Source organism: Nesoenas mayeri, assembly GCF_963082525.1.
Source record: "Nesoenas mayeri genome assembly, chromosome: 1".
NCBI classification, from domain to species: Eukaryota; Metazoa; Chordata; class Aves; order Columbiformes; family Columbidae; genus Nesoenas; species Nesoenas mayeri.
Window position 1 is genome coordinate 209,225,959 of NC_137541.1, and position 144,179 is coordinate 209,370,137.

Below are 144,179 nucleotides of genomic sequence, written 5' to 3' on the forward strand. Positions count from 1 at the left end.
AGCTTATATTTCACGTTTCACGAGCATATTTAAGTGTACAGAAAATGCAAGCCGTTTCCCATCCAAAAATCCCAGCAATCTGGGGTGCTTGTATCAGGCATCACCAAAAGCAGCAAAAGAAGAGTTCATGGGGTACTTCGTTTTGGACACCGTTCAGATATATCTAGTGATATAACCAAGTCAGTAAATGTGATGCAGAATAGGGGATGAGTGGAGGGAGAGGATAGTACAGCGAGGGAGCAGGGTAATGAAACAAAGGCTGTCATGGAATATGTAGAATAATTCATCCCAGTTCACACGATGGTAATTATGGAGCATTTCTTTAAACATCCGTCGCTCAAATGAAATGTTTCAACTCCACCTGGTGAAAGTTGTTAACATAAAAATGCGGACAGGGTTCTCTGTAACTGGTCTTCAAACTGATACCACTTTGCATCGGTGTCAGAACGAGCGAATTCCTAACCTGTGAATCATTAACGTGCCCCATGGAACAGCTTTGCACGATACCTGTGTATTAATCATGATCCTCTGCTCTCCATTAGGTCTTTATAAATCCCCAGCGGGTCACCAGCCTCCCTGAAATCGCTCAGGGTTTTGGGAAGATCTCCCAAGTGTGGGTCACCAGGACGTGGTTTTCCCCGCGAATGCTCCAAGTGCCTCAAACCCAGGGGAGTTTTTGGGTGAGACTCTTGCTCTCGTACGGTGTAAATGGATATGGCTGGATACGGCACCGCTGGCCGTTCTCCCCTGCGCTCAGCTCCATCGCACACACCGCATCGGGCGAGCTGATCCGCGCGGAGATCACGCAGCGCTTCAATAGAATCAGCCCCTGCCTTTGGGCAGTGGAAAGGTAGAAAAAGCTTTTTTAGCCTTTGCGTTTCACTGGCAGAAAAACAAAGCTGTTGGGAAAAAGAAAAAAACAACAAACCACGCCATTCCTAACAAATGACATGCGTGTTCTTTAAGGGGTTATTCCCCTCTTGTATGTATTCAGAAAGATGATAAACAACATATGGCTTAAGTGTGCTCTCCCCATCTTGAAAAGAGGTGTCGTGCCTCCCTCCCAGAGGCGAGCGGGTTGTAATTACGGCTCCGAAGTGACGCAAGATCCCCGAGCGAGCGGCGTTATATAAAGATTGTTGTTGTTTGACATAGAGCAGAGCATCCAGCCAGCGCGGAGCTGTTATTGCACCAGCCACGGCACAAACCACGTCAGGAGGGACTGTCCCTGCCCACGGAGGTTGGACAGGCAGGGAAATCGAGGCAGAGATGATTGAATGTGCCCAAGCAGGTTTGGGGCAGAGCTGCTGTATAGAGCCAGGTCTTGGAAATCCATCCCCACGTTGTATTTTCCTAATTAGTGGGTGGCCTGAGAGTGTCTTGAGCTGGGAGGACTCGGCTTTTCTGGCTGCCCTGCCCAGGTTTTTGCTTTTAAAAATGCAGCAGAAGGAGGGTGAGAGCGTAATCCTGCTCGCAGGGAAGTTTTAGTGCTGCCTGAACCGGGGAGAGGATCAGACTTTTAAATGTACGTTGTTTCTAGATCTGGAAGGTGATAGTTAATCTCAGCCAGGGTATAAAACGCTGTAATACGAAACCCGGCTCATCTGTGTGAGACTCCAGTGGCAGTCAAATCCCCTTTCAGTGGGCACAGCTCCATTATTTAAAAATCAATAATAAAATATGAAGCTTTTATCGATTCCCCTCTCTTTTTTTAAATCCAGGAGGTTTTTTGCTGTCTTTTGACGTTTGGCTGTTTCTTGCCCAACCTCTTTGTTTTCTTTCCTATGGCATTTCCATCTCCCACACAAGCCCCCCAGCGCAGCGGGGTGACCCCCAGCCTCTCCTTTCTGGGGTGAGAAGAAGCTTTTCCCATCCAGAGAGGGGAAGGGTCCTGGGGAGATTAAACCTTAGAGGAGTTTGGGCAGGGGAGGTGCGACTTTTGGATGGAGATGCCGTGCTGCGCTATGGATAAAGTTACTCTATGGGCAGCGTATGAGTGCGGGGGGTGGACGGGAATGAGAAGCAGCCCCTCCCGGCTGGGAGGGAGCCCTCGAGGGGGCCGGGCAGCCCCTGTTCCCCGCGGGGTTTGTGTCTTTAACGCGGCGGGAGGCGTGGTGAGCCGGGGAAGGAGCCGGTTTCCTGCTTCCCCGCTCGCAGCTCGGCGGTGGCGGCGGCGGGGGGAGGCGCTCGTCGCTCCCCCCTCCATCCATCTATCCATCTATACATCCACCCACCCACCCACCCACTCATCCATCCCTTCATCCACCCGCCCACCGCCCTCCATGGGCCGGCGCTGCCGGCGCTGAGCGCCCGGGGAGGCAGCGCCCGGTTGCGGCCGCGATGAGCGGCGGGGAGGTGGTGTGTTCGGGCTGGCTCCGAAAGTCACCGCCGGAGAAGAAGTTACGGAGATACGTAAGTCTCACGCTACCCCTGTCTATCTCATCGCTACCCCTATCTCATCGCTACCCCGGCTCCGGGAAGGGATTCCTCCCCGTTCTAATCTCCCTTCCACCCCCGGCAGCCGCCGCCCGCCCCGCTGCACCTGCCGCAGGGCGGGGGTGCCCCTTGCCCGGGCTGGGAGGGTTGGTGGTGGTTGATCGTAGCTCCTGCTGCTCCGTGAATTTGGGTGGGAGCATCTCGGAGCCCCCCCGGCTCGTCCCATGCTTGGCAGCGAGGTGCTGGGCACGGTCGGAGCGGTGCCCTCCTCTCCTCCCCGGGTTTGGGGCAGTTTTGCTGCGCCCCGCGGTGACCGGGACCTGCGACTGTCACACCCCCTCCTTTGAAGCGGTGCGTTTTAGGGGAGGTTGGCAATACCTTTGTCCCAAAGACTAAAGGTAATACATCTCGGGTCTCCCTCCCCCCCCCTAACATCCCCATAACGGTCGCTTTCCCCCTCCCCACGCACGGTTCCTATTAATCATTGAGCGTTCCAAGCCTTTGAAGATATCACCGGTAGCGCTTCGATAGCCTTTCGTGTCGCGGGCGGCTGACATCAAACACTTCAAAGAAGTTGTAAAAAGAGGGTCTGAGTTCCAGCCCCATCGCGTTCCCCGCTCGCCGAAAGAAATAACTGTTCTCTGCGCCCTCCGCCCCAGCGTCTTGCCCGGCGTTAGAGCTCAGAGACGCAGCCACGTCGAGCTGCCGTCCTATGACTCGGCACTTCACTCCCCGGGGTCCCACTCCCTGGCTCCGGTGACCAACCTCTGCCAGGTTTCGGTTGGCGGGGACGCAGCCTCTGGGAGGGAGCTGGACGCTCTCCCTTGCTGGGGGGAACACCAGCCGTATCGTCATTTGGTCTTGTGGCTTTTGCCCGCGTGGATTTTGGGCACGGCGTGCGGAACAAGTGCAGCTGGTGTCTCCCCAGCGCCTGTTATCGATTGATGGCAGCGTGAGAGGGAGGTGGGTGTCTGTAGTCCTGTGTCACAGGCTAGGGCAGGGCTGGAGGAGTATCTGATGTGTGATCCAGAGTTTTTAGTCTGATCTGAAGTGAGTGCAGCCCCATAGGCTGCATCTCCTTGCGTTAGGCTGCGTGTCTGGTTGCTCTCGGCAATCCTTGTGTGCTTGATCCCATTCTGCGGGATGTAGCTGTGAGGGAATATGGTTCTTCCCCCTCTCTGTTGCCCAAAATGTACTGAGGCAAAGGTAAAACAGGGTGTTTACATGGGAAATATCAAACCTCCAATGTATGGAGCTTTGTGGGAGATGGGCAGAACGACTTTGTGCACGCTGAACTGTGGAGGATGCTTTTAGCTTAATGGAGCAAAGCACCTTCCTCCCGCAGAAATCAACTAATTGCTGATCCTGAGTCACCGGTGGCCTTAACTCATCAAACATCATTAGCTCCCTGGCATCTGCCCCGTGAAAGGGCGCTCACATCGCCTTCTGAATATCCAACTTGTGCTCTGACATTCCAGCGAGAGCCGAATAAGATCTGCCAAGCGCTCTATATGAGGGCGCGACACACCAGCGGTCGCACCGATTTCCGACGTGCATGAGAGCGCTTTTCATCCAGACGCATCCCAAAGCGCTTCACAAGCCACCGATGTCCTCAAAAAACATCCCCGTCCCCCCAGGAGGAAGCGCGGCCGTGCCGATGTCCCCGGCCGTCCCACGCGGGCTCAGCGGGGCAGGAAGCGCTGCCAGGCAGATGTCACTCGAGGGGATCACCTTGTCGGAGCCGACCCGGCGCTGTGGTCAGTGGGACTTCCCTTCCAGGCACGGGCGGCTGTGCCGGCTTCCTGCATCGGGGGCTGGATTTGAAAGCGTTGGGTTTAATTTGGGCCAAGTCTCACTCGGCAGTGCACCATCCCCTTACTTTTTAACGCATTATTATTAATATCGTAATATTTATATTACGCGCATTCAGGGTGTTGGTCACTTTCTCTTTGGTGGTGGCTCAGAGCAGCTCAATGTGGTAGAGCCCGAGGCTGATGGCTTTGCTCCCCCAAAACCTGCCTTCATCTACAACAAACCCACATGGTTGATCTTTGATTTTTGTGCAGAAAGAGCGAGTTTTCAGCCACCGCGGTGCTACACCGGCCTTTGTACGGACTCAAAGGCAAGGCACTGAATCGCTGGCTTTGCCACCTTCCTTGTGCCTTCGGTTTATGTTCTGCTCTGAGACCTCAAAGGAGAAATCTCAGGCTGCAGGATGCTGCTAATCGGGTTTGAAGTTCCTGCTCTGGCTGTATTGACACAGGGTAGATGATAGATTTATTTTTTTTCTTTGACAAATGCATTTCAAATGTACGTGTCTGCACATGGGTGTGTTGCTGACTCTGGCCTTGAAGTGCTGTGCTTTTATAAGCCTAGCTTTGTTTTGGTTTTACTTTTCAAGGAGATCCTTGGCAAGAGGGGAAGGTGCTAAATTTTCTTTGTAACTTCCATCCAGAGTGGTTGGGGAGGGGGACTTTTGTCCACACCTGATCCACACGACATTAATCTACATTTACCGCACTACCTGCTTGGTTTGACCTCAGAGGGTTGCATTTAGGTGAGATTGTTGGATATTTTATGTCGGGCCTCTCTGTACAATGCTCTGGGAAATACCAACATCCAGAGTTTCTCGTGTTGGGTGGCGTTCATCTGATCAAACGATGACTGCTGCAAAGGTGAGATGGATTTTACCTCATTTCTGCCTTATAACTGGGGACAGGGGCTCATGTAGACTCTGGGCAGTTTGGCCATGATCATGGACAAGCCCTTTAGGTGCTGCTATAGTATTGAAAATAAAAGATAACCAAACAACTGAATTTCAAAAGTAATGGTGATACCAAAATACCACCTTCCACCTCCATTCTACTTGGGGTGCCAAGATCTATCAGCTGCTTGATTCAAAAGGATGCTTCTTATAACCACCCTCTTCATATTATAGAATCATAGATTCACAGAATAGTTTGGGTTGGAAAGGACCTTCAAAGCTCATCCAGTGCCACCCCTGCCATGAGCAGGGACATCATCACCAGCTCAGGTTGCTCAGAGCCCCGTCCAACCTGGCCTGGGATGTCTCCAGGGATGGGGCATCCACCACCTCTCTGGCCAACCTGGGACAGGCTCTCACCACCCTCAGTGTAAAAAATTTCTTCCTTATATCTAGTCTGAATCTCCCCTCTTTTAGTTTAAAACCATTTCCCCTTGTCCTATCGCAACAGGCCCTGCTCAAAAGTCTGTCCCCACCTTCTCCCCTTCTGCCTTTCATGCATGGAAGGATCTCCTTGAACACAACCACAAAGCACAGAGCTGCCCTTCAATTCTCCTCATGGCTCCTCCTTTAAACACCCATGCAAAAATATAATAATAATGAAACAAAACAAAACAACACAACACAGTCCCTAAACAAAACCCTTGGCTGTAGCTGTGTGACCGATGAGCCGAGACCAGCGCGTGTTGTGCCGGTCTGTTCTGACTCACTGTCTGCTGGTGCTCCCTCGCTGGACGTGCCTGTCTGTTGTCTCCCGAGTTAGACGTGGCTTTAGAGCGGTGGTTTGTGTCTCTCCGCTGCCCGGCACGATGAGGTTCACGGGGTGAGGGGGGTGCTCTCTGGCTGAACAGCAACGTAAAAAATAACGGCTGGCGTTTTAGAGGAGCTGTTAGCTGCCTCTCATTAAATCAGTGCGCTTTGCCTCATTTATGTACCGTGAAGTCAGAGCGTTTTCTGTCTGGCTGAGACGTGTGTCTACAATTCTGACTAAAACAAAAGTCTTGCACTAGTTTTATGATCTGTTAGTGCTTCCCTCCCCACACTGGTTTAACTAGGGGGAAGGTTTGGCTTTGTGCATCAGAGGTCATTTTTATATCAAGCAGAAACAGTTTAATCGAGGTCATGAGAAGACCTTACTTCTCTCCTGTGGGGTGGACAGAAGAGGTTAAGGGGGACATAACAGGCTGATTTATGGATTGCAGCCTTATTCCCAGGGGTTACTCCCTGATGAAGGACTTAGAATCATCGAATCATAGAACAGTTTGGGTTGAAGGGACCTTCCAAGCTCATCCAGTGCCACCCCTGACATGAGCAGGGACGTCTTCACCAGATCAGGTTGCTCAGACTGCTTCTGGCCCCCAAAGTAGATCCTTCATATCCCATTTGAGGATGCATAGTGAGGATGTCCTCCTGAAATGAGGACATAAAGATGTGGACTGAATAGCACCACTGGAGCAGAGAAGTCTTTGGCTGCTCAGGTGGTGGAGGTATCCGGAGGAGTTTGGCATGATGATAATTGGGATGAAATTTTAGAGCAGGGGGAGAAGAAAGGAAATCCCTTCAACTCTGCATCAAAATACAAAAACAAATGGTATTAAGCAAAGTGGGTTTTTCGGTTTGTTTGTTTTCTCTTTTCTCCAAGGAGTTTTAATGGGTAGGTGTCATGATCAGCTGTGCCATGCCTGATTCAGGATGCTCCCTTCTACCGAATACAGTAAACAGTTGCAGAAACTCAGGAGAAAAGCACCAAAAGATGGGCAGAAATGTAGAAAAGACTGAAGGAAATGAGGTTGTTTAGTCCAGGGATGAGAGGACCGAGAGGAGAAATAACAGTGCTCAAGCATGTCAAATCTAGCTGTGATGGGGAATCATCGAGTCATAGAACAGTTTGGGTTGGAAGGGACCTCCAAAGGTCACCCAGTGCCACCCCTGCCATGAGCAGGGACATCTTCACCAGCTCAGGTTGCTCAGAGCCCCGTCCAGCCTGGAGAGGGAGTGAACTGTTCTCCTTGGCCTGTGGTGGGAAGCCAAGTAGTGCTGAGCTCAAACTGTGGCAAAGGAAACAAGAGTTAGGGAAAATGTTCCTCAGCTCTGATTGCCAGGGGAGCGGAGCAGTGGAACAGATGGTTTGGGATGGGCTCGGAGTCTCCATCGGTGGAAGTTTCGATGGGCAGGTTGGCCAGAGAGCAAAGTGCTTCAGGAGAGCTGATCCTGTTTTGAAGCAGTGGAATAAATTTGACAAATTCTCCAAAATTCCCTTCCAGTGCTGGTTTAGGTGAACTTATGGATTTTGAGCGTCAGGGAAAGAGAGCAAAGAAGCTTTTGGGCACAAATCATGTCACCTGGACCTGCTCGTGGCACTCTGGAAAGTCTTTTTAGCCAGTACAGACAAGTTTTGACAGTTTTGACAGCACTAAACTCTTTGGCTTTGCATCTTACTCCAGCTGTCAAGCTGCACCCTGCTCCTCCCATGTCATCTCCAGGCTTGATTCGAAAGAGACCATCAGATGTTTTAGCTGTTGTCATCTGCCCCATGATTCAGAGGAGGGACCAACACTTGCTCCACCAGAGAAGGTTTTGCATTTTGCGTGCAAGGGCAGCGCCCGCCAGCGCTCCCCAGCACCACCTCTCTTGTGCAACACCGCACAAAGGTCACGCTCCATAACTTGTTTCTCTGCTGCATCATTGCTGATGAGTCAAAACAGACAACCTCTTCCCCGCAACCTTCTCTAAGGCTCGTTTTGTTTGGGTGTGGGAGTGGGTTCCTTTGCCCACTGTAATATTTTCCGGGTGTAATCAGACAGTGGTGTGTTGCCATCTTGATTGTCTCGATCTAATAACTTGCAGCTACGTGAAGGGTGGTTATAGAAATGGTGGAGTCAAACTCTTCCCAGCTGTGGCAGGTGACAAAAGAAGAGGCAACACCACAACCCAGCTTTGCAGATTCAGGTTGTGTGTTGGGAAAACCTCTTCACTGGGAAGATCGTGGTGTAGAGAAGCAGGTTCCTGCAGAGGCTGCAGGGTCCATCTTCACAGAATCCCAGAATGTCAGGGATTGGAAGGGACCTGGAAAGCTCATCCAGTGCAATCCCCCCATAGAGCAGGAACACCCAGATGAGGTTACACAGGAAGGTGTCCAGGCGGGTTGGAATGTCTGCAGAGAAGGAGACTCCACAATCCCCCTGGGCAGCCTGGGCCAGGCTCTGCCACCCTCACTGAGAAGAAGTTTCTTTTCATATTTAAATGGAATCTCCAGTGTTCCAGTTTGTACCCATTACCCCTTGTCCTACCATTGGTTGTCACCGAGAAGAGCCTGGCTCCATCCTCCTGACACTCACCCTTTATATATTTATAAACATTAATGAGGTCACCCCTCAGTTTCCTCTTCTCCAAGCTCCAGAGCCCCAGCTCCCTCAGCCTTTCCTCACACGGGAGATGCTCCACTCCCTTCAGCATCTTTGTTGCCCTGCGCTGGACTCTCTGCAGCAGTTCCCTGTCCTTCTGGAACTGAGGGGCCACAACTGGACACAATATTCCAGGTGTGGTCTCCCCAGGGCAGAGCAGAGGGGCAGGAGAACCTCTCTGACCTACTGACCACCCCCTTCTAATCTACCCCAGGTACCATTGGCCTTCCTGGCCACAACGGCCCAGTGCTGGCTCATGCTCTTCCTGCTGTCCCCGGGACCCCCAGGTCCCTTTCCCCTACACTGCTCTCTAATAGGTCATTCCCCAACTTTGGAGGTGTTGAAGACTTGTCCAGGAGAAATCCCATCTAACCTGCTTTAGTCCCACCTCAAATGCGAGGCTGGACTAGAGACCTCCCAAGGTGCCTCCAACCCAGCATTTCTGGTACCTCTGCACAATGTGGAGCCACCAAACTAGCAAGCAAAGTAGCTGCTTTAGCGCAGCTCCCTGGGCGGGTGGATGGTCCTTGTTTGGTTTTCTACCAACACGAGCAACCTGAGGGAAGTGCTGTGCTGGGGCAGCTCTTCAGCTGCTGCAATTCAGGCTGGTTTGGTCAGGGTTAACCCAAACATCTTCTCGAGGCATTGCATTGGCCAAGGTGGACGTGCCCATAGAGGCTGGGAGTCCACATGTTGTGTGGGGAGCAACACCGGTGGATTTTCCTGGTGCTTTGGCTTTGCTAAGGCAGCTTGAGCGAATCTTCAGCTGTCTGTCATGACTTCAGAGCTGGCCCATGGCCCTGGCGAAGTCCCTGGTGGATGTAAAAGATTGATGGTGGCAAAGCACAGGTTGAACTTAAGAAAGACAAACAATACTTGAGGAAAGCGTAAGAGGAAGCCGACTTCATTTCTCTTTAGAAAACAGCAGAAGTGATACTGAAACCCTTCTTTTTTTTCTTTTTTTCCTATTTTTTTCTTCTAGCGATTGTCAAATGCGAGGGATGATGTAACAGTGTTTACCAGACTGAAGCACATAATTTATAGTAGTGACTCAAAGGCAGTGCAAGTATTATTTATTTGGATTACACTAATATCTGAGGCAACTGGGCTCAATGCACTGGGTGTTTCGTGAGACCTTATCTGCCCTGAGGGATCTGGCAAGATGGGGAAACTGAGGCACGGAGCAAGTCGGTGGTATGGCTTCACTTGTGTTGAGTGTCATTCCCACAGCTGGGAACTTAGTTTGGCTTTATCTCCTTTACCTGAGCCAGAGGTTTCCGAGCTGCTCACAGGCTGATGGTTTAATGTTTGATGCTATGGAAAGGGCTTGCAGCTGGGCTGCAGAAGTACATAGTGCTTACAGCAGGAATTTAGACGGCAAGGGTGCCAAGGTCATCTGGGGGCTCTCTGAGATGAATACATCCAAAAAACTTGGAAATTACTGCTTTTAGTATAAACTTCCCTTTCTTCCAGTAGTCCATGCAAGTCTTTGGAGTCTCACTTGCCTATCGTAATGCTTAGGTGGGTCTTACACTTTGTCATCACTATTAAGTGCTGTATTTATTTTATTGTGGGAGGTGGGAAAAATGAGAAGGAGGGCATTTGACTTCACGGTGAGTGGAGAGCAGCAATAGAGCTGACAGGTTTTTGAACTGCTGTCATTCCGCACTGCCTCTCCGTCACTTCTCAGCCATTCTCCATGGGATAGTCCCAACCTGACAAGGATTTGGGTTAAAAAAACCCCACTAAGTTCAGAATCAACAGTATGCAAATGCTTATTATCCCCCACTGTCCTTTGGCTGGGTGATTTTATGACGTTTTAATTGCGGCACACCTAGGCATATTGTTTGGCCAAGAGGTGTCGTGTAAATACAGGTTGCTGTGATTTCCTCACCCACGGCTGCGAGCGGGACACCTGGCCCTGTCACCACGGCTGGTGAGAGCCTGGCCCATGCCACCATCTGGAACACCTGGCTCTGGAGAGGCCCCCAAAACTGCCGAGCATCCCCAAAGTCTCCTGGAGCATCCTGGAGCTCTGCTATGGGCACCCAGAGTCGTGCTCATGTGGGTGAATCCAGGAGCAGACCTACCCTCCAAAGTTCCATTTGTTGTCCCCCCCAGTCTAGCAATGGTTCCTGTAATTCCGCTTTAAATAGTGGAAATAGCTTGAGAAAGCAAAACCCCTACTCTTGTTTGCACATCAGATCATCTCTGTGCCTGTTCTCTGGTCCTTCCCAGCACACACTCGAAAGGAACCGGGCGAGTAAAAGCTGAGTTGGGGTTTTATTTGCCTTTTCCAGTCTCTCATCCTAGCTCAGAAGTCATTGTTGTTAGAAATTACTAGTTTACACGCTTGCACACCACGATGTAAATACCCCATCATGGCTGGATGCTTTTAGGCAAAAGCTTTTGGAGTTGCTGGTGCAAAGCGATCCAGGTCTCTCTCTCTCACAGAGGGACATGTGGGTTTGCTGCTTCTTCTTCAGCTTTTTCAGCCTAAATCTGGAGAAACTGGATCAGCACCTAAACACTCTGGTGCCAAGTGAAACCAGTTTAGTGGTTATCACGGGTTAAACCAGCAGCAAATTGGCAGCGAACACAAGAGGCTGTAAAGATGCAGTCAGTGCAGAGCATCCCTTTTCTTTCTCATTCACCATTAGCAGCAGAAAAAGCGAATATTCAGCATTGCAGAGAACAGACCTGAGGCTTCAAGAAGCCATCCAGAACATGTACGTGCCTCCAAGCCAACACGTTCACACCTCAGATATGCCTGCAAGGACCTGGTTTTAAAATGTACAAAGGATTCCTCAAGGTCAGCACACAAACCCGTGCAGTGCAATTGTTCCTATGTCATCCATCATATCTAAACACACAGCAACTTAAATATGTGTGGTGTTCGTATTAATAATAATAATAATAATAATAATAATAATAATAATAATAATAATAATAAATAAATAGATAAATAAAAATCAGCCTCGGTCCAAATAAAGCTCATAGTCATCTTCATCCTGCAATCTGTGCCTTTAAAGGACGGGAGGAAAATATGAGTGCTGGAAGCATATGTTTCTTGCTGTGTGAGATAGCCAATGGTGCCTGTTGTTCCAATGAATCTGGAATAATTTGATGCCAGCAACCTAGGGGGGGATTTTGTCTCTCGATTTATCTTTTCATATTCAATTCTGGTTTTTTTCTGAGCTCTTGCGCAGTTTTCCTGGAGAAGGTCACGATCTGGGAAGCCTTGCATCAGGCTGGTTGTCTGCATTACACTAATGCCTAGAAATGAACTTCTCTGTCCAAAATGTGAATATTCTCACCCCAAAATGATGCCTGCTCAGGATGGGAGGTTCACTTTTTGGGCCAGAAATTGGTCATTTTTATTTATAGTTGAAATCTGGCTTGGAGGTAGGATCGGTTGAGGACAGCTCTTAGACATTTCTGTATTAAGTGTTCAGATTGCTTCGTCCTTTCCATTGCTTGGAAAGCTTTTCCATCTCTGCTTGCTCTGGGCTCTTCTTCATATGGCCTCTGAATTTTTCAATCCTGTATGTTCAGTTTCTCTTTTTCCTATAATCTATTGGCAGAAGTGCCTTGTGTTCATTTGTTGTATTATTTCTTTTGCTCCCCAATGCCTTTTGGACACGTCCGAAGTATTTCCATCATGTCTCCTGGATCTAAGATGCTATCCTAATAGCATCTCAGTACTTATGATGCATCTTATTCCATTTAAACCTGGTATTTTCCAAAGGCGTTTGCTTTGGAAGGCATTTAGACATCTCTTTGGTGGAGTTCCAGCTCCTGCATCCATATGGTAAAATGGAAATAACATTTTGAGTCAAAGATTTGTGGTCTTTTGAATTTTGTAGGCTTTTGGTGATTAAGTTTTGCTGATGATTGCAGCTGCAGCCTCGCCCATTCAGGTTCCCCACTGACCTAATGAACATCCCTGTGGACTTCTGTGTGACTGCCAAAGGATGAAAGTTGGCTTGCTAAACAAACTCCTTGGCCACTTAATGCAATACCCGAATGGGGACTACATCTCATTTCCAGAACTGATTACTAAACCTTCCTTTCCTTCCTTTTTTCTGGTGATGCTGAAGTGTCTTTGAAATTTTCAGCTTCAGAGAGCTGTGTCATGAGTACTTTGTAGGTCTGGCACTGCTGTTGAACTGGTTGATATTTGTGTTTGTCTGCATTTCTTTATCTCATAGTAATCATAGAATCATGGAATCATAAAGTAGTTTGGGTTGGAGGGGACCTTCAAAGCTCATCCAGTGCCACCCCTACCATGAGCAGGGACAGCTTCACCAGCTCAGGTTGTTCAGAGCCCCGTCCAGCCTGGCCTGGGATGTCTGCAGAGATGGGGCAATGTCAGTAACCATGTTAAATGGGGGTTACCAGTCATTGCTACCACTCTGTTCTGCAGATCTTCATCCACATACTTAAGCATCTTTTGGTGTTTTTTTGTTGTTTATTTGTAGGGGGACATGTGGTATTTGACAAGCTCTTGGCTTGAAACAGTGCCCCATGGAAAAGGGGGGATGTGAGGGGTGACAGGGAGTGTGTTGGGTCCTCCTGGGTGCGCTAAGGGGAAGGAGATGCTGAGAAATGATTCAACCTCATCCCTGGGGGAACCTACACACTGGAGATGGAGGTTTCAACCTAGCCCTGTCCGAATGGATCCCGCTCTGAGCGTTCTGTGCGTGTGGAGTGAGGCAGGACGGGGAGCAGCGAGGTTTCCTGCTGGCGATCAGGACTTTATCCTGCAGCAATGCGTGTGTGGGTGGACCTCTGACACCAGAGTCTTTAGAGAAGGGTGACAAGAGTGATGAGGAGCCTGGGAAAGCTTTACGTGACAGGCCTCCAAAACAGCGAGGGACGGCCACCTTCCAAAGCAAGTGAATGAGAAAGTGCTCTGATAAAAGCCCCCAGGGCTGCTGTCCATGCAAAGGGGCCCCAGCATTTTAGCTTGGCTTGTGGGACCTCTTCTGGGAGCACCCCAAGGTCCTTCTCCCAGGAGGTGACCCAAAGGGTTTGGCAAATCACCAAAGAAAGGGATGTCCCACCCCAAAACCTAAATCCATTCATGGAGAGGTGGGATTTGCACTCAGGAGAGGTGATAAGATGTTTCTGATCCCTCCACGTCAAACCTAGAAGGGGAGCCAATCACAGATGTTCATGCTTGCAAGATCTTTTTGTCTCCCTCAGCAAATTCTGCCTCCGCTATAGATGTGTGATGGGAGAGAAACATACCTCCTCCTACCAACTCTGAATTTGCACTTTTTAAAGGAGTCGAGATGAGTAATGCAAATATTCACAGTGGTAGAAGTTGATACCATGAAGAAAACATGGGAAATTAAAAAAAAAAATCAATGTTTTGAGGTTGAAACCACTCAACCAGTTGAGGACACGTCTTTCCTAGTGATGGAGCTCCCTCCACATGCTTTTTCAGAGAGATCCCACCTGCAATGGGGTGTGCTTTGGTCTGAGACTAGCTAGACCCAGCACCATACCCATGGTGTTGCTCCCAGAGCCACCTTTTGAGCTTTGGCCTTGCATTCCCTTCAAAGTCAATCCGAGGGAGGACCTGAGAGGATCAAGCTGTTGTCTCAAACACTTGCAAAACACGTTGGCTGAGGCTTCGACTGGGAATCAATCAATACACACTTTTTAGCATCAAATCAGTACAGCCAGCTGGCGTGTAGACAGGCTGATGTATCATGTGCTGTCACAGGGAGGTGTACTGGGGAGCGAGGCTTTAAGACGGAGCTATGTGTAGAGAAGAAGTTTATCTAGTGGGGTTTTTTCATACAGAAGGTGCTTCACGTGCAGCAGAAGGCAGAGTGTCTTGCAAGTTGGTGTCGTGGACGGTGCTTCACAAAATACTCTGTGTTCAATGGTGTGTGTTAGATGTTCGAAGTGGAGCTAAAAATTAGTATTTGTTTGAGGCAGATAGAAACTGGATCTCATAGAATCATAGAATAGTTTGGGTTGAAGGGACCATCAAAGCTCATCCAGTCCAATGAGCAGGTTGCTCAGAGCCCCATCCAGCCTGGCCTGGGATGTCTCCAGGGATGGTTCATCCACCACTGCTCTGGACAACCTGGGACAGGCTCTCACCACCCCCAGGGGCAAAAATTTCTTCTTAATATCTAGTCTGAATCTCCCTCCTTTAGTTTAAAACCATCAAATCTTGTTCTATCACAACAGGCCCTGCTCAAAAGTCTGTCCCAAACTTTCTTATCAGCCTGTTTTAAGTACAGAAAGGCCACACTAAGGTCTCCCTGAAGCTTCTCTTCTCCAGCTGAACACCCCAGCTCTCTCAGCCTGTCCTCCCAGCAGAGCTGTTCCAGCCTCGCATCATTCCTGTGGCTCCTCTGGCCCCTCTCCAGCAGGTCCATGTGTGTCCTGTGCTGAGGACCCAGAGCTGGACCAGCACTGCAGGGGGGTCTCACCAGAGCGGAGCAGGGGGCAGAATCCCCTCCCTGCACCTGCTGCTCACAGTCCTTTTAATGCAGCTCAAGATACGATTTGCCTTCTGGGCCGCATTGGTCTGAGCTGGAACTGAAAAACGGACTTAAAGTAAATTGTCCTGTGCTGCATATAGGATGTTTATGGGGCTTTTTGTACGAGTTTTTAGTTAACTAGGGTGTTTGATGAAAATATGCTGTTGGTGATGTGTCTCTGTCCATCCTGTTTCTTGGACGAGTCTGCCGTGACCCACTCAGTGCTGTTAAATGTTGTCATTAAGGCTGGGTGGGGTGAAGCACAAACCTGCCTCTCTGATGTGCTCATAATTTCAGATAGGATCGAGTTGTTGAGTACCACTTGGGGATGAGAAGTTTCAGGATTTGCATTTGTAATTAAGAAGAAAAGCTTTTTAAAGACTATTCTTTGCATTTCTTTGTACCTGAAGCCTCCCACTAACCAACCATAGCTCCGTTTGTGGAGGAAGGTGAGAAGCCAGAACAACGTGTTTGGGGTTTACACGCTCCCCTCTGCTGCGTGCGTTACTGCTGAACCAGCTGTGACTTAGGCAAGGTTTAACCTTTTTTTAGTGTGGAAGGGCCTAGCCAAAACCGAGGATTTTTTCCTTCAAAGCATGGGAAAGTTTTGATTAATTAGATACTTAAAAAAAATAAAATCAGTTTGCTAGAAAACCAGACACCAAGACATGATCAGAAACGCAGCTGCAGTGCTTCCCAAGTTGTATCTCAGATATCCATTCCTAGTCTGTGTATATTTTGTATTCCTCAGTATTACAATATCTGCTTTTCACATTTTCACCGAATCACAGAATTCCCACCTTTATCCTTTTGTACCTAAAGCCCAGTGGTGTGGGCTGGGCTTGGGTTCTTTTTCTTTCTCCCAAGCTTTGGTCCTTGCGCTTTCAACTCTCTCATGAATATTGATCCACCTACCCTGAATATTGCAGGGTCTTGGCACCATAGCACAGAGGTGGGTTGCAAACACAAATGGTTTTAGCCTTGCACATCCCAACAGAGAAGAGAGTTGGTGCAAGGGGTTGGACACCCCATGGGTTTCCAAAGAAAAATCACCTTTTTGCTGCCAGGTTGCGTGCCAGGGTCTTTGCTGTCGCTGCTTTATAAGTAGGAAATTAAAGTGTGTGTGGATTAAGTGAATCTTCTGAAATCTGCAGCAAGTCCATAGAGTCATAGAACAGTTTGGGTTGGGAGGGATCTCCCAGGCTCATCCAGTGCCACCCCTGCCATGAGCAGGGACATCTTCACCAGCTCAGGTTGCTCAGAGCCCCGTCCAGCCTGGCCTGGGATGTCTCCAGGGATGATTCATCCACCACCTCTCTGGCCAGCCTGGGACAGGCTCTCACCACCCTCAGTGTAAAAAAATTCCATCACAGAGCTGGGAACTGGACACCAACACCCTTCAGTCCCACCTTCACCTCACGCATTTCTGAGCGGCATCCTGATGCGCTTTGTCCCTACCGTCTCGTGTTGAGAAAGCCCACGTTTCCTAAGCCTAGTTCACCTTATGTGTGCCTTGAAGTCCATTGGATGAGGTTAGGGGTTAATTCAGCCTGTTTAAAAACTCAGTTTGGCTGCCAGACGGGAAAATCTGATGAGCGGAAAGTGGATCAGATGTGGGAAAGGAGGAGGAAAAGGCGAGTGGTCGTTGCTGACGCTCAGTTCGTTGTGGGCTTGGCAGTGGGTTTTGGCCACTTTGGGCGTAAACACGTGGCAGTGCACATGTGTGTGCTGGTAGGTGGACTCGGTTGGGTAACAAGAGCAAATCTTGCTCTGCTTTTGAGAGGCCAAGTCTAAAACATGGTCTAAGAAACATGTGTATAATTTTGTACAGTGAGACAGTAATTTACTTTGCTGTTTTGCCCATCAGTGCAACAGCTAGAGACTGTTAAGATAATTTAGTGGTGGTTTGTGGTTATAAATACATTTCCATTGTGACTAAGGATTCTAATAGATATTAAATTCAGCCAAGGGGGTTTTAGTATTTTATTATTTTTTTATTGCGCACTCCCCAGTGTTTCTGTTTTGACTTATTAATCTTAAGGAATAAGACGAGGGATGGCTGTTAAATGTTTTTTTTTTAATGTATAAAATAGGAGTTGTAAAAGAAAAACAAACAAAAAGAAACACAAAACCAAACATACACTGGATGATGTAATTAATTTAGTGTAATCCCGTTGTTCAACAGTGGGGCTCTGGGGTGTCCTGCTCTTGGCTGGTGATACTACAGGTATGTTGGGTGTTGTGTAAAGCTATTGTAGTGCAATTCTTTGTCATAGCCATGTTTTCCGCTCGGAATATTTTGGGCAAAAGGGAAAATAGTCTTCTCTATCCATCTTGGCCTCATGCAAGATAAGTTGCGCAAAATTAAGAACTGACTTTTGAAATTTAAACACGACTGTATCCAAATGTCAAGGTGCCCACATAGCAGATCAGGACCTCAAAAACCCCCAGGACTTCAGCCATGGGTTTCCAGCCATGTCCTGCATCCATTTGAAGATCTTCCTTCCACGGCTGAGAAGCAGGCGGTGTGAGAAGCGATGTGATCTGCTGTGGGAATGCCTCGTCTCTTCTACTCTGATGTCTTAATCTGAGTAATAACAACAAGAAGTTTGAAGGCTTAGCGTGGAATTGGATAGCTCTCCAAAAATAGGCCCTCCCTGGAGATATCTCCTGCTTCCTGCTGGGCTGGAAAAGCTGCGCTGACAGCCTTCGCACTTGGATATTTAGGCATCTCCTGGAACCTAGAGCATGAAGGAATGCAAAATAATAGAGGAAATCAGTCGAACTTATTAAATTTCAGAAGAGCATTTGGACTGAGCTTCAGAAAGTGTTCCCCGCCCCCCAGCTCCTCCTGTGTAGAAAGGCACCTGAGCCAAACCCCAGTGTTTACAAATATTTTTGAGATTTTGCAGGTCTTGGAGCTCAAAAGATGTTGAGATCTTCCAGACTAGACCCTCTTTCTCTAAATAATGTCTTGGCTGTAGTGACTCTATGTCCCTAGAAAGTGTGGACCCCAAACAGGGCTCCTTGCACCCAGAGCTGGGTTGGCTCCAGCTCTGTCTTCATGTGCTCAGAAGTGGGGGAAGGCGTTGCATTAAATAAATAAATAAATAAATAAAGCAACAAACTTCTGTTATTTTGTCATGTTGGAATGTCTCTGTCAGTCTCAAGGAATAGCTGATACCATCTGGTGTATCTTAGGAGTTTGTCATCGGGAGCTTTATCTTCACTCGCCCTTGGGCTGAGCCTGAAGGCGACAAGCTCTGGGGTTTCCTCTCCCAAGCTCTTCACAGGCTGCGTGTTTTGCTTCCCTCATCTTTCCATTTTATTTTAGTCTTCCTCTCTCCTTTTCATCTAATTCCTAACATTTAGGGGGGTGTCAGCACGAACTCACTTTTCCCAGTGTGTGGCTTGTATTTTGCTCGCTGAGGACCTGGCTTTATGGCACTGAGTTGAGCCACCTCTGCAAGTTATGAGGAAGAAATTTTTGACACTCAGAGTGGTGAGAGCTTGTCCCAGGTTGCCCAGAGATGTGGTGGATGAACCATCCCTGGAGACATCCCAGGCCAGGCTGGATGGGGCTCTGAGCAAGATGAAGATGTCCCTGCTCATGGCAGGGGTGGCACTGGATGAGCTTTGAAGGTCCCTTCAACCCAAACTATCCTGTCATTCTGTGAAGTCCATCTTAAGATGAGTAGGAATGAGGACAGATAGACTGACATGACCATCCCCGTGCTTCAGAGCATCCCAGAAACCCACCCTGGAGCTCCACCTCGACACACAGCCATGCATGAGGAGCAAACCCCCATTCCAAGCACAATTCCACAAAAACAAGGCCAAGACACAAAAACCCTGATATTATTAACCTGAGTCGACACGTGGCTGGCCTGGGCTTGGGAAGTTTGAAAAATCTACATCTCCAAAGCAGTTGGATTAGAGATTTTAGTATGAAACACTTCCCTTCATCCTCTGGCTTTAAGGTTTCCACAGGGATTACTGGGCTGATGCAGGCAGCTGGTATTCCACCCCACTGTCTCCCCAAACACCAGCACCAGCTCGAAAACCCGTGTTGGGAACAGCAGTTCAGAAACTCAGTCTCAACCTTTCCCGGTTTGTTTTTCCCATCTGTTTTTAACAGCGTGTTCTTGCCACTTGGACCTTTCTAGGCTCGATCTTGTGATCCCTGATGTAGTATGACATTTCCAGTTTATTAGGAATGCTTTTGTTTATTTGCTGGGTGGGGTTTTTTTTCTTTCTTTTCCTTTTTTTCCCCTTTTCCCTACGTTGTGTGGAGGCTTTCTGCCTCGGCTGACAATACAAACGTCCTCTCTGTGCCGGGAGGTGCCACCCACACCCGTGGTCTCTGAAATCAGGACAGTTATCTCAGCGGTTGCAAGTCCTTTGAGTGGTTTGGGAGCTCTTATTAAACAAAAAATGAAGCTGTTTATTTTTTTTATGGCTTTTTCTATCATTTTGCACTTGTTTCTAGAGAGCTGAAGCAAGCGAGTTTTTAAAAACCTGTTGTCTTCATTTTTTGACTCGCTTGAGGAAAACCAGCAAGAAGGGACTCAGGGCTTGAGTTTGCTGGTGGCATTTTCCATTTACCCAGCCGGTCTCTACTTTTCTTAGCAGATTGTGTGCATTGTCTGTTGCACACAAGTGGGAGTTTGCTTCTAAACCAAAGGTGGCTGGACCAGCCTTCACGTTGCTCCATCTTTCCATTTCGTGTAGAAATCACTGCGCTTCTCTCCAGCGGTGGATAAATATCGTCAATAGATGAGTATCAGTGACAGAGCAACACTTGGGATTGTGGTAGTAGTGTGCTGCTCTCCGTAACCTACATGTCTTTCTCTAAAAAATCCCTTGTTCTCATTGAAATAAATGAAGTGATACCTTTCAGAGACCTGGATTCACTTCCTGACTGACACAAATCCCACTGTAAGACTTCAAAGATGCTTATTTGCCTTTTTAAAGTGCTTTCAGCTGTACCGTGCCAGCCCATGGTGGTGTGAGAAACTGCAATCGGAGTCCACAGTGCTGATGTTTCCTAGGGGTTTGCATCAAAAAAGCATTTTTTAAATGGGTGGGAGACTCCTGGGAAGATCTGGCTGCAGGAGGATGGGGCTCATGATGGTGTGGGCTCCCATGCACCTTGCTGGGTCCACCAGAAGGAACAGGAGCTTCAAGTCATCTTTCTGGCCCATGGGTGAGGAAGAAATGGGGGACAGATTGAGCATCTCCGTCAGGCTTGCATTCATTAAACTGAACCAAATCTCAGTTACGTTCTAAGCCAGGAGGGTAAATCTAACAAGGCCCACGTGGCTGCAACAAGCCAGGAGCAGAGATTAAGCTGATTTGTTTTGGGTTGGCCAAGCTTGCACTTCAGTAAAGCTTCAGGACCAAATCTTTGGTTGCCGTGATCTGTGAAGGATCCTTTGATCAAGTGAGGGTGCTGCTGAACCCCTTTTCTGCACCTGTGATCCTGTACAAACACAACCTACAATCACGGTCAGTTGGCCAGTGTGTGGGAAATCTTGGTTCTTTGCCTTCAGGAGCAGAATTTGGGTCTGTAACCATAAGGGTTTGCAAACAGAAATCATTCCATAGTCAAAACTACCCCCAAAAAGCTCTGAAAGTCCCAGAGAGCTCAGAACCGCTGTGTCTGCGTTTTGATTCTTTAAGCGTTGGCCTTCCCAGGAAAGCAGAGATCCCTCCGGAGACCTCGCGGCTCTGATTGCTTCCAGCCAAGCAGCAGGGGCACATTTCTGTCCGGTGAATCTGGTTTCTGCATCAGCTTTCCCAGAAACCAGCCTTCACCTCGCTCCGTCTTTCCATTTTGAGCAGAAATCGCTGCGCTTGCCTCCAGCGCTGGAGGGATATCATCAACAGATGAGTTTCGATGGCAGAGTTATACTTGCTCTAAGGCAAAATGAGCTTTTTAATATCCTCCCCCAAATGAACTGGAGTCCGTGCCCACTCCCAGGGGTTGCCTGGGACGTGATTTGGGCAGCATCTGCCCAAGGATGCTCCCAAAGACCTTTCCTCCTCCCGTGCAGGTTAAGATTTGCTGGTACCCAGCAACACCAAGGTGAATCTCATCTTCCTGTTGCATTAATTAGTCTGGTTTAATGGTGTATGCTATAGAAATAAAAAAAGCCAGCTATAAAAAGGACTGATTGCAAATGCAGATGCTTTGGAGTGGGGTCAGGAGGACAAGCAGTCGGTCCTTAGCTGTGCCGCTCCGTCTGGATTCATGACCAAAGGATACAGAGGATGAAACACCAGGCCATGCCAGACCGCGTGGATGGATTCATCCGACTTGTTGCGATACGCTGAATTAACCTTTATGGGGTTATTTTTAACACTGGGGAAGGCCTTGTCTGCTGGAAATAAAAGTGATCGATATGCACTCGGGGTCCCTGTCTGGCGTGAAATGGCTCCGTGATGGATTTGCATCACAGAGCCCTTGATCGTCACCATCCAGGGAGGCTCAGGGGGGAATGAGGATGGGGCAGAATTTCCCTCTGGAGGCTTTTGCCCCGGGGATGCTGGGGCTTCATGCCCACTCCAGTTTGGCCTTCATCCTGCAGCAGCATATTAAAAATAATAGGGTTTTCTCATCCTCGTGGCTGTTTTATGAGCCAGCCTCTAACAGTGTCCCTGCTTCCCCAGGGGAAGCGGCTGCTAATTTATTTTGTTCACTTGTTAGACTTGCCGTCCTCCTTGCCAGAGGATTTCTGAACAAGGTTTTCAATATTCATAGACTTAACTATGTCATGAAAAAGGGGCCATTAGTTCCTCCAGTTTGATCTCAGATCATTAACTCCGCACTACTGTTTTCCTTTGCCGTCTTTTATTCTCCCTGTCCTTTCTAAGTGCTGTTTGTTTTCTTTATCACTCTGTGTATCCTTTCAGCAATAGCGCCAGCATATTTATTAGTATTAATTGGCATATGTGCAACAAATGTCACGTAAGGATCACAGAAGCCTTTGCCCTGGAGAAATCAGTGTATTTATCCCACATGGGGAATCAGAGGCACCAAAGAAACCAGATGGGCATCAGCTGCAGGCATGCCCTGATGAAGCCGGCCGTGATTTCTTCCTAAAAGGCAGTTTGGACCTGGCAATCGTTGGCACACGCTTGCTTTGAGCTAATTCAGCTGTACCCTGGAAACCGGGTCTTTATTCCAGCAATGTTCCCAGCTTTCATGCCACCTTCAATCCTGCAACATGTGTCGCTCCCGCCCCATCATGCCACCCAAAACCTCCCAGTCCATAGTGGGCTGGAGCGGTGCTGAGGCAAAAAAAAGGGGGAAAAATAATAATAATAATAGGAGAGACCTGTTCTGGAGATGATAATGATAATAATTTTCTCGAGGTGTCATTTCAGAGCTACATATTAAGGTCTAAAAGCAAAGCAGGCAGAAGGACCGAAGCTGAGGCTTTGTGCTGAATTGGAAAGTAAAAGTAAAGCCAAGAGGGCAAAAAGGAAGACTGAAGTCCTTTTTTAAATTATTATTATATTTTTACCCCACTGTGCTGCCTCTCAGTCTCGAAGGGGGACAATAGGCACTTGTTCCCAGTAACCATCGCCCAGCCCGTGCTGTGGACGGGGCTGGGAAGGGGCTCCCAGGGCTGGGAAGGGGCTCCTGGGGCTGAGAAGGGGCTCCCAGGGCCGGGCTCAGCTCGCCCGCGTCCCGCTGCGCCCTGGGAGTTTATTTTTCCAGCTCTCCTACTCAGAAACACTTGGCTAAAGGAAAAATTGTGGAGGAGGTTTAGCTCAAGTGAGCACAAAAACATGTGTCCTGGTAGTATATTGCTTGCCGAGTGGTGGGGTTTTTGTTGGTTTTTTTTTTTTTTCCTTTCTTTTTGTTTCTTTCGTCTTTTTTTAAGAGTATCTGAGAACTTGGGAATCATGTGAGGAGGGTGGGGGTGATGCTTTTCAGATGGGCACAGGGCTGTGTAAATACAAGGAAGGGAAATCTTTTCTGACTGATGCAAGTTCTCCCAGCCTGTTTTTTCTCCTCTTCAAACTGCTTCTTTGGTGAACAAGTATGAGAATGGCAGAGCCGAAGCCTTTTTAAAAGCCTTAACTAAACACCCTACCTTAAGCTACCTTTGTCCCTAGGGTGATAACCCCTCCTCTTCCCATGAACCCCAGAATCCCAGAACCCCCAAAGGTTGGACTTGATGATTTCTGAGGTCTTTTCCAACCCAGTCGATTCTGTGATTCACACATCCCTACACAAGGAAAGGGGCTGCAGTGTCACACCAAGTCCCCTTTCCTTGCCCCACAACCCAGTCACCATGGGAAAATAGGGGAAAAGAAAGACGCAAGAAAAGTCATGTTGGAGACTTCAAAACTGGGGAACAAAGAGCTGTTCCCTTCCCTCTATCCCCAGTTTCCTCTACACAATCTCCTCTCTCCTGCCCTCTGCAAGTTAAAACGTTGCTTGATCCAGAGACAAGATGCTGAGCAAACAAATTGCAGGTCAAAGTCTCCCACTCCTTCCCCCCGGCCACGTTCCCATCCGCACATTTTTGTGCGCCATCCCCGCTGCCTTTTCCCATGCCCTTTTCGGGGGAGCAGGGCTGGTACACTGGCTGTCAGCCCCGCAGATGTGAGCTGAGCTGCTTTTTTGGCAGGCAAAGAAGGGGGTTGTTTGGGGAACAGCTCGAAAATCTGGGCAGATGGTTTCTACCCTGTGCCGTGAGCTGGGCTCGGCAGAGTTGTTCTTGAAGGGAGAACGATGGCGCGGCGCCGTTTGAATGGTTGCAGGTGCTGATGTTCAAATCAAATCCGTGCTAAACCCTTTCTTGGGTTTGTGCGGTGGCAAGGGAGTGAGAAATATATCCCCTCTAACCCTGTGGGGATGTGAGCGAGGAGCGATGCACGTGGATTTGTCTGCCCTGGGGTGGTGCATCCCAAAGGGGAGCGGTGAAGCTGGTCTGGTAGCAAGGTGGGGGCTGTAAAAATATGTTAGATGGAAACCTTCAGCGTGTTGAGACAGCTGTGTTAGGAAAAGAAGGAAAAACAAGATTTTAGCAATTTTTGAGAGGGAAACAGAATATCATGAGTGTGTCTGGCATGGAGCAGTGGGTTACCAAGGTGATTACCTTCTGGCTTTATCCTTTTCCCTGTGACACTGGGACTATTTACTGATCAAACCACCTTGTGAAGTTAAATTCACACCACACAAGGAGGCTGGTGAGCTCCAGCTGATGTCTCCAGCCGGTGTGATGGGCCTGAGTGAAGTGAGCCTGAGGGTATCGCTCTGGAAGGTGGAGAGGTAGCGATGCAGAACCACTGCTGCATCTGCTAGTCCTTGACATCTGTGCTGCCTTGGTCAACAAATAAAATTCATGACCCAGATAAAGGCAGAGATGAAGGTTTGCAAAGTAGCTTATTCCACTGAGTTTCAAGCACCTGCCGTAGCCAGCTGAGTTCTCCTTGGGCTCTTTCTCTAGACAGTTATTTTGTTTTCTGGCCTGGAGCTGATAGAAGGACACTAAATGAGGATTTAATAGTGAACTGACTCATCTTGATTTGATCATGCTACAGGCATGCAAGTCAAATCACGGTCTAGGAGGCTGTGTGTGTGAGACTGTGGTGATGCCCACTCATGGATGAGGAGAGCTGTGGTCTTTACATTCACGAGCCATTCCCAGGATGCGACATCCCATAAGCTGTTTTCTAACTGCTCCAGTTGGTTATCCTGGGGACTTCGCAGTTTCTTTTATGCCTGCTGTGGGATTGACCTGAGGTCATTGGGTTACCCTGGGGTAAAAGATGATGATCCCATGTGAATCCATGGGAGGTGCTGGAGCGAGTTGAGAGAAGGGAATGGAGCTGGGGAAGGGGCTGGAGCACAAGTGTGATGGGAGCGGCTGAGGGACCTGGGGGGTTCAGCTGGAGAAGAGGAGCTGAGGGGAGACCTTCTGATCTCTGAACTGCCTGAAAGGAGCTTGGAGTATGGAGGGTGTTGGTCTCTTCTCCCAGTTGGCAAGCGATAGGACGAGAGAAAATGGCTTCAAGTTGTACCAGGGGAGGTTTAGATTGGATATTGGGAACAATTTCTTCCTAGAAAGGGTTGTTGGGCATTGGAACAGGCTGCCCAAGGTAGTGGAGGAGTCACCATCCCTGGAGGGGTTGAACAGACAAGGAGATGAGGTTCTCAGGGACATAGTTTAGTGCCAGTGTTGGGTTATCATAGAAGCACAGAATGTCCTGAGTCGGAAGGGACCCACAAGGATCATCGAGTCCAACTCCTGTCCCTGCACAGGACAACCCCACAGTTCACACCGTGTGTCTGAGGATGTTGTCCAGTCTCTTCTTGAACACTGTCAGGCTTGGGGCTGTGACACCACCCTGGGGAGCCTGTTCAGTGTCCAGCACCCTCTGGGGGAAGAACCTTTTCCTCATGTCCAACCTGAACCTCCCCTGGCACATCTTCCTGCCATTCCCTCGGGTTCTGTCACTGGTCACTAAAGAGAAGAGTTCGGTGCCTGTCCCTCCCACTTCCCTTGTGAGGAAGGTTTGGACTTGATCTCTGAGGTCTTTTCTAACCCAGTCAATTCTGTGATTCTGTGAAGCTGTAACCACAATGATTTATCCCCTCCAGATGACAGAGCTCTGCACTAGTCTGCTGGGCTCAGAGATACACAGGCAAGGGTGCCAAGTCTTTTGAAAACTAATTATTTGTTTTTATAGTGTCATTTTCTTTTTGTTTTCATCCTCTCCCCCACTTTTGAAGTGGCTGATAAGTACCATCTCTGAAGGTGCTTCTCAGAAAGCATCGTTAGTTGTCTAACATGGTCCTTGATTTGTTTCTTTTTTGTTTGCTTTTTTAATATTTTTGGAGAAACCATCATCTACTAGAGTACAAAATTGATCTGGGGTAAAAGGGACCAACTTGGACATTTGCATGAAGATCTAGAAGGACAAGACCCAGTCTAATCTCAGTGGCTGCAAGATGTCCTCTTGGAGTATGATGGTTTAGACTGACTTTTCAAAAGGATGTCTGAAGATGGGTGGGAAATCCAGCAGAAGATGGGCATCCCACTCTCCTACACTTATCTAGAAAATCATGTAGGAACAACAGTTTATCTCTGGCAGCTCCCTGCTGATGAGATCCTCATCAGCTGCTCATCCCTCATCTCCTGCCCTGTGCCTTCAGAGACTGCACATCCCGGAGAAATGCTGGGTAAAATGGGTGATTTCCACTCTTAAGAAGCCTAGAAGCTGGACTTATTTTACATCAAGTGCTAATGGTGTAAAATCTTGAATAGAGAGGTCAATGTGAGCTGCTAGACTATCTCAGCAGAGAAGGAGAAAGGGACTTTCACTTCTCGTATCGCTACCTTGCCACTTCCGAAGTCTTCCCGCATGGCTCAGTCAAACCAGTCCTTTCCCCCAGAGCACACACAGTGGAAATCTGACGATTCGGCTTCTTCCTGCAGCTTTTGTTGCTTCATCGGGTCCGAAGTGTTGACTCATCAGTCTTTCTTCACGTGATTCCCTCAAAATAGCTCTCCTCGGGCAGACGGCGTGAGGACTGGGCAGTCTCGTTGGCACAACTTCTCTCTGAGAAGCTGCCGTAGCAGCTGGTCCCTCTGAGGTGATTCTGGTCTCCAAAGGGTTTTTAGCTTTTCCTAAAAGCATGTAAAGATGTTTTTTTCAGCCATGTTCTTACCTGAAGGAGGAGAAGTCTTGAGAGTGACTTGAAGATACGGCTGGCGCAGTTGTGTACTGTGTGTCATCTGTGTCTCTAAAATGGTTTGAAATCCTGGATGAAAGGTCACTCATCTTGAAACATCCTTCCTTCCTCCCGTTGGACACAGTGCCCACAGAAACCCTGACACTGTACGTAAGCTTATAGAATCACAGAACCATAGAATCATAGAGTAGTTTCAGTTGGAAGGGACCTTCAGAGGTCCTCTTGCACCACCTCTTGTGATGTTATCAAAACCCTTATAATTTAGACTTCTCTTGCCTTTTAGGTTTCCTTTTCTGGAACAAACCCAAGGGTTTCCTGCAAAAGCCCAGGGCGGTTGTCTAGAGCAGCAACTTCTGCTGATCCTGTTCTTTGGGATGACCCCCACCCATTGCTCATGGCTTTCCCAGAGCTCTGGCCCCTCTCTGAACATTTCCACGCCGCCCTGGGTGCCAGCGAGCATCACTGTCTAAGAATGAGAAGTAATTTAGTTCCTAAGCAACCTCTCTCCTGGCCTCTTGCTAAAGAGTGACTTAGCATTTTCCAAAGGAAAGAAAAAAAAAAAGAGGCTGTGGATATCAGTGTGTCAAGGAAGGTTCTTCTAATGTGCTTAACCCTCCGGATGCCGATTTAACGAGCTTCCACTGAGCACCGGCCAGCTGGGCCACTGCCAAGGGGGTCGGGGTGCTGCAGGAAGCCAAATTCAGCCCATCTGGGAGGAGTTCAAGTAATGATTAAAATCTGTAGCTGCTAGGAGTGTTTCTAGGATCATGAGGACCGGCTTTTTCCTTATTTCTTCTCATTGTTTTCATCTTCTTCCTGACCTTAAGACATTTTGCTGGCTGTTGTCGTTTTATTTCATCTTCTCTCCCACCCTTTCAAAAACCCCTTGAAGTCAACAAATGTCATTTTATAGGGTGTTTCTGCTGTGGTGACTATCGGTTTTATTTCAAATCCATCAGTGCCTAGCCTGAAAAATGAATTAGCAGGTCACATCCATGTCCTAACCATCTCTGTCTATCTGAGATATATTCCTGCCACCTTCATTAGAGCTGTACCTCAGTAAATCAAGATCTTTACCGTCTTTATCTTTTTCTCATCCCTGTAAGGAAAAGCTTCAGGTGAATTATGATTTTTCCCAGGTTACTATTATAGAGCCAAAGCATCGGACTGAATTTGTACCTTCAGGGTACCCAGCTCTCACATGGGACTTCACAGAATCATAAAATAGTTTGGGTTGGAAAGGACCTTCCAAGCTCATCCAGTGCCACCCCTGCCATGAGCAGGGACATCTTCACCAGCTCAGGTTGCTCAGAGCCCCGTCCAGCCTGGCCTGGGATGTCTCCAGGGATGGTTCATCCACCACCTCTCTGGCCAACCTGGGCCAGGGTCTCACCACCCTCAGGGGCAAAAATTTCTTCCTCATGTCTGACCTGAGACTTGCTGACCTGCTGGTTTCAGTTGGTTTCTTCTCCATCAAGGGTCTCAACTCCTCCATTGAGCTGGGAGGTTGGAGGGTGTTGTGTTTTGAGACACGACTGTAAAGGACAAGCAGCTTGACGGGAAGATGTACTAAGTGAGATGGAGGAGATAATCTGCTACTCCAGGGCCAGTGTGGCTAGAAGGGACCTCTGGCAATCACCTAGTTCACCTTTCCTAGAGCAAGGTCACCAAGTGCAGATTGCTTAGGATTTTGAGTATCTCCATAGGTGAAGACTCCACAACTTCTCTGGACAGCCTGTGCCAGTGTTTGACAATCTTCACAGTTTGAAAAACAAAAACAAACAAACAAACAAAAAACCTTCCAATTTTTAAATTGAATTTCCTGTATTTTTAGTTTGTGCTCATTGCCCTTGCCCTGTCATTGGGCACCACTGAGGAAAGTTTGACTCAGACGGGATTAATTTCCCCCCATCAGGTATTTATACACATTGATGAGATCCCCCCTGAGCTTTCTTTTCTCCAGGCAGAACAGTCCCAGCTCTCTCATCCTCTTTCATACGTCAGATGCTCCAGTTCCTTCATCACCTTCATGGCCCTTTGCTGTCCTTTCTCCAGTATATCCGTGTCTCTCTCATACTGGGGAAGACAGGCTGGACCCAGCACCTGCAGTGTCCCACCAGGGCTGAGCAGAGGAGCAGATCCTCTCCCTTGACCTCCTGGCAACACTCAGCCTAACACAGCCCAGGAGGACATGTTGGTGACCCATGGTCAACTTGTTCTCCACCATGATCCTTCCAGCCTGGTGAATAAACCTGTTTTCCAGCCAGTCAAGCCCAGTGAGACCCACCTCACTGTCCAGTTATCCAGGCCATACTTCACCAATTTGTCCATGAGGATCTTATGGGAGATACTTTGAAAAAAATAATTTCTGAAGTCCTTATAAGAAGCACCCACTGCTCTCATCAAGCCAATCGTCTCCCTGTAGAAGGCCATCAGGTTGGTCAAGGGGTCTTACTACAAAGGCCAGCAGGGTCAGAGGGGATTGCAGAAGGTTGAGGTGACATAGTGCAACAGATATTTCAGTTTTGTCAGAGTATTTCAGCCATGATATTCATGCTCTAGTAACATCCAGCAGTGGGGCAGGTGTCCCTGGGCAGGCACAGGGTTTCTTTGTGGATGTCAGCAACACACGGGGGTTTATTATTAAGGATTTGCCCCTATGCTTGGCCTTATGATGGATGTGATGAGGCCAGCATGTATGTCCTGGTCCATTCACATCCCCATCTGTGCCGGGAAAACAGGTCTTCTCTCTCCATGCTGCTGTACACAAAGCCCCATCTCTCCTCTGTCATCCATGCAATACAACACACAACTCAGTTGATATGCAGCCAGGAGCAATTTATCTTATTTTTCTTTATTTTTTCCCTCTCCTTGAACCGCTTTCACAGCACTAAGAGAAACAGAAATAAGAGCGACAGCTCAGGACGCTCATGAAGCTGATGGCCAGGAGGGGCTTTGCCCAAGGAGCAGTTCTGCCGAGTAAAATTACGCTTTCTAACCCAGCTGATTGAAGCCCAAGCAGGCACAAGCGTGTCCTTGCATTAAGCAAGAGCCTCGCCAGCTCTCGAGGGTCAGGTTGAAGTCAGGAAGAGCTGATGGCAGATTTGGGAGTAGGACCCAAGCATGACCTACTGGTTCCTGATGACCCCCACTGCTGCAGCAAGTTGTCTATATATATTAGGAAAGAAATACTATTAATTTTTATTCCCCTTTATTAAAAAAAAGGAACAGCCTGGCAGAGAGCACGCAAGGAATGGGCAGACACACTGCCTCGTTTGTTGGAACGTCCGACAGATTAAATTAAGGTTTTTTAAAAAAAAAAAAAAATTTAGAAAGGGAGAGAGAGAACAAGTGTTTTCTATGTGCAGAGTTCATTCGCAAGTCACTCATTTCTCTTGCTCTTCAGGGAGTGATATGAGACAATTAGCTAATTGGTTTGGGGAGGTGACCTGTCAGTGACTCAAGGAGGAAATGTCTCCTGTGCAGTTTGACAGAGAGAATATATTTTCAGCCCGTTGTGACAGCTGCAAGCACCCCCCATTAAAGTCAAGTGTGTAATGGCTGTAATAACGACAAGCGTGGAATCCATCACAGCAAGGGAAAAGCAATGAAAAACCTCATAACACGCACTAAATTGCAGCCGGAGCTAGTATGTTATGTTGTCAGGTTTGAAATATTTCTGAATTATCTTATCGTTAGCACTGTGTAAGCATCCAAAGCCTTTCTGAGGTTGAAATCTGTCCCAAGTTACCTTTGTAAGCCCTTTGGTTCAGCAGCTCATCTGCCTTCAGAGCCAGGTACCTGCACATCCTCATGATGGAGCTGATGATTGTGTGTGAAGTTTGGAGGACTTGAAAGCTGGGATTTTAGCCCAAGCCTATTGAAAGAGGAGCTGTTTGCTCAGTTTGCTAAGAGGATGTAGATTTTCCACATTTTCCCATAAGTTCTCAGGCCATGAGTGTCAACAGGGTTGGCCTCCTGAGTTGGTGTAAGACCAACTGTAAGACCAAGTGAGGTCTTTGAAATGTCCCCATCAACCTGCCCCTTGAATTTTGTACCTTTTTGCAAAAAGCAATAGGCTGGCGGAGAAGCACCAGGAAGGGAAAAGTTTAACCAAGAAGGCAACGCTGTCCTCATGCCCTCAGACACCACTGATCCCACCGACATAGCAAAAATCAAAATACTGAATCAAGTGTGTTGCAGAGAGACAGCAGTCATGAGATAATTAGACAGAGAAAAGCAGGAAGTCTCCTTCAACCAGAGTGATGTAATTTTCCACAAACAGAACTTCATTCACGTGAATGTTTTTTTAAAAAAAGAAAATGCAAGTAGGGCAACTACGGCTTTTAACTACCAAGGGTTGGAAGGAGTAGCGGGTCCCAGACTGGTGGTAGGAGGTATCTGGCTTTCCTTAAGGAGGTGGTTGGTCCTTTCTAAATATCATGTACCTGAGAATTATTATTATTATAGAGTTTTGAAAATTTTAGCTAGCAAACAAGTCTCCATCCCTTCCCACAGCCCCACCACTCACTTTGTGTGCCATGCTCCATGCCCACATGGGACTGGTACACTACTGATGCAGGAGGAATGGCTTTACTGATGTTTGGTGGGTCTCAGTTTCTACAGTGACAACAATGAGGGTGTGTGAGGATCAGCCCTGGGGATGGGTACAGCAGAAACTGAAGATGAAGTAAATAAGCACATCATGTATTGGAGGCTTCTAGCCAACTAGTACAGACAAAGACATCTTCCCCATCCCTGCCCCTCCACAAATCTCATGGGAAAATGTACTGCCTGGTATCCTGCATGGATGGGCAGAGCTTGGTGCTCATCAGCACAGGACACACATGGAGCTGCTGGAGAGGGGCCAGAGGAGCCACAGAAATGATGCGAGTCTGGAACAGCTCTGCTGGGAGGACAGGCTGAGAGAGTTGGGGTATTCAGCTGGAGAAGAGAAGCTCTGGGGAGACTTTAGTGTGGCCTTTCCATACTTAAAAGGGGCCGAGAAGAAAGATGGGGACAGACTTTGGGCAGGGCCTGTTGCAATAGGACAAGGGGTGATGGTTTTAAACTAAAGGAGGGGAGATTCAGGCCAGACATGAAGAAGAAATTTTTTACACTGAGGGTGGTGAGAGCCTGTCCCAGGTTGGCCAGAGAGGTGTTGGATGAACCATCCCTGGAGACATCCCAGGCCAGGCTGGACGGGGCTCTGAGCAACCTGAGCTGGTGAAGATGTCCCTGCTCATGGCAGAGGTGGCACTGGATGAGCTTTGAGGGTCCTTTCCAATCCAAACTATTCTATGATTCTATGACTGGTGGAAGGTCCAGAAGCACTGGGTCCATCCAACACCTGCTTGGGTTGATGCGTTCAGGCAAACAGCGTTTATGTGATCAATTAGAAAGGGCAGCATTTTTCATATTGATGGTGTGTCTGTGTTGTTGTCAGATGGTTTTGCTGCAGCACAAACAGGAGACGGCTGCTATTTTAATCATTGCTGCACAAGAGTTTCTCGTAAAGGTCGTAAAATTAAAATAAATCTTGAGAGACTGACCCATCATTAGTGGTAAAACCAGCTATGCAGCACTACAGGCACATCCTGGAGTAGGGTAACGGGACAGAAGAATGATTTACCCAAAAAAAAATAAAAAGGAGAAACCTTTTCCACAACCATTTATTTTTATTCGTTTTGCAGAAAACTTCTAAAATATCTCATTCACTTCCCTTTCTCTGAAGTATCAAAACTGTTCGAATTGTATGGACAGCTCATGTTTCCCCATCCTACCCCTCTGACTCCCTGGTTTTCATCCCTGAAGATTACAAGACAGATAGAGTGGCAGAGCTGCACTGTGCGGGTCTCACGGGGACTGGATTCATGTTGAGAAGGGTTTAGGGGCAAATAAAATAATTACAACCACATAGAGACCAGAAGAGAGCACATAAAGGGGTATTTTTGCAGCATCCAAAAGAGGTTATTGCTCAGCCGCTGGTTTATCCCTTTGTGGTGTTGATGTGATTTGATGTCTAAGAGGGTGAAGCTCTGATTTATCTAATGACCCCATGCAATGTTTGGGGTTGAAGTTCCCAAATCCCCTAATTGTAGCTGCACAGGAAAAACTCCCTCCTAAGTGCTGAATTTATTTGGGGCTTATTTTCTCCATTCCAACTACTGTCCTCCAGAGTACTCCAGTAAATCTCCAGTGTGTCGTACAAGAAGAGGGATCAAAGCTCGTGTCAAAGAGTTCTTGAAACCTTTCTGTGCAGCCAAAGGGAAGTTTCTGGCTGATAACCAGCTGCTTTTTCTTAAAAGTTTTGTCTGCAAACCTTTAAGTCAGGTACCTTTCCCAGAGCCTATAAGAGAGGCTGTCTTGAACCCTAGGAAGCTGCTCATCAGGAGTTACGCTTTAAACTAGATGAAGAGCTAAAATCTCAATTGTTTTAACAGAGTGAAGTGGTAATTTTTTTATAAATCATGTTTTGGGGGCAGGAAAAATTACAATTTAAAAAAAAAAAATGCAGAGAAGCTTTGCTGTTCCTTATTCAAGATGTAAATTCAGTGGAAGGTGGGAATAAAAACTCTTTTTGGCCAGACCTGGACACCATCTCCCTAGATTCGGGGCATCCCAAATGTGGAGATTTTCCTACAGGGATCCCCTTAAACTTTATGGATCACAGTGGCTATTAGGGGATCTTCTGCCTAATTTTGGCAAGAGTAGGATGTTATTTCTTTATGTTTGTCTGTGGTTCTTTTCCTGGGGCTGGGTCTATTTTGCCCTGAGGGCACTAACATTAATTAAAGTTGTTTGCTGGGAGATATTTGCTGAAATCTGCACAGAGGTACAGCCGCATCGGGAGGTTTCTATACATACCTCGCTCTGGGCTCACTGCAAACATCCTGCCGGGAAGAGGAAACATTTCCTCTGCCCCAGGATAACCTGCCTTCCTATAGAAAGAGAATTGATGTTTCCGGATGGAGCATATGGATGTGGAAGAGGAACCCGCGTGTGCTCTGGCTGTGCCCCGAGGGCCGGCTCCAGCGTTGGCCAAAGTCAACGCGGTGTCTTCACATGTTGGGAGGCATTTGGGGTGGGTTCTGCATGAGGATGCTTCTTGGGGGTGTTCTCCAGGCACTGGAGAAGCGTTGCTCAGGACATTTGATTCTTCCTGTGCAGCAGCTGTGAATGCAATGGAAGCTTGTGCAAGAGGAGGAGCTCAGTGTAGAGAGAAAGCTGCTGTCATGCCCTAAAAATAAAATCCCAAAAAACAGGGAAAACGGGAAGAAATAAGTGAGGCAGAGAGGAAGACTTCAGGAAATGAGGTGGCTTTTTTGTTGTTTTGTGCTCTTTTTTTTTTTTTAAATAAAATGTCCAATAAAAGATTTCCTGCCGCACGAAAGGGACAACAGAGGAGGGAAGCTCTTCCTAAAAATAACCAGGAGCTGCCTGGCCTCGCTAGACAGCTCCTCCACAGGGATCCTCGTGTTTGACAGGAGATGGATCAACCAGCTCCCAAGGGCACGTCCACTGTAGCCCTCTCCTTCTCATTTGATGGCAGTGCATTGATCCAAAGCAGAACTGACTCCTCCTCACCCCTCCCTCCATCTCCCCAGCGCTTCCCCACTCTTCACACCCAAAGTATCTGGAGGTCTCTCATCACAAGCCCCAGGCAAGCAGCTAGAAATAAAGAAGGCGAGATGAGTTATCTCGCAGAGTGTTTGGCATCTGAGAGCAAAATGTGACTGTGCAGGTGTTGCTGCTGTGAAGGTGGGTTAGCAATAGGGCAGAGCCTTGGGTAATGCAACCAGCAGGTGAAATAGTTTAATAATTGGGATTTTGAGGTTGTTGACACTTTGTGTGGGCAAGTAGGAGTATATGGTGGCACCTGGCTACCCACTTACCTTACTCTTGCTGCTATCCATTGATGGAAAAAGGAGCAAGGTGAGATCTGGATGCAGAAGGTGAGAGGTGAGATCTTCTCACCATCTCCCCACCTGTGCCTGGTGGTCAGCCAAAAGGATGCTTCTTAGAACCACCCTCTTCATATCATAGAATCATAGATTCATAGAACAGTTTGGGTAGAAAGGGACCTTCCAAGCTCATCCAGTGCCACTCCTGCCATGAGCAGGGACATCTTCACCAGCTCAGGTTGCTCAGAGCCCTGTCCAGCCTGGCCTGAGATGTCTCCAGGGATGGTTCATGCACCACCTCTCTGGCCAACCTGGGACAGGCTCTCACCACCCCCAGGGGAAAAAATTTCTTCCTCATGTCTGGCCTGACTCTCCCCTCCTTTAGTTTAAAACCATCACCCCTTGTCCTCACAGAGCTGGCAAAAAAACACCCACAAAAGGCAAAATAACACCGTGCAAAGAGCTAACGATGATTCCCAGCTGTGGCTGCTGCAGTGGGCATTTCTTACAAAAGAAAACTTAGTGATAATAATAAAAATTTCACCATGTTTCCAAAACACTCGTGACGAAGGAGAAAAACAAGGAGAAAAGAAAACAACATGTCAGTCCTTCCTGCTGGGATTTTGTGACGCCGGCACTGGAGGGGTCACTGTGTGTTAAATAAATGACTGACAGCTTTTTAGGGGCATGGCTCTGTTACCGCAGCTCAGCCCCAACCCTGCAGATCCTGGGTTGAGTTTCTAAAATGCCACTTCCCGTTGCTGTCTCCTGGCTGGGGACAGAGCCATCCTCGGCATCGCTCCGGCTCAGTGCAGCAGCCAAAGAGGCTCCCAGAGGGAGTCGGTGCTTTTATGGAGGAGGAGATTGTCCACTTTTTAATGATGTTAAAACACAGACAAAAAGCTTTGTTATCTGATCCATTTCCCTGTGCCAGCTGCAGCTGCAGTCATGGGTCTGTTACACGTGTCCTCGGCTGCCTGGAGTAGGGGGATGCTTTTCCCAAAAAACAAGCGATTTCACTGTTTTGGTGATTTCTTTCCTGGGATGTACAGTACTGTCCACACTTTGAGGATAAAAGAGCTGGGTTTGTTCAGCCTGGAGAATAGAAGCTGAGGGGGGATCTTATCAATGCTGATAAGTATCTCCAGGGTGGGTGTCAAGAGGATGGACAAGACTCTGTTCAGTGGTGCCCAATGACAGGATGAGAGGCAACAGGCACAAATTGAAACACGGGAGGTTCCATCTGAATATGAGGAGAAACTTCTTTCCTTTGAGGTGCCAAAGCCTGAAACAGACTGCCCAGAGAGGCTGTGAAGTCTGCTCTGGAGACATTCAAACCCACCTGGACACCTTCCTGTGTGATCTGCTCTGGTGACCCTGCGTTAGCAGGTGGGTTGGACTGGATGATCTCCAGAGGTCCCTTCCAACCCCAACCAGTCTGTGATTCTGTGATAAGGTAGAGCCTGGACCCAGCCTCAGCTACAGCCCAGGTACAAGGGTCTTAATGTGAGAATAGCCATCAATTCTTGCTTATATGTGGCATCCTATACAAGATTTTCATCCAACCTTGATCAACAAAGTTGCAAACAAAGGACATTTTATTCATCCTTAGTCTGTGCATAGGAAATATAAAAAAATCCTTCCTGGGGTGCGGTTCTTATATGCTCTTCTTATATAACCTTGGATGGTTCCCGGATGCTCCGCATGGTGCCACATGATGAAGTAATGATTGGAATCATCAGTATTTTCACATTCTTACCCAAATAAACCTCAGGGCTCCCTGGAAGAGCTTCTCAGCTGCTGTGGAAACCATGCTTGGGGAGCACACAGGGGTGCCGAGACGTGTGGGCTGGGAGAAGACGACTTTGTACAACCAAAGTGATACTGAGAGAGGTGAAAAGGGATGAACAGGGCAGCTTTCCATGGAGCAAACACAGGGCATGTGTCTTGCTTTATAATCCCCAAGGTAACTGGTGTCTCATCCTAGAACCACACTACCTTCTTGTGAATCTACAAACAAGAAAATTCATAGAATCATAGAATAGTTTGGGTTGGAAGGGACCTTCAAAGCTCATCCAGTGCCACCCCTGCCATGAGCAGGGACATCTTCACCAGCTCAGGTTGCTCAGAGCCCCGTCCAGCCTGGCCTGGGATATCTCCAGGGATGGTTCATCCACCACCTCTCTGGGCAACCTGTGACAATATTTTATACTACGCTCATTGTAAAAAATTTCTTCCTCATGTCTGGCCTGTATCTCCTCTCCTTTAGTTTAAAACCATCGCCCATTGTCCTATCACAACAGGCCCTGCTAGAAAGTCTGTTCCTATCTTTCTTCTTGGCCCCTTTTAAGTCCAGAAAGGCCACAATGAGGTCTCCCCAGAGCTTCTGTTCTCCAGCTGAACACGCCAACTCTCTCAGCCTGTCCTCCTAGGAGAGGTGTTCCAGCCAATTGATCATTTCTGTGGCCCTAAAAAAAAAATTCCTTCCACCACTGCGTAAGAATTGGCCCTAAAGCCATGAACATGGGCTCCTGGAGCCTCTTGTGGTCTCCTGGTCAAGCACACAGGCTTCTTGTTCCCCCAAGCACCCCAAAACACATCAGGTTTTATACTGGATGTAGCTGAGATTGTTCCACCCAGGGATGGGGTGAGAGACTGGGCTCCAAAACAGCAGCACTGGGTTGGTGTAGGTCATTGGTGTTCAGCTTCCCCACCACGGCTTGCCAATGCATCAGAAATCCAAGGGGATAATTAAATCACGGGAGCAATTTACTGTAGACATGTTCCATGCAGCTGTGAGGTGGCTGCTGGTAAATATAAGAATATCAATATTGCAGAGTGACCACAGGTTTGGAAATCAGTGATGCAGCAAGCGCAAGGCATTTAAATGCCGCAGAGGAGAGGAGGGAGGGATGCCAGAAGCCAAAGACCTGCCGTTTGCAGGTATCAACACGCTAACGAGCGACATGTTGGAGCCTCATTAGCTCCCGAGTTAAATGCACAGCACTCAGAGGGTTTTAAAGCTCTATGATGGAGATGGGGTGGCATCTCTGCAGCCATTTGGGGAGCACAAGTGTCCCAGGCTGCCTGACGGCACCATCGTGAAGCTGATGCTACCTCTGCCTTTTAGGAGAGCATCCCTGTGGCACCTTAATTTTGGCAAATTAAGGCATAAGCAACTGCGGAGGGTTGAAATCCTGGCTCCAGACATCCAACAGATCCATGCACCACTGTCGAATCTCTGTCAGAGCTGTCTCACTCTGGCCAGTGGGCGATGAAGTTCTTCCAGCAGTCCTGCCTTGAAGCAAGAGCTGAGATCCAGGTCTGGGAGAGTGCAGGGTAGTGGGGCTGCCTAAACCCTCTTCACTGAGCAAAAAGTGTTGTTTGAATTGTGCCCAGAGCACTCTGCGAGTAAGAGAAAGATGGGAAAAAAAAGGTTTTAATCTCACCTGGGACATCCCCGTTTGATCCTGGATGAATTTAAGGGAGGGAGCGGTGGCTCCTCTCCTGCCACGAGTGGATGCACTCAGATGTCTTCAGCACCCCCGCTGCCACAAGCTGTGTCTTGTAGCAGCTCTTTTCCTCCATAGTCATCCATTTTTCACATCCCGCACCGTGCAGACAACCCCAGCCTGGGATAACTCAAGACCTTTCTGCCCCAAGAGAGCAAGAGGTCAAGACCACATGAGTCATGCAGAAACTCACCCCTTTGGGGCAATTTGAAAGATTCTACCTCTCGTAATAAATCCCTGTGATTTCCAGGTGCATTCTGCCCCATGTGGCTTTCCCTTGTGTTTCTGTAGCTGTGTAGAGCAGCTGAAACAGGGATTTTTCCCAGGTTGACACATCTTCTTGCAACTGGTTGGCAGGCTGATGTCCATCAGCGTATTGGGAACAGGCACAGGAGTGTGCCACATGTACATCAGCAACTGTGAGTCACTTCTTCCACCAGAAGACGGTATAGGATCTGGAATTAGGATGTCCTATTGTCCAATCATTGGGCACCACTGAGAAGAGCCTGGTCTATCCTCTTGACACCCACTCTTGAGATATTTATCAGCATAAATAAGGTCCCCTCTCAACTTCTCTTCTCCAGGCTGAACAGACCCAGCTCTCCCAGTCTTTCCTCATAAGAAAGATGCTCCAGACCCCTCATCATCTTTGTAGCTCTCCCCTGGACTCCCTCCAGTAGTTCTTTGTCCTTCTTAAACTGGGGAGCCCAGAACTGGACACAGAACTCCAGATGCGGCCTCATCAGGGCAGAGTAGAAGGGAGAACCACCCCCCTCAACCTGCTGGTCACACTCTTCTTAATGTACCCCAGGTACCATTTGCCTTCTTGGCCACAAGGGCACATTGTTGATTCACAGTCAACCTGTTGTCAACCAGAACTCCCAAGTCCTCTCCAGTGCTGCTTTCCAGCAGGTCCACCCCTCACCTGTACTGGTGCCTGGGGTTATTCCTCCCCTGGTGCAGGACCCTACACTTGCCCTTGTTGAACTGCATCAGGTTCTTCTCTGCCAGGTCCTCCAGCCTGTCTAGCTCTCGCTGAGTAGCAGCACAGCCTTCTGGTGTGTCAGCCCTTCCTCTCAGCTTGGTATCGTCACCAAACTTGCTGAGGGTGCACTCCAGTCTCTTTATCCAGGTGATGGTTGAACAGCACTGGACCTAATACTGACTGCTGGGGAACCCCACTAACTAGAGGCCTCCAACCAGACTCTGCACCGTTGTTCACAACCCTCTGAGCTCTGCGATCCAGCCAGTTCATGACCCATCTCACTGTGCATTCATCCAGCCTGTATGAGCAAGGAGAACAGGTCCCTTGCTGACCAGCATGAGCCCAGCCTTGCTAAAACCAAAATCACAGTGATTTACCTTTCACCCTTCCTGCCCTATCATCCTCTTGGCCTGTACAGCATGATAGTAAATTTGGATCTGTTAAGTGAAACAGCTGTGGCTTTGCTGAGAAGCTGAATTTAGGCATTTTCCAGGGAAAGTGCTGCCCATGTGCACGTCTGGGTTTGCAGGCTCACTGCCTGGGATGACAGAGACGTTGGGTCAGCACCGTCACCTCCAGACATCCCTTGGGAAGCCCTTTCTCCCCACTAGGATCCTTCCAAAGGTGGGACATGGAGATAATTGAGATCTATTTAGTTCTTACAGGCAGGATTGAACCACCTTATATTATTGTAAATGGCTGGGGAAACATCCTATGATCTCCAAGCCAAGCAGGTCACCTTTAATTTCCTTTTCCTTCCATCAATAACGCTGGTGGACGGGTGTTTGGTTTATTAAGCGCTGAATAATAGGGCTTTCATGTGTATTCCTGTCAGAGACATAAACAGGCTCCTTTGAAGGCATATTTATGGAAAATGGCTATGACTTTTTTTTATATATATGTATCTAAAGCAATGCGACCCGCTGTTCCTTGGACATCCCTGATCTTTCGGGCTGCTCACGGTTCTCCCCCAGCCACCCTGCACCGCGTTACACGCTCAGAGCGACGATCCCCAACCTGCCCCGCTGGGAGGATGATTAATGCTTGCAAAGTGCTTTGAGAACATCAGATTAGTAGGACAGAGCCTCATTATTATATTAGCAATCACCGGTTCCTTGGCCTTTTTTCACTCTCGGCGCACTTAGCGCAGCATCTAAAAGCCAAATGCTGTTTACAAGCAAACCTCGGTGCGTTTGGATGCTTCGGGGAGAGCTTTTCATGCTGTTCACAGGTTTATTTTTAATGATGCACCTGTGGTCCAGACTCCGACGAGGTCCCTGCAAACCGCTGCCCCGATTTCATGCAAACACACTGCAGATTAAAAATAAAGACCACTGGGTACTCACTGTTATAACTATAGAAACCAAATATTTGGTTCAACTATAAAAGGCAGGAGTGTTTATGACTATGAGGCCAAGCGCATTTCCAGCCAAAGTGGAATGTATTTTAGTTCTGCAGACTATTTATAGATAGGCAGCCACTCTAAATTTGAATCTTTCCTTCCGTAAGCAATTTTTTTGGTGCCTACTGGGATATATCCTTCTCGTCTGGGGTTTAGCGACATCACTACGGTCAGTCAAAACAGTTTGGAGTCACCCTGTAAGACATAAGGGCTGGTTTTAGGGAGTTTCTCTGGCAGTTCTGCAAAGCTGGAGGGGAACTTTGCTTGAAAGATGAACAAATCCTTCCCTTGACTGTAAATTAAATATTTTGATTTGGTGCTATTGTTTTAACCCTTCCAATTTGAAAGTAAATGTGTGTTACTTTGAACTGAGAAATCCAAACATAGTTATGAAACACCAAAATTGATTGTTTCTGGGGCTTGGAAGCGGGGTTTAAAGGGTGTTTCCTCCAAGTAAATAATTTTGCAGAATTGGTGTGGATTAGCAAATTATTTCTTGTGATGTCTGTCCTTCTGACGTTTCAGCTGAAAATCATGACCCATCCCTATGCTTCAGACTTGAAGACTGAGAAGAAAAACAAGGTGTAGGTGGGGAAATGTGCTTGTTATGAGCAGCCTGAAGACCTGCTGGGAGCAGGGCTGTGTGTTGTTAGATACCACTTGCCCTGGCGAGCTTAGAATCACACCAACATCTAGAAACCTTCTCTTTGTTTGTAACCACAGAGTTGAAACCCAGTGTAAGGGTTGTGGGGGTGTGTGCTGAGTCCAATCATCCCGCAGTGGATGCTACAGAGACTTATAGAGCAGCTATAATATGAAGGAGTTTGAGCAGATTGTACATGGAGAGACCCAAGCCCCAGTTAGTAATCATTGTGGGCAAGTGTCTTCAACTCATTTCTGTTCATCCCACTCTGTAAAACTCCCTCAGTGATTTTCCTCTTGTCCTTCGTGTTTACACCCTTCAAATATTTGCAGACAGCCAAGTTGCCGAGCCCCTGCTAAGCTGCTGTTAAGCCAAGCTAAACACATTAGCTCAGAAAGTCAGTCTCTCTGACTCCATAATAATATTTTGCTTTGTTCTTCCCTGAATTTCCTCCAGTTTATTGATATTTTTCTGGGGTGGTGGCACCTGGCCCTGATGGTGATGTGGGAGGTGGAGGAAACTGAGCGGTGGGTAGAAAGTCCAGGTGCCTATACTGTATGAAGCCATAGCAGTTTCTGGGTTTCATGGGGTCTAGATGCTTCCTTGCCTTTTTTGAGTAATTATAGACTGGAGGTGGCCCCATGGCCCCTTGGATGAACCCACGGATGAGCTAATATAGGACCACCCTCTGGAGGTCAGTGGGTGCCTGTCTGGTGGCCCTTTCCTGGGCTTATCCCTCCTGTCTTCTCCTTAGTCAAGGTGGAAACTGAGCTTTTCCAGGCTCAAACACCTCTGCAGACCTTCAGTGCTGAGGGGGTCTTCAGAGCTTCTCTCCCAATTCATCTATGTGTGTGGGGTGGTTTTCCCAGTAGAAAACAAACAAAAACCAGCTAATAAGCCCTGTCTCTAGACATAACAATACAATATTTGAAGCACAGCCTGGTCCTGCTGCCATCTCTCCAACCTTCGTTCTTCCATGTCGCTGCTACCATAATCTCTCATTTGATCTTGCTTACCGAAGCTAGGAGATGTTCTTGGCTTGGCATAGGACTTCCTTTCTTCTGCCTTCCTGGACACTAAGAGTGGTAATCAGGAGCACCTGGGCTTCACATGGAGCCCAGCCTCACCAGGAAGAAGTTCTCCAGTGTTTTCTCAGGGTGGAGAACCCAGCTCATTGTCCTCATTGCTCATCCTTGCTGGTGGGAGGGCAAGGAGGCCACATTAGACGGGGCAGGGATCCACAATGGGCTTCACTCCTGTTTATTCAGCTGCAGAAAGAACCTGAGTCAACACAAACCACCTGCAGCAGTGTGGTGGGGCAGCATCAGACCTCATGGACCTGGACAAGGAGAGCAGGGGTGTATGGTGGGTTTAAGAAGCTCACAGCACAAGCAAAGCCCAGGATCCCCTGCACACCAGGAGGTAGTAAGGAGTGGCCTTCCTTGATCTTTTCAGAGCACGGGGTGTATATGTATCCTTGGAAACACCAAGCAAGGGAATTTGGGGTATTTTAGCCCAGTGCAGACTACTCATCTTCTCCAAACCCAACAGCCTACACAAGTCAGAGCAGAAAAGCCACGTACTCCATGCATCTTCCTGCATGGACCAGGAAGGTCCAGTGTTTTAGTAATCACAGAATCATAGAATCATTTTGCTTGGAAGAGACCCTTAAGATCATCGAGTCCAACCACAACCTAAATTTGGCACTAAGCCATGTCCCTAAGAGCATCTTCTGTATGTATTTCAAACACCTGCAGGGATGGTGACTCCACCGCTTCCCCAGGCAGCCTGTTCTGATGCCCGACAGCCCTTCCAGTGAAGAAACTTTTTATAATATCCAATATCCAATCTTCATTCCTAATATGCAACCCTAATATCCAATATCCTATCTTAATTCCTAGTATCCAATGTTGGTTTCTAAAGATGAACGGCCTCCCAAGGAGTTTGGAAATGAGATTCTGCGTGGCAATAGAGTGATTTTTTTTAATCACAGTGCCCATAGCTGCAATCCCTGTGTGCCCATGCCCACATCTTGGTCTTCTGCTTGCTGCTGTGAGCTGGGGAGAATTGTGTTGAAATAGGTAGGGTTATAGTGGTGGAAGAGACATGCAAGTGGGGTCAGAAAAGCAGGAAAATCTGAATGCAGGAATGCCAGGATGGAGGTGCAGGGTGCTGAAGTGGAAGAGAACATGTCTTTTGACTTTGCTGTGCACCTGCCAGAGCCACCACACCACCAAGCTCAGCCTGGCCCACCAGAGGATTTGGGAACAAGGGCTCCTGCTGAGACGTGAACCCGTTCTTCCCTGGCAGCCTGAGTAGTGCAGTCCTCACAGCCTCGGAGAAAATCAATCGCAGGAGCTCTCTTCTCCCTTTGGAAAGCATCTGCGGGTCCACAACCCCAGGTCATTTGAGGGGCACCTCCAAAGGCCACTCTTTGCTCAGAGGGTTGGGTCCTTCATGCAGGTTGGCCACGAAGAACGTTTTCTTTGGGCCAGAGACTGTGTTCTCCTTCCGGGATTGATCCCAGATGTGAGTTAGCATTACAAACACAGCTCAAAACCCTTGTTTCCCCCAGCTGCCAAATTCTCCACCCCCGGCCCAGTCCCTCTTCTAGAGGGATGATTAACACATGCTACAATAAAACCCATCAGTTACCGCACTTTCCACCCCTCTCTGCTGCAGGTTCAGGTTCCCACACACTGTTTTCTACCTCTGAGATTGCAGAAATGTTGCAGGCAGAAAAATTACTCCCCACCCATCGTACAACTACACTTTCCACCCCCAAAGTATTTTTGCAGATAGCAACTCGGTCATTTTCTTTTTTTTTTTTTTTTTCTGTTACATCCATCCGAGATTGGATCTTGATTTGGCACTTGGAAAACTGCGGCATGACAGGGTAAAACCCCTTTCTCCAATAGTTTTTTGACAGATTAATGGCAGCCACAGCATCACAACTCACAAACTTCTACCTCCTGATTTTGCATTCAGCTTTCTGCTGCAGTTCATTCTATTTAGTTCCATTCAATGTGTTTTATCTCATCTAACACCCAGGACAGATGAGCTTTATGAAGCTAAGAATAAGCAGGTGTTAGCGCGTTTCGTGTCTATCTTCAAGATTTCCCTCCAGGTCTTCTCCTAAGAAATTTGGCCCACTGTTTAGGCATCCTCATGAGCCTTTGTTATATCCACCCTTATTATCAAAGTTGACCAGCAGTCCATTCACTTGAAATAAAGAGCATTGTGTGAGAACGAGCCCCAAAAAAACATTTGGGGTTTAAAATACACTCCAGCACGAACCTGGTGTGACAGTCAGGGCAAGGAGCAGGGTAGAGGTTGGAGCTCCCAACCCACCAAGGTATGAAGACATTTGCAGTGTCCTTTTGTCCTCACTGCACTTTCCAGGTGCTCTCCTGATGATGAAGAAAATGGAGCTTTTGTGTCCTCTCTAATAACCTAAGAGTCTTGTAGAGTCTGACCAATTTGCAGACCGCTTTTGTGGGAGGAGAGCAGCTTTACCTTTATGACACTAATGGAAAAACAAGACCTAATGACAACTAATCCTGCTCATTTCACTTACAGGGGCTACTTTTTGTGCCAAGTAGTGTTTGTATGTTATCAATTTGGCTTATCCAGTTTCGCCCTGCAGTGTCCTGCTCTTCCACACCCCTTTCATTATTTTGAATCAGGGATTGCTGTGGAGCAAATATAGTGATATCCTTACTGGAGAAAACAGAGCAGAGGACAGGTGCAGGTCTGGACACCTTTGACTGGAGGACATCCAGAATGCACCTTAGCTGTCTTATGAGCACTGTGATTCCCAACACGTGTGGATGGGCTCATCCACCAAACATCGTCATAGTTCCCATTTGCACTTTTAGAGGAGACATCATGGGGAAGACTCAAGGTTTCTTCCTCAAAACCTCAAGGTTTCTTCACTTCAAATCCTGGGGTCAGTTTTGGTCCCCTCACCACAAGAAAGCCCTTGAAGTGCTGGAGCGAGTTGAGAGAAGGGAACAGAGTTGGGGAAGGGGCTGGAGCACAAGTGTGATGGGAGCAGCTGAGGGACCTGGGGGGTTCAGCTGGAGAACAGGAGCTGAGGGGAGATCTTCTGATCTCTGAACTGCCTGAAAGGAGCTTGGAGCCAGGGGGGTCGGGCTCTGCTCCCCAGGAACAAGCGCCAGGAGCAGAGGAAACGGCCTCAAGTTGTGCCAGGGGAGGGTGAGGTTGGATCTTGGGGACAATTTTTTGCAGGAAAGGGTTGTCGGGCATTGGAACAGGCTGCCCAGGGCAGTGGTGGAGTCACCATCCCTGGAGAGGTTTAAAAGATGCTTACATGAGGTTATTGGGGACATGGTTTAGTTGGACTCCATGATCTTGAGTGTCCCTTCCAACCAAAATGATTCTATGATTCCCCAGGCCCACAGGGCCAGGAAGGGATGAGAACAGTGTAGGAAGGAAGACCAGGGAGTCTTGTTTCTCTGACTGTGTCCATGCAGCGTATGGGCTGAATGTTTCCTTTGTGGTTTGGTCTGTGAAGGCTTGTGTCTCGCCCTTTGCTCTCGTGCCAGGGAGTCCCAGCACTTCCATCCTGGAGCTGTCTCGCTGGGACAAAGGACATCAGTCTGTGCACAACTTCCCCGGCTCTCCCCTTAGCCCTTCTGACAGTTTTGTGTTGGAGTGGAGCATGTTTAAGTGGGTCAACAAAGAGGTCATTTTTCTTAGCGCAAAGTACCCTAATAAATTAACCAGTGAGGATTTTAATAATACATGAAAGAAGAGAGATTCACTGCTTTTGGAAAGGCTTTTCAGCTATTGACAGGGTCAGCAGCTGGGTCGGTGGCCGCTGGGATTCTAGCAGAGGGAGAGGTGGTGGGCATCATCCTCCACTGATGGGCAGACCTGTGCTGCTGGACCAAAATAAAGCTGCCACCATTTCAAACAACTGGTATAAGTGTTGTTAATGGCTTTTCAACACACAGTAACAGTCAGACAGAGGAGCTGCTGTGAGGTGCAGTTACCATCCACCCTTCTGTCCACTCCTCCAGAGCCTGAAGCACATGGGCTTCCAGCTGGGTTTCAAAAGAGATGAGGCTGGTGTGATCAGTCGGCGGGAACAGTAGGCTACTGCAATTGTGTTTGGATGCAGCCACTTTTAATGGAATAATTTAAATTTAAGGAGAAAAGGCTAATCCACAGAGTTCACACTGAACAGTCCTGCTGATCCAGTAGCTTCTCAGCTGTTGTACAGTGTTTTTCAGCACCTCAGCTGATTTATTCCCCTTTGGCTTCCCTGGTTTTAAAGAAGTCTTTAAACAAGGCAATCTGTTACTGTGACCCGGGGTTATTTTTCTGCCCTGTTCAGGCAGATTTGTGGACATTCTTCAGGTCACAGTAGGAATATTTGACGTCAAGAGCCTGTTCTAACTGTGTTGTTGGTCGGGCAAGAAATAGAAATGACCAGAAATCCTGTAACATCCCAACTATACTATTGCAAGGGCTTCTATAGGCTCTGATTTTTAGAATACAGCACTGCCATTTAGAAGGAGCACTGCCATTAGGAGTAGATTTTCTTTGAATACGCCACCTTCTCATCTGTGTGACATTCTCATCTATGTTGGTTAAACCTTGCCACTGTTTATCAAGTGACTTCTTATGCATTTGAGTTTGGAATAAGCTGCCCAGGGAGGTTGTGAAGTCTCCTACTCTGCAGACATTCAAAACCCACCTGGACACCTTCCTGTGTAACCTCATCTGGGTGTTCCTGCTCCATGGGGGGATTGCACTGGATGAGCTTTCCAGGTCCCTTCCAACCCCTGACATTCTGTGATTCTGTGAGTTCCTGAAGCCAAACAGATTATTCTGTGGTCAGGAATATCTTCCCCAGGCTTTGCTTGCTGGCAGAAGGCAAAGGCTGCGGCAGAGATGTTAAATAAAGTGCTTCAGCACTATGTTGACTGCTGTTCCTGAAGACCGTGATGGACTCTGCCAATGCACAGTTGTACACCACAGCATCCATCAGACCCCAGACATCTGCATTTGAGGTGCTACCTTCTGGAGAAGGTCTCTTTCTTTCTGTGAGGAAGCCCATGACTTTCCTTGCTCTCTTCCAAATTCTGAGTGGATAATCTCTGGAGACTGCTTCTCCTAAAGCCTTCTGCTCAAAACTCTCAATGGCTACTTCCCACTGATTTTTGGAAGGGGTCCCATCACTGAAGGACCATGGAGAGCTTTGAAAATCTGGTATTTGAGGAAGAGGTGGGCAGAGCAGTATACAAAGTTCCTGCAGGGAAAGCTCATGTAGGTCCTGAGAAGCAGCAATCTTCTTGCCTTTCCACCAAAGCATGGGAAAAGAAAATAACAGCTTTCCAGATATGGGGAGAAGGGGTTTGGGTTAATCCTGAATAAAGGAGTTACTTCCAATCCAGAAGGCAGCAGAAATATCCAGAAGAGACTCCCTAGACAGCAAAAGGTCAATGCCCAGCATCAATCCTGGGTCAAATGGTGAAGCCCACAGTTCCATTAAAGGCAGGTCAGCCATAGGGTCGTGAGGGTAACCTGTGCAGCCCTGAGCATGTGGCAAGTGAATTAAAACTTGGCAGATCCCAGAAAGATGTCACCCAAAAATGTGGCTTTTCTTCGTGCTGTTTTTCAGGGATCAATACTAGGTCTCATCATTTCCCTAAGTGAAGCCGATCTGATGGCTCCTGTGGGGAGAAGCTGCCAGTATCAGAAAGGGTGATGAAACGGTAAATGTTGAAGACAAATTCATCAGACAGGGTAGTCTGGATCACTTGGCAAGCAGAGCCCATTTGAAAAACAAACAAACAAACCAAAAACAAAACACTAAAAGACAGCCCAATGCAAAATTGTACATCAAAGGAGAAGAAATGAGGATTGTTCCTACAGAAAGGGGTGGTGAATCACCAAATGCAGGGTTTTCTGGGCTTAGCAGAAAGAAACCGCACAAGCAGCTCCTGACATGAGTTGAAGCTGAGGCAGAAACAGCTACTGCGACCTTTGATGTCTAAATGAAGGGGTAGGACATGCATTTGTTTTTCCTTGTGTGCAGCAATGGCAAAACATATTAGAGTGGCTGGCTACTAATGTCAATGCTGAAGAGGAAGAAAGGGAACATGAAAGTATTGCAGTAATAGTGTTTAGCACAGAAAATGCTTAGGCTGGCAGCTGGTTAGTTTTTTGGAAGAGCTGAGAGGTTGGAGTTGACAGATGATTGTGATATTTTCTCCCTGTAAAGGTGCTAAGGACACTCCAGCCTCGTGGAGAAGGGCATCACAAGAGCCCTTTGCAAGATGCCAAAGCCACAAAGTGACAGATTGGAAGCAACCCCCTCCTTGCCTTTTCTTTCTGGAGATGGTGGCTAAATATGAGAACAAGCAAGCGGTTACTGGTGTCCATATGGGCATAAATGTGCATTTAATTAAGAGCCTGTGACACAGAAGAAATCAGTTTGTAATCATTGAATAATTCAGGTTGCGAGGGACCTCAGGAGACATGGGCTGCCTGAATCTGTGATTCACACAGGTTGAGGGGAAACCTGGAGAAAATTTCCTTCTGTAGGCAAGGGGTTCTGGGACTGGAAGGGTTGTGAGGACTCAACACACACCCCAGCCAACTGTTGTCACTGTTTTGGCTCTTGGGGACATACGGAGAGATCTACCTTTTCGGAAACTGGACAGGGTTTTGTTTCTTTTTTCCCCCCACCTCACAGCCCAGGGTTCTGCTATGCAGATATATACTTTACAGTCTAGTACAATCAAAGCTTGTAACAGATTTTTCCAAAAGGTGCTCGTATTCTCATCCCACTTCATTTATTCGGTTGTTCTTAGCACCATTTAAAACATCTTCATTTCTCACCGCATACTTTGTTCCTTTAACACAGCCAAGAGGAATGGACCTCAATATTGCCATTAAGCAATCAACAAAACACAAAACAAATAAATACTTTAAAATCCTTTCAAATGGTGATGATGTACATACTCTGTTCTGGTGCAGAACTTTGTTATCTAGTAGGTAAAAAGTGCTCCAAGGACTGAGAGGCCCCTCACCTGCTCGCACCCCTCTCCTCACATCACTTGAGTAATGGGAGGAAAAACGAGCAAGAGCCAAGGAGGAATTCCTCTCTTCTCTGCTCAGAAAATTGCCAATGTCTGATATTAAGTAATTCACATTCTCTAGTGCAAATAAAGCAAAAAGAAGTTATATAAACATTCCCTTCTCCCTCTCTGAAGAGCACACCCCACCCTGAATTAGTCTGGACAGCTCTGGGCAACACTAACCGTCAAGAAAGGAGGGGCACCCACTGTGGCAGGCTTGAAAACAGAAATCTGTGTATTTTAGCTGGCCACCCTCAACCCAGCTGAGCAAGAAGTGAGATTTGGACCCTTGTGTTGCGCAGATCTGGAGTTGTCCCTGTGTATATAACCTGAGTTATCCAGCCCATGAGCACGGTGGGAGCACCATGGTGGGGGCTGCGGTCTCGGCACAGCTGATGGAGGAGAGCCCTGGGGAGAGTCTGGATGTGCATGTCCCTTCTGCGAGTGTCTCCTGGAAACCAGCAAATCCCCCAGCAGGTTTCAGTGGGGACTGGCAGCAGGAGAGATAATTAGGTCTCTACAAGTTTCATCTAAAAAGGGTGAGCTGGAAGAGGAGATAAATCCTCTTTTAACTAGGGAAAGGCTTCAGCTGAGCTTACTCATTATGAAACACCAGGGAATCTGCTCATTAGGGTGCCCTTTTTAAGCTGCAGGAATGACCCCCAGCTCCCCAAATCAACTAAGCCATGAGAAAACAGCCCATGAGTGAGTGCTATTGGTGCTGGTCTCCATGGAGCTGTCTTTCTTGTAGAATGAATCATAGAATGTCCTGAGTTGGAAGGGACCCCCAAGGATCATCAAGCCCAACTCCTGTCCCTGCACAGGACAACCCCACAGTTCACACCGTGTGTCTGAGGACGTTGTCCAGTCTCTTCTTGAACACTGTCGGGCTTGGAGCCATGACACCTCCCTGGGGAGCCTGTTCCAGTGTCCAGCACCCTCTGGGTGAAGAACCTTTTCCTAATGTCCAACCTAAACCTCCCCTGGCACATCTTCCTGCCATTCCCTCGGGTTCTGTCATTAGTCACTAAAGATAAAAGTCCATGCCTGCCTCTCCTCCTGCCCTTGTAAGGAAGATATAGACCACAACGAGGTCTCCTCTCAGTCTCCTTCAGGCTGAACAAACCCAGTGACTTTAGCCTCTCCTCATACGGCTTCCCCTCGAAACCCTTCACCAACTTCACCTTTGGCAACGCTGTGCTTGGTGCACCCCAGGACACAGTTGGCCCTCTTGGCTGCCAGAGCACGCTGCTGGCTCAACTGTAGGGTCTTTCAGCTCCATTTCTCACTTTTGCCTGCATTTGGTGTGTTTGGCCTCACAGCCTCCTGCCCCTCCGTCTTGCCAAATTACCAACCACACTCATGTTTCCCAGAGCAAAGCCAATGCTGCCCCCCTTGCTGCCTCCAAGCCTGGCATGTCTGAACATCCATAGAGGGTCAAATCCAAGTCCATCTAGTGTTGAATGTTGTGCCGTGGTCAGTAAGCAGTTGTCTAGGTAAGACTCCCTCCTCATCCTAATATTTCCTCTGTTGTCAACAGTTTTCAGTGCAGACTTCCATTGCTACACATGATGGCACTCAGTAACCTTTGGGAGAGTTTGTTTCCATCATCTTTTCCAGTCTCCACTTAGGGCCAGCTAAACTTGAAGCCTCCAGAACATCCTTCAACAAGGAGTCTCATGGGTCTTTTCTGTGCTGCCCAAATGAAAGTCTCTTTTTGTGTGCCCTGAGCCTGGCTCCTGTTACCTTCCTGTGATGCCTCATCATTCTTCTACTAGACAAGAGTGAGTAGGTCATCTCCATCACCTTCTCTCTGCCATTGATGGTTTCCTCATCATCTCTCCTATCCCAACTCTTGTCCAGACTGAGGAGTCCTGTCTCAATTAATAGTTCCTTGCAGAGAATCATTCTTTTTTCCCCCTTTGTGCCAGCAACTGTGATGCTGGCCATGCCACTTGGTGAGCTACTGTGAGATGCAAAGGGTTGTCCAGGAGACTGTGAGTTCAATGCAAGCCAAACCAGTCCAATTCCTCCATTTTTCCATAGTTTACAGACACAACAGGGCTGCTTCTCTTCCCCCTTCATCTAAAATATCTTCTGATGTTTCTGGTTTGCACTTACATGTTTGTGTTGTTTACCCTTTGGGATAGCTACAGGAGGAGCACCAAGCTACCAAGTTGGGCATGGTTGGGTATGGTTGTTCCTGATGCACTCATGAGATATTTGCTCACTCCTTGGGCTAAAAGTGTTCCCATTTCCTTATCCAATCTACACCATAGACCCCCTGAAAAGTGCACAGCTGTCTTCTAAAGCCCATACTGAAATGTGTGATCTGTTCCAAGTCTCAGGAATCCACTGTTGTCACCATTGCCTTTGCGAAATGCCTGTGTTTGGCTCAGGCTGCAACAACTTTGCTAAAAGTTGAATGATCTTAACCTGTTCATAAAAATCTTGGGTTTAATTAAAGATAATCTACATGGGGACACAAAGTCTAACATTTGTCCAGGTCTAAGAGGAGTCCCTTGCTGCCACAAGAGCAGATCAGTAAGCTGTTGAACATCCTCCAACCTCCTATAGTTTGGGGTAAAATTTGTCTTCTGGATCTGATACCAACTGGAGGACATCCTGGTGATCCAGCCCCATAGCAGCACTATAAATGCATCCCCACTTGTCAGAGGACATTTGGACAGTGATAAATAGCTTCGTTTCCTCCAAAAGCAAGTCCATCTGGATGTGCCAAGACCACTTAAATACCTGAACCCACATCTAGAGGTGAGCATATTTTTCTGTGTCAAAAAACATTATTGCTGTGAGCAAATGGTTCGTGCAGACACTTGCAACTTGACCACAGCTAGACATAAACTAGACATGAACAGTGGAAATTTCCTCAAGGAAAAGACTGTAAAGGCAGCATGATGGTAGCCAAGAGGTAGAGGAGTGATTTATTGGCTTGGGAGCCAGAAGGCAAGTTAAGGACCTCACTGCTGCTTCAAATTTGAGTTGCCCTGGCTGGGTTGGCTCTTCTTTCATTCTTCATCTGCCTTTTCTCTTCCAGTCTGGCATCTCTGAGCTAATGTTTCTCACAGCATCTGGCACAAAGTGGCCCCGATTTTGGAAAATGTCTCATGTTGGGGCTACCATGGTAATGTTTCCTTGACAAAAAAAGCTACAGCAGGCAAAGATGAAGGTCCAAATTTTGTAAAGGCATGAGGATGCCCAGTTCCCATGGTGTTCCTGGGGATCTGGTGTTATTTCTCTGAAGGTTTGTCAGAATGTGTTGTGGGAGTTAAAACAAAGGGAGATTTGAGGGAGTGCATTTAACCGAAGGAAACCTAAACTCTGCAAAACCTTGTACAACTGGATCCTGTGCCGGTTCCTGTATATCAGGTGGAAGTTTTGGCAGTTTGGAGCACAACACCCCTCACTCCGCTCCCAACCAGTGTCCTGATGGTGCAACTGCCTCTCAAAAGAGGAGCTGGGCACCATAATACTCAAGAAGTGCAGTTTTGCCACATCATCTCACTCTTGCAAAGGTTAATCAGGCTGGAGGTAGTTACACACTGAGATAATGGGACATTAAAGTGGCTGAAAATTAACAAGCTTCAGAGTTTTTCTAAAATTAGAAATCATTCCTGGAGAGGCAAGTGTATTGCAAATATCCTGATAAAAGCCAGGTAAACCTGGAAACCAGGTTGAAACTTCTTGGTGCTTTACTACCATCTTCAGCCCCACGATACCTGCAGCTCATCATCTCAAACTAAACGGGGGGGGACGGTGATTTTTGCTGTGCATAGAGATTGTTAAGCCCAGAAGAGGTTCAGTATCACCTTGTAAGACCCTTTTTCTGCAGCCTTTGAGCAAATGAAGTGACACGCTAAGGAAAAGGGGAGGTGTCCTGACACACCTCTCATTCCTATTGTCCACCTCTGTGTCCATCTGTATTTCCATCTGCCTGAGAGGCTGAGGGCAGACCAGTTTAATTATGGGATTCATTCCTAGAGCTGACACAGGTGCCTGCCACCAAATAATTGAAACTAAGCCTCAAATTGGCTTTTTCAGATTATTTTCTTGGTTCCGAAGTGTTGTTTTAAATCAGTTTTGCTTTGAAACACAAGCAGCGTTCAGAGTTCAGAAAGAATTCACTGTCTGGGAAACATGTTTCTTATATTAACCCCTTTCCCGCTGCCTCTGGAGCTCATGGATGCTCATGCATATGGGACAAAAAACCCCAAAATGCAATGCCCTGCCTGGAAAATATCATAACTTGACATAGGTTTGCTGAGAAAGTCTGGGGCAGGATCCACGGCCCCTACCAGCACGGTGTGTGGCTTTTTGAGGGCAGATCTCTATTCGTGGGGTAGCAATTTGGGGTACCCCAAAGCTAGGGGTGAGGGAAGGGAAAACACTGACCGCGCTGTGGGACTTATTTTGCTCTTGCAAAGGCCAGAAAGCTAGAAAAACTCAGTTATCAAAACGTTGTGCTGGGAGTCATTTGTTCATGCCGCGTTCCCATGTCCAACCCTGCTTGTGTAATGGCCGGGAAGGCGCTTATCAGGGCCTGATACCAAAGTCTCAGGAGGGAAAAAAAATCTCCGAGCAGTCTGCTTTTTATTCTGAAAGCCTGAATTTGAAAAAGCAAAGTAAACTCCACTCTCGCTGTTGGCGTGTTCGCGTGGCGTGGGCTGACATACCCCAGCAGGTTGTTTTGCTCTTGCTCAGCTCTGCAGGGTTGAACTTAGTCAATGGTGCTGGCTGAGTTTTGCAGAGAGGCTCGAGAAGCACCAGTCTCGATGTGCATCATATAAAATGCATATAACTTTAGTATATAAACATATATGATAAATATAATACAACATAATAAGTCGCTGGGGCATCCTGTTGGGTTATCACAGCCCCTTGTCCATGTCGGCCCCCAAAGAGGCAATGAGGTGCAAGCCAGCCCCCACGGCACTGCACCAGCACCGGTGATGGTGGGGGACGGGCACCATGCAGCTTTGTGCTCAATTCACCACTGACATGGTGGAGCCATGTGCTTGTGCGCAGGGAGGTGACACGGCAGTGCCACCACCCCCCAGTCTGCCCCGGTGTCAAGTCAGGATGCAACCAGAGTGGATGCAGGGACCAGGTAGCATCCCTGGGACTGGCATCGCTGAAAACAAAGCACCTCGAGGCCAAGGATGAAAAATCCCTGTAGTGGCCCTGGCTTCTGGATCAGAACCAGACTAAACAGTCAACTGGAGACTCGCTGCAATCCCGTCAGGGCCCCGAGGGTATTGTCAGCAACGTTGCTTTTGTAGGATGCGGTCCCTTTGGCTGTGCTGTTTTTCTCAGGCTGGCTGATGGTGGCTTGGGGCAGGCACGATGAAGGTGTCATCTCAGCCCTTCAATGGGTGTCCTGCAGGTCCCTAGGGAGCCGCCAGCTCTACCTGTCCCCATGCAAGGACACTCATCTGCCTGCAGCTCCTTCGGGTGCCACTCTCCTCCCCATGCAAAGGGTGTGCCACAATGGGGCAGGGAGAGGTTTGGGCTAGGAATAACAGAGTGCAACACAGAACAGAGCTAAATAGCAGGAAATACTTGCAGATAACAAAATCCATGGCGTGGCAGCAGGGACATGGTGAAGGCTCCACACATGAACCATTCGCAGCCAACCCCTGGCAGGAGCTGCACTCCAGCTCACCCCTTCAGTCTCCACATTTTCCCAGCACCTTCTCATTTGCAAAGATGCCTTGGAGCCTTCAGCAGAAGAAATTACCCAGGGAAAGGTTGATTTACTCAAAAAGAGTTTAAAAATACCAACACTGCCTTTTGTCATGCTAAATGCTGAGGATGGGTGCACTGCCAGGGGATGCATTGGTCCCGTGTCGGGTCTTGGGGTCTGAGCAGTCTCACCAGGTCCCCATATTACAAGTTCAACACTCCTTGCTGGGAACTGGATCTAATTATGGAAAAGTTATTTAGATTTGGAGATAACTGAGGTCAGAAATGACCTTTGGAAGTCTCCAGACCAACCTCCCACTCAAATCAGGATCAGCTTGAAGGTAGGGCCAACTCTGAAGGTAAATCACATTGTTCCTGATCTTTTCCAGGCAGGTTTTTAATATCTCCAAGGATGGACATCGCCCTATCTTTTTTTTTTTTTTTTTTGACCTATGAATCCCCATGAAGCCTTTTCCTTACGCCTAATTTGACTTTCCCCATTGCCTCTTATGCTGTCCCCATGTATCTCCCGGTAGGGTTTGGCTCCATCTTCTCTCCACACTCCAGGCAGGAGCACTCCTGGCCCACCCCAGGGTTTCCCATGCATCCTTCTTTCTCAGACCATCACAGCTTGTCTAGCAGTGTACACACAACCTCAATACTTGGTGTTTTGTTTTTACAACTGATCCTTAATCAGGTGCAGAAACGTGGTCAGCGCCCTCACATCCTGGAGAGACATCTTTATTTTCCTAAGATTGACCATGAGCATCACTGAGCTACTGAAATCTTTCCAACTGGAGAACTCCCGTAAAATAAACACAGAGGGAAATGTTTTCCACATTGCGTCACTGCTTTTTGGCCTGTCGCATTCACGTACAGGGGGTCCTCCAGCTCACACCAGCATCCCTTTAGCTCTGAGCCATCCCAACCCTTTCCTTCCCTGGTAGCAAATAACTGATGGCAGGAGATGGCTTTAAATATTATGAGGTTTTAAATGCTCACAGAATCACACAGAATCACAGAATGTCAGGGATTGGAAGGGCCCTGGAAAGCTCATCCAGTGCAATCCCCCCATGGAGCAGGAACACCCAGATGAGGTTACACAGGAAGGTGTCCAGGCGGGTTGGAATGTCTGCACAGAAGGAGACTCCACAACCCCCCTGGGCAGCCTGGGCCAGGCTCTGCCACCCTCACCATGAAGAAGTTTCTTCTCAAATTTAAGTGGAACCTCTTGTGTTCCAGCTTGTACCCATTGTCCCTTGTCCTATCATTGGTTGTCACCGAGAAGAGCCTGGCTCCATCCTCCTGACACTCACCCTTTATATATCTGGAAACATTAATAAGGTCACCCCTCAGTGTCCTCTTGTCCAGCTCCAGAGCCCCAGCTCCCTCAGCCTTTCCTCACACGGGAGATGCTCCACTCCCTTCAGCATCTTTGTTGCCCTGCGCTGGACTCTCTGCAGCAGTTCCCTGTCCTGCTGGAACTGAGGGGCCACAACTGGACACAAGATTCCAGGTGTGGTCTCCCCAGGGCAGAGCAGAGGGGCAGGAGAACCTCTCTGACCTACTGACCACCCCCTTCTCACCCACCCCAGGTACCATTGGCCTTCCTGGCCACAAGGGCCCAGTGCTGGCTCATGCTCATCCTGATGTCCCCAGGACCCTCAGGTCCCTTTCCCCTACACTGCTCTCCAACAGGTCATTCCCCAACTTACACTGGAACCTGGGGTTGTTCCTGCCCAGATCCAAGACTCTACACTTGCCCTTGTTATATTGCATTAAATTTTTCTCTTCCCAACTCTCCAGCCTGTCCAGATCTCGCTGGATGGCAGCACACAAAGGATCTTGCAAACAGGTTTTAGTGTGTGCTTAAGCCTCACCTCCTTCAAATCCTATCTCAGTCAGCCGTGAGTGATGCTCGGTGCGGGAAATCTCGCACTGGTCGTGCTGCCCTGAGGTGCATTTCACACGTAGCGATTCAACGTGTGCTCTGAAGTCTAATTACACCTCCGACAGCAGGAAAAAAAATCCCAGCAGGGGAAGGTCAATTTGACAGCCTGATGTACACACTGAATTGGGGGTTTTTTGCATCTCTGTTACTTCCCCCAACCCCGGAGGGAGCTGAGGAAGAGCCACGTTGTACCCCAGCAAGGTTTCCTGTGCCCTGCAGGGTCTCACCGCTGCAGCATGGCTTTATTAACGCTGCCAATCAAGCCTCCCCAAAGCCATGCCGCTAACGAACTCACCGTGCACTCAGCCACAGCAGACGCATGATTAGCAGCGATCAGTCTCCATCCCTTTCAAGGGTGAGACGAGCGGGGTTGGGATCCATCTATTCCCAACAAAAGGTGCCGTGAGAGGGCGGAGGGCAAGGAGAAGGTGCTTGGACGGACTTGTGGGAGGTCTGGGAGAGCAGGACGGGGGCTCAGGGTGCTCCTGTTTGCTCTTGGCCTTAGGGACATCAGGGTTGGATGGCTATGGTGCAGCTCCAAGGTGCTTTGTGGGGACGACCAGCCCCCATCACCTGAGCAGACACTGGTGAATTCCACACTGCTTGCAAATCTTCTTCCAAACTACATTTCCCTTGAGTTAGCGCTAACACAGGGAGACGAGAGGCTTTTTTGCATGAATAATAAAACCAACATCCATCTGTCCATCAGCTGAGATAAAAAGCCTCCAGGGACACAAAGGAAGACAACATTATTATACAAGTCACCAGTAGGTTATTTTACAATCCTCCTGTACAGGGCTTCACTCCCCAATGCTGGTGGCACCAGTGGCAGTAGGGGACTGTGTCCCTTCTGCAGGGCTGCAGGCATGAGGTGGCTGAGGCAGGGTCAGCCTTAGCACAAGGTAACACAATCCAACAACTACAATCAGCGTCATTGTTGCTCGCGGCAAAAACAATAACAGCACTAAGCAAGTCAAGCCACACGAAATGTGCTCTCAGGATACCCCCATAATCTCTATGCCCCTTTCCCCAGGATGATGTTGCCAGGATGGCTAAAGTGGTGGCAGCCAGGAGGGGACAGCAAGGGGACGCGGTGGCTGGAAAGAACAGTGAGACCTTTCCAGGCACCACAGTCGTTCTCGCATTCTCCTGGAGCATGAGCTCCTTTCTGCCATGCCAGATGCACCAGGAGCCAGGGGGAGAATGTGCTTGATGGGGTGCGAGACCACTCTGCACTGCAGAGTGAAAACTGGGGGCACATGGGCTGCGCCAGGCTTGGGGCTTTCAGTAGGCATGGTGGCATCCCCACTGACAGCTGGTGGCCACGGGGGCAATGGCAGGAAACATCCTGCACCCAGCATTGCTCTGGCTCTGGGTAAATCCAGGGCATAAGCACCCGCTTGCCCTGCTGTGGGGTTTTCTGCTCCAATCACTCAGTCCTTGACTTCATCCCGGTGTGAGAAATTTGCCCAAAGTCACAGCTAGGTCACTCATCCTGCCTGCCAGCTCAGATTAGATCCTGTGATTTGTGTCAGATCAGATTTTGGAAGGTTTATTTCACACTGGTGGTGTGCTGCGCTCCCAGGGACAAAGGTGGCGGTGGGGGGAGAAGGAGCAGGACAGACAGATTTCCCGGGAAATGTATATTTTCTCCTCCTCTCCTCTCCTCTCCTCTCCTCTCCTCTCCTCTCCTCTCCTCTCCTCTCCTCTCCTCTCCTCTCCTCTCCTCTCCTCTCCTCTCCTCTCCTCTCCTCTCCTCTCCTCTCCTCTCCTCTCCTCTCCTCTCCTCTCCTCTCCTCTCCTCTCCTCTCCTCTCCTCTCTTTCCTATCCTAATATAGTCTATGAGGGTGTGGTGGTAAAAACACTAATATTTAAGATTTGAGAGGTCTGACTCAGAAGTTTATCCTAATTAAAATAACATTCCTTTCGACTAAAAGCTAACAGTCTTTGACTTTTTCAACTCCCCACTTCAGAACTAAGATAATACTGGGTGGGCCACTCCTATAGGCTCCACCAAGAGCCACCTCTCCGTACTGTCACTGTATTTACTGTTTGAGCCTTTCTTAGGATTGTGGCAGTTAGCAAGCTTCCTCCTGGGGTTGAATACCTGGCTTTTCTGACAGTTAAATTATGGTTTTCCTCACCTCCTTCTTTGTTTCTGAAAAAGTATATAGGCTGGGGCTCTGCAATGACTTGGCAGAGAACAGGAGAGCAGAGGCGGAGGTGCTGTTGGAATGTCCTCTTGCTATGATCATAGTTATTAAAGCTTCTGTTTGACCTGTCTTCAATTGTATAATACTTGGAGTTCCCAGCTTCTCCAGCAAGGGACAGTCTGAGCCCTCTACACTGGTGCCACCAGCTCTGTCGCAGCATTTCACCATCAGGACAGCTGCAGGGAGCATAAGCGACCTTACTCATGGTGTGATCAGAAGATCTCCCATGACGGCATCTCAGTTGCTCAAGAGCAGCTACCTCTCTGGTTTGGTTCTTCCATATTGGGACCAGTACTATTTATTAATAATATCTTCATCAGTCACATAGACAGTGGGATCGTGTGCACTCTCAGCAAGTTCGCAGATGACCCTAAGCTGAGTGGTGCAGGTGACACACCTGAGGGACGGGATCCCATCCAGAGGGTCCTGGACAAGCTCAAGAAGTGGGACCATGTGAATCTCATGAGGTTCAACAAGATCAAGCACAAGGACCTGCACCTGGGTCAGGGCAACCCCTGGTATCAATCCAGGCTGGGGATGGAGGGATGGAGAGCAGCCCTGTGGAGAAGGGCTCGGGATTGCTGGTGGGTGAAAGATCAGCCATGAGCCGGCAACGTGCACTTGCAGCCCAGAAATCCACCCGTGTCCTGGGCTGCATCCCCAGCAGCGTGAGCAGCAGGTGCAGGGAGGGGATTCTGCCCCTCTGCTCCGCTCTGGTGAGACCCCCCTGCAGTGCTGGTCCAGCTCTGGGTCCTCAGCACAGGACACACATGGACCTGCTGGAGAGGGGCCAGAGGAGCCCCAGAAATGATGCGAGGCTGGAACAGCTCTGCTGGGGGACAGACTGAGAGAGCTGGGGTGTTCAGCTGGAGAAGAGAAGCTCCAGGGAGACCTTAGTATGGCCTTTCCGTATTTAAAAGGGGTCGATAAGACAGAAGGAGATAGACTTTCTAGCCTGGCCTGTTGCAATAGAACAAGGGGTGATGGTTTTAAACTAAAGGAGGGGAGATTCAGGCCAGACATGAGGAAGAAGTTGTTGCCCCTGAGGGTGGTGAGAGCCTGTCCCAGGTTGGCCAGAGAGGTGGTGGATGAGCCATCCCTGGAGACACCCCAGGCCAGGCTGGACGGGGCTCTGAGCAACCTGAGCTGGTAAAGATGTCCCTGCTCATGGCAGGGGTGGCACTGGATGAGCTTTGAAGGTCCCTTCAACCTAAACTATTCTGTGATTCTACGTTTCTATGATTCTGGTTCCTCACCCAGAGATGAGATGGAAGGGTCCCAGCTGCAACCTGAGCTGCTCAGAGCTACAGGGTTGCTCCAACTAATAAAATAACCAGTTCTCTCCACCAACCCAACATTCCAACCCATAAAACAACCAATACCAGATAGTATCTACCTGGGAAGCATTCATTTTTTTTAAAAAAACTTTAACTTGCCACAGCACTGTTGAGGTGGAAAGCAACCAAGCAGCTGTCACAGTTCTCGGCACCCAGGCAGGATTTACATTGCACTGGCAGCATATTTTTATCAAAAAAGTCTTTAAAATACATACTTGCAAAGCATCAAAATATTTCTCAACGATTCTCAGGGCCTTTAGCAGCTGTAATTTAACTTCGAAGCAACTTGAAGCAGGCAGAGGACCACACAGCTGGAAGTCTGTGTTGTAAAGGCACCATTTTATGGATGTTAAGCTGTTTGCCTCTCTACATCGTAAAGCTCTCAAAGAAACACAGCCGTTGGCTCACACCACGTGGTGGTGGGACATGGTGTTTTGGCAGGAGTGAGCTCACAGCAGGAGCCAGAAAGAGACAAAAATGAGGAGAGGAGAAAAATTCAAGTGGAGGAGGAGATGTGTGTTGGCCATTATAGCCCTGTGATGGGAGAATAAGGTCTTGGAAATGTGGCAGCAGAGAGTAAAGGTTCGCATGGATTTGTATCATCTCATTCAGCATGGGCTGCATTTACTGTGAACATATAGATCCTATGCATCCCACTGCTGTCGCAGCTGGTGGTTGGTGGACCCTTAAATCACCCTCTTGCAGTAAGATGATGTTCTAGGGAAGTCTAAACATGGAAGATTTGGATGGTATTGATAGTTTTGGATGGGGAAATAGGTGTCCCAGGAGGTTGAGCCACATGCTGCCACCTGTATCTATATGTTGAAGCAAGCTCCATTAGCCCACGAAATGCTCCAAGCACAGCCCTGGGCCAGCAAACACAAGCTGAGCCCTTTCCCTAATGGAAACATAACAACTCCATGGTTAAGAACAAAAATATACTTGCTAAGCTAAGTGCTCAAAAATCAAAGAAACAGGGAAAATCTCCACAAAAATAAGAAGATTCCTGGCTATTTCTTTATAATTTCCTTCTATTCTTTTCTAATGGCCAACACTTATTTCTCTGGCCTAGAAGCTGATCTCAGGAGGCAGAAATGGCTGGTCCTGCTGTGAGGATGTGCGGTGGGAGATGCATCCAGCTGTGCTGCTTGCTTGTCCTGCTTGTCCAGGACAGACCATTCCAGCAGCTGCTGCCATGAGCTGTTGTTCTGGGTTAGAAGCTGTTTTATAAAAACACTGGTGACTGTTTGTCATCATGAGGACACCAGGCAGATATGGACAGGGTGGTTGTCCCAGTTTGGTGGGACTGTTGCTCTGTCCAAGGGTCCCACTCTCCAGTGATACTCCAGCTCCTGAAACTTCCCAAGGAATTTTGTCCAGCCAAAGCAGTTATTTTGCAACCAGCTTATGTTAGGACTTGCCCAGTACCACTAGACTGCCTGTGTTACGTTGTTTTCTCTGCCAAATATTGACTGCGTGGGGCTTTCCATTGCTACGAGACAGACTAAAGAGAACTAGAGAAGCTGTGGCTCTCACATTGACTCTAAAAAGGGAAGCTGTGGTGGCATCGCTGGTCTTGCTTGCAGCATTTCCTCCTATTTTTTTCCATGAAAGCTCTAAATTCTAGAGTCTAGCTTCTGTACTTTGTGGGGTTTTTTAATGGAGATTCTCAGCTGTGAAGGGATACTGCAAGACTTGACTTTGAATGGTTGAAAAGCAACCAGCCAAGTAGCAAGAACTGCTGTTGAATGTCTCTTCATTCAGGTGGTGCTTCATGCGACTGCACAACTTGATCTCCTTTCAGACCCCCTCACTGATCTGTGCTCATGTCTTAGTCCTACTGAGTGGCTGCAAATAAATAGTTCAGTGTTAATTGGAAGGAGCTAATGGGACATTTTCCACCTAGAGCTAGAAAAAATGTTCGTAAGTTTGTTTCCCCATACTTTAGGTGATCCATTTTGAGAGGGTGGGCTAGCAAACTACTGCTGCTGCCTGGTGAAATTGTTTCTTTCGCTCCCTGATGGATGGAGCTCCACCACACGTGCTTTTCTTTTTTTTATTGTCTAAGAGCAGCAGTTTTGATGAGAAGTGAGTGAGCATCTCCCAGATAAAACCAAAATCTGCAAGCCTTGCACATCCTCTTGCTAAGCAATTTGCTGCTCCACTGCATTTGGAAGATTGCACTGAAGTTGCTTTCCTGGCACCAGGAGCCAGTTTGAGAATTAGTGCAAAACTAATTCAGTTACAAATCTCAAAGACACTGACAAAAGCTATTTTGAAGCCTTTGAGAAATACAGGGCAAATTGGATCATTCAGAGAAAATACCACAGAGGTTTCTTATCCTTATTTCAGCAACCACGTTCTCCAAAATTGTCGGATCCTGGTGCAAATGGGTGTCCAAGGTGGCACATGCCCAATTGCCAACATGCAATGCTGTAGTCACCTCCCAGCATACTGCTCTTTTTGCTGTCTCTCTTGGGTTACTAAAGATGTTTGTGTCTGTTGGCTCTTCCTTCTTAGGAATGTCATGTGCTTCCTCATGACCCAACCTCTCATAATCACACAAACCCAAAACTTGGTAATTTAAAAAAAATAAATAGACCCTTAATGTCCACAGCTGGGGCCGGGCAGTGGAGATCACATCACCTCCCTTGGCATCTTTTGCTGCAAACTGAGGTCTGTGTCAGGTGAGGCAGGACTGCCAGCAATACCCTGTATCACCCCACTCATCCACTGGGGCCATATCCAGCCCACATTGTTCATGTGCCTCTCAAACCAGAACAAACTCGGGTGTTTTAAGGGGTATGCTTAGACATAGTCCTTCCCTTCCATCTTTTAGTACTTAGAAGGGGCTGATAAGAAAGATGGAGACAGACTTTCTAGTGGGTTCTGTTGCGATAAGACAAGGGGTGATGATTTTAAACTAAAAGAGGGGATATTCAGGCCAGACATGAGGAAGATATTTTTTACAGTGAGGGTGATGAGACCCTGTCCCAGGTTGGCCAGAGAGGTGGTGGATGAACCATCCCTGGAGACATCCCAGGCCAGGCTGGACGGGACTCTGAGCAACCTGAGCTGGTGAAGATGTCCCTGCTCATGTCAGGGGGGGCACTGGATGAGCTTTGGAGGTCCCTTCCAACCCAAATTATGATCATATCACTCTGTGATTTTATGATATGCTGAGGAAACTGAGCCCATTTCAAGTCAGTGTAGCTCTGCAGTGGGGAACAGCTCAAGGACTGTTCCTCCTACAGGATGCTCGTATAGAGCCCACTCCCCCAAAAAACCCTCCAACCCATGAAATGGGGAGTTACACCTGCACAATTCTCTATGTAATGTAAATTGTAGCATTTAGCACATTATCATTGTGGCTGTTCCACTTCCTCTAGGCTCCCAACTGCATTTGGAGTGGGGAGAACAGAAGGGCCACAGCTCTCAGTGCCAGGGCTGATGGCTGACATTTATTCTTTCCAGTTTGCTTCAAACCCTGTAGCCCTTTGAGTCTGTTCCCTGAGGTAGTTTGGCCAGGGGCCGCTGTCAGCAGCACTTCAAAGAATCAGTGATAACCTTTTCCTTTGCTAAGGGCTTTCCTATGTACCAGGGAGCAGAAGATGCTGAAAAACAAATGAAGCTTGGATTCTCCATGGGTCTCCTTGGCATTATTCCTCATATTTAAAAAATCAAACCAGTTCTCCGCTGGTTTTATTAGCCTTTCTATCCTGGCATTTAAACAGAGATGGTATTGGCGTGGTTGGTATCTGCTGATGCGTGCTGTGATGCTCTCAGGGGTTTGTCTGAAGGGCAGGATACCCAGGGCACTGTATCCAAAGCACCTGAGCTCCTCTGAGCTGCTGGGAGGTATTTCAGCAGTGTGATTGGCGGTAATGCTGCCCCGCAAGTTATCTCACATCAAGGAGCAAAGGATATTCAAGTCCTGGGAGGGTAACCGGGCTGTAGATTAGGACTAAGGTTGATATAAGCTTCAAGTGAACTTATTGGGGTCATTTTAAGCTAGAATTCTATTTCAGTATTTAATTCACTCAGATAACTGGTGGGATTTGAGTACTGAACTCAAGTTCAGTATAAGCTGAGCTGAGTCTGTGCACATCTTGCAGAGATGTCCTGAGCAGCATCTCAGAGCATCCTGGGGCATCTACAACTAGTAGATTAATAGATGAGTGTTGATCTCTTCTCCCAGGTAAGGAGCGATAGGACAAGAGGAAATGGCCTCAAGTTGCACCAGGGAAGGTTTAGATTGGATATGAGGAAAAAAATTATTATAGAAAGTGTTGTCAGGCATTGGAACAGGCTGCCCAGGGAAGTGGTTGAGTCACAATCCCTGGAGGGGTTTAAAAGGTGTGGAGATGTGGCATTTAGGGACATGGTTTAGAGGTGGACTTGGCCGTGCTGGGTTAATGGTTGGACTTGGTGATCTTAAAGGTCTTTTCCAGCCTAAATGATTCTATGATTCTATGTCCATCAGTGTCACCCTATGCATGGCAGTGATTTCTTGGCCTTCATGACTCAAGTGATGGGGTTCACACTTCCTCTCTTCTCGGTTTCAGGCATGGAAGAAGCGCTGGTTTGTCCTGCGCAGCGGTCGAATGAGTGGCGACCCTGACGTCCTCGAGTACTACAAAAATGACCACTCCAAGAAACCTCTGCGTGTCATCAACCTCAATTTCTGTGAGCAAGTGGATGCAGGCCTGACCTTCAACAAGAAGGAGCTGCAAGACAGCTACATCTTCGACATCAAGACCAGTGACAGGACCTTCTACCTGGTGGCTGAGACTGAGGACGACATGAACAAATGGGTTCGCAGCATCTGCCAGATCTGTGGCTTCAACCAGTCCGAAGAGAACACAGGTACTGTGGGAGACATGCCCATGGTAAAGAGCAGCTCCTGTCCCCTCCTGGGGCCCAGCACCTCTTTCAGATTCAGATCAGGGAGGGGCCGTACAACCTGCCACAAGGCTGGGAGGGCTGGTGTGTGAAATGGATGGAAATGTGGGAAACCCCCATGAGGTTTTCCTACCTTTGACATCTGAAGCAGTGCAGCATTTGCCCCTATGAGCAACCTAAATCATTTTCCCTCCAGTAAATGTAGACTTTTGAATCGCTTATAAGGAGGTGGTGGGATCTGGGGATGCTTTTAAGTGCAACCATTTTCTTTATCCATCAACAAAGTCCCTTTGAAATTTGTGTGAACCAGCAGTGAAAAGCCCCCTAATTCAGAAGTGTCAGTCCCTTGATGCGATAGGAGGAAAGCTTTACTAGGACCATGGTGCATCAAAAGCAGCGTGGCCAACAGGTGAAAGAAGGAGAATCTGCCCCTCTGCTCCGCTCTGGTGAGCCCCCCCTGCAGTGCTGGTCCAGCTCTGGGTCCTCAGCACAGGACACACATGGACCTGCTGGAGAGGGGCCAGAGGAGCCACAGAAATGATGCGAGGCTGGAACAGCTCTGCTGGGAGGACAGGCTGAGAGAGTTGGGGTGTTCAGCTGGAGAAGAGACGCTCTGGGTGGACCTTATTGCAGCCTTTCTGTACTTAAAAGGGGCTTATAAGAAAGATGGAGGCAGACTTTTGAATAGGACCTGTTGCGATAGGACAAGGGATGATGGTTTTAAACTAAAGGAGGGGAGATTCAGGCCAGACATGAGGAAGGAATTGTTTACACTGAGGGTGGTGAGACCCTGTCCCAGGTTGTCCAGAGAGGTGGTGGATGCCCCATCCCTGGAGACATCCCAGGCCAGGCTGGACGGGGCTCTGAGCAACCTGATTTGGGTGAAGATGTCCTTGCTCATGGCAGGGGTGGCACTGGATGAGCTTTGAAGGTCCTTTCCAACCCAAATTCTTCTATGTTTCCATGATTCTATGTCCCTCCCCACTGTGGCTGTCCCCACTACCAACAGGATCTCTTGTGAAGGGCCGATGAAACCTCCCCATCCACACCTCCATCTCCCCCTGGGACCCACTGGGAAAGCACTAGGAGGGGAGAGGAAAACACCAGGTGGTTTTATGCAGCAACAGGACCTGTTGCACCAGTCGTGCTCCACTGTCCAAATCCAGCTGCACTTTGGGAAACCTCTGCAGTGAGCATCAGCAAGGTGCCTTCATTTCCCCAGCACCACAAGGGCTCCCAAGATGGGCTGGGATGGGGATGAACATGGGGTGCAGCACCGTGGTTCTCTGCTGGTCTCGTTACACCAGCTAGCACCCGCAGACATGTTTGCTTTATCTCATCCATGTTCTGGTTTCATCCAGGGGAGCCCAGTCCCATGCTTTGTCTACACATAACTCCCCATAATAACATCCAGCTTGAATCTGTTTTGGTCCCTTATAGTACAGCTGCCGTCCGTGGGAGCTGAAACCCTGCCAAGAGCTTGTCAGGCAGGACAGCAAACAAAGCATCGCAGCAGCGCGAACGCGATCTTCACCCACTGACGCACGAAACAGGACGTCACCTTGGCAATGGGTGCACAAGTGGTAGAAAGGATCCTTGATAACGCCGCCAGCACGGTCTCGCAGGGAAAGGTCAGGCTAAATAAATTACATCACGTTCCGATGTCAGCAGTGCAGTCCTCGAGGCTCAGCGTAATCACTCAAACCCCCTTTTAACAGCTGTTTTCTTGCAGGATTTTCCACTTTGTGTGCGTTCAGCTGGGGAAACTGTTTTCTTCCCATTTAGTAAAATGAGCTTTTAGCCCAGTGGCAGTGGGATCGATACTGGACTTCAGTGAAATATAAATCTGGGCAGCAAAAGGAAAAACAATCTCCCACTTGCAAGTACATCTGTCCCAAAGGGCACATAGGGCTTGTCAAGCTGCAGAGATCTGAGCGCTATTCCCTGCAGGATCACCGAGTGACATCACCAAAAAGGAACAAAAATCTCTATTTGTAACAAAATCACAGCTCGTTAATGCTGTAGGGAAAGTACCCCCTTGAAACAGTACCCAGCTGCCAAAGCCTGATTTTCTGAGTCAGGCGAGAAAAAGCAAATGCAGCAGATGTGTCCAGATGCTGCAGAAAAGAGGGAGCATGAATTATTCAGGGCTGGTGCTTCGCTTTGGTGCTCACCGAAGAGGTAACCCCATGCTCACCTTTTTTCCACCATCCTTGCTAAGTAATGGCAAATAAATCATCGATTTCCCAAAGCGTATCGTGTTTGTTTAAAGGACCCACAGCCCAGGGTTTAGCAGAGAGGTTGCAGGATCGCTGCAGCGTGATGGGTGTTGGGAGTCTTGTCCAGCTTGGTGCAGATAAACCCGTCACCCATAAGGAAGATGACAGAATTTTGAGCAGGGCCTGTTGCAATAGGGGTGATGCTTTTAAACTAAAGGAGGGGAGATTCAGGCCAGAAATGAGGAAGAAATTTTTTACAATGAGGGTGGTGAGAACCTGTCCCAGGTTGGCCAGAGAGGAGGTGGATGAACCATCCCTGGAGACATCCCAGGCCAGGCTGGACGGGGCTCTGAGCAACCTGAGCTGGTGAAGATGTCCCTGCTCATGACAGGGGTGGCACTGGGGGAGCTTTGAAGGTCCTTTCCAACCCAAACTGTCCTATGATTCTATGACACATGACGGGAGAAATAAAACAGTCATAGCGATGTTTGTAACTGCTGTACTCCCTCTTCATCACCTCATTGAAGCCCTGTGTTGATGGGCAGGAGAGGATGAGGAGTTTGCATGAGAATAAGACAGTTCCCAGGTAGAAATAGAGCTTTGGGCCTTGTAACATTTCTTTCTTAGTCTTCACCCCTTCATCCTCAAGCTCCTCCGTGCCTTGTTGTAGCCTCTGCCTTGGAGTATGAATGAGTCAGTAACTGGATGCACCAAAAAGAGGAGGAAAAGATAACCATCATAGACAGAAACAGCTCCAAGCTAATTGTAGCAATTAATTAACTAAAAGTCCCTCTCCCAGCAGACAGGCAGGGTGGCAGAACAAGATCAGAAACTGCCGGGGAAGCTGCTGTGCACATTTTCCTGATTGTTCTTGTTCCTGAATGCATGACTGCTTTATGCTGACCTGAAAGCCTTGCTGGGCTGTTCCCGGCTGGGTTATATTTGTAACCCAACCAGAGAAACTCTGCATCACCAGCAAAGGCGTTTACTCCACCACACGCTGAATTACCTCCTGCTTGAAGGGATACCCCACATCATCTGAGCCCCAGCCACTGGTCACAAGTTTGTTTTTAACCCACTGATGGTGAAGGAGAAACCCATTAGCTTTTGAGGCCATTTAGGTAAAAGCCTATTTCACCAGCTCCCCACAATGGCAGGGAAAAGATGGGGTTTTAATTGCTTTTTAGCATGATTTAGTGAACAAACGGGCAACCTGAACACGGCCGCATGCAGTAATGCAAACTCTGCACTGGTATGGGATCGTGCTTAAGTGCTGCCCACACTCCAAAAGGCAAAAAAACTAAAAGGTGAAACAAATTTATACACTTAGATGCTTCTTTCCGTTTGCAGCTCAATGGGAGAGTGTAAATTTTCTGTCGCTTGGTTTTCTCATTAGTACTTCATGTCCTGTCTAGACTGGGGGAGTCTAAGGATTAAGAAACAGGCTGGAGTTTAGGGTGGTTTAACATCATGCTGCAGTTAGCTGCTGGTTTAGCTGGTCACTGGCTGCCTTATACATCTGGTTTATTGAAAGGAAGCCTCAGGGACCTAAATGTCAGTGTAGTAGCAGGTACCACCGGCCAGCCCAGTGCAGCCACTCCACAAAGCCACCGTAGTGGCTTCGCTCCCTGCCCCGAACTGAAAATGACTGCAGAGCGGCACGATTACATCTGCCGGGAGAGTGGAAATTAAATTGACTCTAAAGTGTTTACCCAGGCTGTGGCAAAGCTCTTTGTTTCTGTTAACACCTATTTACTTTGAGAGCTAATTACTACTTTTGAACAAGCGGAGCCTCTCAGGGTCCCGACTCCTCGATGGATCCGAGGAAGCTGACGGTGCTCAAGGAAAGTAGATTTTCTCCTGGCTCAGTGCTGGGTTTGTGCTGTGATTTGCACCGTTGCCACCTCAGCTGACTCAAATACGAAGAGGGGAGACCTGCCAGAGACCCTGAGCCACCGGCTGCAGAAGCAACAGAGGCATGTGGGTATTTCAAACCATCTGCATTTTCCCTGCCCTAGTGGGCAGGCAGCCAGGGCTCAGCTGTAAACTGTATTTTCTCATATGCTTTGTCTGTTGGAGTCAAAAAAAAAAAAAATACCCAATCCCACTAAACATATCTCGTCTGCTATTAACCCATTCTGGAGCTGATGCTTCAGCCAAAACCCCACTATGTCTTATTCATGACACAAATCAGAAGTGCAGCTATGGCAGCATATAATTTAATTTCTCATGAACTCCAGTATAAGTTGGGGAATGACCTATTAGAGAGCAGTGCAGGGGAAAGGGACCTGGGGGTCCTAGGGGACAGCAGGGTGACCATGAGCCAGCACTGGGCCCTTGTGGCCAGGAAGGCCAATGGTACCTGGGGTGGATGAGAAGGGGGGTGGTCAGTAGGTCAGAGAGGTTCTCCTGCCCCTCTGCTCTGCCCTGGGGAGACCACACCTGGAATCTTGTGTCCAGTTGTGGCCCCTCAGTTCCAGCAGGACAGGGAACTGCTGGAGAGAGTCCAGCACAGGGCAACAAAGATGCTGAAGGGAGTGGAGCATCTCCCGTGTGAGGAAAGGCTGAGGGAGCTGGGGCTCTGGAGCTGGACAAGAGGACACTGAGGGGTGACCTCATTAATGTTTACAGATATATAAAGGGTGAGTGTCAGGAGGATGGAGCCAGGCTCTTCTCGGTGACAACCAATGATAGGACAAGGGGCAATGGGTACAAACTGGAACACAAGAGGTTCCACTTAAATTTGAGAAGAAACTTCTTGATGGTGAGGGTGTCAGAGTCTGGCCCAGGCTGCCCAGGGGGGTTGTGGAGTCTCCTTCTGTGCAGACATTCCAACCCGCCTGGACACCTTCCTGTGTAACCTCATCTGGGTGTTCCTGCTCCATGGGGGGATTGCACTGGATGAGCTTTCCAGGTCCTTTCCAATCCCTGACATTCTGTGATTCTGTGAACTATCATGCATCCTTACAGTATGTGTGTCCTTGCAGGCATCCCATGCACAGGAGTGGAGAGGACGATACCTTTATTAACTCCATTCCAATTTACTGTGCTACCCCTAGCATATCCCTGTGGTTCTTCTTCCATCTCCTCCATGGGGCACGGGCTCTCTCGAGGGCTTGGATTTGTGGGTGCTGAGTAGACACCCAGGGAAATTTAAGAGCTTATTCACACACTGCGTTAATGGCCCTGTGCTAGAACTTTAACTCAGCCATGGAAGCAGAGAAGACAATATTTGCTGATGAATAAATATTCTTGCTCTGAGCTTGGAGAGGGTGAGCAGGTCATGGGAAAAGGATGGTGCTGGGCTGCTGCCCCGATGGGTTATGTCTGCCAGTGGTGGCCTCTCCCACCCAACCCGGGCATGTCATCTTTTTCTTTTTTGTTTTCATCTGGGACTTTGTTTCTTTTATTTATTTCTCTGACTTCTCAGGCTCTTTCTCACTCCCTGGTGCATCTCCAAGGCTCAGCACTGGCGTTTTGCATCATGGCTGGGATCGATCCCCAGCAATCCTGAAGCTTTTACTGTCTCGCCGAATGCAAGTCAGGGCCGTGCATTAATGTTTAATGGAGAGCTGAGTGTCTCTCCTTCCTCCTTCAACTCAGCCACACTCATTCCAGCAGAGTTTGCTGGATCAGCCCTCAGACACCAGTGACTTTCCGCTCACATCAATGAGATCTCCTGCATCTCATGTGCATGATCTCCACTGTGGGTCTTTTTGACTTGATGCTGCCTCAGACATTTCACTGATTATCCCCTTCCAGCCCTTGAGAGCAAATTTATTGCACCAGTACCCACTTGACTTGCTTTGGCTGTGGGTCACATATAGTTGCTCCCCAACTTACTGCCTGCTCACACGAGCTGCCTGCAAGCTTGTGCTATGAGCCCATACGGCTGCTCTTGCTCCCTCCTCACTTCTCCCCCAAAAACATGTTGGTCCCAGCATCAAACCAGCAGTGTCTCTTGCCCCATCAGTTCCTTGCAGCTGAGTTTGCACAGGTGATTGCTGAGTAAAGGGAGCTTGAGGTGGGCTGGATGACTTGTTTGGAGGACCAGAGCTGCACAGAAGCTCAGTGAAGAGGCTGCAGGTAGCAAAACTAGAGTAAAAACATGTTTCCATGCTATATACCATCCACCTCCTCCAAATCACCATTGTTCACCATCCCTGCACACAGGAGCGAGGCACCGGGGACCCCAGGGAAGATGGTGGCCCCGGGACAGCCCCTGCCTTCCCGCTGCCACATTTTCCATGGCCAGGCAGAACCCAAGCGGAGGGGAAATGTTAATGATCGCCACAAGGCCAGGTACTTCCTCGCTATTGTGTCTAGCACACGCCTCCTTCCTCCCTGCTCATGCCTTGGATGAGCTGCAAGCCCTGCACTGTGCTGGAGGATGAGAAATGGGAGCTGAGAAATGGGGGCACAGAGGGAGATGTGGGGGTGTCCTTGTGCCCCTGAAAGCACCCAGGTGACAAAGCACTGTGTTTTGGGATCTGCAGGCAGTACTGCCACCTAAGGGCAGTCGAGCAGGCAGGCCCTTGCAGAGCCTTGTGCCCTTAGGCTGGGCTAGGACTTGACTTTTCAGCTTCTGCCCACACGAGTCAATTGGTCTTGCCTTTATCTTTATGCTTTGGTATGGGTTATACTTGGATATCAGCTCACTTGGAGGCCAATCTGTTCCTTGGAAGACAGTACAACGCTCTAAGACAAGTGATGAGCAAGGTTACAGTTGAGTTGAGCTTGACCCATGGGGTGGATGGGGCAGATCTGGCTGAGTTCTCATCATGTATCCCCATTCCCATGTCTCGCTCACCTACCCAAAGATCTACTGACCCCTGCCCCATTTGAGACTTGGAGGTGGCCTGCACTGGGACAGCAATGTGGAGTCCTTGAGTGTTGAGCCCTTTCCCCTCACCCAACCTCCTACCATCCACGTAGATGTATCCTTTTCCTCAGTGTTCCTATCAATACCTTCTGCACTCGGTGGTATGGAGCTCCTTCTTTTAAAATACTACAAGTCACATCTAGATCCACTGATTGCACATCTTGAGGGCATTTGTATCAGTCTCATCTATCCTTCTCTATGATGTGCTGAGTTTTCCTAACGAGGGAAACAGCCATGGCTGCAAATTCACTCCGGGTGGACAATGTGGATGTCACGTCTCAGCCCCAGGCTTGACCCAACCTCATTGGAATGAATGGGGACACCCGGCAACCCCTGTTCACTTTCCACCAGGCTCATGGTTGAATTTCAGATACAGGCAAACATCTCCTTGCCTGAGTCCCAGTTATAGAATCATAGAATTGTTTTAATTGGAAAAGACTCTCAAGATCATCGAGTCCAACCATTAACCACTGTCAAGTCAACCTTTAAACCATGTCCCTAAGAACCTCATTAGTTCATCCCTTAGTCATCCTGCCTCTTTAAATTTATTCCAAACTTCCCTGACCCTGGCTTTCCTGCTCCACAAACAGCAAGTTATTTTAAGATCTGACACTGTTCAGCTTTTATTTCAGTGTAAACAATACCAGAGATGGAGAGGTCTTGGCACAAAGGAGCAACTTGAGAGCAGTTAAGTGTCTGCTGCCTCTTTTCCCCCTCCTTTTTTCCCTCTTTTCCCTTTGGAGATGAGCTAGTTCAGGTGCTAATGAGTGCTGAAGAGCAGAGAGCCACTAACAATGTGGAATTTGCTTCCTAGAAGACAGAAACTGGGATAAATCATTGCTAATCCCTGGAGGTGTGTAAAAAATGTTAGACAAGGTTCTTCGGGACATAGTTTAGCGCTACAGTTAGGTTATGGTTGGATTTGATGGTCCTGAGGGTCTCTTCCAACCAAAATGGTTCTATGATTCTATGATCTCTACCAACTCGTCAGGATCTCCTTGCTGTGATTCCCCTGGCATTTTGGAGAGGGAACTGATGCCACTGAGAATGAGACATGTGCTGGTAGTTATAATCTGTCCACTTTTTGGGAGAGGAGGGAAAAATATGTCTAAAACACGCTGAATCATTTGCACCCTGAAAGTGCCCATTTCTTCCTCTTGGCTCTCTAGAGAACCAGGAGTGATGAGATCAGGTGGACACATCCACTTTGTAGACTCCTAAACTCTGCTGAGATGAATCCCACCCATCTCAGGATATCTGTCAAGACCTTTGAGATATTTGGATCTTCACATTGTGTCATTTGTCATCATTTCATATACACTGGATGAGGATCAACCCCTACTATTCTTCCTTACCTTATTCTTCTTGCTGTACTCAGCTCCTCATCATGTTGTGTTACCAGAAGCATTGCAGGACCAGGGTAAGCACTGCATTGCTGTGACAGTCACGTCCTTAATGCCAAGAGAAGATTTCTAGCCCATCTGGATGCCAAGAAAAGGACTGAACAAGGATGCAGAGGGCTTTGGAAACCGGAAAATAAGAGAAAAGGTCTTAAGTTATCTACACAATAAGAAAGCCAAGCTTCTGGCTTTAGGGTGTCTGATGCAATTGAATGTCTGACATTTGTAATGCTGGATCAACATTTTTTTCAGAGTTTGAGATTTGGGAATTTAAGAATTTTTAGGATTTTTTTATTATGGCTGTGGACATTTTGGAGAGGTGGGGATGGAAAAAATCCAGAACCTTGTGATTGCAAACCCATAATTCTGCCACCCCGGAGAGACCACCCGGAGATACGTGTTAGTAGAGCCCCCTTTGACTGCACTGATAGGAACTGGCAGAGGCCATTTGTGGGAGCACAGGGTATAGAGGCAAAGAATGTTCTTATCTTGTTGCAAATAATAAAACCATCAACCAGCCAAAAAAGCACAGAATTTATGCTCAGCTTTCAAAAAAGACCAACAAGCAAATACTCCAGTTCTTCGTGACTATTTCCCAGCAGGCACCCAGCACAAGGGTATCAGACCAGCCTCTTCTGAAGATAAATATGGAGCTGGAGGACTGGGGCCTTTGGGGAAAATCCTGCCCTTTCCTGGCCAAAGTCCCACTGGGTTTGCTGAGCTGAGGCTGGGATTTGAGCTGGGAGGGAAAGAAGAAATGTGAAGTTCAAGAGGTTTGGGGTTTTTTTTAGAGTGAAAATCATTGCCGAGCCTTTTCCAGCACAAGTTTCCCATCAGGGGTTGGCAAGCTGTGTTCATACCTCTCATCCCTGCCCAGGGCTCTCTCCCCTCAGCCAGGTACCCAGAATCAGAAACCCATTTAAAATAATTCTTCATTTCATAATTGGCTTTTATCGCTATGAGCCCTGTGCGTGTCATGTCAGCCCCATTAGTTTAATGGGCGCTGAGGAATTTTTAGGATGACTTACTGACCGTGGAAAAATGAGTGCAGCAGATGATATCAACATCACATCAAAAAAGCAAAACCACGCAAAGCCTTTAGAAACAAAAACAGCTTATGGGCTTGGAGTGAAGCGACCAGTGAAGTGGCACCGTCTGAGCAAAACCGAGAGAGGGAGGGAGGGAGATATTTTGGGTGTTGGCCAGCTGGGAGGAAACTTGCAGATTCGCCTGCATTTATATTTCCCAGAGGAGTCCTGGGACTGTTTTAGCCCTTGTGCCCCAGCCGTGCCACGCTGGGTTTCACGGAGCTATACCCCATATCTGCAAAGCTGCTTGGCCATCAGTATGGGATGTAGATCTGCAGGTGATGCCCAGCACATAGGGACCAGGCGGGGAAACACGGATGCAAGGCCTCAAAATATGCATGAGAACAAGCTGGAGGACAAGGGAGAAAATCATAGCGACCTTCACAGCGGATAATTTCAGGCAGTTTTTCACAGCATGACTCTTGTTCCCCTTGCAGTCAACATATTTCTGCTTTTCTTCCCTCCATATATTTCACATTGTTCACTCCAAACCTTTGACAGGGGCCATGGTTTATATACCCTGAGCTCTGCTTTGTAAAACCTGATTAAAGCCAGGACAGATTTAGACTCTCATTTCCCAGACCCCAACACCTGTTTGTTTACTGGTTTGTATTGCTTTGTATTTCCAATTAAAACCGAGCCTGAGCAAAGGGAAAGCTTTCTAAAGCCTTTAAAGCCTCTGAGCGAAGGCACACAGAGCAGGAAGGAGCCGTGAAGCTGTCGATTGCTGTGAACTTTCCGTGACACCACTCAGGGTTTCCAGACTGATTTTTATTTATGAATGCAGTAGCATTTATTACTGATTTTATCTGTAAAGATAACACTTCTTCCATAGATGGTTTCTATGCTTCAGTTATAATTACTGCCTGATTTCAAACATACTTCTGCATTATGTAGTGTGGTTCAATGTCAGAGCTGTAACGTTGGTGATTTATTACTTGGATTATGGGGTTACACCTGATCCAAGGATGTCCATTTCCCCATGTGTGCCCTGGTCACATCCCAGCTCCCTCCAAAAGGCTGAGAACTTCTCTTGGCTTCCCTCATGGTGTTGATGTAGCCATGAAACCAGCCTTCTACTATGCTAGGTGCTGCACAAGCCCCGAGCATTGGATATTAGGAAAAATTTCTTCATGGAAAGGGCTGTTGGGCATTGGAACAGGCTGCCCAGGGCAGTGGTGGAGTCACCATCCCTGGAGGGGTTTAAATGATGCGTAGATGAGGTCCTTAGGGACATGTTTTAGTGCCAGTGTTGGGTTAATGGTTGGTCTCAATGACTTTGAGGGTCTTTTCCAAACAAAATTATTCTATAGCTCTATAAAGACAGTTTCTTCTCGAAGGGATTCATCATTGAGGCACAGCATGGACATGTTGGTGCATCTTCTGCCTATAGCTCTATCAAGGCAGTTTCTTCTCGAAGGGATTCATCATTGAGGCACAGCATGGACATGTTGGTGCATCTTCTGCCTATAGCCATTTGCTGCCAGAGGCAGCTCAGTGATGGTACCTGCTCCCTCCAAGCAAGGAATGGTCTTAAAAGGGACACTTGGCCACAGCTCCTGGAAAACTTGGTGAAAAATGAGACTGTCCAGGAAAATAAAACATCGTTTATCTCTCTGATGCCCCGCTTGCTCTCCACCTGCTTCTTCTCTCTCTGGGAGTCAAATCTAGGAGGGGGTTAACAGTTTCCACCAGACATTCAAGGAGCAGCTTAAGTGCTAGTCAATGCTTATGATCACTTTAAGTCAGAGAGGATGAAGCAAATATTTATACTTAAGCATGAAAAACATCTCAGCTTGAGTGTCCATCCTTGAAGACACTCAAAGCCCAGCTAGACACAGTCCTGAGCTACTGTAGCTGCCTATGCTTTGAGCAGAGTCTTGGACTAGACCATCTCCATAGGCCCTTTTCAACCCAAATATTCTGTGATTGTATGAATTTTATTAACTTACACTGCATGGAAATACCAGGCTTCAGAGTATGGGGAGGAGCTAAGATACCTCAGTCATCTCAGCAGGTAAAACTGGAGCTGTTCCCTATTAGCATGACCAAGAAGGTGGGAGGGCAGAGGATGAGATGATATTGCCTCACTTGAGTCCATATCACAGCATTTTATTTTATATCCCTTGGTTCTGGGGAAGTCCAGACTCATATTTTCTTACCCTTTTTGCTCTGTGTGAGGTCCTTCATAGTCCTCAAGCTGCTCCATGGTGGGTGGTGAAGCTCTGGCACATCTCAGCCCTTACTGGGGATTCAGCTCCCTTTCATACTTACTGGGTCGTTGTCACATGCTGAGGAATGTGTCTGACTCGTTTGCACCTTTGATTGATTGCCACCCTTTAAATCTGTTTATTAGGATGGAAAATAGCATTTCACCTCAAAAATTTCATCGTGTGTTCTTTCAGCTCCACGTCACCAAATCCCATCCTGGCCAACACAGCTGCTCCTTGCCAACTTTTGGTACAATTGCCTTCCATCTTTTCACTGCCAAATATATAAACTGCCCCTGTTCCTGTATACCGTTGCTTTTGAAAGTAAGATGCAGTTGAGTGACTCATTGCATTTGCTATTTTTTTTTTCATAACCGACAATGAATCCTCTTTTTGAAGTGTCTGGGCACTTGGGCATTTGCAAATACTTCATCACGTGTGAAAGTGTAGTGCATGGCTGTTGCACTGCCCATGGCTCCATCCTCATCTTTATCTCACAGATCACCTGCCCTGTCAAGCACCACCTTGTTTGACATTGCCCTCTGTGTAAACCCTTTCCTCGAGCCCACGTTTCCTTCACGTGTGCTCAACCTTGATATAAAGCCTTTATGATAGTAATTATTTTTGCTGGCTTACCATAACGATTCAGATTGCTCTCCAATGAGTCATGATGAAGTCTTTGAAATGCCCGCTTGAAATCCATAAGTTCTGTGACGAGTCTTTTTGCTCAGTTGACGGTTGCTTTGATGATTAGTGTTAGGGTCAACACCTGGTCAACATATGGTCTTCCAGGTGCAAATGTTGCCTTCCTCTCCTGAGATCCATCTGAAAAAAATTCCTGATAGAGCAGAAGACTTTGTCTTTCTTGAAGAGCACTGTTCTGTATTTTCAGTCTTTACATTGTTTTTTTTTTTTTCTGAGTATCTCAGTCCCCATTTCTTGACTCTCTTGGCTTTTCCTCATTCTCAAACTCCATTCCATGAGTCTAAGAAAGCAGCAGATTTGTGATTTTTGCTTGAATCTCATTCACCCCTTTATAGCTTTATTACAGGTTTTAAATACCATTATATCTGTTCTTAGGCATCGACATAACTCCTTCTGAGGGTCTGAGATCCTACTGGCTTTTCTGTGCTGCTCCAAAACCTCCCACCATTTCTGCTACCTTTAAGAAGAACTCAGAGTACAGGCTTTCAAATGCTTTGAATTTCTTTGGCACGTTTCTTGAAGGACCACCCTGTCTTCATCCTCTGCCTGTCACTAATACTTTTATGCAGATAAGCCCATGGTGTCCCAGTCCTGGACAAACAGTGCTTCTTGCAGTAAAAAATCCACCGGCATATCTCAGTAATGAGAACACAAGCTGTCTGGTGTCTCCTGGTGCAGTTTGAAGGGAAGACCAACGCTGTGTTCACAGACCCGTGTGACACAGAGTGGTTTGTTTTACAGATAAAGTGGCTTAAAGAATTAATATTGTCATGAGTACAAGAATGCCCTCAGTTGTGTTAGATAAGTTAAAATATTTGCTTTAATAAGGTTTATAAATGATGAAGTGAGGCACAAACCAGTTTTCCCTGCAGGTGCATTGCCGCATGAGTGATCCCTGTGAAGTTCACAGCTGTCTCTGAAGTGTTTGGAGGTGGAAAGCTGGAGCAGACTGGCATCTGGTCTGGTCTGGTCCTCGTAATTCCAGCATTCCTGTGGTCATAGCCCAAATCCATTATAACTGGACTTACTCCTCCCAGCATCTGCAGATGAAACAGATCCAATGCACTGAATACTTGTCACCAATCCACTTTTCACCCATGGTTGAAGGACTGTGAGAGTGATGAGACGAGCACCAAGTGTTGGGTCTCATCCAGATCTGTTTCATCACCAAAATACACCCAGTTTGGATGCGAGTCATCTAGGTACTTAAAATAATCCCATTCCTGTGAGGAAGAAAGAATATATGGAGTCTGAGGAAGCTGATGCTGGGGGAGCGCTGCCCTTGCAGTGAGCCAAGCGAGTGATGAGCCCATCACAAACTACTTCAGAGGTGGTAAAAATTCAACATGTTCGTTTTCACTCTCACTGGAATTCATTTTCATCCACTTTCTGCATTGATTTTTCTTCACACCTTTTCATTCTGAATGTGAATGAAATTCAGAAAAAAAAAAAAATCGAGAGTTTCGCTGAGAATTGCACTTTCACATCTAAAAAGCGCATGATGATGACCTTTGGTCAAAGCAGGGCAATCTACCCCCCAAAAACTATCCACTCTGATGAGAACAAATTAAAGTACCTTGACCTTCTCCCCTTTTACTTAAAATTCGCTTTTATTCTCTAAAGGTTTCTTGTAATTTCTGGCTGTGAGCAATTCCTTGGCAAGCTCCTATTTTGATTAAATGGCATTTTCCAGCTGGAGCTTGTCAGAACATTTTGGACTGGCCCCAAGCCAAGTGCAAAGCACGGGTGATGCACTGGGCAAGGAGAGGTGGATTTTGGTCTGGGTGCTGGTACCATCTGTGGTGCCTGTGAGGATGGGTACAGCTGCAAGGATGATAATGTAATCTGGCTCTTCGGGGTTTTAAGGATGGGCTCACCACGCTTCATGAGACACATTTGAGTGAGGAAGAGGAGGGTAAGGAGCTGCGGAATAAACTCATGTGATGGTTCCCAACCTATGAGAGAACATCAAGGGAGAGAAGGTTTGCTCCGGTCTCCAGATGCCAGAGGATGTTTTATTCCTGAGTCAGGGGATGAGGAATGCCAAAAATCCAAAAATATTACCCTCCAGGAAATTGTGATATATCTGCCATGCCCAAGTCTCCTGAGGACTAAGCTCTACGTTACACTTCATTGCGCCACTAAACCCAACTCTGCTGCCACTGTGCGTTAAAAATAACCACAAAACCCAGCCTGTGCTTTAGTGCACAAGGTTCAAAGCTCCATGCTGGGAGCCTGCCCTGCAGCTCAGTGCAGAAGTATCCAGGGGGGTGAGGCTTGCTTGTCTGTGACCAGACATGACGGGGACATGGAGGGTATCCAGGTGGAAATGGTCATGCACAGAGATACGAAACGCAAGAGCGTAACACGGAGCTGGACCGATGGTGACCAAAGTCCAGCGGGAGGTTAAACCCAGCAGGATTCAGTACTCCAGCCAGCCCTGCATCTCCTTTAACCACCTTCAGCTTTGCCTTGGGATGGTCCTGGAAGGGTGTGAGCTGTGGTGGATGGGGCATGTGGGGACAGGGACAGGGCAACCCCAACCCAAAAGCACTTACAGGAGAAGCTGCCAGCCCCATGTTTCTGAACATGAACACCACGTATTGCTGTGCTGCTTTCAAGCCACGCCAGTTCTTGCCTTTGGCACAAGCCGTGCTCCCCAGTCCCTGCCAAACCAGTACAGATGTTTTAACACCCACCGGAGCCCAGATAATTACAAACAGAATCGAGAGACTGGTCCGGGCTGTTTTCCTTTCATTGCCTGAATTCTCAGCCGTTCTCAAGCGAGGCACCTCCCACTTTCTGACATTGCTTTCAAAGACATTTTTGTGGGCCACGTTGCTAATACTCGTTTTATTAGGGGAACACCGAGAAGCCCCAACCAGGACACGGATCGCACTGTGCCCGCTGATGTAATGGTGACCGCAGAGTGAAACAAGTGCAGGGAAGACGAGTGGAGTGGCTGGAAAAACATTTTCATGGGAAATTAGAGCTGGTTTCTAACAAGTAGCTTTTCAACCATGGCATTGCAAAGCCCAGCTCATTTTCAAATGGGCTTGGGGAGTGTTTTCAATGGGATGAAACCATTCGATCAGCTGGTGGGCACTGGCCAGAGGATGCTGCAGGTGCTTCCCATCCTAGATCCTCATGGGAGACAGTGGCCATGGTGATGAGCTTGTGAGCAGAGCAGATGAGATGTAGGAAGGAGCAACATCTCCTGTTTTAACAGAGGGAAGCCTGAAGCAAACACCTTCTTCCTGGTCTGTGCTTGTACAACACTAATAGACAGGAGTTTGGCTCAGGATCAGGAGCTACGTTCTCTCAGGCCATTTGCCAATAGCCGGGTTTGAGCTGAACAGATGAGAACTGATTTAGCGTGAACGAAGCCAGGTGTCATATGCATGTCCCCTGGGGCCACTGAGAAAGTATCTGTGGGGAGGAGGACCAAGAAAGCCTCTTCAGGCTTCATGTCTACATGAATCCCATGTCTACTCATCCCTTTTCCATCAGGATGCTTTGAGATCTTCCTGGATGTGCAGGTTCATTTTGTCTTTGTTTTCATTATCACAGCTGATAACTGGTTGGGTGGAAGATGACAGGCACAAGGCCGCCAGTGGTGGTGGGCTTGAGCCATCTTCGTTGCTCTCCCCTCTATCCCAACTGTGAAATTCCTTGTTCATCCTGCCCAGCCATGAAGATTTTTCATCTGACATTATTCCAGTTCGTTTCTGGTTGCTGTGGAGACCAATTTAAATGAAACTCTAGTATTTTGGAAAAGAATATGATCCTAAGTCATTTGCCATGCAAGGTCCCATGCTAATAGCATTAGCATATTATTTGATTATGATGATGTGTAGGGAATAAATTCTGAGTCCTTTTGCCATCACAGCATCTTAAAAGAAGAGGAAGAGAAAAATCTCCAGGTTTTAGCTGATACCAAAGACCTTTACTGCAGGTGAACTCATGATTTCTGAATGCATTAAGCTTTGGGGGGTCACAGGCATTTTTAACCCCGCAGCAATGAGAGTAGTTCCCTGGAAGGGACCTTTTCTCTCTCTGCTTCCACTGAGCACTGTTAATAGACTGCCTAATGGGCAGGACTTGGGTTTTTAATGATGAATAGAGAGATGTAGGATGTTTTTTTGAGCTGTTTGCATTTTTGCTGGAGCTCTGGTGCGGCAGAGCCCAGCTAGAGAGCGGCTGCGCAAGGTGCAATCCTCACATCGCTTGCAGAGATTTTTCTTGCATTTTGCATTTTGGGAATGATTTTACCTTCAGGACTTCTTTAGATAATTGTAGTATGTGGACAGGGTAAGCCTGCACCCCTAAATAGCCGAACTATTTTATTTTTTTGAGTCTCTATCCATAAGGGCATGTTTTCTGGGGACGAACTGACCCTTGCTCGCGCTGACCCCCTGGGCCGCTTTGCTTGCCAATTCAGGGACATGGTATTGCGGCCGTGAAGATTAATAACTCCTTTTGTCTCCTCTGTCAGCTTTTGTAGTCAATGTGGCTGATATTGCCGCACCTGATCATGCTTTTCCCCCCTGAAACCATGCAAAAAATCTGGGGCTCCATGACAAAGTCTGTCCTCATCTACCCCACCAACCCGCTGTCCTTTTAACCCATCAGCTAAAATGTGGAGCAAAAAGTAACATTAATCCTAGATAGAAGAAGGAAAATCAGGGCCAAACTCTGATGGTTTAGTCCCGCACATGGGAGAAGAAATTTGGGGATCCTCTTCCTTTCTCCATCACTGTCTTGCTGAGTGATGGTAAAGCAGACCCTTACCAGCGCTGCTGTTTTATTGACTCCCCAGCAAACCGGGAGTTATAACGTTTCTCCCCCAAGGTAAGAAGAGATCGAAATAAATTACTTCTGTAAAGAGCTGGGAATGGCAGTTTTTCTATAATACAAAGTGCAAATATTTGGGCCTCTTGCGCGCTCCCTTGAATAGAAATGGTACTAAATCATGCATAAGTAAAATGGGTTCACATTTCCTCCGAGTGAAAGTTTTCCTTTGCTCTCCTGGAGCATGAAAGACCTACGCTCCCATTGCCATAAAAAAGGCTATAAAATCTAAAGCAAGCCATTAAGAAGCCCTGGCTGGGATTAGGTTGGGATTCATCCTTTCTCCTTCTCCTTCTCCATCCCTACTAAGTAAAGCATGCACCCATATTTGCTTAAGCAAGGAGAGGTGCCTGCATCTTGCTCCCATTGAACAACAAGGAGGATGCAAATACATTTGTTAAGGACCTAAAACCAAGTTTTTTCCTGGGCTAGGGGATGCAAAGTCGATGACACACCAGGTTCTGACTGCCCATTGGTGGCAAGTTGGACCACAGCGCTGGGTGAGACTGTGGCAGAGTGATGTCCAAGGGAAAGCCCAGTTAGGAAAACCCCAAATCACTAATCATCATCACAAATAATAATAACTAATAATAACAACCAGTACCATCTCCCAAAACAGGACGCCAGAGCTTCATCTCATGCAGTGAGGAAACCAGCTTGATCCAAGGCCATCATGAAGCTGCCTCTGTACAGGGAAAGAAACCTTTTATCATATAAATGTGTCATCTCTTTTGATAGCTCTTGGGAATGATTTGCTCCTCAGACCCCTCGTACCTCCAGCCAGATTTCCTAAGGATGCCCCTGGCATCCACGGGAATTGCATTTGCTGTGCACGGACAGAAAGCAGACAATTCTGCACATCCCCATTGCCTGGTCTTTGCCATCTTATATCTACCCTGAAAAAGGCAGAAATACACCCCATGAGACCACTTTGTGTTTTATTAATATACAGCTACAGCCTTTTCCCTCTGTTCCAGCCTTATTTTTGTCTTGGTTTTTTGTGTTTTGGTTTTTTTTTTTCCATTTAATCCCTCATCGAATTGTTTTTGCCATATCAGAGATGATGATTCATGAAGCAGAGGGTCGGAGATGAGGTTGGTTCTGAGGAGCAAATGAAGCCTGTCCCAGCCTACGCTGCCGCCCTGAGATCGTCCTTCATCCCTGGCTGTAGGTCATCGTCCTACTCCAGGGTTCTCAGATAAGGATGTCCCAGGCAGGATGCTCAAGGTCGCGCATAAACCAGGGTTGCAAGCATCCACATTCATCTGCTTTTATCTCCAGCACCGAAGCCCTTATAACAGAAAATAAATAGGTGCACACCAGACAGCCCTGTCTGGCCAAATGTTAGGTCTCCAAATATTGGCACAAAAGGTTGAGATCCACAATCGAGTGGCAGATTTGCTTTTTAAAAGGTAGCCGCCGCACACGGGGCATGCTGGTACAATACAGACAGGGCTCAGTGGCACCAAGGGATATTTCTCAGGACAGGGATGGGGTTTTGGGTACAGCCTTGTCTCACAGAAGCAAACCTGTGTTCTCCGGGGAGAAGCATCGCATCATTTCTGTGGCAGTCTCTCTCCCTTCTGCCCCGTTGTCCTTCAAAGAATTGATTGCTATTAAAATAACTGAGATATATAATGCTTTGAGGTCAGGATGGTTTGACTTGGCTCCTTTCCCTCTCTTCTCGCTCACTCACTCTCCGGTGCTGTGATTTTTTCCCCTGTTTCCCATGCTCCTCCAAGGCAGATGCTTCTACATTACCACTATTTTTTCAGTTGTTTCATACAAATGCAAGGAAAGCGCTGACATTAATGGGCAGAGACAAAGCTATTTATTGCCACTTATCTTTACCTCAGTCACTCTCCCATAAACTCTTTCTTGAGTAATTCTCCCCATCCTGTGTTGGATGCTTAAATAATTGGAGGATTTCACTGTTGTTGGTAGAGGAAAACCTAAGGGGACCAGCTCAGGGTAATATCATTTAGATGGATGAAACTGGGTAATAGAAAGTATGCCCTTAGCCGTCAGTGCAGCAGATGTCTGTCCATAAAGTAAATGATGCTCCTCCTTTCCCTTGTCCAGTCTGTCCTGACCAGTTTCTTAAAGCAAATGGAAATAAGCAGCAGAAACTGGAAAGGAAAAGCTCAACAGCCCGATGTGGCTTTTGTCCCCACCCTTCAGCTCCTCTGAAGTGGAGGATGCAGCTGTGGTGAGTCATACCTTGCCCTGTCCTCACCTTTTGGGAGCTCCCTCCCACCCTGTTTGGCACCCAAAAATCATACAATGTCAAATATTAGGGTACCTGTGTCCTTGCATGCAGCTCCCCACCCTGATGGAAACTGAAGAGGGGAAATTATCCAAATCAGATGCCCTTTCCAATTAACCTGCTGGAGGAAACCTTTAGCAGGTGACCTGCCAAGTCATCCTCAGACTGATAACAGCTTTTCCAAATGCCATCCAACTCGGAGGCGACAGGGAAAGCTCAGTAAATAAACCTTCCTCAGGTGCCACACTCATCCTCGTGGCAATCCAGGGCCTCCTGGCAGCGTGGTAGCCAGTGACTCATCCATTGGACATGTTGTTTTTCCTCACCCTGACAGGAGAACCATGTGGAGGGCTTGCTTTGGTAGGCTTGTTTGTCTTTTTCTTTTTTACTCTTTTTGTATTTGTGCTCAAGGAGTGAGCTGGCAGCAAAAACAGAGGTGCAGGCAGTTTCCCATTGGAGAACATTCCCCCTTTTTTTGCTAAGAAATGATGGAGCTGGTCCAAAGAGTAGGGAAGATGATAGCACATGAGTACGCTCTGCCCCTTGCTCTCCTATAGATTATTTGTTGGAGATTTCTACTATTCTCTCCTGAAAAAACAGTCTCATTGGCCATAAGTTTTAACTGGCATCAAGTCAGCAGCACGTTATGAGGCTTTTCATGGCATTATTTGCCAGGCCAGACCTTAGGAGGCCTTATCTGCAAGGTTCCTTGGACCAGCTGGCTCTTGCCAGTGTGGTGTGGGCACCACGGGTAATTTCATGCCACTCAGGGATGCCAAACAAACCTGGCACCTTTACCGCAACCACCGATGGGAACGCAGGAATTTAGCTACACCCAAAATTTGCCACCTTCCCAAGGGCATCATTTAATGTCCATGGGATACAGGGAGTTGCAGTCCCAGCCTCTGCCTTCAGGAGGGCAAAGCTGACATCGTGGCTCCAGTACAAAAGGTGGTTCTGAGCAACAGTTTCCGAAGGAGGCTGAATAATTATATCGCTCAGTTAAACCCAGGAACATCGTGTGAAGATCTGTGCACACAGAAACAGCCGAGCGCTCTGACCAAGGGAATTCAGAGCTATCAGCAAGGAGGGAAATACCACTTCGGGGGATTGAAAACATTCCTAAAAAATTCCTGGCTCTCAGCCTAGTCTGTCCCATTGCTGGCCGTGCTCACAGTTGTGTATTTTTGCTTCTGGGCTGGAGTCGCAAGAAGGTTTTTTCCCCCTTTTGCTACAACATATGACCAAAAAGGCACCTCTTAACCTGGACTAGTGAGTGCCCAGCCTTTGGCCAACCTGGGTTTTGCAGGGCCCTGCTGGCTCATCCCCACTGAGTCTCTGGCTCGTATTCTCACAGGGACTAGCACAACAGCTGCAGCATGAGTCCAGCGAGATGTATGCATGCAAGTCATGCTGCTGACATCAAATTTTAAGTTGTGGGCGTCCAACGCTGCCTTTTTCCAGACCGTGAGAGTCCAATTCCCTCAACTCAGAGAACCAGCCAGGAAATGTGGGGTTAAGATGACACTTCCCATATGGCCCCACTACATAACCTTAGCTCTGCCCCCCTGGGAATGGCAGTAGGAACTGGAACAGGATCTTATCCCTCCTTGGCTGTATTTGATACATTCCCTCCAGATAAACTCAAGATGTCAACATAAAGCCAAGGGATTTGAAGGCTGCGTATATGCTGTTAAATAAAGGGAGGCCACGGGTTTATCCTTGGCCCCAAGACAGATGGCCATGAGGGATGGAGAAGCATCATTCTTCTTGGCTCATGGCTGGATTGAGTTGAGCATCTTTGGTCATGATGTGGGTGGGACCAATAACCCAGATGCATCCAGATGGGACCCCCAGGAGGTTTTCACTGAGTGTCCCATGTGGACATGGGAAAGGAGCCTTAGTGTTCATTGCCTGGGAGCCAGGAGCTGCGGCATGGTGAGTTGAAATGACTTTGGGATGTCTGGCTTGTAATTCACCCTGTGTGCTTTACCTTCATGACATCCTCTCTCCATTTCAGGCTACTACAAGACCACAAATGTCTTGACTTTTTCCTTTAGCATGTATAGCATCTAATACTATTTTTCTGCCATGATTTCCTTTCTTGCCCCCTTCTCTGCACCCCCAGCGGGACCCATCATCAGTGTGTGACCCGAGCGCACAAGCTGTCCTTTTTTTCCTGTGAAAAAAAAGCAAACCAAAACAAAACATAAAAAATACAGAGCAATCTTAGCAGTCTCCTTCTGCAGCTATAGGATTTATCTTCCCAGCCCTTGCAATACCCTCCCATGCCCACAAAGCAATCCATCTCTCACCTGCTATTACAGAGTTCATCTCGCCGACCTAATGGAGTACGTGAGTCCTGAATTCGCTCCCACTAATGCTCTCGGTGGCCGAGTCGCTGCGGGAAGCGAGCTGAGAATTCATTTTGAAAATCAATGTGGACATCAATAGAGCGGCGTCCCCCAGGGAAGAGACGTGCTTTTACCAGGCGTTGCTGCTCGGTCCCTTTAGTCCCTCTTTTTCTTTTATGCTGCTGGAGTAACCATGGGGTAATTCATCCTGCTTCCAAAGAGCTTTTACACTGTATTCTCCAGTTTCCCCAAATCACACTGATTTTTGGGAAAATATTAGCCCCGCCCCAGCCATACAAGATTCACTGTGCTCCTCAAAGTGCTGTGGTTTGAATTTGCTGTGCCCCAGCGTGATGTTGGGACCTTTCCCTCCATGCATCCCCATGTCTCCCCTTAGGCTGTGTCAGCACTAATAACTTCGTGTAATTTCCAACTCCTGGGTGTATTTTGGCCTGATGTGGCTTTTCCATGCAATGACAAGTGCAGAGCCTGCAGGGATAGTGTTGAAGGATTGCTCAGGGTAGAAGAACCTCAACTCAGTGCAGCTCACAGTTGTCCCCAGAGGTGACCTTCATGCTGGGATGGAGACACAACACCAATTTCCCATCCTCCCACCATCCTTGGAAGACTCTTGGCCAAAGCCAAATGTCTTGGGCAACTCTTGGCTGTGATTTGGGAGGCAGCAAGATCTGGGGGACTGTTCCTAGAGGCACTTTGAGGACATCCCCCCTGTTTTTGATAGAAAGATAGATATAGGCACTACCACACTGGTTGACCTCAGATCACTCGATTTAGGACTAACATTTGGGACTCCTAGAGCTCTCAAGATTCCTTTTCCAATGGGGATCAGTCTTCACTGCAACAGGATAAATATTTAATAAGAATGAGGGTCAAGGCACTGTTTTGTCCAAGGACACTCCGATATAGCCATTTTACTCCCACAAACAGCACAGGGGGATCTTTAATGGCCATGCAAAGAAGGCAGGAATCAGAGTTTTAAGCTCTCATCCCCCACCCTTAATGTCAGTGTTAAATATTGATCCTTTCTGTGTTTTGCACAAATGAAACAACAGAGTCGAGCCACGCTCTTTGCCTTTTATTAATGTACTTTTCTGCATTGAGTGAAGTTTGCAGTAACGCCAGGAAAAAAAAATGTAGCGGTGGTGAACGAGCGGCAGACAGATCGATTTTGTATCTTGACACGATTCAGAAGGCAGTGAAAAATCACCCCATGTGGAGCATCTCCTTGTCTGAGCCATGACAGCCATTTCACAGAGAACTCGTTTCTCTGCAGTATAGGAGAGTCAGGCCCAAAATTTCTGGTGAGATCTGGGATTTGAGGGGATGAATGGAAAAAAGAAGTTGGAAATCTGTAAAATCCCCCTCATCCCCATAATGGAGCGGGTTCCCTTATGGGTTTCTCAAGGCAAATTTGAAGAGCAGGTGGACATCAAACTGGAGCAAACAAGGGAGCAATCCTTAAATCAGTAGTGGTCAGAAAACAGGTGGAATTACCAAAGAAAATGTGTCCTTTTTGCTAGGGTTTGGGTTATTTCTGTGTTTTGCATCAGCACCAATAAATGTAAATCAGAGCTATTATAAAGGGTGACTTAATTGAACAATGATGTTTTCACATGGTAGGGGTGCCTCCATGGCAGGGAGACTGTGCATGGTCTTCTGAAGCCAGAGATGGAGCAGCTTTCCCAAAATATTCAGCAGCTTGTAAATTTTCTGGAGGCTTGGGGGGATTGAGGTTTTGTTTGTTTGTGGTTGTTTTGGGGTTTGGTTTTAGTTGTTTATTTATTTATTTGTTAATGTTTCTAATGGGAGTTTACATCTTCACTCTAAAAATTCAGCCCTGGTTCAAATTCTTGGAACACCCTATCAGAGTGCAGGAATGGCCAGGTGATTATTCCTGACCTCTAGGATATTCTCCATTGAAACAAATTTAATATTTTAAAGCGAATTTCTCCTTGAGCAAGGAAAGCATGTGCCAGGAATCACATCTTGGGTCTACTTCTCATTTTCCTAGCAGAAAACAGCAGGGACTCTTTTGAGGCCAGAAAATTAATAGAGAGAACTGGTGAAACATCAGAATAATTTTCATCTCTATTGTCATTATGTTCCTTCATATCTGCAACTCATGCCTCAGTTTACCTGACTGCAAAAGGATAGCAGTGATGCTCTTACATAGAGGGATGGGCATGACTTAAATTACATCTCTAAAGTTACCTGCTAAAGGTCTCTAAGAAAAGACAGAAGCAGAAACTGTACTGTGGAAGGTCGTTTTCTTCCTCTTCTCTTCTCTTCTCTTCTCTTCTCTTCTCTTCTCTTCTCTTCTCTTCTCTTCTCTTCTCTCCTCTTCCTCTTCCTCTTCCTCTTCCTCTTCCTCTTCCTCTTCCTCTCCTCTCCTCTCCCCTTCCTTTTTGTTTTTAAGCAGGTTTTAACAACCCCCTGATGTCCCTCTGACAACCCCCAGACATCCCTGCAAGCCGCTGAGCATGTGATAAAATAAAATTATACAATAATGATAAAACTATAAACTATGATAAAATATTTATTCCCCTACATGGTACCTCTAGTTGAGTGCGCTCCAAGTAGAGGAGCCTTCTGTCTAGTGCATCACTCAGAGCCATAAGCAAACCCACCAACCTCCATAAATGCTGAAGCATTTCAGTAAGGAAAATCCCAGGAACACAGGCTGCAGGGTCACTGTGTCCAGCCTCTCACCGGTGTGTTTTTTCCCTGCACAGACACCCTGAGGAGCATCGCCTCCATAAACCACGCGCCCCGGTCCTCCCCGGCAGAGCTCAGTGGCGCCAGCCACCACCTGCTGCGAGAGCGCAAGTCCTCAGCGCCGTCACACTCCAGCCAGCCCACCCTGTTCACCTTCGACTCGCCCGCCGGCCACCTCCAGAGCACCCTGTCCGCCAGTGCCCCCCAGGATTACCTTTTCCTCCACCAGTGTATGAGCAGAAAGTCAGAAAATGCAAGGTATTGTAGCCTACCCAGGACCAAACCTCAGGGATGGCTGAGGGAGGGGTTGGGGTGAGCGGCTCAACCCACCTCCATCCTCGGAGGTCTGCAAAACCCAGCTGGAGGAATCACTGAGCGACGGTCTCAGATTATTGCAGTTGGGAGGAGGAGGTCAGAGCAGCGATCTCCCAAGCTCCCGGGTTTCCCGACTTTCTGGGTTGTATTAAAAACTGGCTGAATGGCCGGACTCAGAGGATGGTGATCAGTGGCACAAGGTCTAGTCGGAGGTCAGTCACTAGTGGTGTACCCCAGGGGGCAATACAGGGTCCAGTCCTGTTTAACATCTTCATTTATCCTCTGGATGACGGGGCAGGGTGTACCCTCAGCCAGTTTGCAGATGACACCAGGCTGGGAGTAGTGGCTGACAGGCCAGATGGTCTTGCTGATATACCAGAGGGACCTCAACAGGCTGGAGAAATGGATCAGCAGGATCCACACAAAGTTCAACAAAGAGAAGTGCAAAGTCCAGCACATGGGAAGAAACAACCCCCAGAACCAGTATATGCTGATGGCCACCCAGCTGGAAAGCAAGTTGGCAGAAAAGGGTCCTAGTGGACACCAAGTTGAAGATGAACCAGCAAAGAAAGCAAATGGTGTCCTGGGCTGCATTAGGCCAAATATTGCCCACAGGTCAGGGGAGGTGATCCTTACCTCTGCTCAGCACTGGTGAGGCCACACCTGGAGTGCTGGGTCCAGTCTGGGCTCCCCAGTACAAGAGAGACATGGACATACTGGAGAGAGTCCAGCAAAGGACCATGAAGATGCTGAAGGAACTGGAGCATCCCTCCTAAGAGGAAAAGCTGAGAGACCTGGAAGTGTTCAACCAGAATAAGAGAAGGCTCAGGGGGGATCTTACCCGTGTATATAAATACCTGAAGGGAGAGTGCAAAGCAGATGGAGTCAGGCTGTTGTCAGTGGTGCCCAGTGCCAGGACCAGAGGCAACGAGCACAGACACAGGAGGGTCCCTCTGAACACCAGGAGACACTTTTTCAATATTAGGATGCCCAAGCACTGGTGCAGGTTGCCTAGAGAGGTTGTGGAGTTTCCACCCTTGGAGATATTCAAAAGCCATCTGTACACGCTCCTGGGCAACTGCCTCTGGGTGATCCTTCTTGAGTAGGGGTGTTGTACCAGATGACCTCCAAAGGCCCCTTCCAACCTCAACCACTCTGTGATCCTGCAGATGGGACCCTAATTCTTACCTTTAACCAGGAAAAAAACCACAACAAGAGGGATGAGCAGGGTTTGCATCGCTCTTCTGTCCATCCCTGCTGTAGCCCAGAGCTTGCTGGGCTTCACAGCAGCCCATGGTGCACCATGTGGTATTTCTGAGCGGTGGCAGCTCTCCACCTCCAGACACAGCCGGTTGCCTTAAATAGCGAGGAGGTTTTTTTTCTGGCATGAAGAGTTTTGGCTCACGAGAGTGGCGAGGAGGGAGGAAGGGAGAGATGGAGCCCAGCTGGCGTGGGGTGAGAGCAGAGCCTGGACTGCAGCCTCCGCTGGGCTTTCCTGCTGCAGCTGCATTCCCCTACCCCCCAAAAGAAATAAAAACAGCAGAAAAAGGCTCCAAAAAACTAACTTCAGATGGAGTTAATGGAACAGTGTTTAAAAAAAGGGCTTTCTGATGCTCCAGCTGCAAGGACACCTAAAAGCCACCCTCTGAGAGGCCACATGTGGTTGGGACAGCACGGAGGAAGGAGCGAGCACCAGCGCTTTGGTGGCCAGAGACAAACTGGCCAGCGGCAGCTTGTGCAACTGGACCAGAAATAATGTCCCCAATCGATGCCCAGTGCACAGGGCCAGGCTGCAGGACTGCTGGGAATCCCTCCCCTTTCAGCACCGGAGCTCTTACTTTACTCATCCATAAAATGAGGGTAATAGTAGCTAATTGGCTGGCAATGCTGAATAATTAACCCATGAGATGTTTCCTCAGCCAAAAGGACTCTGACAAAGCCCAAACATCTCCTGGGTGCACCGAGTCAGGGGTTCGTTTGTCATATCGCAGCATCACTTGTGGTTTTTTCCCCAAATGAGCCCTATTTCTGAGCGCCATCTCGTGCTGGCTCCATGAAACAGAGTCACTGTTGTCCCTGCAGAGCATCAACCCCACCAGAGTGGTGGAAACCAGCATCTCCCAGCTTTTCCCATAGGACTGGCACTTCCCCAGTGATTTGCCACAACTGGGAACCTTCCCCATAACCATTTCTGTTTTTCCCAGCATGGTGACTGACACAGGGCAGGACCCTCTCCCATGGGGAGATGTTTAAATGGGGCTGGCTGAGCCTTTTCTGACTGTCACCACATGGTCCCCAAAAGCCTGACCTACACGTGGTTATACCTCTGTGAGCAAAAACACCCAGCCCAAGGCTATCTCTCACCCTCCCCGTGTGTATACATCAGCTCTTCATGGCAGGGTGACTCTTTTTTGGAGCTTTGCTGAATTTTCTACTTCCACGCTGCTTTAGACGGCTTGAAGGAAGGTATCATCATCATCCACATTCAGCTCTGCCATGGCTTATCCTCATGTCCCAGTGCTTCATCAGAGATACTTGCATTTCCCGGAGTCTTGTGGGATGGGGTCAAGGTGGGGAGAAAGAAAAACCCAAGTAGCCAATTCAAGCATCCTCTGACTTGAGAAAATGTCATCTGCCGAGGTTAGGGGTACAGAAAGCCAAGCCCATGGGGCTCATGATCTTCTGCAATGTTGAAGCCTTGAAAGAGGAATTAGCAGGAGGGATAAAACAGGAGATGAAACAACTTGAAGAGAATTAGCAGAGGAGCACTGGCTAACAAGCAGTCATTAGAGGACCGAGGTCTCCCCAGTGCTTGCCCTCTGTCCTGGCTGCTGTCCCCAGGTGTGACCACAATACAAATCAAGGAGTCATTAGCAAGGCAGGGACCTAATGACCACGCTGCCTCACTCAACCAAGGGCACTTGAGTGTTTTTATAAATCTGAATTCAACCCTGAGGTTCATTCTTTCTCCCCTGCAGATCAGGGCTGCAAACCCAAAATCTCAGCTGGGAGTGTCCTCAGCCCCTCGGGGCTTGCCCTGCAAGATGAAAGGATGGTGGCATGGCTGGAGGCTTTGAAATAGAATCACAGAATCATTTTGGTTGGAAGAGACCCTCAAGTTCATCGAGTCCACCTGTTAACCCAACACTGGCACTTAACCACGTACTTAAGAACCTCATCTACGCCATCAGGAATTTTTCCAGTCCCTCTCAAACACATTTGCAAGGCACTGCAGAGAGGTGGCCAATGCATGATGGCAATGCTGATGGGGTAACGTTTTGCAGCCATGTCTTGGGTTGTTGTCAGCTGATGCAAAAAATGCCCTTTTGGAGCTATTTGTCTGAATAAAATGCTCATTCCTGCCTAAAGCCTCACCATGGAGCTGAGTGCTCCCAGCTGTAACTGGGTCATTTTGAAGGTGTTCTCAGGACAAAATGGGTTGTGGGCACGTTTGAAGGGGTCTGAGATGTACCCATCGCCCTGGGGTTGGGCAGTGTGGGTTGGGAAGATAACAAACTGGGGGAGCAGAGCTCAGTGCACCCCAGGACTGGGTCTTCCCCCATCTAAGCCCCTTTCTCCCCTTTCTCCGCAGGAGCGCCAGCTTCTCCCAAGCCACAAGGTCTGCCTTCTTCATGCGGAGCGACACGGCGGTCCAGAAGCTCTCCCAGGGCAATGGGCACTGCATGAATGGAGTCGGTGGGCAGCTCCACGGCTTTTACAGCCTGCCGAAACCCAGCCGGCACAACTCGGAGTTCAGGGACAGTGCGTATGACCTCCCGCGCGCCTTCGCTTCCTACACCCACCCCAAGTCGAGCCTCACCAGCTCCGAAACGGATAACGAGGAGGTCTACACCTACAAGACTCCCAACAACACCCTATGCAAGGAGTTTGGGGAGCTCTCCACGGACTCCTACGACATCCCTGCCACCCCGCTTTCCATCTACCAGATCCCCAGGACATTTACACTGGACAAGAACCACAATGCTCTGGCTGTGGCCGCCAGCGACTCACCTGCCACACCACCCCCACGGCCCCCGAAACCCGGGCAGATGGAGCCACGGTGGGGCAGCCCACCCCAGCGGCCCCAGCCTGGTGAAAACTTAGGGCTGGCCCCCATGCCAGCCACCATTCCCCGGAGAAACACGCTGCCGGCAGTGGAGAACAGCAGGCTGCACCGAGGTGAATTTGGGGGTGGGGAGCTCAGGGGTGGCTTTGTCCTACCCAGAAGCCTTGGACGGGTCAGCACCACTGGGTTGTGGTAGGACTGAGGTGGCTGATGCCATCAACTAGGGGGTTGAACACAAAGAAGCTCTCCCTGGTCAGGATCTGACCCTGTTTTTTGTATGTAATGGGCACGGAGAGGCAACCCCAGGGCTCTGCCCACCCAAGCTGCTCACCTGACTCTTGGTTGTGTTGCTTCTTCAACCACAACCTCAAGCCTGCTTGCCCATGCAGCTCTTCACCAGATTTTGGTGATTTCAGCCATTTTTAGCTTGCTTCTAGTTCAGTTCATAACTGTGGTTAACAGAGCGCACTTCAGCCTGGAGCTACCTCGCTTTGCTTACCAGACACGGTCATAATTTTGCACATCTCCAAGATCTGATGCCCCCAGCGCAGCAGAACTGCCCTTCCCGTTGGCCGTGGATGGGCCACGGATGGGCGTGCCATTTTCAAACCTTGTGCCTAGGATTAGATACTTGCAAAATAACTTAGAAGAGGCAGTTGGAGAGAAAACATACTGTAAATGAGGCACACAGCTCCCTGAAATGCCTCTTCCATCTCCTCCTACCTAAATACCAACATTTAGGCTGAGATCAGACCCATGCTTAGCAGTAGGCAGACGAGTCTAAGAGCTTAGCACCCCGTCCTCACCCCATCTTCCCCTTACTGGGGGCTGCCAGCCCTCACATCTGCTGAGCAAGCCATAACAGAGCTCTCCCTTAACCCAGTTTTGTCACCGTGATCTACCTTATCTGACATCTTCACCCCTGGGTTTTTGCAGCACTTTGACAGAACCAGGTTAGGTCCATGTGGCACGTGCAATTGCGTTAACACATCAGAGAGATGCTAATTGGGAGGGAGCATAGCAGGGAGTCCGTGACGGGCTAAAAGACACGTCTTCCCACCAGAGTCTCAATCACCAAGAGTAGATTGTTCCCTCCCCGTACCTGGATTTTGTTTTCAGGAGTGCTTTTTATTAGCGGTTTATTAGCGCTGGGACATGTTGTGCATTTGTGGTTGTGTTGCAGCTTCTTCTTGTGAGACGTACGAATACCCCCAGCACGGAGGCGGCAGTGCTGTGCAGTCAGTCGAGTCGATGAACGACGGGTACAACTCCTACCTGGTGAGTTGGCCTCAGTATCAGCCACCACGCTATAGGCACCTTTTGCACCTTATAGATTCGGAGACAAATCAGTTCCAGGTTGAACCTCACAGACCATTACAAAAGAGCTAAGTCAAGAAGGGTTTTATTACTGATTTCAGTTAAAACCATGGTGGCCAGCAGGATAGAGATGGAGGGACAACCACCTAACTCAGAACCACATGCAGACCTTTGCTTTTGGTGCTTCCACAGAGTGCATCTGCTTGGAGCTTTTACCCAAAAAAAGCACCCAGGAGTTTGGCTTCTTCCTTGAAAGCCTGGGTTGCTGCTGAGCTGAATTTTGACACGTTCCCAGAACAGCCTCTTTTGTGCACTTTCTGAGAGTTCCTGAGCTGGAAATGACATTAAAGCAGCTTTTCATATTGCATTTTAGTCATGGCCAGAGCCCAGGGAAAAATTACTTTCCAGGTTAAAGCATGCTCCTGCAGCTCACTCTGATCATGAGAAGAGGCTCAAGTCTGGGTTATTAAGACCTTTCCCTGAACTCAAGATGTCACAGTGTCTTGGAAACAGTGGAGGTAGACCTTCTCAGTGCAAACTGGTGGCCAAGGAGGGGACAGACCATCCCTTCCCTCTGTCCTGAGATGTTAGAGCTGGTCCCACCTCAGGTGCATGTTCAGTAATGATGAGATGATGGGGTTTATAGTGGGATGGGGTTGAGCAGTGTCTGATGCTCACAGTACATCCTCCCACTTGTCCCCCAGCAAGCCAAGGCAGTGGTGGCCCGCTCCCACAGCACCGACTCTGAGGACAACTATGTTCCCATGAACCCCGGTTCCTCACCCCTGATCCACGCTGAGAAAGCCAACGACAATGCCCAAAATCTCTACATCCCCATGAGCCCTGGACCACATCACTTTGACCTGGTGGGGTTGTCCTCAGCCAGCCTTCCCGTGCATAAAGGAGGAGCCATGGCACAGTGCCACAGACGGTTGAGTGAAATCCAGCCCCCACCAGTCAACCGCAACCTCAAACCTGACCGGAAAGGTAAGAACAGCTATTTGTGGGCAAATCTCTACAGGAACTCTTCTATTCTTGTAATATTTTGGATTGCATCTATCATCTTGTACACGCTCAGCAGAGTCATGTGGGGTGTGATTTTCTACTGCAGCACAGTTAGACCTTTAGATCTTCTCCATCCCTGTTTTTCAAGAGGACTGTGGTGTAAATGCAACTTTCATGGTGCTCTCTCAAACCCTTCCTGACCTTTACAGGAGATGCATGGCACAGGCAGGATCTCACCATCTTTAGCTGCACCACTCCCTATGCTCCACTCAAAAAGTCTCTGTTGTATTCAGATAACCCAGATTTCTTCCTCTGTTTCCTACTGGCTGTCTCTAGGCAGTTCTTCCCTCAGGGCTTTGCCTCCATCCTCCAAATTCCTCCACAAACCATTGCCCAACAGGTCACCAAGGACATGCCAAGGAGAAGGGCTCCCATTGTTAGGGTGTCAGCACCTAACCCCATCAATGTGCTAGACAAGGACTGGGGCTGGAGTGAACCACTCTTCCACCCAATGAACGACCCATGATGAAAAGAGCTTCCATGTTCTCCTGCAGAGGTCCTTTCCCATTCTCTATGAGGAAACTCTCTGGTCAGAGGCAGCTCAGGTCTGGCAATGCCTGGTCTTGTCCCCATATAATGGGTTATAACAGGTCCTTAATTAATGGATTTATTATACTCTGGGTTTGGGCATTTTTAGCAGATCTCTGTTCCCTGAGAGGCTTAAATGAGTGTAGAGATTTTGGTTGGGGGAATTTGTCAACAGCAAGGAGGGCTGGGGGCTTGATCAGCAGAATGGGATGCAAATAGCAAGTTGTTCAGGAGCATCCTCTCTCGTGCCGGCCATAGATGCTTAATTGTAGGAATGCGCTGCCTCTGAATGAAAGGTTTTTTGTCTCCAGCAAAGCCATCACCGCTGGACTTGAGAAACAACGCTGTCATCGAGGAGCTTCCCTTCAAATCGCCAGTCACAAAATCCTGGTCCAGGCCAACGTGAGTAATGCTTGGAGCAGGAATTCTTGCTTTGCTCTAACAGTAGATCTCTGGTCTCACTCTCGCTGGTGTTCACCTGTAGCCACGCTGTCACCTTTGTTGTGGATTAAACATCTGTGGTTAAGTGTAATGAGGATGTCAGCTGCCCTTCAGCTCACTGCAAAGGTTTCTTGTGGCCTGCCATCTCTTTTTGTTGAAGGCCATGTTTCTCATGGGCCATCTTGAATCAAGCTAGAAGTCAGCCCAGCCTTTGGATGCAGAGCCAAATTTCCCCAAAAGCTGGATGTTCCCTTCAGCCCTCCTTTTGTTCTTTGCCAATTTTAGAAACAGGAGTTGCAGAGCTGGGTCATGCTATGCAAACATCTCCACTGGGATGAAAGCCCACCGTGCTCAACACCCTTATCTCCACCAGGGACCAGAAGCAGCTATCTGTGAAGAGGAGCATTTATGGAGTAATTCTCTCCTAAAATATCCTGCCACACCATGGTGATTCGGAGCTCAGGGATTTCTTTGGTCACATCATGGCCAGACTTAGGACCTGGGGCAGATACTGTTGAAGCAGAGGGGCTCCTCTCTTGGACCCCTCACGAGCTTAGTCAAGCGTTGTAAGAGCTGGAGTTGTACTCCCCAACTTACAGGTGGTGGCAGGATGATAAATTGGTTTAGGTCAGGATTTCACATGAAAGCCCAGCATGTGGCCAAGCAGCTAATTAAGATCCCTTGAAGATATTTCCTATTTTTGGCATCTGACACCACCCGGAGGGTTGTGGCTCTGAAGCAGGACCTGTAGTCCACCACGAGTCATGACCCAGCTGAGCCACCCCAACTCAGCAGCACTGGGGCCACAGGCCACAATTTCACGTCCAACTTTTCCCCCCAAAACCCCACTGTAGTCTCAAACCACAAAGTGACATTTGCAGGGTCTGACTGAGCTATGTTTTGATTGCCTTGAAAGCAAAGCCTAGCCTGAAGGAAGTCTGCAAAATGAAACCAGAGCACTTCAGGGCAAAATCTGCCAGCCAAAAATAACAGGATTCGCACAATTCCAGTTCTGCTGCTAATTCGTGGTCTGATGTTGCCCAATGAAAGGCAGAGGCAAAGCTTGGCTGCTATGACTCCTCTAATAAATTGGATTGTGTGGAGACTGACTGCAGGGCATGAGCACTGTGTGCTGAAATCACTGCACAGGGAAACAGCAAGCAGGGTTTGATTGACAAGACGTCCGACCCGGGAGAAGCTAATGGATTTTTCCCTTATCAGCTAATCATATGACCCTGCCTTTACTGCAAGGCAACAAATAGCTTTTTAAGACACAAGCTTTAATGCCAGATGCTGATTGCATTATGTTATTCTGTATAATCAGATTTGGCCAATTGCAAGCAAGACAATGCCTCAGAGGCTTTGTTTTTCAGCAAAAAATTCAGATAGAGCCCTGCACGGTAAACAAATCCTGGAGCTGTGGTGAGGCTGGGGGTGAGAAGCTCCACTGAGGCTGGGTCTGCATCCTCCACAATGAATTATTTCCTGTGAGATAAAAGAGTTCATGGAGCCCAATTTATGTAACTGATAGCAGGAGTGTTACAGGTACATAGCAGGCAAGGTGTTGTTAAAAAGTCCTAGAAAGAACGAAATGGGAACACCAAACATGGTGATTTCTGACTCACGGGAAGGTTTAGTTGGAGAACTTCAATGCCAACAGCTCTTCATGCCCAGGCCCCAGGTTGCAGAATCACAGGCTGGTTGGGGTTGAAGGGACCTCTGGAGATCATCCAGTCCAACCCACCTGCTAACACAGGGTCACCAGAGCAGATCACACAGGAAGGTGTCCAGGTGGGTTTGAATGTCTCCAGAGGAGGAGACTCCACAACCTCTCTGGGCAGCCTGGGCCAGGCTCTGGCACCTCACAGTAAAGAAGTTTCTCCTCATGTTCAGATGGAACCTCCTGTGTTTCAATCTGTGCCCGTTGCCCCTCATCCTGTCGTTGGCCACCACTGAACAAAGTCTGGTCCATCCTCTTGACTTCCAGCCTTGAGATATTTACAAACACTGATAAGATCCCCTCTCAGCTTCTCCAGGATGAACAGACCCAGCTCTGTCAGCCTTTTCTCATAAGAAAGATGCTCCAGACCCCTCAGCATCTTTGTAGCTGGAGTTTCTCCAATAAATCATTGTTCTTCTTAAACTGGGGAGCCCAGAACTCCAGATGCAGCCTCACCAGGGCAGAGTAGAGTGGGAGGACAACCTCCCTCAACAAACAACAATGGACAAGCAACACCTGCCACCACCATTAACGCATTGACCCTTGTCCTTACAGCCAGAGCTTCAACGCCGGCTCTTTGCAATACTGCCGCCCTGTCTCCTCCCAGAGCATCACCAGCACTGACTCGGGAGACAGCGAGGAGAACTACGTGGCAATGGTAAGGGCCCCACAGCTGAGATATATGGTCCTGGCAGGACATATACATTCCCCAGCTCTGCAAACACATTCCTAGCTCATGACATGGAATTGCTCAGATAGCACCATGAGGAATGTGGTGTAATCCTTATGTACATCCCTACAGGCACAAAACAGTGGCTTTCATTCCCAAAATGACACGTCCCTTTGGGGTTTTAACTGCATATGAGATCAGGAACATATATCACCTACTTTGGGAGGAATTAAGAGGGGATAAAAATGTCTATGGACTATCACAGTCTATTTTCCTAATTTAAGTTGATTTTTTATTTCTATAATAGCTGCTGACCTCATGTTTGTGTGGAGGGCAGGGGCTATTGTAGCAGCAGCTGGGAGTGGTACTGTCTGCAGGGAGGGGGTTTTGTCTCTCCTCGTGAAGCTGCTGACTTGAAGCATATTTTTGAGGCTGTGTAACTGAGGGGGCAGAGGGAATCTGTGCTCTGTATAGCATGGATGTGTTTAGTGAAGATCCCAGAGCTGGTCTGGCCTCACTGAGGTGTGGTTCCTGCAAAACGCTGAAGTCCACATCTGATGTCAGGCATGTGAATAAAATCAGCACAAAGGCAGCAGAACTGCGCCAACACATAAAATCAAGACCATGAACTTGAAACATTTGTTAGCACAGTATACAGTATATATAGTCCCCCAGCAGCTCTGCACAGCCTGGTCCCAGAGGGGCAGGTGAGCACATATCCAGTCTGGGACCTCTTTTAAAAATACAACCAAGGCATTTTGTTGCCAGATTTGTGTTAATTCCTTTTTTTTTGCCTTCTTCTCATTTTAATCCTCATTATCTCTCCTGTCTCTTCCCTATATTAGCAAAACCCCATTTCTGCTTCTCCTGTTCCTAGTGGCACCAACAGCCCAGCCCCTAAAAAGAGTTCGGGGAGCGTGGATTATCTGGCCCTGGACTTCCAGCCAAGCTCACCAGGGCCGCACAGAAAGGTATGGGGGGGGGCGGTTTTAAACTTCTAATTAAAAGGGATGAATTTTTTAAGGGTTTTTATGCACATTGGCAACAGCATGGTCCAAAGCCCTGGGCAGGGTTGATAAGCAGCACTGTAGCCTCAGAGGCATGATTTTCCCTGCAGATCCTCTGGTGTATTTATTCTAGGTCAGACTTGATCTGTGTCGCACGTCTGCAGCCTTTCTGGAAGTGTCACCAGAAAGCAAGGATGTGCAGGGCTTCAGGGATGCTGATGAGACCAGAAATTCAGCTGGAGATTTGATATTCCAAAGCTGTCAAGAAGTATTCCAAGAAGTATCAGAAATTTTTGTTTTCCTCCTTCAGAACAACAGATCCTCCAGAACCAGACTTAGGTTTTTTCACCTGAGATAATTTCAGGAGCTCATTCAGAAAATGCTGGGCACCTGCCTCCTGACAGTCAGGTGCTTTTAAAGGGCACCATTTGGGCAGGAAAAGGACAAACTGCTTTTGAAAAGTAAAGCTGATGTTTAAAAGCTAGATTATGTTGAGCTAATCAAGCCATTGCCCAGTGAGAAAGAGCTGTGGGGAGAAAATGGGTCGGGAATGGGATACCTCTGCCAAGTTTCACATGGAAATGTGAAAGGAGAAAGCTTCTAAAGACCCACATATTGGTGACTTTTCTCCAGATTCATACACAGGGGAAACAAAAGCCATCCTAAAGTGAATCACAGGAAAACAGAGCAAGGGTGGACCTCAGGGCATCCCCACATCCAAAGGAAACCACTCCTGAGGTGGTGGGGTTGGACTAGATGACCTTTGAAGGTCCCTTACAACCCAAACTATTCCATGATTCTGTGACAGACAAGGCTTAAAAGTCTCATATGACATGAGGGACCAAAGGCAGGTCTGAGCAAACTGTGAGGGAGAAGCAGAGACTGGCTCAAGCAAAGGAGCACCTGAGCAAGGGGATGGTGAAGGACAAGGCACTTGATAAACCTTGGTGGGAATCACCTGTGAGTTGGCCTCAATTTTCTCGAACACCGCCTTGTTTCCTAGGCGAGGCATCTCACTGGTTAGGTCTTTTTGTAATTTGGCAGTTCTCCCTTGACTGTTTCTTTCTTCCCACCAATATTTCTGCAGGTATTACCAATTTAAATTCTATCCCAACCTGCAAAAGTGATTTTTAGACCCTTGAAAGCACCATCTCATCTGGCTCTGGTTGCAAGTAGCTGGAAGGTCCTCTGAAATGCTTGTAGAAGCAGACAAAGTTCCAGGACTCAGGCAACTACAGAAACAAGTATCTCCTTCTTCCTCAACAGGTCTCCTTGGTGAACCTGCAAACACATCTGTTGTTTTGGGGATGAAAATAATCTAGTGCCATAGGTGTGTAGAGTCAGCACAGCTAAGAGGGATGGAGCTGGGATTTTTATGCGTACCTATAAGAGTTCTTGAGTTCTTTACAAGAAAACGAGCAAGATGCAATGCTGAGTTTGCATTATCAGTGGTTAGATACCAAATTTGCAACCAAGCATTCACGTCCCAGAGTTGGCGTGAAGGTAGAGACCCAGGTGCTGTTTCCACCCTCCCATTGCACTGCAATCTCATCCAAGCAAGATGCAGAGTAGACTGAAATCTTTCATCTAAGACCCTTCGGGAAGTGAAAGGGAGGGTGATGAGCTATGGGGTCTGTGAGAAAGCAGGGGAGATGCTGGCGAACTTGCAGCACCCACGGTGCTGCTACGGGAAGGAGCGAGAGGGAAAAGCAAGGAGCTGATGAGTGACCAGGCAGTGGCCATGTTTCTCCTCCCCACAGCCCTCCACCTCGTCGGTCGCCTCGGATGAGAAGGTTGATTACGTGCAAGTGGACAAGGAGAAGACGCAGGCGCTGCAGAGCACCATGCAGGAGTGGACTGATGTGCGACAGTCCTCGGAACCCACCAAGAGCACGAAGCCGTAGCGGTCGGGGACAGGCAGCGAAACAGGCAAATGTCCCACTTGGCTTCCAGCTCCACCTGAGCTGGATTTCTGAGACTCGTCTGCAGAGGGGAGGGGGGAATCTTCATTTTTTTTTTTTCTTTTATGACAAAAAGAAACTTAATTTCAGGGTAAGACTTAGCAGATACTGTTTGCCAGTGATAAAGACCAACGATGTTTGGTGGCTCAGTTTGTGCTTTAGCTGCTGGATGCACTATCCAGGAACTCCAACTTAGCAATACCAGGTTTCACCTTACACATCTTTTGCTTACAGCTATTAAAGCCACCTCATATGTGCTAACACTGCATCATCTCTCCCCGTCATCTTCCACACCATACCCCCAAACCCTGCCGTGCAGGTTTGCAGCATCTCTCCTAGGACATCATTCTCCAGCTCTTATTCCCCACTCCTTACAGTTGCACTCTTCTCTGCCTCCTCCCAATCCCAAAACTGAGCAAGGATCATTCATTTCAAAATCACTTTCGTTGTCCCATCTCTTGTAAATGATAAGTTCAGAACCTCTGAGGGCTATTCTCCTCCTGGTGGGATGGCCCCCATGTGCTTGGCTGTGGTTTTTAGCCTTCAGGAGCTTGAAGAGCATCCAGACTGTTCCATTGAGCTGACTTTGAATGCCGGGTCTTGCCCGACCAACGCACACATATATGTGAGCGCATGCTCACACGCATGCATGTGTGAAGCAGCCAGTTTTGTTGGGCTGTCTTCTGATGATGATGATCTCCAGCTTCTCTCAAAGTGAATGGGCTGGGGAGATTGGCTTTGAATGGCAGAATTTAAGCCCTGACCCACTGTCTATCTGAAACCAATTTCTTGCAAATCTGGCCCTAAGAAGCAAAATCTGCTCTTTGAGGCACCAAAAGAAGCACACAGAGTGAGAATCCTACATTCATGGCCATCATGAGAAGCTCTGTGGCTGAGTTCAAGGGGCACAGGGAGGCTCTGGAGATCCTGTATATCTGGACTGGTGTGAGGATAAGTGAAAAGGAGGAAGTGGGAGGCTGTTGTGAGGACAAGGAGAAGGTGTATGCTGAACTGCAGAGGTTGGTCTTGGGTGACGAGGTCCAATGGGGTGTATATTGGAGGAAAATAGTAGAGTCATTGAAACTTGAAAGGGGTTTGTAGCATTGAGGGTGTTGGTTTCTTCTCCCCAGTAGCAAGTGATAGGACAAGAGGAAATGACCTCAAGCTGCACCAGGGGAGGTTTGGATTCGATATTAGGAAAGAATTCTTCCTGAAAAGGTTTGTCAGGCATTGGAACAGGCTGCCCAGGGCAGTGGTGGAGTCACCATCCCAGGAGGGGTTTAAAAGACATGTAGATGACGTTCTTGGGGACATGGTTTAGTGCCAGTGTTGGGTTAACGGTTGGACTCTATGATCTTGAGGGTCTCTTCCAACCAAATTTTTTCCTATGACTCTAAATGTTGGTTGATGGTGAGGTCTTAGGCTTGGGAAGAGGATGGTCAGGAGAGTCAGGGCAAGGTGTTTCAGTGGTAGCTTTAATGTAGCATTATGGTTGGTTTGTGGTGGATGCAAAGGACCAGACTAGATATTTTCTCAGCAATTTTCTTCAGCAATTTTTCTTCAACACAGAAATGGGTCCTGTTGACGTTAATGACCCTAGGCTCTAATTGTGGATAGGAATCTGCTCTTGTCCCTTGCCAGGCTCCTTGACACATACAGGCTTCGGGATCGCTCCTCAGGCAGCTGCCAGGCACAGAGAGCCGAGAAGGAAGAGACAGTTTATTGCAGAGATAATAATTCATGATCTCATGAAAACAGGAAGGACTAATGATTGCCATGGAGCAGCCTGATTGCCAGACAGCGAGCGCTGACATGGATAAACAGGCTGTCCGCAAACCAAGAGCCAAATGACAAGACGTTAGAAAGATTAGGTAATAATATTTATTAAATAGCTGGAGCTATTCTTTCTGCAAGCTGAGCCCCTCCCAGCACCATGGGCTCTATGTTCCACCAACACCACCAAGTTGCATTGATTATCAATGCTTAAGCATTAACACATTTGTTTAATCTTGATCTGAGTTTGGAAAGGACCAGATGTGACGCACATGGGCATCGGATACCAGTCCCTTAAGGGCTGCGTGCTGGTAAAATAAGTCTTGATCTTCCCATACCAATTTATATTTTCTTCTTGAATGCCATGAAAGGGAAGGATATTAATGGAAAAGCTCTGACAACCCTTTTAAGACACTAAAGTGTTGTCCTTTTACAGCAATAATGAAGCAGCTATCCTAATGTTCATGGCAAAAATAATAATCATCTAGGAGAAACAAAAAATACCCAAAGGGAAGATTTAGCACAGCCAGATGCTTTCTGAAGGTCGGGGACTGTGTTACAGCCTGCAAGGGCCTTTGCATCTCATTGGGGGCTTGCACATTTGCATGGTGAGATAATGTAATGAAGACCAGAGTACAATGCTTCGTATTTCTATAGCCTCTTTCATCACTGCATCTCAGGGGAGACTAAACTTTGGGCCGGATCCAGAGCACGCTGAAGTGCGCGTTCACCCACGTCAGCTCCCCATCCCCACCGAAAGCAAGTGTAACTCAAGTGGGAAGCTGTTTTATTCTGATTTCATCCTCTAAACTATGAAGCGGACAGAAAGGAAGATGAGGTTGTGGGAGAAGGGTTATGGTGCCCGCTGGATGTATTTCCCTGCCAAAATTGTGCTGTTCTCCTCACAGATTTTGAGAATAACTCTTTATGCTGCCCTGGGTCTGTCTCAGTAAAACAGTGCAATAATCTCAAGCTGAAACTGAACCCAGATCCAGGCTAAAAAAATCTTGAACCGGACCAAATCTTGGAGAAATCAAGGGATAACCGATGCTCAGATTGAGTCTTTTCATCCACGTGTGAGACAGGGAGGTCAACAAGTCCCAAAATCACCCTGAAAGTGGGCAGGCAAGGGGGAGGCAGCAGGGCAGTTGTCATTTCTGATGGTGCAGTGACTTGAGGGACAATACAATGGGTTGGGATGCATTTTGATGGGTCTGTGCCCTGTACTTCCACACTGTGACTGGCTACACTCAGTGCCCACTCTTACATTTAATCCAAAGAGGTAACTAAGATTGGAAAAGCCATTTGTGGTACTGGAGAAACTAGTCCTTTTTCTCTACATCCCACAAATGTCTGTATTTGTCCATGGGGCAGGCACTGGTATGGGGTAGCTCTTTTCCCAGGCTCAGACCCCCTGTTTTGACGACTTTCTTTCACGAGCATCCCCAGTAACTGTCTCTTTGCATTTGGCAGACCAAGGACCCGAATAGCCCAAAAGTGGCTATTTTGAAACCACTGGTTGCTGGTCCCTCTCTGCTTTGCAGTGAGGCCTACATTTTCCGAGAAAGAGATATATTCCTCCATTTTTTTCCCTGCTAAGCACCAAGCAAATGGCCCCTCCAAACCAGGCAGCAGCTCATAGACTTTATGCATTGCCATATAGACATGACTATATCAACCCCTCCTGAAAGCCTTTAAGTAATCAATGACTGCAGTGGAAATAGTCATTCCTGACGGTTGTCAAGCTGATTACAGCAGTCCCTGATGATTAATGTTTGTGCAGTGTTTAGTCTTAAACCATATTGAAAAGCAGCTGGTTTAATTACACGGACTGCCTAGAACTTTGTCCTGAAGGCATTGAGTTTATCACATCCACTCTATCCTTGGATGCTCAAGTATGACTGATTCTTTTGTTAGAAATAGGTATTTTAGGAAGCTGGGAACATGGCAAATGATTCATTTTAATTGCAATTAAAATGGCTTGAGTCTTCACGTCAGAGCCTGCTCTTCAGCTCTACGGTCCCATTTAAGAAAAGGGTGGTGCTTACATGTGTGTGTGCTCGTAGAGAAGGGTTGTCTATGGGATAAGCATCATGACCCCAGCATTTAGTTTTATGAAGTACCAGTGCCATGCCCCAAAGCTCTTCCCAAGCTTTAAAATCACTAAGCTGGTAGTTTGAAAGGCAGAAGTCTCCAAAAGCGTGTATCCGTTGCTGAGATTGTGTGGCTGCTGCTCATTGTTCCTCTGTCTGGTGCGATGTGTGAGCTGCCTTGGAGCTGATTTGGTCAGAACTGCCATTTGAGTGGGAAATACATTTCTAGCTCTAAATGGGTGCCAGGCCTAGGCTTAGTCTCAAGCAGGAGAAAGAAAACAGGAGGAAAGAGGCAGGGGAGTTTACCAGCAAGATTTGAGTCTTGGTCCTCACCATGTACTCCTTTAGCATGAGTCTCAAATCAGACATACAGAGAAGATTAGTGGGTTGTGGAGTGGAGTTTTGCTCAGCAAAAGCCAGGTACTGGTGGGAGAAGAGCTTCCACCACTCTTGGGACTTCCCCAGGGCACTTCACTCAAGGAGGTCATCCTACCCAACTACATGATGCCTCGGCTCTCTGGCTTTCACATAGTGCTGGTCCATGTGGCCAGCTCTGAGATGGGCAGGAAAAGCCCTACCAAATATATGGTGGAGATCTGGACATGCTGGGAGACATCTTGCTCCAGGGCTCCCGTGTGCTGGTCACAAGGAGGCAGTGCCATGGCTTCTCAAGGTTGTCCTGTGAGATGCCACCTACATCCTTGAAGCTTTTGAAGACCAAGCTGGATCAAGCCCACAGCTGAGCTTGCAAGGAGCAATGGGTGGGACTAGAGACATCTGTTCTCCCGAGTTTACCCTGAGACACTGTGCTGCTGGGGCTGAGTGGAGACTCCTCCATGTGAGGGAAGGGGACAAGGGTATTGTCTAGAGTCCTATAACATATGAAACAGGGTCAGGGCCTCTTTTCTGTCCATGAAATCAAGTGGCAAGGCACAGCTCAATCCCTAAGGCCATACACACCCTAATCCACAGTGGGGCCATCCCTTGCACCTGGGAGAGGGCTGGCTGGCCCACACCAAGTAATCCAGAGCATGGACAGTCCAAGCAACAGGAGAACAGCCTGAACCTGTAAATTTGTTAAGACAGACATCAAGCCAGAGCTCTCTGCAAACCCACACCAGCATCTACACCTTGGCATCCCAGTCCCTTGAGCATACTGGGAAGAGCTGACTTGTTTTGACCATCCATTGAGCTTGGCTCCCTGGGAGGGTTAGAACCATGCCCAGGTCTGATGCAGTAGTAGACTTTGTTAGGAAGATGTTTAAATAGCTCCCAGGTCCTGTCTGATCTTCCTGGCCCAGGAGGTGAATAAGAGGATGGTTTTCTCAAGTAGTGTTTGTTTCCCACCTGGTGATGTTGCTGTTCCACATAAAAGTTGACACTCACCCACACTGTGTGTCCCATTGGAGGGATGCTGTCTGGATGAGATGAGTGCCTATGGAGAAGCCCTGCTTGTAACAGGAAGGGTGAAGACCCTAACCCCAATCCCAGCCAGATGACACCCATGACCATCAAAGAGCCTCCAAGAAAATCAGAGGGCCCAATCCAGCATTGAATCACAAAGGCCAATAGACCAGTTTAGGACCCCTGGTGAGTCTGCATGTCTCCTCTGCCCTGAAAGCACCAACATGCTCACATGTACACAATGATCTTGGAACTGTTAATGAGGCTCTTGCAGGTAGAGACATGCACATTTTGGTCAGTTCATCCTCCATCAGCTTGTCTGCAGTGTCTCATCCTTGTAGTCGCAATTTTATCTCTTTGTTCACAACTCCTAGAGTTGTATTGTTGATCAGGTTGCTACTTCAGTAGCCAATCTTGGGAAAAGTTGATATGTAGCAAGGTCTCACCAAACAGCTCTCCCCATGCCAACCCACAGCCTGGCACATGGTGTCCAAATTTTGACACCAGCCAACAATGTCTGAAGCAGAAGCTGGGCCACATGGCTTCTTCTCTTGAGTTAAAAGAGCTTCTCAGTGGACTTGCTTCAAATCAGCAGGGTCTAAATTTTTTATGCAGCCAACTGCTAACATGTAATGGATTCATTTGTAGGCCAGTGGGTTGACTATATGGGAGAGGTTTGCCCCAAGACCAGGAGACAAGAAACCATCATTTTTACTGCCATTCTTTGGGTGACACCACATTTTATCCTCAGGTGGGACAAGAGGGTTCATTTGAGCTCTTGTATGCCGCTTTTTCTCCAGCTTTTAAAAAGAAGATTTTCAGTATTTATTCCCCACCTCACATATGCATTATGAGAAGCAATTAATTAACATCTAATAATACAAAGAGCTGTTTTGAGTCTGTGTGCAACGGTTGGGCAGCATGTAGTGCTACCACCTTGTCATGCTCAGCATCACACATGACACTGCACATCCCAATCTGCAAAACTCATTAAAAACCCCTCAATCCTTAATTACCAAGGTGGAAAAAAACACAGGGGGACTTTTCTCCTGAATGAGGGGACTGGGGGAGGTGATAAGCCATTTGCACAGTTTCAGCATTCTGCTGCCACATCGACCCTGAAAATAAGACATTTTGTTTGAGAGCCCTTTGGGCGTTGGGAAGAAGGGAAGGGAGCAGGACCCTGGGCTCCAAGGGGAGCCCAACGATGAATCCCGTAGGGTTAGGACCAAACCTTTAGAGTAGTTGTGTCCCACTCAACCCCACCCTTGGTGAAGTCAAGGGATCCCCATTGACTTTGGGCATCGTTGTGTGGGAATGGACCCAGCCAAATTAGGGTAGTTTTCTCCATTTGTTTCTTAACCTGCTGTGAGGGGGGGTCAGAGCTCCGGCTCTGAAGCCACCGCATCGACAGCCGATTCACAGGGATGTTTTGTGTGTTACAAAGCCTATGACTGTTCTTAAAGAGGAGTATTTTTAATTTTTTTTCCATTTGTAGAAGGAAGGACAAGAGTAATCTGTGGCAAACTGTACAGTATGTGTCTTCTTGTGGTGTCACTGTTTGAATGGTTATTAAGTTTTCAAATCACTGTGGACAGCTAATCACTTAAGTTATTAATTTATTCTTCGGGGTTTTGTTGTTTGTTTTTGTTGGTTTGTTGTTGTTTTTTTTTTTAAAGTAATTTGAAACAATTATTTATCCTGTAAATCAGTCTTGAGTGAAGCCTAGATAATACTTTTTTGCTGTTAATAAACATGGTACATGCCTGACATGAAGGTGATCTCATTTTTAAGTACTGTATATACAGTGGGAAAGCAACAGGAAAATAAAAGAGTGATAATAATGAGACATCTCTCACTGATGACTCCCAGCATGGATTCAGAGTGAAGTAATTAGTGACCGGATCAAGTTGAATTATGCAACATCTTTAAAGACTTCAGAGCATCTTCCCAGCATGTCACCAGTAATCTCCTACAGCTTCAGGTGTCCGGTCTATGCAATCAGGGTCTTTAGGATGTGGTTGATAGCAGAACCCAAAATGTGTGATTTTCAGCTGTTAAAGTGAATTTCATACAATATATGTGCTCCAGGGATACACTTTGGTGTGTGCGGGGTGAAGACCATGAGCAGCTTGGCACCTGTAAGCGCCGGCTCAGGACACCAAATCACCCATACTACCTAAGCACGAGAACAAATCTATTTGCCCAGAGTGAAAATTTAACCCCTGCCCCACTTCAAGACACTTATATCTAATTAAATAAAAATTATATAGATGCCTGAGGAAATACACCTCCCTACAGCGCAGCCTCTGGATCCCACTTTTTAGACAAAAGTAGCATCGTCTCACTCCTGCACATCTGGAATCCCAAACCTGGAGCTGAGGACCCTACTGCAAGCTCTCCTTGGCCAGAGGCATGTGTGACTCTACGGGCAATATTATCGGTTATACTGTAGCATAGACTTTACTAATATACTGTATACAAATATTACTGTTATTACTAACACTAATACTAATATAGCATATACTGTAATTAGTATAGCACAGATACCATAGATACGTACTGTACTAATGCTATACTAGATTTCTGTAAAGCCTTTGATATGGTCCCCCATAACATTTTTCTAAATTGGTTTGATGGATGGATCGTTAGATGAATGAGGAATTGGCAGGATGGCTGCATCGAAAGAATTACCATTAACAGCTCAGTGTCCAAGGGGAAACCAGTAATGAGTGGTGTCTCCCAAGGGCCCATACTGGGACCAATACTATTTAATATCCTCATTGGTGACCATTTGCAGACAACACCAAGCTGAGTGGTGTGGTTGATACTCTATACAGAGAACTACCATCCAGAGAGACCTTGACAGGCTTGAGGAGTGGGTTCAAGTGAATCTCATGAAGTTCAACAAGGCCAAGTGCAAGGTCCAGCACATGGATCGGGTCAACCTCCGGTATCAATCCAGGCTTAGGATGGAGGGATGGAGAGCGGCCCTGTGGAGAAGGACTAGGGGGGTGCTGGGGGGGTGAAAGACAGGACATGAGTCGGCAAAGTCCGCTTGCAGCCCAGAAATCCACCCGTGTCCTGGGCTACATCCCCAGCAGCGTGAGCAGCAGGAGGAGGGAGGGGATTCTGCCCCTCTGCTCCACTCTGGTGAGACCCCCCTGCAGTGCTGGTCCAGCTCTGGGTCCTCAGCACAGGACACACATGGACCTGCTGGAGAGGGGCCAGAGGAGCCACAGGAATGATGCGAGGCTGGAACAGCTCTGCTGGGAGGACAGGCTGAGAGAGCTGGGGTGTTCAGCTGGAGAAGCTACGGGAAGAACTTATTGTGGCATTTCAATATATATAAAGGGGGCTTATGAGAAAGATAGGGAGAGACTTTTTAACCAAGACTTGTAAGGACGGGACAAGGGACAACAGTTTTAAACTGAAAGGAGATAAGTTTAGACTGGGCATAAAGAAGGAATGCTTCCCCATGAGGGTGGTGAAGCACTGGAACAGGCTGCCCAGAGAAGCTGTGGATGCCCCATCCCTGGGAGTGTTCAAGGCCAGGTTGGATGGGAGTTTGAGCAACCTGGTCTAGTGGAAGGTGTCCCTGCCCATGGCAGGGGGTTGGAACTAGATGATCTTTAAAGGTCCTTTCCAACCCAAACCATCCTATAGTTTTATGATTCTGTAATATTAACAGTGTATTACTAATACCTTACATATATATTTGTCTGATAATTGTATATATGTGTGTATATTGTAATATATATGGATATAAATACATAGTTATACTATATACATATACTAATTATCTGGGGGATAGGATCGTGGAGCAGCTGTAGATAATGCTATGAAAAGAGCGCTTCAGGGCTGAGTCCAAAAGATTAGTCCAATGTATTGTATGAAATGAACTGGGACTAAACCAGACCACGTCATTACACCATTGAAACTATCCAGGCTGCCACCCGTGCTGAGCACTGTGGGCAGTTTGCCTCTTCTTATCTAAGAAAACCCTGGGGAAAAACAAGACATACTCAGGGAAGAACGTAGCTATGATACAGTCTCTTCATTTTCCATGTTGGGTTGATTATCTGCCTTGATTATTTAGATAAGCATCTCATCAAGTCAGAGACACTCTCCTGTACAAACACCTTCCAGTACAAGGCCCAGAAAATGCCTCGAGGTAACACCCCAGCACAAAGCAAGGAGCTGACACAACAGCAACAGGAAAGCTTTTGGCAACCTCTTTGGACAAGAGGTTCATAAAAGTCTATTAATAATACCAGGAACCACTGTACTTTTTGTGTAACTCCAGCTTTGGGTCTATATTTATTTCCTCTTGGCACCCCTTAAAGTCTAGCTGACTTAAATACAACCAACACACTCCAGCGTTCATCTACAAAACCCCACTAACAGGATTGTGATCTGCATTTGGAGGGCACCCCATCCCACCTCTGCCTGCTCCCCTTTTCCAAGCCATCACTCTGCAGGGTTGTCCTGCATACATGAGGTTGGATGATTGTCTCCCACCAGCTTCCCTATCTCTTTTTTGACCCATCGGCCTGATAGCTATGAGTATTGCAATAAGACACAAAACCTCTCTGTTGAAGTAATTAATTTCCTTTATTTCTATATTGGAAAGGTAATAAAATGATACAATAGTATACACTAGAGATTTGATCCCAAGTGTCCTGTCTAGCAGGCTTTCTGCTCTCATTATCCTCTGTGCTTTGCCTTTTCCTCCATGGCAACTCAATATTCCCACCCCACTACCCCACGGTCAGGATTAGGCCCTGCACCCAGGACCTAAGGCACAAATTTCTGCCACTTGAGCTAGAGAAATCTCTACTACAGGCACAAGGGAGGAGCAGGCAGGGACAACAGCTGGGAAAGGACATGGGAAGGAGTTGTGGTCCTGCAGACCACAAGCCTGGGGCTTGAGTTGGCCTCCTGCCACCAAAATCAGCCCCTGCCCCCTTACTGATTTATAGAATACATTGGTTAACACAGTATGTATTTATATTGGGTTGATATAATATATCTGGTTGGGCTGCTCTCATTGCAAATCAGCACTTAAAACAAAAATAGCTAGTGAGTTTAGTGGTGTTCTATCATTTGCTACTCAGGTCAAGGTATCCCAAAGGAAAGCCCAGGTTTTAAAGGGCAGATCCAGCCTAGAAAGCCATGAGACGACAGCAGCAGAAAGAGGTTGACTGCGTCCTAAAGACTCACCTGGAAAAACAGCTGTGTGTCTGGGCCTGCCACATACACTAACAGCATCCAGAGGTCACCAGTAACTCAATGGGGCTTTGCTGGAGCCCAAAAAACCCCAACTGGACCAGGTCAGTCTCTCTTGGTGGAGGGGTTTGTGCCCCTTGGTCTTGGGTGTTTTGCAATACTGTATAAAAGCCCTCTGGTCAACCTGCCATTGCTCACTGCGAATGAACAGGCTTCCAAGTTCATCACTCCACCAGATCAATGTCGCCACGTTGGCTGCCTGGCATTTTTCAGCCTTTTCAGCCTTTTTCTACCTTTAGAAGTGTGTCATGGTGGGTTCTCAAACCAAAAAACACCAGGTAGAGGTCCTCTCAAAACCGACTCAGCACCATGGGAAGGGCTGTGGATGGGACATGCATGGGACATCTCCATCCCTGAGGCCCCACTGGGTCTGTCTTCATCCCGGTCCCTGTCCCCTCCCCAGGCTGGTGGCACAGCTCACAGCAGGCAAGACATGGCTGTGCTGAAGCAAAAGGGCACTTCTCCGAGCTGTCAGCAGCTGCTCATCTCTGCATTAGCTTAATTACATTAAGGCGTGAAGAATGAGTGCATAGGAAGCAGTGGGACCCTCCAGGTGCCTCCAAAGCAGCCCCTGAGTTCTTTTCCATTGAAATGTTCCCCAAATCCTCCTCCAAGATGCTCATTGTCATCAGGGTGAGGAAGAGGAGCCTCTGGCTTCATGGACACATGGCCACATGGCCACATGGACATTGACTACCTGGTTTAGCCCATTGGCTAGAAGACGAGTCCATGAAAGGAGCCGGATCCACCCCCACCTGCTGCCGGGCTGCAGCCCCCTGATGAGTTGTCATCGTCCTTGTCCCTGTCAAAGTCTCTCCACCACAGCGGGGATTTCGGCAAGGTGGAAATGTAGGCAGCTCTGTTCCTTGCTTCTTTTTCCTGTTCCTGGGAGAAGGAAGGGGGAGAAATAACACAAGGATATCTGCAGCTAAATGGTGGGGGGATGCTCCCACCTTCCCCAAGGAGCCAGGAGCCTGTTTGGTTGCTCCTGGGAGCCTTCTCCAAATTCAACCAGGGCGAGAGGGTCATGTGCTCATGTCTAGAGCTCGGTGGGAGGGATGCCGTATTTAAAAGGGGCCTATGGGAAAGATAGGGACAGACTTTTTAGCAGGGCCTGTTGCGATAGTACAAGGGGTGATGGTTTTAAACTAAAGGACAGGAGATTCAGGCCAGATATCCCAGGCCAGGCTGGACGGCGCTCTGAGCAACCTGAGCTGGTGAAGATGTCCCTGCTCATGGCAGGGGTGGCACTGGAGGAGCTTTGAAGGTCCCTTCCAACACAAACTATTCTATGATTTTACGATTCTATGATTGCACCTCTCCAGCAATCAAAAAACAACCATTCCATGTCACCTCTGGAAGAGGAGGGACCCCCCCAACTTCACCTGGGTGCTGCTTACATCCTATAGGATGCTGCTGTTTGGAAAACATTGAACTCCACTAGCTGAATGAAATCTGTCCTAGTTTGTATTCCCAATCTCACCCATCTTTCCCAGGCACCCAGGAGAAAATTCCAGGCAGAGCTGCCCAGGGCAGGCAACATTAAGTCAACCCCGAGCACAACCATGAGGTGTCCTGCACCAACCTCAATGCCCAGTTTCATTGGGAAACTTCAATCTCTTTATACTTGGCTGCTAAAACGGAAAAGGGACTTGGTTTGAGGGAGCGGGTGGGTATCTGCACACATGGATTTATCCACGGGACATGACCCTGCTGCTGCCCGGATGGGTGGGAATGTGGCCCATTAGCAGGGTAGATGCAGGATCACACCCTGCCATGCACGGCAGCGGGAGTTACCTGCAAGTAGAGGATGTTATCTTTGGAAATGGCTTCCATCAAGTCCTTATGGAGGGAGGGTTCACTGTGCAGGCGGCCGGCTTCGGCCAGAGCCTCGTGCAGCAGGCAGCCCTGCCTGCCCGGCCGCTGCCTGTAGAAGAGGACATAGGCAGTGTCCTTGGGGAAGAACGAGGTGACGTTGCTCACTGATTCGAAGGAGGAGAAGGAAACCCTGGTGTCGTTGAAGAGGTACCATTGGATTTCAAAGTCCAGCTGCTTGTCGGAGGCTGGTTTCGCTGTGCCATCCTGGGGCTGCCCATGGGGGACGGTGTCGGTGCACTCCCTGGAGTAGCAGTAGTAGTGTCCGCTTTCAGAGGAGATGCCTGAATGCACCACCACGCTGCAGAGATCATACACGACAGACATGAAGCCACTTCCCGGAGCAGCCCTGTCCTTCCCACACTGGCAAACCTCCTCGGTTTCCTCTGGAGTGACAAGAACGGGCAGCTTGAGCACCACAGGGATGGAGACGTTGTCCAAGATCTTCTTCCTCTTCATCGTCCGTGGGTCGAAGGAGAACCGCAGCAGCGTGAGGATGAGGTAGTGTGGACCCTCCGTCAGCTCCGCCACCTTTTCAGCATCCTGTAAGGACGCACATTTCTCACAGTGGTATTTATTCTCTGCTGTCAGTCTCTCCGGGGATAGAAAATAGTTGATTAAATCTGGGACGGATCTGGAGTCCTTGGGAGCACATGCCTGCTCCCCAAAAGCTGAGAGAGGGTCTTTGGCTCTATCCACACCAACAGCATCACCCCTTAAGGGATTTGCTGCTTCTCCTGTCTCCTGGAGGCCCAATGTTTCCACCAGCACTGGTGGGGCTGCAGGGTCTCCAGCCTTGGGAGCCTTCCTTTGGATCCAGGGAGAGCCTGTAAGCTGGCTTGGGTTTTCAGGAGGCTCAATAAACTGTGGACCGATCTGTTCCACCGGTAAAACAGACGTGCTCCCTCGCGTGTGCCTGTCTGATGGAGGAAAAGCCAGGGACAGGTCTGTGAAGGCTTCTTCCCGAGAAGAGACATTCAGACACTTCAAGCAGCGGATCTTTGTCATCATTTTACCCCCAAACATCTTCTCAATCAATGTCTTGTTTAAATAATGATGCTCTACCGCCTGAGACATCAAGCTGGATTCCTTGAGTTTTTGGTAGATCCTTTTTCCAGTTTTTTCTTCTTCATGTAATCTTTAGCAGGGGGAAAAAAATGCTGTGTTATGCACTGATAGAACACCAAGAAGTAGTTTCTGAAATGAGGTTTCTGTTCTTCACTCCAAGGGGTTACTCTGGGTTAACCTGCCTGTGCCTAGGGCTCTGGTGCTGTGGGAGGAAAGTGGGGAGGAGTTGGGCAGAATTTGGGAACCTGAGGTCTCCATGTGCCATTAATCCCCCACTTCTAGAGGGATCGCTGGAATACCAGAGATTTGAGATTTCTGGGTAAGAGAAAGGCAAAAATCAACATTTTACAGAGGATGCCAAGTGGCTTGTCAGGCCAGTCTCTAAACTTAGTACAGTTCCCTCTGCCTTCAGAGTGAAGGCAGAAATTTTCAACATGAACTAAGTTCTGACCTCACCACTACACCAGCCCAAATGGAGTTTTATCAAGGAGCCCAATGACTCAACTCCCCAATGCCTCCAGGTCTCAGCCATCGGCTCCATTTGCACGTTGTCCTGGTTTTGTTAAAAAAAAAGTTTCTTTTTTAGTCAATTTGCCTGGCAGCTAAAGCTTCATATTAGCTGCATTTTCCTGGAGAACATATTTTGGACATATGTACATAGCTACATATGGAGAACATGTTTTGGTAAACATAGCAATGGAATGTGAAGTTATTGATAAGCATGGATGGACATCTGACTAGAGGGGCAATGAGAAACAGGTGACCAAGAAACTGACCAACTATGTATAACATCCCATTCACGTGAGTACTTCATATAAAAGCGGGAGATCACGAGGATCTCCCACTGACCAACTATGTATAACATCCCATTCACGTGAGTACTTCATATAAAAGTGGGAGATCACGAGGATCTCGTCCCTTTTCCTTTCCTTTTTTTCCTTTTTTTGCTTATGGCCAACATTAGGAGAGGACCTTGCTAGTCGCCCCTGTGAACTGAGGCCTAGTGACAGACTGAATCCAGCTCCGGTTGGCTGCAGAGTCCAGTCCAGGACTTTGGGTGTCGGCTCTGCAGTTGCTGGGACTTTCAAGATTGGTTTTGTGTATTTTGTATTATTTTCTCTATTCTTATTAGTAGCGTTAGTAAAACATTGTTAATTTTTCCAACTCTCTTCTCTCTGTCCTTCTTTCCCTCCTGATCATCTGTCCTGAGTGAGAAGGGGGGAGAGGGAGGGGCAAAAGGGAAAAAGCAGGGGCAGAGGATGTTAACAATACATCAGCCAGGGTTTTATTGTCACCCCGCAATCTAAACCCTCGACACACATGGGTCAGCGTTAAGTATTAAGACGGGTCTGGGGATGTCATTGTCACCAGGCTCCGAAATCACAGTGTTTGCCACATACCGGTCCAGCAAGTACTTGAGATACTCTGAGCAGTCCTGCTGAGCGCCGGGGGTGAACCAGGGCGGCCAGGAGGCAGAGAGGAAGCTCTCGGGGGAGATGGCAGGTCGCTAGCAGCAACACAGAAGAAGGAGAAGTCGTTTTAATCCTTGGGGGATCTGGTTTTCATTTCACGTAGGTGGATGGAGAGGGAAGAGGAGAGTCTTTCTGGCTGCTCCACTGGGAGCAGGGTGTGTTTGTGTGACTGATAACATCCCTTTTTCTTCCCCTACAAGGGCTAATCGCAGTGCACAGGAATATTATCTTGGTTTGCTGCAAGCCAGGACTGTGAGGATGAATTTCAGCCATTATTTTACATATACTTCTATAAAATATCCACATGTTATTTCTTCCTTCCTGACCCAGAGACTTCTGCTTAATTCAGCCTGAATTTAATTTGATGCTCCATTTAATTTGATCAGAATCTCTCTCACTAAATCCCTTCTTAAAAAAAAAAAGAAAGGACTAAGAATCAACTAAACTCTAAACTTCCACCCGTCATTCTGTTCACTGCAAGCAGGTAATATGCGTTACCTGATAATGTAATCACTGCCATTAGGAAACTACTGTCTAATCAACATGGAAAAAGACCTGTCTTCAGTAAGGAAGTGACTTTAACAACAGCCCGATGAAGAAAAATAACTAGAAGGCTATTAGGAAACTATGAACCATAAACCATTCAACAAGCAAATCTGCTTCTGTATTTGCTCATCACGGAAGCAGACACCCTAAACTGCCATCAAAAACTAGACTCTTCTATGACCAAATATTAAATTTAACAATTTGTCTATATGTTTTCCCAAAGTCAGGTTAGATTAATGGTTGGACTTGATGATCTTGAGGGTCTCTTCCAACAAAAATGATTCTATGACAATACCACAATGAAATAAGCCAGCTCTGCCAGTCAAGACTTGGAAAATGAAGGATCCCAGATATCTGGTTTCACTGCAAGTGAAAATTTACTGGACTTTCAAAATCATGTCTTTCTAGGGACAGAACTATATATTTTCAAGAGATGAGATAGATATGACTTAGTAGTATCTCCAGGAGTCATTCATATAAAATTTCATTATTTGTCAAGAAAGCATTCATAATCAATTTGTTTGAAGGTGTTATTTTTGTTTTGCTTCCCCTCACATACAGAGGATCCAAAGCACCTGGAGTCTGAGGGTTTTTTTATTATTATTTTTCTTGTAACAAAACCACTTTTAGGGCAATATCAACAGATTGCTTGTGTTTTGCTGTGAAGCAAGGGGACAGGCGAGCTGCTCCAGTCTTCTTCCTTGCTGCATAGCAAGAAATAAAAACCTCTGTTTTATACCAACAAGCTTTTCAGCTGGCCACATATGTAAACTATTACCAAATGGAATTCATCGTCAAAATTATTAGTTATTATCTCAGTCCAACCCAGGAATACCAGAGGCTGAAGACAGGCAGTCTGGTGTGAACACAGCTTGCTTTCATGGGTGATAGGAGCTTGCCTCCTCCACCCCCAAAATGAGTCTTTTCCATATAAACAAAATTTGTCCCGTTATAAAAACCCACCAAGATCCACAGCTCCTTATCAGCATGTTGGAGTCGGCAGGAAGCAACTTGGAGACGAGCCTTTCCGCAGCCGACAGTCCAAACAAATAACTAGAACATGAAATAATTACCTGACTGTGCTCCAAAAACGCAAAGAGCCACTGGAGCTTTGTCATCAGGGGCTGGGAGTTGCCCTCGGTTAAATTCAACACCGAATGCCGAAAGCTGCAAAAGAAAAGCAGGGATGCAAACCATAAGATGGAAAATCAGCACAGGACACATAGCACCGATGTGATAAGCAACCCCTGGAGCAGTCTTGAGTGGGGTCAAGGGAGCAAAAACTCACTCTGAAGCCATGAAAAGAGACTGTATGATGCTGTTCATGTAGCAGGTGTTCCCCAAGTTAATTAACCCGATCTTTCCTGTCTCTGATTTGGACACCAGGCGTGGGTAGAAGCAGGCCAGCTCATTCTTCTGGGAGGTCCATGCGTTTTGTCCCAAGAGATGTTTAATCCGGTCTTCGTTTGGAATAGGAAGAGCCTTGGAAAGAGAGAACCATGTCACGAATTATCTTTCCACATGAAGAATTAGTAATGGGCAACTGCACAACTCCTCTGCTAGAGGTGTTCAGGCAACTCATGAACACGCATTCACGCAAATACATGTTTAGCTACTTAGTATTAGTCCTTTAGAGACTAAAATTATAGCTAAAACCCACAGGCATGGTCAGGACTTCTGCAGGCTCACTATAAGAGAAGTATCTTCCCTCAACTTGTCTACATGGGGCTCAAACTCAGAATTGTAAATCCTTTCTTCTACCAGAATTCGAAGTGTTGAGGTTAGGACATCCCTACCAGTAGGACAGTCCCTCTGCGCTAGGTTGCAAACTAAGATGCTGTTTCGGTATCAAAAAAAATAAAGACAAATGGCAAAGAGGTGCGTGTCTTACTTTAACTGCTTCCAGGACTGGTTCGTAGAGATCTGGAAATCCCGAGAAGCGGAAGAACATGCAGTGGATGAGCTCAGCCAGCTGCTCCAGGGAGCTGGTGGCAGAGTTGGAGTCCTCCTTCTTCAGAGAGGCCACCAGCCTGGGGATGTGAGGGAGCAGCTGGAAGAGGAAAATTCGCTGCTTCAAAAATGGCTCCAAATTATGTGCAGAAAGGGCAGTCAACAGGAGTTGACTTCAGGCCTATTCTAGACTTCATCCTTCCCCCTATGAACCCAGCATCGACTATTCTGTTGACTTTAGCAGTGCAAATGCAATAGATGTTAGAGGATTTCATGTTGGATGGCACCTGCAGGTTTGTGCGGCTGATTTGCTGTGTTGCAATCCCCATGCTTTGTGTAGATCAATCTCTACTAAACCGCACATCTATGGTGGTTTAAGCTTTACATGCTGACTGCCAAGTACAGAGATTCAAACCTACAAGACAGATGAATCAGCCTATGAGGAGTGTTGCCTGGTGTGCTGTATTTTATACTGTATAAACTAAATTGGAATTGGTATGGTCAGACGGGTGGTCACAGGCCTGTGAGCAGCACATTTGTTATTTTGCTTTCAACTAGAAAATTTAAAAACGAACAAGCAGACGCAAACACAGATGATACATTGCTCACAAGCACCCTCTGCTGACCCTGCAGCTGCACACAGAATTAATAACTTATTTCCAGCCCTGCAGATGTGCTAGAGCGACCCTGGGTACTTACACAATCTCTTTCATATTTATATTTTATGTGATTTTTACCCCAGAACAATCCTGGAGTAAAGTCTCAGGAATCCCAGTCTGGCCACTGCCTGGTCCTCCCTTCCTCTTCCTCTCTTCTTTCTCACTCTCTTTCATTCTCCTCAAAATGCTGGAGATTTTAACTATTTCCTTTCCAATGGGAAATTTTTGTTGGGGAGGCAAATCAATCCAAGTACCATTTTATACATGAATATTTTGCCAAGCTGTGATGGGAACAATGCTCAAAACCCTTCCAAAGTGCCAGGGAAAGCACAAAAAGATAAGAAGTAAGACAGGTTTGTGCCCTGTTGTTTTTTAAAAATAGGGGATGAGATTTATGCTCGCTGGGCTGCAGATGAAAACTTCAAGCCAAGAGCAAACGAAAGCTTTTGGAGTGTTTCAAAATTTGGACACCCAACCGAAGACAATCCGTTAGAATGACCCTATTTTTAGAAACCGAAGAGTTTCTCAAGAAATTCAGGCTCATTTAAAATGTGTCTCCAGCTGAGGAATGAAAAAACATCAGTTGAAAATGTTGGCTAGCTTTGCTTTTTTCCAGCCTTATCTGTTTATTCTGTGAGCTTTAGGTGAAAAGCCAAATGTAAGGGCTTTAACGAAAAGCATAAAATCAAACATTAATAGGAGTAATTTTCCATTACTGCTTTTATCAGTTCAATCATTACAAGCATGCCTTTGCCTTCAGCCTTGTTTTTAATTACAGCATTCCAGGGGCAACAGCAGCAAGAAGCAGAGCCGTGCCTTGGTGTCAACAGCAACATTAAACATAAAATATCACTGTGGAAATGAAAAGAGGAAATTCAAACACTGCTGAAAGTGTTTTTTGCTTTTAACAGTGGAGAATTCATGGAGTGGAAGTGTTCTGCAAGTCTTGGAACATTGTGTTCAGTTCTGGGGTCCTCAGCACAGGACACACATGGACCTGCTGGAGAGGGGCCAGAGGAGCCACAGGAATGATGCGAGGCTGGAATAGCTCTGTTGGGGGACAGGCTGAGAGAGTTGGGGTGTTCAGCTGGAGAACAGAAGCTCCGGGGAGACCTTAGTGCTGCCTTTCTGGACTTAAAAGGGGCCAATAAGACAGATGGGACAGACTTTCTAGCAGGGCATGTTGTGATAGGACAAGCAGTGATGGTTTTAAACTAAAGGAGGGGAGATTCAGGCCAGACATGAGGAAGAAATTTTTTCTAATGAGGGTGGTGAGAGCCTGTCCCAGGTTGGCCAGAGAGGTGGTGGATGAACCATCCCTGGAGACATCCCAGGCCAGGCTGGACGGGGCTCTGAGCAACCTGAGCTGGTGAAGATGTCTCTGCTCATTGCAGGGGTGGCACTGGGGGAGCTTTGAAGGTCCCTTCCAACCCAAACTATTCTATGATTCTACTGTGAAAGGTGACCCATCACTTCAAGATATGGTAATGGGTGTCACCTATTGGTGACAATTTGAAGTCACGTGTGGGATGGGGTCCACTGAGTCCAACAGTCAGGCACCTGCAAGGGCTGTTTAAGAATATATTGCTTGTTTTCCAATGCCTGAACCCTTAGAGATGTTCTCAATGCCAAGGCTTCATGTAACACACCCCAAAGCCATTGTGATAAAATCTACCACACCTCAGCTGAAAGGGTGATAACAAATATGGGGCCATATCTTCTAAACCTGTCCAGGAAACAACATCCTAAGCCAGCTTGGATCAGTATAGCCCCACTCACCGTCCTGCTCCTGGCCACCCCTCTACCTCCTCCCTTCCTCCAAGCAAATGCAATAGGGCAAGTTTGTGGTTGGCCCAGACCAAGACCAAGTTGGGCCATCATAGAATCACAGAAGACTGTGGATTGGAAGGGACCTTCAAAACTCATCTGGTCCAACTCCTGCCATGAGCAGGGACATCTTCGCCAGATCAGGTTGCTCAGAGCCCCGTCCAGCCCGGCCTGGGATGTCTCTATGGATGGGGTGGCAACTGACCGTCAGGATTTTCTGCTTGATCAGGTTTACCTGGGCTCCTTTTACAGCACAGTTCAGCACACAACCATACAAATGGCTCAGCACAAGGAAGAATGATTGGAAGAAGCAAGGGGTCTAAGTGCAAGAGCAAGGGAAGAGGGGAACCTCCTCTTCCACCTGCAGGGATGGAAAGCATCAGGTTAAAACATCTGCAAGAGCACTACAGCCACTGCTGCTGAGACCCTCAGTGTGGCTTGACAAGCCATCCAATATATCTGCATTGGAAGCATCCTCCACTGGTGGGCTTTGAAGCTGAGAGAGGACCATGGAGATGCATTTGTCCATGGAGATCACTCCTCCGGCTGGTAGATCACCACAGAATAAAAGTGGAGCATGCACACATTACACACATTTCAAATCCAAAAGGTCAAAGCCCCAACCAGCTTTGTAGTGATTTATCCCTGGAGATGATGAAACACTGAGGAGAAAAAGGAGCCCACACCTGGAATATTGTGTCCAGTTCTGGGCCCCTCAGTTCCAGCAGGACAGGGAGCTGCTGGAGAGAGTCCAGCGCAGGGCAACAAAGATGCTGAAGGGAGTGGAGCATCTCCCGTGTGAGGAAAGGCTGAGGGAGCTGGGGCTCTGGAGCTGGACAAGAGGACACTGAGGGATGACCTCATTAATGTTTATCAATATGTCACGAGGATAGAGCCAGGCTCTTCTCGGTGACAACCAATGATAGGACAAGGGGTAATGGATACAAACTGGAACACAGGAGGTTCCACTTAAAACTGAGAAGAAACTTCTTCATGGTGAGGGTGCCAGAGCCTGGCCCAGGCTGCCCAGGGAGGTTGTGAAGCCTCCTTCTCTGCAGACATTCCAACCCGCCTGGACACCTTCCTGTGTAACCTCATCTGGGTGTTCCTGCTCCATGGGGGGATTGCACTGGATGAGCTTTCGAGGTCCCTTCCAATCTCTGACATTCTATGATTCTCTGATTCTGTGACCCACACAGCTGGTGAGCCTCAAGAGAAATGGGAAGAACCATCAGAGGAGAAAGCAAAGCCTCATTTCTCCTCTGCACCTCGCTCTCTGATATAGGATGGTTTCTCTGCCTATGGCAACCAACCCTTTTTAGGCTAAAGACTTGCCTCCACATCTCAGGACTGGCTCCATGGTGCCTAAAAAGCTGCTTGAGCTGCAGGACAAGCTATCAGAGCCTACCTGCATCTTCCAGGACAAGGTACAAGTGGATGGACAGGGTTGGATTTACATGACTTGGTGAAATCAAGCAGATGAGGGAAACATTCCTGAATATCTCGGCACCTTAGGATCCCTCCCACCCATGTTGCCCCATGGCACAGTTACACTCATCCGAGCGCTGGACGCAGCCTTACCAAGTGAAACGCCTCGTGGGAGTGCTGGAAGCTCAGCAGCATGTACTGCAGGACGGACAAAGCCCCGTCTCTCACGATGGGGTACAGCAACTTGGAGAAGACCTGGTGGGAGAGAAGAAAAGTCAATGAGAAGGCAGGAGGGCGCTGCAACACGCAGGAGAAGCCTGCAGCCAGGTCTCCAGGGTCATCTCCTGTCCAGAGCATGGTCTCAGGGCATCCTAAAAATACCATGTGGGTTATCCTCCCTCTTTCAGGCTTGTGCAATGGCTGATACAGTGAGGTGCAGACCTCTGTAACACCGCTGAATCTCTGTACCTCCCAATGGACGAGGCCATGCAAGCACAAAGGGATGCTAGATTTTCTACAACGTGCCTTTTCTGTTTTATTGTGATATTTGGAACTTTGTCACTAGTCTTTCAAGTAAAGAGACAGAAAGCAAAAGCTTTTTTCAAAGGCTAAGTAATGATATTTATCCTACTTTATAGAAAACAGAGTAAGTTGACAATGTCCTCTACCCTCTCCCAACCATACTTCTGAGAGTTTCCAAAAATCTTGTGTTATTTTAAGGGCTGTGTCCCTTTCCTCTCCATTAACAATGAAAGGAAAGCTAAAGAAAAGCCAGAGACACTTGGCTACTCTCCCACTGCTCATTGCATGTAGGGGATCGCAGGGACAAATTAAGTTATTGATAGTGTTCCAATACTGATAATCATAGTCTTGATAACTTCTATGGTGACTTCCACTGGAGGCTCAGCCTGCTGTTATCCCCATTATACAAAGGAGGGAATGGCAGGACCAGAGCATGGAAGACGTTTTTGAAGTGGTGACCAATTTCAATCTGCTCACTGGTATGTGTTAGGCCTGTGCCAGCCAGCACTGATCCAGGCACAGCTGAAGAAGAGCGTGCCACATTCCCAAAGGTGCTCCGTAATTTGGACAGGAAAGTGATTGGCTGGCTTGAAAATCCTTGGCTTCTTTTATTTCATAACCTTTAAGATATCAATACCTCTGCACACCAGGACCTAAATAACTCTGGATTGTTCTGGAGAACATCAGTCCTGCAAAAAATAGCATCAGCCCACCATCCCATACACAGCAATGCAGCATTTGCAGAAGATGCAGGGGACACAATGGTCTCTTCAAAACCCCTTGGGACAGCACACTCTTTTCTATACATCTCAAGTCACACCTCGTCCTCATTCAGTTGAAAGGCAAGAAGATACCTCAGGTGCAAGGAGAAGTCTGTTGTTCATGTTCATGTTTAAAAGAGCCCACTGACCTTTTCAATTTTGGAAAGAGTAACTTCAATCAGGATGCTGAACTTTTTCACTGCGGCCAAACCCTTCAGCAGAGCAATGATCCACTTGTCTATGTTCTTTCCCAGGGGCCAGGATACCCAGTCAATCATTCTGAAATCAAATACAGACTCTTAAAGTAAATTTAATGCACATACTGTGAAACCAAAGTTCTGGTATGGATCTGCCTATGGCAACCAACCCCTTTTAGGCTAAAGACTTGCCTCCACATCTCAGGACTGGCTCCATGGTGCCTAAAAAGCTTCTTGGGCTGCAGGACAAGCTACCAGAGCCTATCTGCATCTTGCAGGACAAGCTACAAGTGGATCCACTCTATGGATCAAACCTCCTCCAAATTAATGTCTATTGAGGGGGATGACCAAGTAAGACATAGGCTCTTCATAAGGCATTTCGCGTTTTATTCAAAGCACAATAGAGCCTGAAGTGGAATTACCTCAATCTCATCATCACGCTGTGGTTCATCAGAGGACCAGACCCAAGTCCATGGAAGAAAGTGGGAATTTCTTCCCCTAACTTCAGTCAACTTGAGTTCAAGTTTTTAACACTGGTACAGTGCTCTATGTACACTGCTCTGTGTGAGGTCCTGATCGAGGTCTCTGCATTGTCGCGATTAGAAAATACATGATACTGGTGTGATCTCTGTATTGTTACTGGTAAGGAAGAAACATTCAGATTCAGATATTTTAATTCTCTTTGTGGGAAACATTGATTTCCAGAAACATACTGAAAAAAAAGATACTGGTAACCCTAATAGAAGATGCCTATTCCTGAACATCACGCTACCAAATTTCATCTATAGCCACTGCACCAACATGTTGACATGTTTCTGCATGTAAAATGTACTTTACAGAAGTCACTCATAAAAAATAAAATAACCGCAGATTAAGTGACATTGTTTCAGTTTAAATTTAACGTTAAACAAAAACAAGGAGTAACAAAGGTGTGGGATCTCCAAGGGTCAAACTTTACTAACCATGTCAGTACCTTTGATTTGAAGATATCCCAGATCTTCAGTCTCCCACCTCAGTCCAGCTATCTTACCCAACCAGCCCTTTTTGTTTATCAGCTTGTATCTCATGCAAGATATATGAAGGGAATATAGATAACTAATGACTGCAAGGCAAAGAGCAAAAGGAATAAGTGAAGCCTACAAGGACCTGGAAAAATAAAAGGCTATCCAGTAAAGAAAACTTGAAGAGCAGAATATATTGGAATGTTGAGAAATACCAAAAGTCAAGCCAAGTTGGATAGTTAAGCAAATACCAGAAAAGCTTCTGCAGACATTTGCACCAGAGGAGAATAAGGAGAGCCATGTAATCACTGTATACAGAGGATGTGATGGTGATTAAAGATACGATACAGCCTCTAAATGTGACTTCCAAACTAAACACATCCTCTGCCTCCATTTTCAGCAAGAGGAAGGAATTGATCAGAGTGACAAAGAGAAGGCAGATAAAAGATTTGAGAATGGAAACAAGAGCGATGACAGCTGATACGAAAACGAAATATGAAGCACTCGTGAAGTCCAAACAAGAGGAACAGGTGATTTCCATCACATAACATTCAACTCTGGTAAGTTTTAACTCTATTAACTTTGGCATGGTGCTTTACGTAGGAAGAATAGGAAAACAGTTCCTATAATGAATACAGGTAATGAGGGGGTGACTGGAAAAAAGTGACATTGTGACACAGGGTGTTACCATAGGTGCCAAAGTCGGGTTTGTCAGGATATATAAATTTATAGTCAAAGGAAAGAGGTAGATCATATCTCACAGGCAATCTGAAAGGAGGTTACAAGCACCAGTCTTCAGGATCTAATTATGTTCGCTCAAACATCCTCAACATGGCTGTGAAATTTGTGATGATTCAAATCCGGGAGGCATCATCAACACAAGAGGAGGATCAAGGTATTACAAGAAAGACCCTGAGGATTAGAAATGTAGAACTGGGAGGAAACGCTTTGATTCAAAATGCATGCAAGGCACAAGAAATGGATGCTACGTGTTGGTAACTTGTCTGCTTGAAGAACAGCCAAAGAGCAGGTGACTAGGAGTTCCCAGTGTAACAGTAGCCATGGGAAAAGACCAGCACAGTGATGCGGTACAGAAGAAAAGGTGTTTTCTATGGCAAAACAATGATCTCTCGGGCTGTTGTCTAAGGCCATGATGAGTCGCACCTTTTCATGAATGTTCCACTACTCTTCTCAAAGCAGGGAGGTCCTTTGCTCCCACCCCTCTTCTTTCATAGCTGTTCCACCAGTGGGTTGCTTTAATGGTTCGGATCTCTCTTCTAACAGCCAGCATAGAATCACAGGGTCATAGAATCATTTTGGTTGGAAGAGATCCTTAAGATCATCCAGTCCAACCATTAACCCAACACTGTCACTAAACCATGTCCCTAAGAACCTCATCTACATGTCTATTAAACCCCTCCAAGGATGGTGACTCCACCACTTCTCTGGGCATATATGTATTTCTGGCTATCTTATAGTTTATTTGATCTTATGCCAAAATAAATAGCTGAAATAGCTTTTTTCCTTTCCTACTGTTTATTCCTTCAATGTATGCAGGCATAGCAATCCCTTCCTATCTCTTCTTCCCTGTGGCTGGGCTAAACAAGCCTGGTTATTTTAAGCCTTTCTTGCAGGAAATGTTCATTATTTCCCTGACCACCTTAACAGGCTTTTTCAACACCTGCTGCCACTGGAACTCGTTGGTCTTTTTTCCAAAAGAGCCAAAGGTCAATTTTCCAAAGGAGCCGTTGATTTGATATGCTAAACTTTAAAAAGCTCAGATCCTGTTTTCCAGAGATAGCAAGTGCCTGCATTGCTGAGGGACAGCAGATGCCTTCTTCATGTGGACCTGGGGCTCTTTGAGACAGATACACCCCCAGGAGAAAGGGGAAAAAAATAGAAAATCAGTGACTGCTTCTGAAGTCACAGACACACATTAATAGAGTTTGTCTGAAAAGAGACAAACTCTAAAAGAAACTCTCTAAAAGAGCTTGTTGTGTACACTTATACCAGCAGGTGCCAGGCTCGCTTTTTTTTTTACTGTTTGTTCTTTAAACGCTTGATCAGAAGAAGCTCCATTCCACATCCAGTTTATTCCCCTGCTGCTAACCCCTAAACCCAGACTTTGGAGGAAGTGACTTCTATATGCAACCAGTTTGTTGGGGATCCTAAGCTGAAAGATCCTTTCAACTCATCCATATTTCTTTGATTTTCTAGGCATGGAGCACACACTCATGAAAAGGCCAATGGTTGCTGCAGTTTTCTGGGGCACCATCTGCTGTAAACATCACCAAAACTTCCTCATTTCTCCTAAGTGACCTTAATTACATTTTGCAGGCTCTGCTTAATGTTTTGCTGATTCTGAGTAATCATTTACTCATCCTTCTGCTCGACAAAGAATGTTTTCAGGAATGAAGCAATTGGTTTTGCAACCTTCATATGAAACACTGGTGCTCTTAGAGGATTTATCACCTGGAACTGGCAGCAGCAGGTTCCCAGAAGGATAAAAAGATGGAGAAGACAGTTAAGAACTGACATGATAACTTAATCTTTTTGCCTTGGGTTGCTTGGGACCATGACCTTCTCCAGCAAGTCAAAAGGAAGCAAACCCTTTCTGCATACATAAAGTTCCCATCAGGGATCAGCCTGGAGAAGAGAAGGGTGAGGGATCTCACCAATGTTTATAAGTATCTCCAGGGTGGGTGTCAAGAGGATGGATCAGACTCTGTTCAGCGGTGCCCAATGACAGGATGAGGGGCAACGGGCACAGACTGAAACACAGAAGGTTCCATCTGAATATGAGAAACTTCTTCACTTTGAGGTGCCAGATCATGGACCAGGCTGCCCAGAGAGGTTGTGGAGTCTCCTTGTCTGGAGACATTCAAACCCACCTGGACACCTTCCTGTGTGATCTGCTCTGGTGACCCTGTGTTAGCAGGTGGGTTGGACTGGATGATTTCCAGAGGTCTCTTCCAACCCCAAGAGCTCTGTGATTCTGTGCATAATGTGTGCTTCTGTCATATAACATTATTGGGAGGGGACAAAAATCCAATACTAAAAGAGATAACCAGATATTTCCAGTCATATCAAGTCACAGCAGCTCCCTTGGGTTAAGTATGTGTCCTACCACATGTGAATGTCACCTGTGGAAATGGAAACCTCTAAGGTGAGCATGGGTTGAAGACACTCCTGAGCAAGTTGGAAGGAAGGCACTGGAATGTAGAGGAGCTGTAGGGCATGGACACAAGTGTGCAAGGAAGATCTGGTGATGCCAGAGATTACTCTGGTCTGAAAAGACCAGGTCTAGCATATCAGGGAGTATCACCCACTACTCTTAACCATGCCTTGGCATCTCCATTGACTCTGCCTGCACAGAAGGGAGGGATAAACATTGTATGGGACCGACATCCAGGCCAGCAGCACCACGTTCATCTGACAAAGAGCGAGATGCATTCATTCAAACAGCTGGGCATAACTCCCTCCCCAAGGTTTTTAGCTGTAACTGGTGATTTAGGATGATATCCTTCTGAAAGGAGACAGCGATCAACATGAAATTCTGTAAAGGAGACTTTTTGTGAAGAAAAGGCCCCTAACAACTTCTGAAAAAAACAAAATCAAAACTCTTCAATATATCTCAAGTTGAGCATCCATAACACTATTTATTTCTAAGAAAAAATAAATCAACCAAACAGTAATATTGCTGTTATTATTATATAAATAAAAGGTCTTTATTCTCCGGGACATCAGGGATGGAAGGAGGATCCAGAAATTCCTTTTTTCCCCACACACTCCTCACTAGAGAGCACCAGCCAAACTGATTGAGATAAAACCATTCAAAGGAACTGAGCGCAGCTTTGGGAAGGGCTTTTCTCTGAACTGAGAATGATGTTCACTAACGCAGCTTCTCCTACCTGCCAATGGCAGTCATCATTTGCACATCGGTGATGCTGTCATCGTTGGTTAGGTTTCGTATGACGCCATCCATGAGCTCCAGAGGGACAAACTGGACCACACTGGCCAAGGCGTTGGATGGTGCTTCCTGCTCCTCTGTAAGACATGGAAGAACACCAGCAATTAAGACGTTAGTTGCCATGAAAACCAGGCACATGTGGGTATTTCTTGTCTGTAAAAGCCAAATAATTTCTGCCTACGTAAGTGGAGCAGATAGTCAGCTGCTGTAAATCATAGAATCACAGAACAGTTTGGGTTGGATGGGACCTTCAAAGCTCATCCAGTGCCACCCCTGCCATGAGCAGGGACATCTTCACCAGCTCAGGTTGCTCAGAGCCCCGTCCAGCCTGGCCTGGGATGTCTCCAGGGATGGTTCATCCACCACCTCTCTGGCCAACCTGGGACAGGCTCTCACCACCCTCAGTGTCAAAAATTTCTTCCTCATGTCTGGCCTGAATGTCCCCTCCTTTGGTTTAAAACCATCACCTCTCATCCTATTGTAACAAGCCCTGCTAAAAACTCTGTCCCTATCCTTCTTGTAAAGAACCCCATAAAATTTGACTTCATCAGAGCCAATATTTACATTCCCAGCCTTTTTTTTTTTAATTACCTGTTGAAGAAATGATAGTGAACAGCTCCTTCAGAGAGGGCAGGATGGCCGAGGTCTGAGTCCTCCAGATCCTCTGCAGCAAACCGCTCACTTTGTTCACCTGCTCCAAAAACTCCATGATGGCCTCTTCCCCCTCGGAGACGCACTGGAACTGCCCGATGCACCGGATCAGCTGCTGGCAAAACAAAACCTGGTGTTTGCCCGTGGGGATGCACTGAGGGTGCTGGGTTAAGAGTTTGCTGATCTTCGCGCACTGCTTGGGGCTGGGCCTCTCACAGACTTTCCGGAGAACCTCGATCCTCAATAAGCTGAAGATGCTGTTTGCTGATGGGCTTTCCGAGACGAACTGCAGTCCTAACTGGATATAATCAAGTACATAATGGCTTCTCTTCCCCAAAGGTCCATAGCCTTCCTGGAGGAGACTCAGTAGGAAGCGGACGTTGAAGAACTCCTCAAATTCCTCTGGGTGGTAGTGACCATAGACCTCCAAAACCTCTTTCCCAATCTCTCTTTTATACTTGGTGTCCCCTGTGAGATAAAGCTTGGTAGACAGCTCCAGCATGGACCAGCATTGCTCACTGTCCATGGGCTGCTTTGCTGCCTCGATGACACGCCTCACAAGCCCTTGCTTCACATTATTGGGGTATGAGGACATCACCACAGCTTCCAGTATCTTATCCATCCCTGCTCCCAGCTGCTGAAAGAGAGGAACAGAGAAATAGATTAGTTCAAGCAGGGCCTGCTGAGCTTTCAAGCACAGGTTGGCAAGGAAGGTCAAAGAAGGAGAGCTTGAGACCTGTCTGGGACCACTATGAAGATAATTCTTGTGCCCTTTTCATGGTGGCATTCAGAAAAGTTTCCACTCCTATGATGTTTGAAGCCCCCATGAATACAGAAAAACACAGAACTTCTTCAGACTAATCACACATTTGAGCATTTTTGTCTTGTAAACATCCAAGTACAACCTTACACTTGACCTGAGGGATGGATGAGCTCCTTCTCCTCAATAGGTTCAGCAACTCAAGATGGTGGCCCATGTTTCATAAAACCCAATCCCCCCTGGAGACATCCTGCCACAGACCCACAGAGGGGCTGAGCGGGGAATTAGAGGAGCCAAGTTCTTCTACTGGTGTCTGCTGGCTCAAGTGTCCTCAAGAAGGAAAGATGCTCCTGATGGTTGTCTTCAGAGTCAGGGAAGGAAAGAAGAGCCCTGGGAAGCAGAGAGGGGATTGCAGCCCCTCTGTGCAATATCAGAGGTGAACGTTTGACATTTACGCTATGCTACCAACCGCTCCGGCTGAGTGGTGCAGTCTTGGCTGCTCCCCAGGGACCTGCCGCATTTGTATGCGGGACCAACGCAAGAGAGGAGAGAAAGTGCAGACTCAGGAAAAGTTTCCCATTCGTCATGGCCCAAATTCAGCAGCAATAAAGCGTTAGAGGAGAGTGCTTAAAAAAAAAAACACCCTAAGGATTTCCCTGGAAGAGCTCAGAACAACATTTATAACCAGGTGTTGGATGCACTACTGCACAAGAAACCTCCTTACAGAGTGATAAAATTAGACACACAGAACTTTTTGAAATGTATTACAGGGACTACCAAAGGCTCACCCACAGCAGGTCCCCCCTGGTATGATGTGCTGCACAAATAACAGGGTCCAGAGGAGCCAAAGCAATGATGCGAGGCTGGAACAGCTCTGCTGGGAGGACAGGCTGAGAGAGCTGGGGTGTTCAGCTGGAGAACAGAAGCTCTGGGGGGACTTTATTTCAGCCTTTCAGTGTTTAAAAGAGGCCAAAAGACAGACAGGGACAGACTTTCTAACAGGGCCTGTTGTGATAGGACAAGCAGTGATGGTTTTAAACTAAAAGAGGGGAGATTCAGGTCAGACATGAGGAAGAAATTTTTTCTAATGAAGGTGGTGAGAGCCTGTCCCAGGTTGGCCAGAGAGGTGGTGGATGAACCATCCCTGGAGACATCCCAGGCCAGGCTGGACGGGGCTCTGAGCAACCTGAGCTGGTGAAGATGTCCCTGCTCATGGCAGGGGTGGCACTGGATGAGCTTGGAAGGTCCCTTCCAACCCAAATTATTCTACAATTCTACGATTCTGTGATTCATTCAATCCTGACAAGGGGCTTGGTTCTCTCTCAGGCTGATCACAGAAGGGAACTTGAGGATGGGTCACCCTAGTCTTGCTGCCTGAAGCGCAACTAGGTCTCAGCTGACAAGGCTGAAACAAACTCCCTCCATAGTCAACAGAGAGACAAATCCGGTGTAGAGTATCTAAGACCTGTAAAGGTAAACGTTCTTCCTCATCGGGAAATGCCATGATGTCTCATCTTGACATAGAATCATAGAATCATAGAATGCCCAGGGTTGGAAGGGACCCACAAGGATCACTGAGTCCAACTCCTGTCCCTGCACAGGACAACCCCACAGTTCACACCGTGTGTCTGAGGACGTTGTCCAGTCTCTTCTTGAACACTGTCAGGCTTGGGGCCGTGACACCTCCCTGGGGATTCTGCTCCAGCATCCAGCACCCTCTGGGTGAAGAACCTTTTCCTCATGTCCAACCTAAACCTCCTCTGGCATGTCTTCCTGTCATTTCCTTGGAGGACTTTGAAGACACACAAGAACTACCTGAGTTGACCTTGTGGTGGAGGTTTCATGTTCTTCTCACCAACAAAGGACTTTGCAGTACAAGGTTGGGCTTTAGGTAGCATGGTCCCACCTCCACCTCTCTAACTGCCCCAAGTGTCAGCAGGAGGGGACAAACCAGCCCATGTTACTATTGTATCAGGGTACACCAAGCTGCTCCTTGGGTATGGGCAGACAAAGCTGGGATGGAGCCAGGAAGCTCATAAGAAAGAGACATTTATCATATATATTACAGTCTTAGAACTGTATTAAAACAACATTCAAGTTACTTTATTATATGTAATAATAAATATTTCAGGCTTAAAACTACATGAAAAGAGCATTCTACACTAAAAGATCATTCACATGTCAAAGGTTAGGAATTAAGATGGCTAATTCAACCCCAGCATGGCTCCAGATGCTTTCAGAGACATATTATTTAAAGGATCTCATATTAACTTTTTCCCCAGGACCTGCCTGGAGAATGAATCAGGGTTTGCAGTGGAGACTGTTGTCTGTAAGATCACTGCCTCATTTATTGAAGAAATGGGAAATGTGTCATAAATAACCCAGGGAACTGCAGGAGAAGGAAGGACATTTTCATTGCTGGGCAGTTGAATGCTGCCTTGGAGATCTGGTCCCTGGCTATCCTCTGCTTAATACTGAAATAAAGACTAAATATTCAGATAATCAGGTTTCTATAATGAGTGCTGACGAAGTGGGACAACCTTTCTGCACGTCATCTTTCTCACTGGCAATAACAACTCATGGAAAAGTTGAGAGTTCCTGGAGCACAGAAGGATGTTGCAGAAGGTCAAAGTGTTAATTATTAATCTGAAGAGCTGCTTCGGAGTTCCCATCTGTTCTGTAGCTCATATAAAACAGCAAGTACACAACATGAGCTTTGCGGCGAAAGAGAAAAAAATCCCATGAAATTGCAAAACTGCTCTGCTTCCCTGGTGACAGAACAGCAGGAGGAACATGGATAAAATCACAGAATCGGGAGGGAAGGGACCTTGGGAGGTCTCTAGACCAAACCCTGCATGAAGCTGAAATCGAAACAAGCTGCACAGGGCTTTGTCCATTTAAGTCTTAAAAACATCCCAGGATGGAGATGACATGACCATCCTGGGCAACCTGCCTCGGTGCCTAATTACCTCATAGTGGGAAGTTTTTCCTTATTTCCAGTTGGAAATTCTTGTTTCAATTTATGTCTGTTTTTTCTCATTGTCTTGCCATGTGCTGCTGTGAAAAGCCTGGCTCCATCTCTCAAATGACCTCCTTGTAGGCACTGGGGAGTCCATCCCAGGTGCATCCATGCCAGATGAGTCCATCCCAGGTGAACCCATACCAGGTGAGTCCAACCTAGGTGAGTCCACCCCAGGTGCAGGACTTTGCATTTGTCCTTGTTGAATTCCATGAGGTCCTGGTCCTCCTGTATGGCAGCCATGCCCTTGAGCATGTTGACTATTCCCCAAGTTTGATGTCACTCACAAATTTGATGAGGTTGATAATAAAAATATGTAAAATGAAAGGTTCCAGGATGGAGCCAGGCTCTTCTTGGTGGCAAACAATGATAGGACAAGGGGTAATGGGATCAAGCTGGAACACAAGAGGTTCCATTTAAATTTGAGAAGAAAATTCTTCTCAGTGAGGGTGACAGAGCCTGGAACAGGCTGCCCAGGGAGGTTGTGGAGTCTCCTTCCCTGGAGACATTCAAAACCCACCTGGACATGTTCCTGTGTGACCTCATCTGGGTGTTCCTGCTCTGGCAGGGGGATTGGACTAGATGATCTTCTGAGGTCCCTTCCAATCCCAAACATACTGTGATACTGTGATAGTTCTAGCCAGTTTCCACCCAATCAGCAGCCCAACCACCCAGACTGCAGTTTCTCTTGTATCTTTAATACAGGGATGGTGCAGAACATAATCTCAAAAGCCTTCCTGAAGCCAAAGAAGACAACACGTGCTACTCTCCCCTCATCCACACATCTATCAGCCCATCCTCAGAGGCCATCATGTAGGCCAAGCATGATTTATCCTTGGTAAATGAATGCTGGTCATTCCCAGTCACCTCCTCCTTCATGTGCTCAGATACAGCTTCCAAGAGGATGTTCTCTAGGATCACCCCAAGAACAAAAGGGAGGCTGACAAAACTAGGTTCTCAAACAATCCTTCTTGACTTTTTGAAGATGTGTTAGAGAGGGACATGTGCTTTGGAAAATGGAGGGATGTTATTCTACCTCATCCTTGTCATACAGATGGTCACACATACAAAAATGTCCTGAAGACACTTTCTGTTCCACCTGGCAGATCAATGAGCGTCGACGGCATTAGGTGCCACACACTGCAATCCCAAACACACACCAGGCTCCCATGCCCCCTCAAAACAAAAAAGGTGCTGTAAGCGAGCATCCCTGGCTCCAGACTTAAATTCCATCTAAAGCCACAAATAAAATGAAGTCTTTCTTCAACATTTGCAACACGTGTTGCTGACGACGAGATGTGTCCCTGCAAGGACAGATACTCAACCATGCTCTAGAAAACAGAGAGGGGAAAGGATTTTAAGCAAAGAACAGCATCGGTCATATTAGCTTCACTCTCCAAACCAAGTTAAAAAAAAACCACATATAAAATCCAACCTCAGGATGAAAAGTCACCTTGGGCTTTGCTAGAGTCTAATCTTCTTAATCTGCACTGTTCAGAGGTGTCCTTATATTTCTCTTCTGCCTGTGTTTTTTCTTTAATTAGGATTCGTTTCAATGAAGTCTATCCAATTACTTCTGAATCAATTCATTCCCCTATCCCTGCCAGCAGCTGATTTCCAGTAAAGGCTCCTTAGTATTTTTTGCAGACTGCAGTATCAGTTCCCACACCCTAGATCTTACAAAGCTCTGCAAAAGCAGATCTGAGATGCATGTTACCTTTAGGAAATCTCGATAATAATTTCAGCACATTTCCTACAATGTCATCATATATAGTTCGATAGATACCACTAAAGGAGGAAAAGATCCCACCCTCCAAACACAGATTGATAAATAAAGTGATTTGTTTCGTATTTACAAAGGAGAAGAAGAAATCATTATCTACTCCTCTGAATTCCCTGGAAGTACAGAAACAAGATTCACCTTTTATTATCCTTAACTCCTGCTCAAATGGTTTCTCTTCTGTCAGCTAAGACATTACTGTTATTCTTGTTGCATCCTCCAGGCAGTTAGGCAATTAGGGCTCAATCCTGCAGCCTGCTGAGCTGCTGCAGGATGGAAGGGCATATACATAGTGCCTTGTTGGAGCTCAAAATACTGCACGAAATGTACTGCGTTCTCTAAAATGTCTAGAAAATTTGCCATGACTTGGCATGCAACTTGTTAAAAGGACCATCCTCTGTTGTCACACACCTCTCTAGGTCTGTGTTCCAAAGCAATTGTATCCTGATTTTCTTTTTTCATGGAACAAATGTCCCCTTAATTCATAGGCAAATGGGAATTTATTTTTGTTTTTGCTCCAAAGTACCTGCTTGTTCATCCAGCCAAGAAGGGGAAACCACAACCTGTGTCTTGTCATTACCACATCCAACAGATACAGCATGACCAGCAGGTATTGGACAGTCACAGACAGTCATTCTTACCGCTCCCCTAAGACTATTTTTCTAAAAGGCTAAAAGACCTCTAAATAACTAGGAAGAAATTGCAATTTCCCTACAGAGTTGGAAATCATCAAACAAAGGGCACTGCTGGGCCCTCATCCATGTTACTGCACCTCCTGCTTCTGCCTCCCCATGGTCAAGTATCATTTTCACATCTGGTTATACTCATTTAGCTGAGAACTGATTTCTGACTACTTAACCTTAATTAATGTAAGTGACGTGATTCCAAACCAATGATCTCCTGTGTATAAGTCAAACACTCACAGTGACCTAATGCTGTAGTTTCTCAAGTCCTCCCAATTACATAATTGCTGCTTCTCTCTTTGCCTCTTTCTTAATTATTTCACACCCATCTACTCATTCTCTGAAGCCTCATCCTCCCTTACATATTATTTGCACCATAATAGAATCATAGAACGGTTTGGGTTGGAAGGGACCTTCCAAGCTCATCCAGTGCCACCCCTGCCATGAGCAGGGACATCTTCATCAGCTCAGGTTGCTCAGAGCCCCGTCCAGCCTGGCCTGGGATGTCTCCAGGGATGGTTCATCCACCACCTCTCTGGCCAACCTGGGACAGGCTCTCACCACCCTCAGGTGCAACAATTTCTTCCTCATGTCTTGCCTGAATCTCCCCTCCTTTAGTTTAAAACCATCACTCCTTGTCCTATCAATAATGCCTGGAGCCTTCAACTGAGATAGAACCCACTGGCCTACAAACTGTATCTATAGGAATATACACAAGGGAATATTTATATCTCACTTAAGCGACATGGCTATTGTAGCAATATGAAATATCGAGGCACATCCAGATCCAAGCATTTTCTCAAGGAGATGCAGCAGGCTGTGGCAGAGCCAGCAGCCAAACCTCCACACATCTGCAAATACCTTAAGGGCAATGCTGCACCAGACTTTGCTTCAGCTGCTCTCCCAGTTGCACACAACGAAGTGCCACAGCAGAGCAGAGGATAAGGCCCAATATTTATCTGGTCCAGGCAGAAACTCAGAGCTAATAAGTGCAAAAAAATCCACCTAAATACCCCCATTAGAAACAGAAGTGGGTAGAGTCAGAACAGAGAAAAAATAGCCAGCACACAAGCCTGGCTAATTGTTTTTTGCATGTGATTATAATTTGCCTTTCTAAATTCACCTTCTCTTTTTAAGAAGATCACATATCCTTCACTTCTTGTCCCAAACAGTTTTCCAGTGACAGATTGCGCTTGTGTTGTGCATCTCCTACTCACTAGAGCTAATTACTTTTGGCTGGCGGGGCTCTTGGTGCTTTCCCATCCTCCATTGCACTGAATCAGAACAGCCCTTTAGTACAGCACCAATGGAGATTCCCCTTCAGCCACAGGCAGATTTGGAGCAGGAGGTTGTCCCCATGCTCTGCAGGACCTTCCAACCTGCTCAGCAGCTTTCTGGGGGATAAAGATTTATTTGGGCATCATCACCCAACTGGGCTGTTGGCATTTTGCATGGCTTTGCTGTACATCAGGAGCTCCACCTTGGGAACAGTGAGTTTCTCTCCTTGTCTAAGGGGTCCCTAAAAAGGAACTAACCAAAAGACATCTATTAGCAACCAGCCTAAATTTACCATACAGTAGTCCCTATCTTTGCTGAAATCTGTTCATGTTTTAGATCCACTGATCATTGCAGACCTTTTTCCTTTTTACTTTTTGGATATTAGGGAAAAAATTATTCCCAGAAAGGGCTGTCAGGCATTGGAACAGGCTGCCCAGGGCAGTGGTGGAGTCACCATCCCTGGAGGGGTTTAAAAGGTGTTTAGATTAGGTTCTTAGGGACATGGTTTAGTGCTAGAATTAGGTTATGGTTGGACTTGATGATCCTGAAGGTCTCTTCCAACTGAAATATTTCTATGATTCTATTCTGCAGTACCAAGTATTTCATCATTTCCTTTTTCTCTAAAACATTGTGAATATGTTTGGCCGCACCATACAGTTCTATCAGCCATCTCCAAGTGACCTACGATGGTCTTAATTCACAGACAACAGTCCTGGGCTGGCTGCCCTACCCAAACCCATCTACCTTAGTTACCCTGCTCTCTTATTTCTCCAGTGCTTCTTGAAAGAAACAGCAAATCCCCTTGCTTCTGTTTTTTGTTTTGTTTTGTTTTGTTTGCTGTTAAGTTCTCAGTCATCAAGCAAAAGGTTTTGGCTGAATAACTGTGAGCACAATAATACCAAATAAAGCCCAAGGCCCCAAAATTTCATCCTCTTTTACCCACCAGACTCCTCCTCCCAGCTCCATTCCTCCCCTCCAGTCAACAGCAACATAAACACATCTCTAATACCTACTGGTATCCTTTCCTAATAAGCATTTCAAAACCGTCTCTAGCATATGATCAGCCATCCTGGTATGGATGCAGAAGGCAAGGCACAAGGAACTAAATTATTCTCTCCCGTTGCCTTGAAAACCAGCAGCAGAGAAAGGCTCACAGGGTAGGACTTGCTCTAACCACTAGACCAGCCCTGACAAACCATTGGCTCTAAGGCTAAGCCCAGAACCAACCACAGGCAAAATAACCCATCCCGGTTCCTTTTTCATTTTCTGAATATATTTGGCATCAGATACACAAAAGCTTCATCCTGCCTACACTAGGGAAGCTTTTCCCAGGACGGTCACGCTTCCTCACATCCCCCAGATGAACATATCTTCTTTTTCTTCCCCAAAAGCCGTCTGCTTTCCTCCTTAGCCAGAGCTCTCAGCCAGGGCTGTGCTACTTGACTTTATACTCGAAGTGCCCAGATCCTGCACTGACCTTCACACCAGTGTCCTTTCTATTATCATCCCTGGAAACTGTAAATACATCTACTCCGGAACGCTGGTTGTTTTCTTGGGGGTATTTATAGCACTAACATCACTCTTCTTTCTTCACATTTCTGTCTGCTTTTGTCTGTGTGTAGAAATTAAATCTCTGGATATAACCCAAGGAAAAACCACGTCCTGTTCTCCAAAGCACAACGGACTGAGGGACGAAACTGCCTGGGATGCATCAGACACTCTCTTACTGCTTGGAAATACAGAGATCTCCAATTTTTTAGTGAAAAACGGGATCTGACACTCATTTGAGACCTCAGTTTCCCTCCAGCCCACAACATGTTTGGCTTTGTATCGGCCAATCCAGAAACCAGGGCGGTTGAGTGAGAGACCATGGCAAACTTTATGGGCTCCATCACAACGTGTCCAAGGCATTTTGAACTCCCTCCCCAGGTGAAAGCTCAGCCCCTTGCTACATCCCTCCAGCCTGAGGTAGGGCATAAAGTTGGAATTCCTCTGCCATGAGTTCCATGATATGAATACAGTAGGATGTAGTTTTGTTCCCAAAGTGTTTTGAAAATGTCACGGAAGTGGCAAATACTCCAACATCTGCTTTTACCCTTCAGTAACACATACGAAGTCCAAGCTAGGGTAGATTTAACCTGAAAGGGGTTTGGATCTGAGCTGCTCTGAATTTGACCCTCACTTTTAGGGCTTTTTGGCTCCCTATGGGACAGGAACTTCCCTGGGTGTCTTCCTTCGGGAAACGCCCAACTTTTCTTGGCCAGTTCCTCCAAACAAGATGCTGCCTTGCAAACAGGGTTGCAAAGCCCTGCAGGCACTGGGGAAATGCACATGCACCCACCTACCAATGTTCCTACTGTATCCCTCCCTCCAAGCATCCTCCTGTAGCCTGACCCTCAAACATCCAAATCCTCAAGGATCCTTCCTCCAGGGTTCCCTCCTGCATCCTGACCACAGAGCATCCCTCTCTCTCTGAGCATCCTGATGGTAACCCTGACTCCTGAGCACCCCTCCTGAATCCTTCCCTCCAAGCATCACTCCATTAAGCATCCTTCCTGCACCCCGACCCTCCGAGCAGCCCTTACTCCAGCCATCCTTCCTTCATACCCCCCTCCAAGCCCTCCATCACATCCCAACCCTCAAGCATGCTTTCCAGTATCTCTCCTGCATCCCGAACCTCAAGCACCCCTCCTGCACCCCTTCCCTGAGCATCCCAGTTCCTGAGAACCCTGAGTGCACCCTGACCCCCAGGTATCCCTTACTCTCAGCTCCTTCCTGCATCTTGACCCTGAATATTGAAACCCCAAGGATCCCACCTGAACACCCTCCTGCATCCCTTCATCTGTGTATCCCTCTCTCTAAGCATCCCTCCTGTATCTCTTTCCCCGGCATTGCCCATGCATCCTTGCATCCCTTCCCTCTGAGCAGACCAACTCCCAAACACCCTTCCTGTGCTGTTTTCCATGAGCATCCCTCCTACACCCCTTTCCCCAGAACTTCCTTTCTGCATCCCAACCCCCAAGCATCCCTCCATCTGAGCATCCTGATCCCCGGATACCTTTGCCTCTGAGCATTCCTCTCGCACCCTTTCCCTGGTCACCCTCCCTTTGAACAGCTTGAGTCCTGAGCAACCTCCTGCAGCCCTTCCCTGGCCACCCCTTCGGCATCCCTCACCCTGAGCATCTCTGCTGTATCCCTGACCCCAAACATCCTTCCTGCACCCCTTTCCCTGACTACCCCTCCTGTATCTCTCACCCTGAGCATCCCTCCTGTATCCCTTTGCCTGACTGCCACTCATGCATCCCTTTCTGTGAGCACCCCTCCTGCATCTCTCACACCAAGAATCTCTCCTCCACACCTTTCCACAACTGTCTGTCCTGTATCCCTTCCCTTGAGCATCCCTCCTGTACTCATTTCCCTGATTACCCCTCCTGAATCCCTTGCTCTGAGCATCTCTCCTTCATCCCTCACCCCAAGCATTTCTCCTCCACCCCTTTCCGCAACTATCCTTCCTGCATCCTTCTCCCTGAGCCTCTCTCCTGCATCCCTTTCCCCAACTATCCTTGCTTCATCCCTTCCCCTGAGCATACCTCCTGTACCCTTTTCCCCAACTACCCTCTTGCATCCCTTCCTTTGAGCATCCCTCCTGCATCCCTCACCCCAAGCATCCCTCCTGCATCCCTTGCTCTGAGCATCCCTCCTGCATCCCTTGCTCTGAGCATCCCTCCTTCATCCCTCACCCTGAGCATCCCTCCTGCGTCCCTTTGCCTGATCACCCCTCCTGCATCCCTTGCTCTGAGCATCCCTCCTTCATCCCTCACCCTGAGCATCCCTCCTGCATCCCTTTCCCCAACCACCCCTCCTTCACCCCTTCCCCTGAGCATCCCTCCCCTACCCTGACCCCAAGACCACCCTCCTCCACCCCTCCCCAAGCACCCCTTCCCCCGCACCCCCCTTTCCGATCACCCCAACCCCTGACCACCCCTCCAACCCCGCTTCTCCGCGTCACCTGGGGCCGTGGCCGGCAAGAAGCCGCAGTCTCTCGGGCAGCAGCGGGGCAGGGCCGAGGGTGAACAGCGAACTACAACTCCCAGCTCGGCCGGGTCCGGCCGAACCGCCCCCCCGGTTCCTCCTCCCGCCGCCGCCTCCGCCTCCCGCGGTGCCCGGAGAGCGACGGGGCCCGGCGGCTGGAGGGGGCGCAGGTGGGTACCCGGGGACGGGAGGGGGGATCCGACCGGCTCGGGGGGGCGTGGGAGGTGGGGGGGGGCACCTCATGATAACCCCCCCGGGATGGGGAAACTGAGGCACGGGTGGGAGGCGGCGACCTGGGGCTGCTGCGCGGTGAAATGCGGTGGGATGGGGAAGGATTGGAGAGCCACCGCTCGGGGTTGCTTTGGGGTTATTTTTTCAGTCTTTTAAGCTAATTTATTAGTGCGAGTGCCTGGCTGTGTAGGGAGGAACCGTCCCTACGGTTGCCCGTAACTGGGTAGGGCTCAGTGCCACCTTCCAAACTTTGCAACCCCCCACCTGCTTTCCATCAAACATCTCCAAAATTAAAGGATTTACAGCGATTTAGCAAATCCCAGCCCTGTACCCCCACATCCCCCACATTGTGTCCAGCCCCGAACGGTGGTGTGGGGCCAGCTGGGCAACCTACATGATCCATAACCCTGCGGAGCGTCTAATTCTGGATGGCACTCACCGTGTTAGTGTTATTTCTGGATGCTTTTTGCCAGCGTGCAGCAATTGGCTGCCCTCTTAGCTGCAGGGGCAGCCGGGAGGTGCTGGTGTCAGTGGGAGATGGGGTGGATGCCAGATTGCTGAGCCACCCCATCCAGCATCACGCAGGTGGTGGTTTGCCCCATGTCCAGGGAAGAAATAA

General features: G+C 47.7%; 2 protein-coding genes across 2 annotated transcripts; one reads left to right on the forward strand and one right to left on the reverse strand.

Annotated features, from left to right (window-relative positions):
• Positions 1-2,340: 2,340 nt before the first annotated feature.
• Positions 2,341-103,234, forward strand: GAB2 (GRB2 associated binding protein 2; the record flags this gene model as incomplete). Its single annotated transcript, XM_080363102.1, has 10 exons — positions 2,341-2,412; positions 65,154-65,454; positions 90,219-90,459; positions 94,109-94,695; positions 95,766-95,860; positions 96,580-96,886; positions 97,804-97,894; positions 100,209-100,311; positions 101,169-101,294; positions 103,091-103,234. 10 exons carry the CDS (start codon positions 2,341-2,343, stop codon positions 103,232-103,234), a joined length of 2,067 nt encoding a protein of 688 aa, XP_080219228.1.
• Positions 103,235-114,564: 11,330 nt separating this feature from the next.
• Positions 114,565-132,564, reverse strand: USP35 (ubiquitin specific peptidase 35; the record flags this gene model as incomplete). Its single annotated transcript, XM_080363455.1, has 10 exons — positions 131,718-132,564; positions 131,068-131,203; positions 126,108-126,237; positions 124,829-124,930; positions 120,703-120,861; positions 120,100-120,293; positions 119,885-119,978; positions 118,194-118,300; positions 115,648-116,863; positions 114,565-114,735 (listed from the first exon to the last, which is right to left on the reverse strand). The coding sequence occupies exons 1-10, from the start codon at positions 132,397-132,399 to the stop codon at positions 114,565-114,567; spliced, it is 2,991 nt and encodes a 996-aa protein (XP_080219581.1). The 5' UTR covers positions 132,400-132,564.
• Positions 132,565-144,179: the final 11,615 nt, after the last annotated feature.